Below are 108,779 nucleotides of genomic sequence, written 5' to 3' on the forward strand. Positions count from 1 at the left end.
GTTTTGTATAAAAGCAGTTTAAAAACAGACAATTTATTGTTGTTGTTCTGTGTCAGTATGAGATGTTTGTATGTTTATGTGTTCAGGATCTGGGCTTGTGTGTTTGCAGAAGGGGAAGTTTTGTGGAGGGTGGTGTAGTGGGGGTGGGGGGGACCAGTTCGTCCATCTGGCAACAACCAGCTACGCAGGCACAAGAGCAATTATGGAAGTGGACTAAACTCTAATCCGCAGGCACACACACACACACACACACACACCAGGACACATTACCACGGAAATACACAGCCGTCACAGTGACACTGCAATAAACATTTAATCTAAGTGAAGAGTTGGATAGATGAAATAAGCAAAATGTTCCTACGAAATACAAGTAAAGGAAGGAAAAATGTGAAGATGGACTGGGGTGAAGGAGGGTGAGTGAGGTGACAGATAGATAGAGAGAAAGAAAGAAGGAGAGAGAGAGGGAAGGAGGGAGGGAGAGAGAGAGGGGTAGTGGGCAGCATCATTGCAGGCACACTGCATCAGTTAATCCAGATTAGGCAGTCTAAAAAGGAGCGGCTTAATCTGCAGGCCAGCCAGTAATACACAGACCGCTGTCAGCACCAATCACTCACACAGTTCTAATCCCCAAAGAAACGCACACCCCGGACACACGCACACATACACACAAACTCTCTGAACAATGTGAGTATAGCGTCTGTATATATGAAGTATTTCTAGCAATCAAACAAAAGATACATCCAAAACTGTGAATATGTGCTAAATATGTGTACAAAACTTCCAGCTACTGTAATCTCTCACAAAGCGAGTGATTGTAATCACTTTATAATACAGGTATTTAAAACAACTGGTGAGAATTTCTAAGGCAGTGCATAGATGTGTTTCGACTGGAAGATGTTGTGATGAGGCAGTTACTTTCTGATAAGGACAATAAATCCCATTGTGGACAGACTTTGGGGTCACAGATTAAATGGGGTTTTAATGTCAGTGGGGCTGTTTGCTGAGGGCCCCAATAACTGACTGACAGTTTGACTGGCCCTCTAGTGGAGATTCTGTCTATTTATCTTGATTCATTTCAATTCAGTTTTTATCCATTTCAAGTTTTGGTGATACAACAAACAAAATTTTACATTTGTAGTGCATACACACAATAAAGGCAATACAATTCAGTAAGTTATTGAGTTGTAAATTAATGTGTGCAAGTTTTTTTCTAAATGTGCAAAAATTAATTAAATTGATTTTGTGTGTGTGTGTGTGATTTTGACTTTTGCAGTTTACTTTTACCAGTTCTGTGTCCAATAATTCAGTATGCTTTCCATTCATTTGCGTAACAAAACTTAAATAGTATCTATTAATACTAATTAATTGTTGTCTAATCTAATTAATCTAATCTGCCTCCCTTTGGAATCTCATATATCATACGATTAAGTATGCAAAATCTTACGTTTAGATTGCCTTTGTGATCATACTACTCATTTTAATATAATTTAAGGCTTTCTGCATTTGACCTAACAAAATAAGTGACCACAAATTATGATGTTGGTATGCCTAAATTCAGCATTTAAAATGATATACAATATTGTCGACCAGAGTTTTCATTTTCATTTCATATCTTGTTTTGAATGTGATATAGTATATAGTTTTCATATGTATTAATTCAGTCACATTTCTTCAACAGTAAACATGATTACAAGCAGGGTTAAATAAACAAAGTTGGAATGAGCTTGCTCCCCCTGTAGGAGGACACGCTTCTACTTGCTCTGAAACAGAAATGAATTATTAGCACAATAGCATCTGAATCAGCCTCCCATTGTTTTCAGTTGAATTAATTACACAGAAGGACAATAAGCAAAAAACAATCTGATGTGGAATATTCGCCCTTTCTCACGCGGGCGACAGCTGATGACGCCACCTTCATGTCGAGAGCTCTGATTTGTTAAGCGGTGCAAAGACGCAGATGATTGGTCAAATCTACTCACAAACCCGCCCATATACGGATGTTGTTTTCTTCACTGGCGTGACAGTCCAGCTAAGGTCCGACTGAATTTATATTTATTTTTAGTTGTTACTGTGCGTAATATGTTACCGGATATAAAAGGCACGTGTTCATTTGTGGAAGACAGTTTTAGTCGTTTTCCTTCGCAGAGTAACATATACGGACTGTGCCAGGCTGGCGAACAGGAGTTACTGGCAGCGACTCTGAAGGGGAAAGTGGTGTGCTTCAGATATCAGGACCTGCAGAGAAAGATCAGACCTGTGGCCAGAGAGATTCAGTTCACATATATACCAGGTGACAGGCAGCTCATCTGCTTCGAAACTCTTTTGTTTTAGCTGTCTAACGCAAAAAATGTTTATCTTTTCTGTTAATGTAGTTGATGCAGAAATCGTCTCCATTGACGCCTTCAACAAATCAGCTCCTAAAAGAGGACTGGTCGTAGGAATAACCTTCATAAAGGTGCGCTTCGTCATTAACTCACACAAGTAACTAGTTATTACAGATGAAAAAATCGTCCGCATTCATTCATTTTTCCCCACCCTTGAGAGCTGTGAACCACTTCTATTTCTGCCCATAAATGTTTAGATGCAGGGGGAAATGTGTGCGTGTACAGTTCATGCATTTCTTTGTTGTTTATATCTTTCTGTCTCTTTTTCTTTCAGGACTCAGGAGATAAAGCAACTCCTTTCCTTAACATTTACTGTGATTATGAACCGGGGTCCGAATTTAACCTAGAGTCTATTGCACGTGAGTCATATAAGCAGTTTTTTATTAGTGAGTTGATGCCCTGGCATGTCTTGAGCCTAAGAGGTCTGCACAAATGATGTGGTTTAAATGATACCTATATTAGTATGATGACAGTCTTCATAGGTATGAAGGAACAAATGAGGTCGAAATGTTATACTGAATGATCTGAGGCTTTCATCCTGTTGACAGAAAGCTGTCTGAACCTGGAGCTCCAGTTCACACCGTTCCAGCTTTATCACACCGAGTATGTCATTGTGTTTCTATAAAATAAGCGATAAAGTTTATATGTTGACTTTTTTTTTTTTTTGATATTTTGATATTTTGATAAATGAAACACAGTGTGTCTTGTTATTTATTAATTTTTTCAGGGTGCATTGTGGAGATGGATCCAGTGAGACGGTGTTTCTCCTCAGTGGGCATGATCAGCGCATACATCTTTACAAAGAGGTCAGCCTGGTTTAGAAATGTTCTCAGAGTAATGGGTTTTAATTGTTAAGGGTTTTCTTGTGCTTCTCTCATACTCTTGAATTTCCTTCTCAATGTCTGATAATAGAATGCGTCTCTGCACCAGTTTGAGGAGCAGCCAGTAGAAAGACTCTTTCCTGAACTGCAGGAGCTGCCAAGCAAGTGAGTGTTTATTTTTCTGCAGTTCAAGTTTTGATGATGATGGTAATAAGCATGTATCTTGTTTCACTGCAGTGTGTTATGGTTAAACGTCTTAAGCATTGAACAAAATCGGCGACTCACTGCGTTTGGATGTCAGAACGGTTCTGTGGGACTTTCTCTTGTCAACCAAAAGGGACCTGGTGAGTAACACACACTTACACACTTTCCCCTTCTTCTTAAAATGTAATGTGGTGATGATTTAAAGTTCTGACTTTCTTTGTACATTTGCCTTATTAGAGATTCTCCAAAACTGGCGTGTGAAGCATGACAGTCCCATCTCCACTGTGTTGCTGTTCCCTTTGAAAGAGCAGCACGAGAGCACCGACACGAACAGTGAGTGATCCAGCTCAAGTGATCACAGAAATCAACCACACTTAAAACAGAGAGTGTTTAGGGCTTTAGGCCATTGTCTAAAATGTCTAGAGTACAGACAGTCACATCCAAATCACTCTGAATTCATATTTAGATTAAACATTTTTAATGAGTTGTGCTTGATTATTTATTTTTCTGCAACATTATTAATGACAGACAATCTCCAGTCTGTTGTTATTGAGCGCTCTTTCTTTATTTTTCCTCACAGGCAGTCAAAGGGAAACATTTAATCTGTTGGTAACCAGTTCAATCGAAATGGCTGTTGTGTACAGGTAAGAGCCTTTTTAGTATGTTGCTTCATGTTCTCCACCAAGTGTCTGGTTGAGTGTAAAATAAATGTGTGTGTGTGTTCAGGGATGTGGAGAAGTATGGACTGAGCAGACAGCTGTGCTTGGCAGAAAGTGACCAGTGCGATGCAGTTCTCTGTGCTCTTGTTGTTGATCTGGATTTTGATGGACAACATGAGCTGTTGCTGGGAACATATGGACAGGTACAGTGCTGGATTTAAAGTACAGAAACACTTGCTGTGGAACTAAAGTATGCCACAATGAAAGAGTTTGAAACTGTAATTCAAGCAGCTTAGCATGTGTTTGATTCCTGATCTACAGGACCTACTGTGCTACAAATTCCACAAACCAGTGGGAGCTTTTGAAGATAAGTTACAGCTGCTGTGGAGAAGGAGTTTTAAAAGTCCCTTGCTGTCACTGATTTATCTCGACCTGGATGGTGATGGACTGAGAGAGCTAGCTGTTCTTACCTTAAAAGGCCTGCATGTCCTACAGGTAACTATCACAGAGCTGATTCATTATTATTATTATTATTTTGATGTGTTCAGTTAATTAATCCTCTGTGTTTTGGTTACGTATTTTTCCCCCTCCACAGCACAGTCTGAGAACAACAGCAGATCTTGTTCTTCAGAGATTATCCACTTTAGTATCAAGACTGCCTGTTTCTTCAGAAGACCAACCAATCGAAAACCAAGATGGCGAAGAGGAGTCCATTTCAGTCAGCAATGAACTGAGAACTGCAGCCACCTAACACTGACTTTTATGTGATAGATATTCATTTTTAATTTAAAGGTGGCAAAGGAGAAGCATAGGAACAGTAAAATATCAAATTTTCTTTGTGTAAGAATGCACGCTAGAATCTGCAAGCATAGCTTATCCAGTGTTTTGCTGGTTGGATGGTGTCTCCTGTAGAGAGATGTCACTCTTCAATAACGAGTTATAATGACAGACTTGAATTTTGCACCAGTGCTATGACTGAAGTTGATGCTGTTGATGATGATTCCTTGCTGATGTCATGTTTGTTGCCAGACTTATTCAATTCGTCTTAATGATCATAAGCAATTTTTGTTCAGTGTGACCTAATTTCTGTGCCTATTGGCTTTGGGAAACAGGTTTTTCAGTTAAATAAATTACTAACAAAAATGATATTATTTTGCCAGAACTTTGAAGAACCTTATGTACAGATTTGAACAATTTTCCATTGCCACGTTGATTAACTTTCTATTAAAACTTGTCTTTGTTTATTTACAAAATCATAACCTGCTACTGACTTTTGCTAGTCAGTAGCAGGTGATATTAAAGGTAGGGGATATTCACATTTTATTTGTTAAGAATTTCAAATAACACGTCATCAATAATGTTGGTCCATTTTGAATCTACTGAGAGATAAATACTTGATATGGATTCATTTTAGAATTCAGGAAAGTTCAAAGCTCTTCAGGCAAGTGGTGTTGCGGTTTTTCTATATCTCCAGTAGAGGGCGTCCTCAGTTAACATCCTATGACATGTAAAAGATCCCGAGGTCAGGCTTGACGTGACTCAGTGTGCAGTCTGAGACTGTTATGTTTGGCTCTCTCTGTGTTTGCAGCTAGATAATACTGTACCCCCATCCAGGTCAGGCCTCTAGATTTAGACGTGGACAAAAATGTTGTTTTAATGGTCTGAGGGTGAGTGGATTTTAATAGTTTAGGTTTTTTTTTTTTTTGTATCTTCAGCCACAGATTTGTGATGCATTGGGAATCCAGCTGTTTGGATGTCAAACTGTTAAATCCTGCAGATAAACATTCTTAGCCTCTCAAAAGAGTAGCTGAAAGATGTCCGATTTATCAATTTCAGCACAACAGAAAATTCCCATTACTATATTAATTTTGTAATATACAGAGGTCCAAAAGGTCAAAAGGCTAACCAGTGATGCCCATTTATCTTCCAAGAATACCCAAAAGCACATTATTTTGTCTGTTGTTTTTATGTATCATATATGGTTTGTTTTTGGAGTATATCATTCCTAGGTTTTTTGACATGTAATATGTTATTTATATTTCTATATTTGGTTTTATTTAGCTTTTTATTTTTCAAATTTAAATGGTTTTTGTTTTAGGAGGCTTGGAGGCTCTAAATAAACCCTTTGGGTTTTCTGCCTCTTCCTGCAGCGTATAGATTGTACTTTTATACAGAAAAAACGCAATTACAATTACGAGACTACCATTCAAAAGTTGGCAAGATTTTATGCTTTTGAAAGATGTTTTTTTAATACTCACCAAGGCTGCATTTACTTGATCAAAAATCATGTAAAACAACAATAGTTAAAAATTACAATTTTATAAAATTTATGTTTTAATATATTTTAAAATGTAACTTGCATTTGAATTCAGCAAGCTGAAGTTTCAGTAGCCTTTACGTTCTTCAGTATAACATGACACTTCAGAAATCACTCTGATATGCTGATTTGGTGCTCAGGAAACATTTCTTAATGTTGTGCTTCCTGATATTTTTGTGAAATTATACTAAAGTACTAAAAATGTTAACTGAATTCATGCAGGTGGTGTAACCAAAATGTGAGCTCAACATTTATTTTATTTTTTTATAGCCTAGACTACCCTGTCCAATGTATGGTCTCATCACAAAGGTGTTAATTGTGTGTTCATTTGCACAACAGCAATCCCACTGTTACAAGACAATATTCACAAGACAAACTCTTCACAATGACATCTTCACTAATTTAATACATTGTCACACAAATTTACTGTTATACAAGACCGGTCAACTGAAAAAAAAAAATTATTAATAGCAATATTAAAAAAAAAAAAAACAAATTAAAAATTAAACGATACAAAACATTGAGTCCAGTCTTATTCTGGAAATAAAGGTAATCTTAACAGTCCCATTTCTCTCCCTCCGGGTCATGAGATAAGACATGCTATGGTGCTGAGCTCTAAAGGTGACTGGGAGCTTAGTGGATGTTATAATGGGTTCAGTTGGCGTGCTGTGCAGTTGAAAAACACAGTTTAAGAGTGTACGGGTAAGGCCCACCTGAGGAAAAAATAAAATTTAAGAAACAATGGTTAGCGCAAACAGCTCAAACTTAGAACAGTATAAAAATATGCAGCAGCTAGCCACAGTTTGACTCACTAGGGTTCGGCATCTGGTGGTGGTTCATCATAGCAAGAGCCTCCATAGCATCATTTACAGACTCCCACTCTAACAGACCAGATGAACTTCTCTCACCTGCAGTTCCACCAACACAAGAGCACACACACACATGCGCGTGTATTTATGTAGAACCAAACACTGTACACACAGTAAACGTACTGTTTTATATACAAACACATTCAACTGTGTAACTCACTCTTGCCGGTGAACAGTTTGACGCTGGCTGGATTCTTGATTTCCAACTCATCACAAATCTGTAGATAAAAAAAAAAAAAAAAAATATTAAACCCTACTATTAAACCCTTCATTCCACACATTAAAAAAAAACAAAATCACAAGACACTTACGTCCAAATTTGATACAAAAAAAAAAAGTGTTATCTTTTCTTCCCTATCGTGACATGCTCAAATTAAATGGCTATTGGATGGAACAGATAAACAAAAAATTCAGAAAATTGTTGAAAGGCGGAAATGTTACAAACTCAAAAAAAAAAAAAAAAAAAAAACACGTTCCATAAAAAAAATAAGAATTGTATATACATACATCTATAGATGACAATTAGCTGGGTTTCCATCCAAATTTAACTTGTGCAAAATTTGAATAACGACGCATAAAGCGTTTCCATCCAAGAGGTCATAGAGAACAATAACTACTTCCTGATGAAGTGGCACTAAATATCACTAAGAAGCCACTGAATACAATCATTTTCATAAAGAATACATTATTTAGAAAGCAGACGAAACACAATAAATGTGGTCACTGCTATCAGAGGTGGATGCCTGCTGTTTGGGAACGTAGTCAAGCAATTTTACAGGAATACTTTGACAACAGGCTTTGCCCAGCCATTAAAGAATGACCACAAAAACATTTCAGACGCTGTGAAACGAGATTGGTCTGCTGGTTAGAGAGATTATGCCATCTCATAGTGCAGTCACATGACTTTTGATGTGCATGGAGACATTTGTTCACAAAATGCGTTTCCATCTCCCATTATTTGCATTAAGCCTTTTTTCAAAAACAACCTCAAGCAAGCATGCACTTATTATATTTTTTTGTGAATTAAGGATTTATTTTTTTCCATTTAGCATTTCCATCACTTGTTTTCTGATGCGATACCTCAAAATGTGCCTAAAAACAGCTTGATGGAAACAAGCTAGTGAGCAGTGTTGGGTATAGTTACTTTGGAAAGTAGTTAGTTAGGTTACAACGTTACCATCAATTAAAAGTAATCAGTTATGATACAGCGTTACCTATTCATAAAAGTAACGCGTTAGAGTACTCATGCGTTACCAAAAATTAAAAGCAGTTTGCAGCGCCTCACACATGACACACGACAGACACAGCCCCCGGCCCCTTTAAATGCACCTAGAAGTCGTGACTCCCGACAATGAATAACGTCAGTCATCCGACTAAATTAACACTGCAGAATAACAATAACAGGATAGATAGTCAGCAATCGGCTATTCCACATGGCGTTTTATTTATTTAGTATCACAGAGCATATTATTAATCAAAATTCGCACCTAACGTTACCCAGGCCGGTTAGCCTAGGCTACTGTACATTATGAGCACCACAAGATAACTCCTGATTTTTCTTTAACTTTAAATAATGCAGTTATCAAAGTACAAGTATGCTTACTTGTAAACACAACCTTAAACAGGCTTGCAGATTTAAATCCATTTAGAAATGATGAACAACCAGCCAGCCAACGATCTAACAGAAATTAACAGCTGCCTGTCAAACAAAAATGATAACAAACCGAATTAAATCCTTCACTACCACACAGGCAAATGACAAATCGCTTAATAGCCGAACTAATTATTATTAAAGTGTCACTCACAGTCACAAGCCTAAATTCGCTTTAACACAGTCCTCTTACATTTACTCTTCAAAGTAGTGATTAAAACGTAGCGTTAAATTTGAGGTAGAATTTTTGGCGGTCGACAGAAGCTTTTCACCAAAGCAAAGTGTGCATTTTACCGTTATGTTCTTTTCTTTTTCGTTGACAAATTGAAAATAATGTGCGTACTTCCATAAACCAAACGCTGTCCTCTCTGCTATCTTGCCGGGAGTTCGAAAAAAAAAAAGCCCCACAGACACACAGGGTCAGGCGCAGGGCACAGACACATCACAGCCATTGACTTTACGATCACAGAGCTTCGGCTCCGCTGATACATCCGCAGGTGGCACAGTAGACCTAGGCATACTGTCTGACAAAAAGCAGGCTGCAGTCGGGATTTTCCTTTCCTTAAAATAACGGATTACTTTTTTTAAAAAAATAACGAAGTTACTGATTACTTACGCACGAAACTAACGCGTTAAGTTACAAATTTCAGGAAAAAAGTAATTAGAGTACTCTAACGCGTTACTTTGTAACGCGTTACCCACAACACTGCTAGTGAGAGACACCTCCTCTGACCTGACTGAAAGCTTCCACAGTGCAGTCTGGTGGACCGTTGAAGAAGTGCAGTACATTGCTGGGCTGCTGGATGCGGTTCTTGGCGGCCTGCTCAGGGGTGGTGAAACGGTTGTTTCTGTTGCCGTGGAAATCCTTAAAACTACAGCTGCCATCTTCTAGTTGGTATGACTGACCTGGCATTATGGCCTGTTGTTTGGATACACTGCAGACCAAAGGACAAACAAATTAAAATCAAAATACAAAACGGCAGTATCCTACGGAAGTTCTAAGCGGCCATGCATTATAATTTTTTTCCTTTTTGTTTTCTCGTTATAACGACTTAATTTTCTCGTTATCTCGACATAACGAAAGTTTGTTTTCTCGTTATAACGACATGACAGTTTTACTGTTGCTATAGTAACAAACTTAACTTTAACAGGCATCTGATGGACAACAATGCAGACGCTCTTACTGTAGCCTATATTTCAGCAAATTTTGCTTCGCCTAGGTAATAACGTCTACACAATATATAAATAAAGGCTGATGAATCACTGTTGATTTTTCCAGAGACAGTACAACTAACGTTTTGTTTTTGTAATTAACATGTTTAAATGGCAACAGTGCGCCATTAGAGCTGCTTGGATTAAACTCACTTAACATTTTCCCTTTATTTGAAATAAAATTATATATCATTTGTAATTTGTAGTAGTCATTATATGATGTGGTAGATATCATGTGTGTTACAAGCTTCTGTTTGAAAAGAGCGTTCATGTAAAGGTGTAGTGTATGTGTGTGTAGAAAAAACGATTACAACATTATCGAACAAAACTGAATTAAATTAGCTTATGGATTTTACATATTATTATTTTGATTTTACATATTTTACATTTTATTATCACATTTCTCATCAATATGGTTAACAATAAAGATTAGTAATAAGGAAAAGAAGCACATCAGCCTACATCGTTAAATCCCGTCCGACAGTGATGTCAACCTTGGTTTTGATAAAGCAGTTATTTTATGAGACAGAACGCGTTGGTGAAACTCATGCATCTAGCAGGAACTTAATACACAAAATATTCATATTTATTCAAGCATTTAACATTTATGAATTAATTAAATGTCAGTAATGAACAAGAATGCACAAATTGTAGCGATCACGAGGAAGGTCCACGTACAGTAAAGTGGACAACACTGCATCAGTTATATTCAGGTCTATAGTGCCACCTGCTGGCGCAGTTTTGTAACTTCTTAGAGAAAACTAAGTCGTTATAACGAGAAAACGAACTTCGTTATAACGAGAAAACGAACTTCGTTATGTCGAGAAAACGAGAAAATTAAGTCCTTATAACGAGAAAACGAACTTCGTTATGTCGAGAAAACGAGAAAATTAAGTCGTTATAACGAGAAAACGAACTTCGTTATGTCGAGATAACGAGAAAATTAAGTCGTTATAACGAGAAAACAAAAAGAAAAAAATATATAATGCATGGCCGCTTAGAACTTCCGTAGTATCCAGATAAATTATGCAGATCTAGATCAACTTGTTATGAACTGATAAACAACTGTGGTCTGGGCCATTTACTAATTATTAAAAATGTAAATATTTTTATGTAATGTTATTTTCAAATAAATAACTAAAAAATAATATATACACCGATATATAATGGAAACACACGCTCAAAAACACTTCCATGGTACACACCAGACATTGAGTTTCTGTCCAAACAGCATGTTGTTGTTGAGGTGTGAAATGGTTCGGTCAACAGCGTAGCAGTCTCCCATCTCCACCATCGCAGCGCCTGGTTTACTCTTCATAAATTTCACCTGAGCACACACAGAAACACTCAAAATAGGAAACAAGCAACTACATACACTACTGCTAAACTGTCTGGGGTCAGTAGGTGTTGTTTATTTTTTTAAGAAATTAATACTTAATTCAGAGAGAACACATTAAATTGGTCAAAAGTCATATTAAATGTCTTTGCTTTCAAATAAGAGCTGTTCTTTTGAACGTTCTATCCAAAGAATCCTGAACAAAACTGCTTCCAGGTTTCCACAAAGTTTTAATCCCATCAGCCACTCACCCTTTCCACATTGCCATAGAGACAGAATATGTTGAAAACTCTGTCTGCATTGATCTTGGTGGGCTCGAGACCGTACACCATGATCACAGGAGAGTCAGCATGAGCGCTGTATTCCGGCGCAGGAGGTCCATGTCCATACTGCGCCCCACCGAACCGGGGTCCACCACGGCCACGTCCCATTGGGGGTCCCATGCGCCTGCCCTCGTAGTGAGGAGGGGGTGGGGGAGGTGGTCCATAGGTTTCATCATAGTGACCATAGCCGCCCTGAGGACCACCTAGAAAATGTATTTTTAATTAAATATACACTATACGCCTTCAGTGCCTCTAGTTGAACCACTTGATAATGTGTATCAGACTGACCATATTCAGGTGGATGATCCCCCAGCAGTGCTGGCTGCCTCTGGCGCTTGTTTGGGTTCGCGTTGGGGTCTGAGAAAGAGAGACAGGACAACGATACAACATCTCAACTGCTATGAACATAAAGAGGGCAAACACAAAAGAAAAGGGAAGGCAGTGCAGTTCTGGGAGTGACATGCAGTGAGCATTAGGTGTTAATACTACTAACTGACTGCAGTACTAAGCCATAATGGAGATTTCTTTTCTTAGACCACATGACCAAACACACACCTTGTGAACTGTCCCAATTGCCATCTGCATCGGTATCTGCACAGACAGGTATACACAAATCAGATTTAATTAAGCAATAAAATTATATACAAAAACTTGACTATTAACTATACTTCCCAAATCATGCATTTGCTCATTACTGATGGTTCAGAGGAGCGTTCAAAATAATTACGTACTAATAAATTAAGAGGTTTGTTCCAAAGAAGAGCGGTCTGAATTAATAAACACTTTCAGTTCTGAGTATGAGATGACACCCAAAACCACATCGATGTCATTTTACAAAGTTTCACAGAAAAAGACAGTAGAGGTAACTACAACAACACTTACACATACAACATATTTTAGAAACCGGAACTTAAGTGAACACAGAATGAATTAACTTTCACTTAAATTTAATAAAATATTAAAAACTTTAAGAAGCGGTTTAAGGGTCCTTATGTTTAAGTTAAAATGAAACACTGCTACAACCCATTTTACTTTCTTAATCTGACCTTTTCCAATGTTCTCGTTATATAGTTCACATAGAAAATTTGGAATAATGTGCACCAATACATCTTGCAAAATCAAAGCCCAGAAAAATGAATAAGAAAAGTTGACTCAAGCTAGACAGATGAGCAAGGCTGCCGATTAAAAAGGTGGTAGGTCTTTTAAGAGTTAAATTTTAAAAGTCATCATACAATGGAAAGAACAACAGATCTTTTCTTGAGTAAATCAGATTATCTAAAAGGAAGAAAAAAAAACCCCAGCAGGAATTCAGTCTTATCAGTTATTGATTGCATGAGGGTAGATCTATATGAGAATTTGCAGTCAATCACAAGGAATGGGAGGGATTTAAGTAGACTGAATGATTTCTTCAAAGAGAAGTGTCATTTTAACAAAAGACAGGATTATGACATTTTAATTCAAACATGATAAAAATAAATCAATCATTATATGCACAGATCAATTGTTCTCAAGATTAATAACATGCATTTAGAAGATAGAAAGAGTGAATTTTCATTCCATGTCAACATTTTTTTTTTTAAATACTTGATAAGTTAAATGAGTATTCACTCATTTTCACTCCCACAGGAAATATTACCTGCTAAAGATGAAAGAAAACATTCAAAATATCAGTCACTTATGCCACATCATCCAGACTGAAAGAGTCTGAAAGGAAATAAGACTGCTACATACATCCGCTCATAAAGAGAAAAAAAAGACAGGATTCTTTATTTAATGTTATTCAAGGGTCTTCACTTCATGCCAAAAGGGTGTAATATTTTACCAACAAAGTTCCAGCTGACCCAGCCAGGACAAACAGTTTGAATGAGCGGTGTGCTCTACGCCCATTTAAAAACCAAAAAAACAAATGCAGCAGGCACCAAGGTCAAAGTGTAATGTTCTTTACCAGTCGCCCTACTTCTGATGATTTTGTTTTCATTCAGTTCCTTAGGATATTTCTCCCAGTCCGGTGCATGCGTTTTTGGTGTTGTTTCAGGCACATTGGTGCTTACCGTAGTAGTAAAGGTGGATAGCAGACAGCAGGCGGTGTCGAGTTTAGAAGAGACGCCACACCAGCGGTCAGACTAATCCACACCTGCGTCACACAGGGGGCGTAACACAGGGATCAGAACATGGTCAGCCGTGCCCAATGAATAAAACAGATTCAACACAGAGAAGAAGAGGAGGAGAAGGAGGGATGGAGAAATGAGAGATAGAAAGCACTTCAGTCCACATAGAGACAGGGCTTGGGGAGGGAGAGCGGAGGATCGGACTGTGTGATCAGTGGGCAGCTGCGGTCCTTCCCATGTGTTACGGTGGTGTATTGTTGCTAATGTCACCCAAAGTGTCTCGTCTGGTGCATTTCACTATCTTTAGCAAGTTGGTTTAGCAAGATGTGTTTGCGACAATCTCACGTTGATTTCAGAGCTGTAATCATGTGGTTTCGGATGTGTCATGGTGCGAGGTCGATGTCATCTCTGTTAGTTATGTATCGACAAATGTCTGCTCTTTGCTCGGCGAGAAGTGACGATCTCAACTTGTCATGCTGCGCGCAACAAGACCACTGCCTCTGTGTTGGAGCAATCTTGGCTTGTGTCGTGATGATAATGTCGACTCGCTGATCTCTGCATAAATCTCAAACAATTTGTTTGCTGGTGTATTGTCATAGCAATGTCAGTTTGGCATGTTGTCATGGCGGTCTCTGACCATGGCACCTGTGTTGTTGCAATCCTGATCTGGTGTGTTTTCACTGTAATGTCAGCTTCATGTTCGCATGTTGTTCTCAGGAAAGAGGAGAGAAGCGAGAGCAAAAGTAGCCCAAACACCCAAGAAACATGATGACATTAGGCAGGGAACGAGAAGAAAATATCTGTGTAATTCTTCTCTGATGTTCTGTGTATCTGTACCACTTTGCTTCATGTGTTTGCTGCTCGATCAGTCGATGTTGATGTGTGAAGGTCTTCGGTGATTGGCTGTAATGTATTATCCAAAGAGATTAGACCCATTCCCCTAAAATGTGTCATTAACTCAGACAGATGTCCGCCACCTTTGTAGAGAATGGAGATGTTAGCTGAGTGGAAGGATATCTTGAGTGTATTTTTTTAATCCGTGTGAATTTGCCATCTTTGAAGCATTTAAAGTTGTTGTGAGTTCCGTTTCACTGTTCCATGTGGCCTGTTGAATTGCTGCGAGTGTGTCTTGCAGGGAAACTTAAGTACATGGAAATGTTTTGTTGGATGTAAAATGTGCTCTGCAGCTAGTTCTAGTACAGAAGCTTAAATGTATCACAACTCACGAGTAAAAAAAAAAAAGCTCAGCAGTTTTACCCGAGAGACCTGATACATAGACATCTTGCATAAGGAAAAAGTGAAGAACACTGAATATGAACCGCTGCATCTAAATAAGAGTCCTGGAGTTTAAAAAAAAATAAAAAAAAGTCACATTGTTTGATGATTTACAAACATTTTCAAAGGTGAATCCGTTTCTACAACCCAAAAGCATTTACATAAACTCTGGCAAAAGAAAAAAATAAAAAACATTCTGAATGCAAAATCTAAAACAGAACAGTGGATTCAATCTGGTTAAAATTGGTTCCCTAGTGACCCGTTAAATTTAGCTTGGACCACTATGATTCTTTACATTCAGAAATCTACCCATCTCTTACATAAAGCCTGGCTCTATGACCTTCTTCAATACTTGCCCTATTGCTGGGGTGTCAAATCCTACTCCTTGAGGCAATGTGTCCTGTAGAGGTCTAACTTCAGTTTGTCCCAACACACCCAACCAAGAATTTCTAGTGATCCTAAATATTAGCTTGATTCACAGATTTAACTGGGAAGTGCAGTTCAGCTCCAATATTCTGCACCCTGCCCTAGTGCAAAGCATAAAATCAAATCTCCATCATGTAATATGCTAGATGCAGTGTCATGCTTAAGGAGTACAGGTGAAAGTGTCTGCTTCTCAGGATTTGTGTGTATACGAGAAACATTTGTGCTTTAACACAAAACGGGTGACATGCGCAGCAAACAAGTTTATGTCTATGAGCTCTATGTCTATGACATTCATGCCCTCTCAAGTGCATGTTTTTGGTTTAAATGAACGGATGTGTTTTTTTAAAGGCGCATGTTCTTTTTGTGAATGTGCAAGACTGCGTGTCCACGAAAGAACGTCTCTATGCAACTACAACTGTGTAAATACTTGTACTGTAATCCAAAAAGAAGGAACACAAGAATGAAGCAGCTTCACTGAAGTGAAATTCTTGGGAAATGGTCTTATATATAGATTCCCAAGAAATCACTTTAGGATGCTTGTCCACACACCCATCCCCATAAACTATAAGAAGCACAGACAAGAGTGCATGAGCTGTACTGTACCTTGGCCACTCAGACTGGGGTTGGTGTAGTCCCAAGTATCCTGATCATTTTTGAAGACATTGAGACGCGGTGGCTATACAATAGAAAGTGAGCTTTCATTAGTAATCAAAGTAATATTTAGTCATAACCATTTAAAAACAAATATGTGCAGCCATTAGTCGCAGTGTGACTTGCATCCACTCTTATTATGATCATTCACAACTCCAATGCACCAATGTCATCAATATTTGTAGAATATGACTTGTAATTTATATGTATTTTGAAGAAGGAATAAGGATTTTCATGTTTAACTCAATTTCCTACCTAATTACATTTTAGAGCTTGAAATAACTACATTATGCTGTATTGACTCCATGCCTGCAGAGGGCACTGTAGAGCACAAGAGGTATTATACACAATGTTTTGGGGTACTAACCTTGGCATACTCAATTTTAAGGGTGCAGCAGCCTGAGTAAATGTCAGCTCCATTGAGAGAAGCTTTGGCTCTCTGTGCACTCTGGACCGAGTCAAATGTGACCAAAAGTCAAGGAGAACAGTATGTTGACTGTAAATAAGAGCATGCAGAGTAAACTACACTTTGACAGGGTTTGGTCTTGTGATAAGACCCATAACACTGTGCAGAAATCATTAAACCACATTAGAGAAGATTTTGTTCAAGGATATTCGACCATGGCTTGAACTCCATTTTTCCTGAAGATCACAATCCTTTGCACAGGTCCACAGTTATTACATATGGTGTAGAGAACATCCTATAGAGAAAAAACGACGATGTATAAACAACAGACACAAGGATGAGGACAAGCTCAAATGCAATCGTAGACAGCTATGCAATGGAGTCTAATCAGCCACATCATGAATGGGTGTTATCGAAACAACTTACCGTGGTAATGGGGTAGATGGGGTTCATGATGGTAAGGAGCAGTACGTTGTTGACGCTCCTTGTATCATCAGAGTTGCTGGGCCGTGAGATTTTCTGACTGGTAGAGTAATTGATGTATGATGGTCGGCCAGCGATGTAGATTTGATTATTGTTAGCATACGTCACTGCGTTTCCTGAGCCATTCATGTCCTCAAACTCCACCAGAGCCTGACGCTTCTTTGGCATCAACACAACGTAACTGAAAGACAGACGCATATATACAAAGACTTTTAACAACAATTCTCTAGAAACTGTGCACAATGCAAACCAATGAATAGCTAATTGTTAACTTCTTACACAAATTGCCAAACTCACTTTTATTTAATATTTTTAAAAGAGAAAATATCTCTGTCAATTTGGGGGCCTTTGAATATTGTGTTGGACAATAGGGAGCCTTTGAGTCAAATAGGTAGAGAGCCAATGGTTTAATGTAACTTTTGTCATTATTGTTCTAAATTCATCCCAAATACACACTTTTAACTTCTTCATTTCCCTCACTGTCACCAATGAATGGACTCGGATAAGCACTACAAGAAGTGAGGATGCCATATGGCAAAGGAACAATTCCTTTCCCCCATGAACATTACCTGATGGTGCCAAACTCCTGGAGCGCCTCCATCAGGTCAGTCTCGGTGATGCCGTCAATAAGCCCCCTTACATGTACCACAAGCGAGGGCAAGGTCTTGTGCGGGTCGTCATAGCCCTCCTGAACATTCAAAAAAATGAAGAGTGAAAGGTTAAATCAAACAATACATGTAAAACCAAAATCCTTGTGAACGTTTAAAGCAAATATATAAGATTTGTATTTGTTTCACTATATTAGCCAAAATTATGCAAAATTCAGTATACTGTAGTAAATAAAGGCTCAGGCTAGCAAAATGGATATAACTAGCATCGGATTCAGAGTTTTCGGTTCAAACTTGAAATTTTTGAAAAATTATTCATTTTCAAGTTTTCTCGTCAACTTCACCACATTTTCGATTCAGTTAATTGTCTGTAACATACTGTATGAACGCTTTACATCATAGGCTGATCTGACTGACCAGAACAATGAATGAGCACTGAGTAAAGCACTCATAGCCACTGGTACCAGCAGTGTTTCTCATGCATAGAATTTACATTGGCGGGCTTCCCAGCAGAGTGGCCAGGTCCATGTATTATATGCAACTTTTATGAAGGCAATTTAATGCCAAATAGATTTGCAAACGCAGGAGTTGTGGAAGTGTAAATAAAACCGTAAGTGTAAATTAAATTTGCATGTGCAAGAGAAGCTTTGTGAAGGTGTAAAATGCATTTCAAGCATAAGAAAAAATTATTGGCAGCATTTCACTGTTACTCATAAGTGTAATTCATATATTGTGAAACTGCAGCTTCAAGCTACAGCAAAATAAATATGATCTGCATTCAATGACTTGTGAACAGTGATTTGCCAGTGAAAACAACAGTTTAAAGAACTGCAAAACGGATTGACTGTGTGAAATAAAATTAAAAAAACTGTTGCAAACGTCTAAATGACTTGTGCATGTGGTGCAAAAAGTTCCCGAAATAAACCGATATGTACAGCTCCGTCTTTCTTTTCTCCGGGCTAACAGATTCTCTCACTCACTGAGTTTTGCAAGCGTGAGGGAGAGGGCGGGTCCACCTCCTTCTTGTAGCCAATAACATTAGGCTCACACTTACTATCCATTTATCTGATTGGTTCAATAATCACATCATATGACAAAACATTAACCTTCATTTAGTTCCAGATCTTTCTTGCTGCCAGAATGGTACTTTTAATGTACACATAGGCTACATTAAAACAAATTAATTAAAACCTAATACTTTGTAAGTTGAGTACCATTAGGCTAGACTCCCATGTGTTTTGTGAGTAGGGCTGTGCAAAAAAATCAAATGCGATTTTCATGCTCATGTAGTCAGTAAAGGCGATCCTGTAATTAGTGATATATCTCCAGCTAGTGCGTTCAAAACTAGCCCAATCGAGTTTCGTTACCGGGCGATAAATTCCATTTTTTTTTTTTTTGGCTGGGTTTCCTTGGTAAAATTCACATTTTAGGGGCTAAATATCACATTATTGGGATTGGGGTCGCAGCCGCAGACTTGGAAACACTGGCTGACATTTACTACACAGAGCCGTAGTTCACTGACAATCTACATGACAATCTAGGCGATTTGTGTAGCTTGTCGGTGGACTATGGCTCTGTGTAGTAAGTGTCGCTCCACCTAAACCAGTGTTGCCAAGTCCGTGGTTGTTTTTTATGTCCGCGGGTCAAAAAAACCCCAATCCCAATAACGTGATATTTAGCCCCTAAATTTCTAATTTCACCAAGGCAACCCTGCCACAATACTTAACCCTGGGACTACATTTTTCACGGGGAACCCTCTGGAAATGCGATTTGGCTAGTTTTGGACTGGTTTGGACTAGTTTGGAGTTTTGAGAAGCAATTGGGCAGGCTTTGTTGTGAAACCCTGGCAATCCTGATCTGAACGCAAGTGCTGGAGATATTATACTAATTACAAGAGCGACTTTACTGATGAGATGCGCATGAATAGTCGCATTTGATTTTTTGCACAGGCCTATTTGTGAGTTGGTGTTAAGATTACTGAATTGGTTTGGCTTTACATTGAAATTTAATATAATCTGCGACTCTGCATACACCATTGAGCTGATGTTAAACATTAAATGTGACAATGCTCAGCACTACAGTATCAGAGTGCTATACTTTGTGAAACCTTTTTACTAAACCAATAAAACTCCATAAATATGAATTTGTCCGTTCTTCAGATTATGTCTCGCTTTACAATTTTTAACACTCAATTGTATAATTTTGATAAATCTAATTACCGTATTTTCCGGACTATAAATCACACTTTTTTTTTATTGTTTGGCTGGTCCTGCGACTTATAGTCAGGTGCGACTTATCAAAATTAATTTGACATGAACCAGGAGAAATGAACTAAGAGAAAACATTACCGTCTACAGCCGCCAGAGGGCGCTCTATGCTGCTCAGTGCTCCTGTTGCCTACACTTGATATAATGGAACGCCCCCTTGTGGCTGTAGACTGTAATGTTTTCTCTTGGTTCTTGGTTCTAAATAAATGCGACTTATAGTCCGAAAAATAGGGTACTTTCATGTGAAACTGTGATCAAACTATTATAGAAAGCAAGTATGAGCAACCAAATTATTTATTTGTGTCAAGATTTGACTAAGGCAAACACTTACACTTCAACTTACACTTTACAACTTTCTTGAGTCTGCGTTTTCACAATACTTGAATTACACTTAAGAGTAACAGTAAAATGCTGCAAATAATTTTTTTCTTACGTTTGAAACGAGATTTACACCTTAATTTAATTTAAACTTACAGTTTTATGTACACTTCCACAACTCTTACCCTGCATTTGCAAATCTGTTTGGCATTAAATTACCTTCATAGATTTTGGGCTTCTTTTTTGTAAAGTTGAGTGACGCTGTAATGCAAGTGATGATAGAAGTAGACGTAGAGGAGTGGGATGACTTATTTTTAGCCTAAATTTTACAATGTTTTAGTAATGTATTATCATGGGCTGTAATAAAAAAACAAGTAGTCCTATACTACTACGAGTAAATATGATTTGAATACCCTACATTTTAGTAGGCTATAAATATGTGGCTATATTACAGCTCCCCTTTGAAGCTCTTGTGTTTTTCTCCTATCTCTCCAGTACTATTCTGCTGAGACGAGTTTTGTTCGCACTTCTGTTGCAGTTCGCTGATTTTTGTAAAATGGCTTCCGTTTTTGCTTTTCAGAAATAAAGAAATGTTTCAGTTTAATATGTTGCAGGCACATTTTTTTGGGTTATAAATAATTGACAAAAATACTAATGATAATAAATCATCAAAAATATTGGGCTTGTTTTGGAAGCCGTGGTTGCTTTATTTTCTCGCGAGAGTTGGTCAAGGTGTATTTCGGGGTGGTTTACAATTTAAAGCAACACGTTATATGTATGCATTTATTTTTATGGGTACTATTGGTATTTTGGTTGCACAATAAATTGCATGGAATTAAATTCATAGTAAACTATATATCTTTCTGGCTGAGATGCTTACCCAGAGGAACAAAAAAAGTCAAAAGAACAATAGATTTTACTACGATCACTATCTGACAAAGCAAAAAGAACTGTAATTATCGTGCATAATTTACAATGCATAATATGACGATGTAATTAAATGTAATAGTAGCCCATGTAATTCAAACGAATTTCAATAAATAAAAACATTGTTAAAAACACATTATTTGTTATTTGTCACATGTAACGTTAGTAACGTTAGACCATTTTTATGCCGTGTGTAACTGTAAATATGAGGATTTCCCACCCGGCTACGACCGCGAGTATATTTCAAACCTGTGTGAAATAAGTTGCTGAGATGTATTAGATGCTGCGAAATACATATCTCATCTTGTGGCTAGTACTTATCATATCTTCCGCAATCGAATATTTTTTTCTCCAAACTGAACAGACGAACTAGCGTTGGCTACAAGCTAGCCTTGTAGCATCACGTGTTGAATGAAAGAAAAATGCATTTTACGAGAAAAAATTAAATCTAGCGCCAAACGCGTGGAAATACAACAAGCTGAATAAAATGAAAGTACCGTGGCCATTCCGTCGCCGTCTGTTTTCTGTCTTTTTGTTGCTCTGCCTCCGTCGCCGTAATAATGGCCTGCCGCAGCAGCCATGTTGTCTCAAATGAAACGTTCTAATGGAACACACTACTGGTGCTGCAGCTACGGCAACCCACAGGAGGAGGCGGGAACGCGAGAGGAAAAGGAATCTTGGGAATCGTTGCGCTTCAACGCTTATTGAGAAACCCGCTAGACACTATTTAAATGCTTTGCAGTCGTGTTCGAACCCGTCTGATGCACTAAATGCCTTAGGGATAGCTGCTTTGCTAGTGCATTATACTATAATAGCGTAAACCTGATTATGCAATGACTATTTTTGTTTCTCGTTTTGGACTGAGCCAACATGCAGGCAATGTGTTAACAAGAAGAGGTATACGCAAAAATCCGTGTTGGGATTTAAATGTCTCCTTCACACATTTCTCCTCATGTTGTCTAAAACTGATTTTGGTATAGCTGACGTTATAAGCGAAATGACATATAACTATACAAAATATTTGGTTTCAGTCCACATATAAAATGTATTGCTATTTTATGCACCTTCAATCTCTATAGAATTTATTTTTTCCCGTAATAGCGTTACACTTCTACATAAATGGTCTTTGGTTGGCAATATGATATTAGGTCAAACTAGTGGTGGCTGTTATGAAAAAAAATTTCACCCAATGGTCACAATAATGATAGAACTATAAAATTATTTTGCTGAAAATATTTAACAAAATGTTTAGATTAAATTTTACAACTCTGTATGCCAAGTGTCACCACTGCAGAAACTTAACACCAAGCAAAGTAAAAATACCAAACAACGGAAGACATGTTAACATTAACTATATATAATTACAAATCCATACAAACTGCTGGTATAATATACTGGAAGTATATTCAATTCACCTGGTTGAACATTTCAAAAATGTTTCCATTTAGACTAGAAATACCCGATATTAATAAAATTAATCAAATGAATAAAAAATCAAAACTCAGATTAAACATTTTGCACTGAAACAGTTGGGTTTGTAAAGCTTTATTAAAAAGACCATTGCCATTTTCAAAGCAAAAAAAAAAAAAAAAAAAAAAAAAAAAAACACTCTACAAACAAATAAATCACAGCATACTCTTCAGCTCATATAATACACTGACTAAATCACAACAGCTCATTCACCACCTTACCCACAAATCACTGACCACAGGAAACTGGCTCAAGACAGAAATTAAAACAATGGAGCTCTTAAAATGTTTTTTTTTTTTTACAAGTCTGAATTGGAAGGGGATAGGTAAAAAGGAGAAAAAAATAAAATTAGCTGCTTGAGATGGATGTTTTTACAAAGAGCCTTAATTAAAATGTGGGGAGATAGAAGACAAAATAGCCATGTAGCTACAGAAGAACCAGTACTGAAATCATGGGGAGATAAAATGTATTTTAGCCCTGAGGCAAAGGTGGGGAATGGGGGTGAAGCATCAGTATTCAGATCAGTCAGCATCCGGTGTTGGACTTCTCCTTGGGCTGGCAGACCTGGAATGACTGAAACAAAGTGTCAGCGTCTGCTCATTTTCTACAAGAATGACACAACTGAAATGTGCTATTGTGTAAATATTAATTTACCCGTCTTTTTTGTGACTGACCGAACGAGACCGAGAGCGAGATCTGGACACACTACGTTCCCTCTGTCTAGAACCAGATCGTGAACGGGAGCGAGAGCGACTACAAATACAAAAACAAACAATTCAGAAGGCAAGTACAACACCAGTACATCTCATTTCACACATGTAAAACTGAAATAAATTAGCATGAGTAAACTGAGTACCTGACTCTACGGACAGGTGTTCTGGATCTGGACCTTCGGACAGGGCTTTTCGACCTGCGTACAGGTGAACGTGAGCGCCGCACAGGGGTTCTGGATCTAGAGCGGCCCGGAGAACCTGACCTTCAACACAAAGGTGAAGTTTAAGAAGAAAAAAAAAAATACAGCCCAGAAATCAAAGACAAAATTTAGAAAGCCAAAGGGTCCTACAGAAAGACTGCTTCTACAAAAGTGCTCTGGCACATCAAAGCAGCAAGTAGAAATATTGGAATTAAGAGTTGGTAGAAACAGGACTGTGGATAAATAACACAGCATACCTGCTTTTGCGTTTTGAGTATGAAGGTGAACGGTACCTTCTGAGAAAGAGATAAAAAATAAAAGAAAATAAATGAAATCAGTTTGGCAGATCTAGACTGTAAATCTTTCCAAACAGCGGGAACAGTGCGAGGACTTGCCTTTCATTGCTACGGCTACGAGAACGGTAGCGCCGGCCACGAGATCTGGACCGAGAGCGGGATGTTGACCTAAAAAGAAACAAAACAAAAGATTATAAAGTAATACAACAGGGTCAGTTAGAAACACAAAAAAAGTTGATTAAAAGTACCTGCTGCGTCGACTACGCCTCTTGCTGAAACGATAACAGTCGTAGGCATAATGACCAGACTCCCCACACTGATAACAGCGGTCATTGGGGTCAAACTGTCTGCGGCTGGGACGGCCATAACGGGACTTTCTGGACATACCATTAGACATCTCAACTCTCACGCGGGCTCCACAAAGCACCCTAGGATTTTATAGATCAGAAGGTTATTGGTTTCTCTATGCCAAACAAAGGTGCACTCATACGAGTCCCCTCTTGTATTTTTCAGGGCCACACACTTTACATAGATTCAGGTTAACTTCAGATAAACTACAAATAACAAATTAACTCAAACAAATTACAATTATTCTGCTTGCAGGATAATACCACATAAGTTGGGGCCTTTGTGAGCGGAAAAAGAACAGTGATAAACCGCCGACACTCACCCCTGCGGGTCTTAGCTCCCTGAAGAGGTCAGGGGGTTAAATGTGCTGCAGTAGCATCATGGCAAATGTAGGCAGGTAGAACTCAAGTAGACTCACTTTCCATCCATCCCCTTTACGGCATCCTCTGCATCTCTGGCATCCTCATACTCTACGAAGGCGAAACCTGGAGGGTTCCGGGCAACCCACACACTCCGCAATGGTCCGTAGTAACTGAAGGCTCGTTCCAGCTCACCTTTGGCTGCACCATTGCCAAGGTCACCGACATAGACCTTACAGTCCGTGGCACGAGAGGAACTTCGAGAGGAGTAAGACATCTTGAACCTGTAGTATGGACAAAGGTAAAGAAAGTATATAAAAAATTTTTTTTATTATTGTGCATTTATGATGCACAATAACCGATTCCACAAATACTCAAATTACAAATCAGATTTTAAACAGGGATTTAAGGACCACTGGGGGTCTCAGGAGGTCAGTGGAGATACCAGAAAATACATTTCTAATTACAAAATATCTTACAACCTGTCTAAGGGACAATCCACCAAAAGATGTATTTTTTTTTTTGTATGCGTGTGTGTGTAATACAATGAAAGTCAATGGTGACCAAAATTTAATAGCAAGATTCTTCAAACTTGTATAGTTCTGCAAAATAACATGAGGCTGAGTAAATGACAGCTTTTATTTTTGGCTGAACATTAGGCATTATATAATGCAATTAAGTTGCACTCTATATAGGATTACTGTCCCTGGCTCGGTTAAGGTTAATCATAACGTTACCGGTCGTAAAATAGAGTTTCTCATCCTATAAATATAATAATGTCGTGTTGATAAATCAGCGCGAATGGAAGTACAAAAACGCGTGGGATAAAAACATCGCTACCCTTATCACGTGGATATTTCCAAATCGGTCAAAACTGAAGATATGAGATATGTTAGAACATTACTATAAAGAGTTAACACATGATTTATCTCGAGCATTATGTTTTAGTTTCGCTTTCCTCTGTAACACCAGTCTCCTCAACTGTCGAGCAACGGCCATGATGGACTGTTCAATCGTGTTTATCAACACAGCCCAAGTTAACAAGACTCAAACAATCAAATCCACACCGGACACCGCGACTAGGGCTGAGAAGCACGAAACGCCTGAGAATGTAGCAAGCGGTTTGCCTGTAAACAAGATTAACGCCATTAATAAGTACGCCAGAAACGCAGGCCGCTCTTTGTTTGGCACGTTTTTGAATCAAACGACACATCTACCGAAACACACCGATCCATCAACTGACACAACCAGTAAACTCCCGAGCTCTCGTACAAGGTTTATAAACACATGCGACGAGAAACGACTTTCGATAATACACAATAAACAACACCGTCTGCTGCACGCGGACTTACGGAGTAACTCGACGTCCTCGGTTCCGTGTGAGGGCGCGTGGACGTCTTCTTCTTCCGGTTGATTAAAGGCGCTTCAAACAAACCTTGGCCTGCAGGATAAACAGCTAATAAATACAAGCAGACAGATATCTGATAATCGCTACTACCTCTAACCGATTAAAAACGTACGCATACAAATCAGAATAGCGCTCTCACTTCTTCTCTTATCTCATACTCCTCACGCTCTTGGCCCGGAAGCATCACCCGTCACCAGCTGAGCGTGCGCGGCCTCGTCGACTTCTCTTTCAAGAAGGGGCGGTGTCTTTAATGCTTGAACATGATAGGCTCTCACTGATGTAACTCAAACTAAAGGCGCGTTTTCTACTGTCTAATGTTTTTTTTTTTTTTGTGGCGGGTATTTTCATTCATTCCAGTAGTTCGTATATTTTGAATCAGCTGAGCTCAGCTAACTTACCAGATTCATTCATTGATTTAAGACAATTTCTGCAGGATGCAACATTAAGCCGTTGAATCTCTCACTTAACCGATTTATTAAAAACAGGAATCGTGTAAAAGCGTCTCACTCACAAATAACAAAAAGGTCATCTATATATATATATATATATATATATATATATATATATATATATATATATATATATATATATATATATATATATAACATTTTTTTTTTTTTTGTGAGCCGCTTGAGTTTTGATCACTGATCTATAATATAGAACATAGTCATATGTAGGCCTATATAGTCATATATAGATCAGTGGTTTTGATATAATTCCCACATTATTATGTGTAGTTAGTATTAATTTTACAATATTCATAATTCTTGCATCCTCCAATGGAAAAGTAACTAAAGCATTTACAACACCTCGAAAATTGTTCAAAGTGTACATTGTTGCTGTTTACTGTTTATAAAAAGTAGAAAGTCTATAACAAAAGGGATACGTTACTGAATGGAATTATAAATGAAAGAGAACGATTCAACAAATGGCTCTTGAGAATGTTGTGCTGGGATATTTACTATATTACAGCAAAATAATGGTAACTGTAATTAAATTTTTTTTTTTCTAAAAGCAACATGTTCCAATCAGAATACCAAGAGCACAATATGAACATATATCTCAATTTATTAATGGTTTTACTTAAATTTAACTTCTGAAATTATACATTTGAGTAAATCGATGAGGTGACAGACTACAACATAGACTCATTATCTGGGTGAATATGTGAATGTGAATTATCATGATAATGATAATTATCACATACTTAATTTATTTGATCAGCTTTACCAGGTAGGTCCCATACTGACATGATCCTTAAGTGAAACTACCAATAGAAGATCACTTTCACTTGTCAAAGAGTTTTTGGTCATTTCTATGAAGTGACATAAGTGCATTTTCTCTCAGAGAGAGAGGGATAGCATCTCTTCACAGAAACATCAGTTACTGGTCATGAGACAGCATATAAAATGACATCAGATTTCTGTCAAAAAAAGTGCTACATCTTGCAGTTTGTTTAAAGTCCTCCATGACGCTGAGGGTCTGGTGGTGTCAAAAGTTCATAATACCTCTAATGTGCTTTGAAGCCAAACAACAGCTTTATAGCAGTGCAGTCATTTCAGGTACATTTGTTTATACAGAATGTGATATCTACTTTATGTACATATTACCATGGAATATACAATACACTGTGCATTTTCTCTCATTTAATTTGAATGCCATTAGTGTTAGTGTTTGTTTATCTGTGTTTGAGTCTGATTGTTTTGTCTTTCTCTGTCTGTCCTCAGAAGCCGGTGATGTGACAGTAGGCCTCTAGGCTGGAGAATGTGATGTAGAGAAACCACAAACTGAGGAACAACAGTGAAGTCAGAACCTTTATCCTTTTGGGCCCGCCCAGCTCTCCGCCCACCGATGGCCGCCGTCGTAGCATGAGCACACCGATGTTGATGAAGGCGAAGATGGTGAAGAGTGTGACAGAGAATGCAAGTGAGCCAGGCTCTACGTGAAACACCTGACCTTTGACCTCCCAGTAAATGGCTGAAATGGACCAGGCCAGACCAATCCCCAGGAAAACATTAACAGAGTTGCTACCAGTTACATTTCCAACCGAAGCATCTGCATACTGATCCTGTGTAGCAGCGACCTTACTTGCAAATGTATCTGAAAAGAGGAAGCGGAGAGGAAAGTTGGTCGCTTTTGTCATATAATCAGACACTCAAGCTATGATACAGATTTACCTGGTATGGAGGTTCCTAAGGCAACAAACACTACAGCAGTGACTGTGTCACGGAGGCCCACCGTGCAGCCGAAATGAGATGCCAAATCTCCAATGACGGCGGTTAGCAGCCCAATGGCCAGAATGGACACAACAAAGCAAACCCAACCATTCCAGTATTCTGTGGGTGGAATGAATGCAAACAGAATCTTCCAGAACACTGTAACTGCGTGCATGAAATAATCACAGCACGATGGTTGCTGTGGCTCCCCTCCTTCCTCATCACCTTCTCCTGAAAGGAATGAGAGAAGGAAAGAAATCATCACCTGAAACAATACGCACACAAACACAGCATAAATCATTTTACATATATAGAAACATGCATAAACACTGAAATGATTTGATTCTACCTGCACTCACTGTTACCGCCTCAATGAACTGTTCTCTCCAGGAGTGTGTGCCAATTACGTCAGCAAGATTGGTATCCTTCAATAGGCGGTCTACTGTATTCTAAACACATATGTACACCACAGTGGAGCTCAGTGATTGAGAAATATGTCCATTAAACACCACTCAATCAAACTGATCAATCACTCTGTAGAAGTTGGCACACAAAAAAAAATCCTGTTTGTAATATTGACAGTATTCTTGAATAATTTGCACAGTGCATTAACATTTTGTTTAATTGAAAAATCATAGGTTAATGTAGGTTGTGTGTGAAGCTTTAGTTTTAAAGCTTTCAAATTATTTAACAAATGAAAACAGAAAGTTGAGATTTGTGATAAGGAAATGAGATTTAAGTTCAATCTGCATGCATTTGGGTTTGATTCAGTCAGAGATTATTTAAAGGCTGAGGTTTAGGGCAATCCTAACACACACTTCACACTGAGGCAAGTGGTCTACTACCGCATCTAAGATTCCATTAGGGGCCATTCCCTGTCGAACCTATGAAAGGGAAGGAATCACAGCTTATACAGTTTCTGCCTGCATGAGACAGACTAAATTGTGAACTCAGATAATGTGTATGTTACAAATAGACATGTGCCGGTATTCAGTAAAGCGATATATCACCTTAATAAATATTGTGGGCACTCCTAAATACCATGAATAATTATATATTACAAATGATTAATCATTTGGAATGCATTTTAAGAATACTTCCCACCACCATCCTTGTTTTTTGTTTTTTTTACATTTTAATCTGGACTACAACATGCCCAAGATATTGTTTGAAAGTGTTTTGATTCTTTATTGTTTGTTCACACTTTACATTAGGGCTTCATTAGTTAACATTAGTTAATTCATTAGTTAACATAAACTGCAATGAAAAATTCTTCTGAACATTCATTTATCTTAGGTATACCGATATAATTAATTCGTTGTTAAAATCAAACGTTGCAAATGTGTTATTAAATGAGCTGACATGAACTAAAACTTGAATTTTTATAACAAAGATTAATAACTTCTATAGCAAATGTAGCTATTGCTCATTGTGAATGTCAATGCGTTAAAGGGGGGGTGAAATGCTATTTCATGCATACTGAGTTTTTTACACTGTTAAAGAGTTGGATTCCCATGCTAAACATGGACAAAGTTTCAAAAATTAATTTGTACGTTTGAAGGAGTATTTTTGGAACAAACTTCTGGTTTGTCACAAGTTTCGCGCAGTTTTTTTCGAGTATGGGTCTGTGACGTTAGATGGAGCAGAATTTCCTTATATGGGTCCTAAGGCACTTCTGCCGGAAGAGCGCGCGCTCCCGTATAGCAGAGCACTGAGAGCACAACAGACTTCACTGATCAGAGCGAGAGCGTCGCGAAATGTCACAGAAGTGTGTTTTTGGTTGCCAGGGCAAGACAACCCTGCACAGATTACCAAAAAAAAAACAGCATTAAGGGACCAGTGGATGGAATTATTTTTACAGAGCATCAACGGAGTTGTGCAAGTGTTTTTGTTTGTTCCCTGCATTTCGAAGATGCTTGTTTTACAAACAAGGCCCAGTTTGACGCCGGGATTGCACATCGTTTATTTCTTAAGGATAATGCAGTCCCAACGAAAAAGGGTCACGATCGTGTGTTGGAACCGCATGCGGTGAGTAAAACTGCTTCAAATATCTCTGTGTTGTTAACTTAGCTATTGGCGCGTAAGCACATCAAGTTGTCATCAAACTGCACTTTCCACATGTACAGCTTAAAAAAAAAAAAAAAAAAAAAAAGACGACATAAAGTGGAACTTAGTCATTTTCCAAAACCGCTAAGCAAATATATACAGTTTTAGTACATACCACATAGAGACATCGTTTGCTGATGCTGCTCTTGTTAAATTTCAGCCTCTGGATCTGTGTCACAGTTTCCAGACGCTCTCAACGCAAAAGCCTACTCGCGCTCGTGATTCTTTAGCTCCGCCCACACGTCACGCCTCCAGCCGGTCGTGTTTTTCTGGGAAAAATCTGTACAGACTATCTTTCTCTTATGAATATAATAAAACTACAGACTTTTTGGAGTTATAAAGGATGCAGTACTACTCTTTAGGTACTCAAGATTAACAGGATATTGAGTGAAATCGAGCATTTCACCCCCCCCCCCTTTAATTAATGTTAACTAATGAGGTCTTATTGTAAAGTGGTACCTATTGGTCTTTATAGTTCTTTTGCACTTTAACCTGTATAAAACTATTAACTTTATATATTTTTCTGTATTGCTTTATTGTATTTAAATGTTGTTATTTTTGTTCTAAGAAAAAAGTTATTAAACCTGTTATACTGTATTATGACCACTTATTTGAAACTAAATTTCAATACTGTGATAATACCATATATTGTGATAAAAACACGTGCAATTAACCGCAACATGAAAATTGATTACCGGCATATCCCTAGTTGCAAAAGCCCTAAGAGGCCATGGATTATTATTATTTATCTTTCTTTCTTCCTTTTTTTTCATTTGATCCTGACATAACAAAAGTTGTTTTCTCATTATCAAAACTTTTTGACTTATGGATATTTCAACAAAACGTTTGCTTCACTTAAAGAAGAAATAAAGTCAATACAAAAACTGAATAAATATAGTCTAATCAACCAGTGCAATTTTTTTCTTTTCAGAGACAGTATGCTAAACATTTTTATTTGTGTTATTAATTATTTTTAACATAATTAAGAGCTGTCTAACAACAGAGCATTCAACATCACGGTGTGCCTTCAGATATAAAGTACGTAGAAGATAACTATTCTAGCTCCTTTTATTCAACCCACTTTATTTTCCTTAAACATTTGAAATAAAAATTATATTTCATCATTTGTTTATATTCATCAGTCCTGTAGGATAGGCTGACCATCTGACCATCACATGTAGGACAGCTTCTGATTTGATGACATCATTACTGCTTTATTTACTTAGAAACAAGTAACTTGATGTTTGTGTATTTTGTTATTTAATTTTGTTAGTCTACAGTTATTGCTGCTTGTGGATAATGGGTCAGACATCACAAGAGAACAACTTTTATTGTGTTGAGATTACAAGACAATTAAGCTGTGATATGAGAAAACAACAAAGAAAAATAATAATAATCCATATCGTCCTAAGGCCATAGTTTGTTCCTGAGTGTATACATGTGACCTGTGTGTGTACCTTGAAAGCCATGCTCTCCTCTATAATAACCTCTAACTTGCTGTGTTCTCCCAGTATGGGCTTTCCTTTCTCTGCTATATGTCTGGCCTCCTCCACTTCCGGACCAGGGGTGGCTGGGGAAAACAAGAGGTAGAGAAAAGGGTAAATATTTATAGACAAAATTGCATAAATACTGCAAAATAAATGTACAGACTTAGTAGAATCATCTTACCCTGATTCAAAAGCAGATCTATATGCAGCATACAAGAAAAAATGTATCAATGAAAGAAGCAGTCAACTGAATAATAAATAAACTGGATCTACAGTATAGAAACCACACTAATATGCTGGTTTGGTGCTTAAGAATAATTATTACTTAGTAATGTTGAAATGGTTTCAACATAGTTACATACTAACTATACATGTTAAAACGAAGTAATACTGTCTGTGTGCACTCTATAACAAGGCATGATGTGTGATTGTTTTACAACACTGAAACTTCCACCACCACTCTGATATGAATAATATATAAAACAAATAATAAAACTAAATTTGCAGAAAGCATATACTTTGTGGTCAAAATGAGAATAAAATGTAAAATAATAAGCCTGATTGAGGATAGTAAAGATCCATTTCCAAAATAAACATACATTTATAAATTAATACATTTATAAACATAATTTGCAAGTACTTTATACTTAGTTTGTGAAAATGATACATAGTCATAAATGTGATTTTTTTTTTAAATATCACTTTATTTATTATATTAACTCATATTTAATGTTTTATTTTTAATTTGTTTTTGTAAATAAGTTACACTACACACACACACACGTTTGTTTTTGTGAAAATTGGGGACATCCCATAGGCGTAATGGTTTTTATTCTGTACAAACTGTATATTCTATGGCCCTTTACCAACCCTACACCTAACCCTCACAGGAAACTTTGTGCATTTTTACTTTCTCAAAAAAACCTCATTCTATATGATTTATAAGCGTATATATATATACATGTATATATATATATACATATATATATATATATATATATATATATATATATATATATATATATGTATATATATATATATATGTATATATATATATATACATATACATATATATATATATATATATATATATATATATATGTATATATATATATATATATATATATATATGTATATATATATATATATATATATATATATATATATATATTGGATCTGTTTACTATTTACAATAGTTACTACATGTTATTTACTTTACATAGTGTGATTTTTGGTGAATTGTAGGCCTATTAATATGCATTGCGTCATTGCGTCACATAGACGATGACTGTAACGTTTGTTTTCGTCTGCGCTCACAAACTGTATTTTAATGCAGCCAAATTTTCAATAGAACTGTTTTATCTTCACATTTATCTGTTTATCTGTTTACAGACAACGGGACGAATATGAAATGCGAACGAATTGAAACGTGGCCCATTATAAAATCCTGATACATAATCACAACGTCGTCTAATAAAATAAAATACACATAAGATAAAGGCAATGCTTGTGCTGTGATTTCGGCTATATTTGCATGTCCAATAGAGTAAGAAGCGTCATATTATCTCTTTTAAATTAAAGTGCTGCTCCTCTATGCCGCTCGCAGAGAGAGGTGTGCGCGCGCTGCACTCCCATCTACCGGTGAGTCTCAGAAACTAAGGTTTGTCCAAGAAATTGCTACATTTGCCGCTGGCGCTTTTTTGATTGAAAAAAAGAAAAGAAAAAAAGAGTCGCTAAAGGGCTATGAAAAGCTGGCAACACTGCAAAGAGTCATGTGTTTTTTCCTCATTTGTAAATCGATTTGGATGAAAGCGTCTGAGAAATTAGGGTAGGCTACTACATGTAAATGATTGAATGTTTTCAGACGTACGGAGTTTCCAACGTCATAGATCACTTTTGGCAAAATAAATCAAGCTATGATACAGTGCTTTGAGGTGAAATGTGTTGTTGTTGTTGTTGTTGTTTTTATATACAAGCTTCGCAGCTTCACTAAAACTGAAACTTTAACTGAAAGCACAAAGTGTCCGACCTGACAGCAGTCTCTTTACTCCTCCCCCGCCTGCAACTGGAAGATCTCGCCAGCCGGTGGCAGGCTAGTGTAGTTAATCATTTACCGGATCATCAAGAACTTCAGGGAGAGAGAGGTTCGACTGCTGTGAAGAACTCTTCAGGACGTCCCAGAGTGTCCAGCAAGCGCCAGGACCGTCTCCTCCTGAGGAGTCAGCTAGAGAAGCATGTCTCCAGCAGTGCAGATCTTGCTCAGGGATGGGAGCAGGTTGCTTTGAGAGCATCTGTACCCACAGTGAGACCAAGACTTTTGGACAACGACCTCGTGTCAAGAAGGGCAGCAAAGAAGCCACTTCTCTCCAAGAAAAATGTCAAGGACAGACTGAAATTCTCCAGGAAGTACAAGGATTGGACAGCAGAAGTTATTTTCACTGATGAAGCTCCCTTCTGACTGTTTGGGACATCTACCAATGCTACCATGAGTCCTGTGTTGAGCCAACAGTGAAGCATCCAGAGACCATCCATGTGTGGGGTTGCTTTTCAGCCAAGAGAGGGGGCTCTCTCCTGATTCTGCCCAAAAACGTCCTGTAAGAGCGACTTCTTCCAACGATTCATGAGCAATTTGGTAATAATCTGTGCATTTTCCACCATGATGGAGCTCCATGTCACAAAGCAAGAGCGATAAAGAAGCGGCTCAAAGATCATTACATTGAAATTTTGTATCCTTGGCCAGGCAACTCCCGGATCTTAATCCCATTAAGAACCTGTGGTCAGTTCTCAAAAGATGAGTAGACAAGCAGAAGCCCAAAACTTATGATCAACTCCAAGAACTAATAAAGCAAGAATGGATCGCCATCAGTCAGGATTTGGCCCCGAAGCTATGCCAGAGCGACTTGCTGAGGTTATGAAGAAGAACTATGGTCAAGACTGTAAATATTGACTCTTTATATATTTTTGCCAATAAAATCTTTTAAAACTTATATGCTTATTATTGTTTTTCAGTATATCATAGAAGCAAGTAAAAGTAATCTACAAATACTGAAGCAGCAAACTTTGCAAAACGCAAGATATGTCACTGCCAAAACTTTTGGCCACGACTGTAAGTGAGCTGGTTCTATTTACTGAGTGAAGCATATCTAGTTTGTCTCCCTGTTGCACTGTTGTTATTGATCTGAAACTGAGCACCGTTCATAGAAATGTTTGTGTGTGTGTGTGTGTGTGTGTGTGTGTGTGTGTGAGAGAGAGAGAGAGAGAGAGGTGAGCAGGAGGCTACAGGAATCTCAGTAGCCTTAACAAATGAAAATATACTCAAGCATTTATAGAAATCTTCAACACGGAGAAAAATGTAAATACTCTAACATCTGTATTGATTAAAAAGAATAGTAACACACACACACACACACACACACACACACACACACACAGACAGACCTGAGATGCCTCTCTTGAGCCATTTGGGTTCTTCAAGGACAATGTAGAAATGTTCTTGCTTCTCATATTCCTGCATGTTTATGATGCGCACCTGTAGTGCCTTCCTGCAGACACACACAAACAAAGAGCAAAGGACAAATAATCATTTCCTTTTGGTTTTACCTCTAAAATATTAAAGGAGACCTCAGCATTTAAATCACATCAGAGTTAGGCCTACATAAATACTTTAACACAGTGCATAAATAATTAACCCACACACAGATGAACTGAGACGAGTGTTCAGTTGTGTACATGCTTTCGTTTCCACAAACTACTTCTGCTTTGAGCATTTAAGATTTATTTAATTTGTTTTAACAATAAAGATATATTTATTCAGTTTCCATAATGCATGTGTGTGTGGCCTTTGACTGTGAATGTGCGTGGTGTGTGGCCTTTTTTGTCATGTGCTCTCTGAAGCTTCACTGTACACTTAACAGCACTGATTTCACCTCATCAGATTTCACAATCACATACTGAATTAATAAACAGAACCTAAATGAACTGAAGAACTAGAACAGAATTTGTATGAGAATATAGAGACAGGTGAAATTACCTATCAATGTAAAATTACTTAATGTAACCTTTCAGCCCAGAATAAGTCAGAATTAATTTTAACTAAAAAACAAAAACAATCTTTGCTACTCAGAAGCCATTATTAGCTTATTGAAACTGACAGTAACTTTGAAGCCTGAATAGAATCCATCAGAGCACACATCAAACCAACAGTCCAAAGTTCAAAACACAGCAGTCCACACTGGAGACTAGAGAACATCCTAGAAACATTGTGGTACACAAACATGTTGGGGTTTGAAAGTATTAGCCAGGGATTACAGTAAAACAGCATTAAAGGTGACAAAAATAGGTCTATGCAACTTGTGATACCTTATTACTGGGGTAGAAGAAACCTCTAGTGGTGCAAATGAAAAGTGACTGAGTGATGGCTATGTAATGAGGTTTAATATGAGGTTATTATAAAATTACAGCTCAGTATAGGATTTCAGAGAATTGCATTTTTTTATTTATTAAATTTTAAAAGTCTCATAATGCTTACCGTGCATGTTGAAATGTCATTAAGTCAGATTGTAAAAAATATATGATATAGAAACTGACATACAGTAGGCCTAACGTTCAAAATTGAGTAATATTTTTTTTAAAAAGAAATGTATTCTTTTATTCAACAAGGATGCATTAAATGTATCAAAAGTGTCAGTGAAGACTTTTTAGATTGTGACCAATATTTTTGTTTCAAATAAATGCTGTTCTTTGAAAAAACGTCCATCATGATTTCCACCAAAATATTAAGCATCACAACTGCTTTAAACATTGATAACAATGAAACAAAAGAAATGCACACTAAAACAGCAATGTAGTAATAGATGAAATGTATCTATGGCATCACAGTAATTAATTACAAATATACAAAACTGTAATTCCCTTTAAAATGGTCACTCCCAAGGCCACGACAGTGACAGACGAATTGGGATCTCGCTTATAGACACCAATCTACTCCGAGTGTAAACTAAGGCCCCATTCACACGGAGACGCGTTTTGGAAGAGTGGAACGGATATTTTTTTGAAACCGGGTCCCAGAGTGGATAAATTTGAAAACGCCACCCTTGTGTTTTCGTGTGGACAGTGAATACATATATCTTCTGAAGCGATGACGTCATCAGCCAACGTATCGCCCCTAGTCAGGCCCCAATACGTCATGTAACAGCAACCAAAAAATTTACAAACACTGAACGATTGTTCAGATCGGGGGTCCGTTCTTCATACATCGCTTAACACATCCGAGATGAAATGTCACATCCCAGGTGATATCATCTCGCTAGTCAGGATCTGGCTAATTCGGTTCTTCGAACGCACCTGGTGTTTATGATTAGTAGGGCTCAAGATCCCTGGATGGGACACAGAGGTTCTTGGTGACAGTTGGTAAGCATGACCTGGTCATCAGGTTCCTCAGGGGGGCTGCTTATTACTTTTTTTTTTTTTTTTCTAAAAACTCTGGTCAAGGCTGGCCTTACTACTAACTAACTAACTCACGTTTTAAATGCCGTTTATTGCCTTTTACGAACTATAAGAGTTTTGAAGCACAAGTAATGTTGGACTATAAGAAACCAGTGCTTTGTTGAAAATTTTTATAATGCACCTAAGTATCACAAAAACTTCATTAAAGAGTTTTATGAATATTTTTTTTTATTATTTTTTTATCCAACATTGTACTATTGTCTGATTCAATCTCAATTGTGGATGATTTTAATGTATGTTTGCTGCCCAGGAAAACCCATGGTAGCTGAGTTCTTAATATGATTCAATCTGTTATGAGTAGCACTCATGAACTTGGCCATTCCCTTGATCTTTTTCGGCCTTTGGGAATTTCAATTTGTTATCTTAATATCTTGTCACATAGTTTTTCTGATCATTGTACGGTAGTATTTAATGTGAACCTCCCAAGTGTATGTCCTTCTGCTCCTATATCTACGGTATATATCCGTATATTCACATTTACAACTTCAGAATTTCTAAATGCTTTTAATGCCTCTCCACAAATTCCATGTATTGAGTCTGCATCTCCCTCGGTTGATCCAGATGAGTTGATTACAACCTTTAATCCTGTCTGTATGAACATCATGGACTCCACTGCAACATAAAATGAAGGGAAGAAAAGCCAACACTCAACCTTGGCTAAATGAACAGACTTGTGCACTAAGACGGGAATGTAAAAGAGCAGAAAGGAGGTGGAGGAAAGATAGGTTGCAAGTTTCCAAGCAAATTCTAAGAAATATTCTGACAAATTTCCTAAAGGCTTTAAAATATTACAAAGCAAGCTTCTTGTCTGATACAATTGCTTGTAACCCACCACATGAACTTTTTGCTGTTATCAATAGACTGTTCTGTTCGAATACAAAACCTAGGTTTGCCTTATTATCTGCAACATGCGATTCATATTGAAAGTTTTTTTGTTATAAAAATGGAATAAGAGCAAGCTGTTTATCTATGGCTACTGACCCAGTGCTAATAGAAATAACTGGAGCAGATACTTTTAGTCAGTTTGAACTGGTGTCACACTCTGATGTTAGAGATGCTATGCTTGACTTAAAGTGTTCTTCCTGTCCTACTGATGCAATTGCACTTGTGCATTCTTAAGTGAGGTGTTGATTTTGTCAGCCCAAGTATCTTATCCATTATTAATAGTAGTTTACAGAATGGTATCGTACCACTTTGCTTTAAGCAAGCTATTGTTGAGCCTTATCTTTAAAAAACAAGACTGGATCCATATGATTTAAAAAATGATTGGCCAATTTCAAAATTGTTACGGTTAGAGGCACTGAGGCCCCTGTTCAGTGTGGCTTGCTAAAAATGCTCCAGAGTGTCCATACTGTAAGCTCTATGGAGCTCCTCATCCCCTCGGCAGCCAGACATGGTGCAATGTCCAGCACCAGGCCTTCACTCTATGAATCCTTTGGAACTGGTAGAAGGATGCATTCCATATGTGAGATCTTATTGGATCCCTTATGTGTAAAGTCCACGGTATTGCCTTAGAGCATGTGTTTCCCCTGCAGACTTCTGCCATTTCCAAGAGGGTTACAATCACCTCTATTCTTAGATATGCACCTTAACGGACGTTCATGTAAATGCTTCCAAAAGCTCCTTCAGGAACGATGGGGCTTCCACAACATTACTGTTCCAAGTGGAACTGGTACGCTTTCCCAGTGTTATCCAATCTCGCTGAGTGGGTAGTGTTATGACAACAGTGACTGGTCTTCTTGTTGTGAGCCCTGCCCTACACCAAAAAGGGGGCAGGTGTCTCACACAGGACACTGGAAGGGGCAGCACCCATGGCGCTTTGGTAGGGATCCCAATTCGTCAGTCACTGACATGACGTCAAGAGTGACTGACTGAAAGGGAATGTCTGGGTTATGTGTGTAACCCTCGTTCCCTGAAGGAGGGAGCGGAGACATCATGTCATGTCACCACGGCTGCTGCACCACCACTGAGTGGCTGGCTCACTGGCTTGGCTCCTCAGAAAAAACCTGGTATGTGTTGCACCTGGTACCTTTTTATGCTCACACTGTGATCAGTGGCAGCTGGATGTAATAATGGCATGCCATTGTGCATTGGCTCATTTAGCTTACACTCGAAGTAGATTGGTCTCTCTAAGTGAGATTCGTCAGTGACCAATGTGACGTCTCCTTTCCCTCCTTCAGGGAACCAGGGTTATAATCGTAACAGAGACATTTCAAATTTTAATAATTTCACAATATTACTGTTTTACTGTCTAAAGTTTACTGTAAAATACATGCAGTCTTGGTGAGCATAAGTTATGTACACAAAACTTTTTGAACATTAATGCTAACTTACAGTACCTTATACATCATAAATGTATAATGTATACATGTGTTAGTGAAGTGATGTAATGGTCCACAATAGCCCATAATTACAGGTGCTACAGTCAGACTGCTCATTGAGATATTTACCAAAATACTTCACAATCAATAAAACACACATGCACTCATGCATTAAAGAGTATATACAATACATTTTGTACACATATAATTTATAATAATTTTTACATGAATTAAAATTTTATGTGAATTTGCCAGGAATTTGTGTATATCCAAGAAGTAAACAGAGCATGCTCACATTTGGTGTGTAAAGGTAAAATTTGAAATGAAGACTTTAGTATGAACTTTTACCTAGTCTGCTCATTTGTAAATTCTAGCTCTCCTTGTGTGTGTTCATAGTCAACACCTTGACGCGCAGAACCATCCTCTGTGTGATATGGAATCATCACAGTCCCACGCACACCTGATGTCCGGTTCACAGGCACCTCTACTACACCTGAACATTCACCCACGCAGAGCTCCCGCTGACTAAACGCGAAAACTCCTGCATGGTCATCATCCAAAATAGTTATGGTGGTTACGAAGGGTTCAACCAGTCGGGCACCATCAGTGTTTTTCCCGTCCTCACACTCTCTCAGGTTTGAGAGACGCACAAAGAAGTGTTCATCTTCCTCAAACACATCATCATCAATAATGCCCACCTATAAAAAATATTTGTATAGGTCATAAAACAATCATATTTAACTTAAAAACATACAGTACCATTCAAAGTTTTGTAAATGTTTTTGAATAAGGTCTCTTATTTACTTCAAGGCAGCATGTATTTTTTCGAAAACAGTAATATTCTAAAATATTATTATAACTTTAAATAACTGTTTCCTATTTTCATATATTTTAAAATGTAATTTATTCCTGTGAACACAAATCCAAATTTTTAGCAGCCATTAATCCATTAATCATGATGCACAATATACATTTCATATTATTAAGTTGTGCTCCTTAATATTTCATGTTCAGAAGAACAGCCTTTAATTTAAATATACTTATTTAATATTATAAAAGTCTTGACTTTCACTACTGACCAATTTAATGAATCCTTGTATTAATTACAAAATCAATATGGTTTTTACATGCTACATTTTAATTATTAATTTACCAAGCTGTTTCTTTTAGCTAGATTTTTTTTCATCATCAGTCATCATGTTAATTGGTTAAATTGTTATTTTAGCATCATTTTCTGTTTATTGCTGTTTTGAATTGTATAAATTTGTGTGTTTGTGCAAACTTGACTGGGTTTTGAGTTGACCGAATATGACCAAACAAAATAACACAATGATTTACTCTGCAGACTGTATTGATTTAATTAATTGAAAATAAGCATTTCAAAAGAACATTCCGTTCATGGATCAGACATCACCACTTTGTGTTTCTCTCACCTTTATTTCTTTGCGTGTCTCTCCAGGCTGAAATACGATCGTTCCCTCACAATACTCATAATCTTCCCCAGAACTGGCTGACCCATTCTCTGTCCTGTAATCGACGTGGAAGGTTCTGGTGCCGGTTCCCCCCTGTAAGCAGACCCATAAACTGATGCTACCACAGTTCTCACTGCACTGATACTGTGCCTGCTCAAAAATGATGTGAGAACAGGTGGCCAGGTCATTCTCAGCTGAATCTCCAGCTGCTCGTTTTGCCTGTTCAGCTGCTGCATGTTTCTTTAGTACGTTGCCTGCACCGATCATCATGCGTGTTGCCTGCACCCGGTAAAAGGCCCGGCTCTTATGCTGTTTCTGCATGGTGGTGTAGTTTGCCATCTCAATCAGCTGATCCAGGTCTTTATCTGGATGCTTCTCTCTCAGTTCTTTAAGCATGCGGATCACCTATAAACACAGACAGTCATGGTAATCTCTAAAAATGTTTTTCAACATCTTCACATGTGAGAAATTACATCCGGTCTGTATTTATTGTAAAACAAACTCTGTTAGCTTGATTAGGTTTGTATCAACCTGTTTAATTTAGCAATAATTACAGACTGACTACGTTTTCCCACTTACTATGTAACTATTCCTTCTATAACTATTCTAAAAATTACTACATAGAAAGTCTCTTATGCTTATCAAGGATGCATTTATTTGATCAAAAATTAGATTTTAAAATGGAACGTATACATGTGAAGACAAAGCTGTTTTTTTAGCAACATTCACATGATCACATGATTCCAAAAAAGGATAATTTGGTGCTCCAGAAACATTTCTTATTATTTTTCATGTTGAAAACTTTTTAATGTTTTTAAATTTTAATGTTGCTTAATACTTTTTGTGGAAATTGTGATATACTTTTTCAAAATTCTTTTAATGTTTTTACATTTTAATGTAGCTTAATATTTTTGTGGAAATTGTGATATACTTTTTCAAGGTTTTTTGATGAATAGAAAGAATAACATTTATTAGAAATATATTTTATGAATGGTTTTACTGTCACGCTTAATCAATTTAATGCATTCTTGCTGAACTGAATTACTAATTAATTCCTCATTTGTAAGTCACTTTGGACAAAAGCGTCTGCTAAATGACTAAATAAAAAAATATATATAATAATTATCTTACTGACCAAATTTTTTTGAATAAAAATATATAACGTAGGTGATTGGTCGCAAATATATCAATTTGCAAATCATGGGGAAGGTGGTATTTTATGAAAAAATGTTGTCCTGATTAAAAGTGGAGTAGATATTTGACATTTCTTGGGGTTGAAGGGTTACATCCTGGTGGTGAGACACATTGTAATAGTGTAAAAAAAAGAGTTTGTTTTGTTTTTATTTGAACTTAATTTCAGGAGTGCTCTCAAATGCTAACAGCTTGGTGTTTTCAGCTAGCTAAAAATGCTTTGGTGGACACATGGCCTTAATTATCCATAAATTAAATGTTCTGTTTTGCCATTTGAAGAAAAATTATGAATCATTAAAAAAAATCATTATACAAAGATATTTGACCAGAATCCCTGAAGCAGCTGGAATCCACTGGAATACAAACACATTCACCACAATTTCACTCATAGAAGAAACTCATTAAGGGTTTTTTTTCTCTCTGATTTGCTCTCTCACCTCTTCTCTATCCTGTTCGGGTTCTTTGATTTTCTCCATATTGACACTAGTGGTGTGGTTTTGATATTTTTCTCCCAGGATGACATCAATGCCTCTGGGTGCTAGGTCACCCTCCATCTCCACAATGATACCATGATGTTTATTGGCACGGTAACGCTTGTGCAAGTACTTGTAAAAGAGCAGGCGCCGGTCAGCAATCCAGGCCATCATCACACACACAGGAAAGTAGAAAAGAGTGACCAGAGCCTCCCAGACCTCACACACAAAATAAAAGACGTTAATTAAATTAGGCTAGACATTTACCAACACACACAAATATACTGTAAATATCTACATACACATTTTATATACATGTTCTGCTTACAGACACACACCTGTACAATGCCAGGGCTTATGACTGCAATGATGAGGTAGAGCCAGATATAAGCGAAGATGCTCCAGAATGCAGTAATAAAGAAGACTCTGAGATGTTTAATCTTCCTCACCTCTCCATCAGGTATCACCCACACACACACTCCGATTATCACAAACATGTTAAATGCAGCACTGCCGACTATGGTGCCGGGACCCAGTTCTCCTGACTCAAAGCCATGTCCACACACCTGTCACACACAGACAGACCAGGAAACATCTCAGGTTACGTATGCAACCATGGTTCCCTGAGTAGGGAACGAGAAACTGCATCCTCTAGGGGTTGCTATGGGGAACGTCTTTACATAACCTGTGTCTGAAGCATACGTTAAAAAAAACACCAACGACTTGTTGGCCAGCGACAGCCCATGACGTCACCACCAGTGCGACTATAGTATAAATAGGCACCGGAAGAACATGTCATCCACTTCTTCGTCTTAAGCTTGTGTCCAAAGCATGGCAGAAAAACCCTAGAAGACGCAGTGTCTCGTTCCCTTTCAAGGGAACTTCAAACTGCATCCTAAAGAGCTAAAGGCTTGGAATCAGCAAATATTTATTTAACTCAACTCTTGACCTGTCACACAGGGGCTACCACTTATTCTGCATAAGCTGACTGAAGGAACTGTCTCAACAGACCCCTAGTAGCACCAACCTGTTAAAGTAGGTATCCAGTGGATACAGAGGTGGAGCGGTGCCCAAGGTGGAACCGGGCAAGAAGCTGCCGTGCAAAGCTCTCACCATACAGAAAGAACGCAAAGTACTAGCGTACAAACTTACCACACTTTGGATTTTAGAAAGTGTTCAAAGAATGCACATGTACACTAACAACCACATGGATTTTAGAGATACCATTCTAAGGGGCTCTCATGGCACTTTGAAGTGCAGCCCATAGAAGGAAATGGTGCATCCTAAGAACAGTATATTGAGATGTCATCAACTTGATCTATGGTAAAATGCTGGAATGGCCAGCAGTAAAATACCTAGCTCAGGGAGCCCCAAACCTGGCTCTCAGTTTAGAGGGTCTGGACCTACAGCATATTCATTGCTGAATGGCTAGTAGGAAGTTACCCAGCTGAGGGAGAAGTTCTCAACCCAGTTCTCAAACAAGAGGGGGCTTAACCTAAAGCATGATCATTTGATCAGAAGGGTAAGCATACTGTAATTTAGCCAAAACTCAGCACATCAGGGAGGAAGAGGAAGGGCCAGTTCACCTGATGATGCCGGTTCTATGTGCTCTGGGAAAAACAGAGAACTCAACTCATGCGCGAGGATAACTCTGAATTTAGAATGAGTAGCGTGTTCATAGGCAACCCTTTGATAAAGGGGAGCACTGCTAAATACTACCAGGATAACAGCCCATGGAGCAAGGAATTCAACTCCTCTGAAGGGGAGAGAACTTGAGCGCTCTAAAAGGAAGCACCATGCTGCATTATAATCCTCAATGGTGAGGAAAGTGATGCTTCAACGAGTGTCAATAGAGACACTCAGAGAGTGGAACCCAAGGTTTACCGGGGTCTAAGCCAACTCAGAGAAAGGGAATGAGGCTAACCTTTATCATACAGGCTTTCAGAAAGTGCACTGAGTCTTAGCGTGCACACTTACCAGTATTGGGATTTTTGAAAGTGCTCAAAGTGCTCAGCATGCATACTTACCCCCATGTGGATTTCAGAAAGTGTACAAAGATTAGCATGTGCACTTACCATAGCATAGATTTAAGAACTTTATTAGCATCTGTCCAGAGAAGCATGGAAGTACTGAGCCAAACGGGAGTGGCAAGATCAAAGATAACCCTCTGAGGCACGGGGAGCACTGCCTGTGACATCATTACACAAGAAGGTTCTCACAAATGCCACCTATACGTCCCGCACGATGCCACAGCAAGAGGGGATATCCTGGTGACCAGGAAGCCCCTCAGGGTGACCTAGAAATGGCGGACCAGACAGGGCAGCCTGAAAGCATAAGCCCAGCCCGAACATCCAGGAAGTTTTTGCCGTGCCAGGGGCCTAATGATTAAGAAGGCTTCTGCAGAAGCCTGTGACCCGACTTTTTCAAACAGGGCCATGTAGTTTTGGATTTTGTTTCCCTTTTTTAAAAACTGCATGTTGTGTTCACTTGTGTTATCGTCTACTAATATTTAAATTTGTTTGATGATCTGAAACATTAAAGTGTGACAGACATGCAAACAACATAGCAGAGGCAGCCTGCTTAGTATCACATAGAGCGAAATCCAAAGTGCGGCGCTACTAAGCTACCTCATCAGGAGAAAGGCCCTCCCCTTTATCCAGGTCTTTCAGCAGGTCAGCCTAATATGCCTGGAACACTGCCATCATGTGAAACGAAGCGACAGCCTGACCTTCTGCTGCGTACGCCCTGCTATTCAAGTGAGATGTATCCTGAAGGGGCTTGGATGGCAAGGAAGTAGACTTTAGAGATGATGTCTCAACCATAGAGAGATAGCTAGCAACATCTCTTCTACGGGGGACACTTTCTCATAGCTGTTTTTGTGCATCGACTTCGATGTTGGCATAACTCATAAGCTGGAATTGATGAATGCATGATGAAAACGGCCTCTTCCATTCCTTCTTGTTCTCTGTATATAGATCAGAAAGAAAAGGAAGGCTCTCAGAAAGAAAAGGAAGGCTCACCTGATCTGGAGGGTTATGTTCAGAAAGATAACGGTCATCGAGAGCACCTCGCGCCGTCACTTTATTGGCACCGTTCCACGGTAAGTCAAGCCTCACCATGGAGCGTTCCATAACTGCCAACAGCTCATCATTCGCAGGACAGGAAGATTCAGCCAACTCAGCCTCAGCTTCTCCGCCCCCCTCAGACATCTCCTGCTGTTCCTGGGTGCAACCCAGCAGAGCACTGGCCCCTGGGTCAGATGATGTTAAAAAAATAACATCATCCTCCAGTGGCTCACTCTTGTCTACAGCTGATGAGCACGAGAGGGAAAGTCCCTATTTAAACTCATCGGCCTGATCCACCTGCGATCCCCACGGGCTCATTCTCCTCCATGCCTCAGCAGCAGCAGGTCCTGAACCATGGGTAGCAGATGGCTGCCCCCTTTTCCTTGAAAAGACAGACAGATGAGAGCAGAGCTTTTTCAGTGGAAAATGCTCAAAGTGCATGCAGATTGCCCCCTGGAGGACATTGCGTCTGTGCTCTTCACCCAAAAAAGATTGTGTCAACAGGTGTCAGATTACGATGACATGGACAAACATCCTCTAAATGCCTTGCTAGTGCTCGCCATAATGTAAGAATAAAGATCACTCTTACCACAGAATGCACGCTTAAAACAAAACAGTCGGTAAAGACGAAGAAGAGGATGTCATGTTCTTCCGGCGCCTGTTTATATTATAGTCGTACCAGACGTCATGGGCTGTCGCCGGTTAACAAGTTGTTGGTGTTTTTTAAGTGTATGCTTCAGACACGGGTCACGACGAGGCATTCCCCATAGCAACCCCTAGAAGACGCAGTTCGAAGTTCCCTTGAAAGGGAACAATACTACTATGTATCCAAAGCAAGAAAAAATATGCAATATATTTTAAAGTATGACACATACACTTCAGGTGTAAAAAAAAAATGGTCCATGTCTGATGAAGAACCATGGCTCGAAATGTTACCTTTGGTGAGAATATTTTATAAAAAAAAAAAAAAAATACTTTTGGAGTAATGGTGTGCAAACCTTTTCTTTCTTTTTTTAATTTTATGTGGTTGATTTTTTTGCCAGCTAGATTTGTGTACTTTTTGTTAAGTTATAGTAATTATTTTAGGGACTTTTTATACTATTTTTTTTTGTACTGGTATTTAAACCATTGGCAATTGATTGACAATGTACAGTAGTATAATTTGTACTACCCTGCAAGTTGCTTTTTTTTTCTTCTGTTTTTTTTTTTTGTTTTTTGTTGAAAAGATTGAATACTTGTTAAAAAAAGAAATTTCTTGGGAATCATTTTTTAATTCTCCAGAAGCATTTCTGGAAAAGTAAAATGAGTCCTGTCTGACAGCTGAAATATTGAAATGACCGACCCCTGTATCAAACCACGTTGAGTAAAGTGATGTTTTTACATGGATGAAAAGAAGCAGAAGTCATCACTGTGATGAGGTGTGTGTGTGTCAGTCATTTAACCATTAACCTAAAGACAACAACAACTAAGCCTTTACGTCTTTTGTGCAAAACTGTGATGCAAGTTGCTGGTTTGTTTTAAAAAATGTGTGCATACCTCTATTATTGACAGCAGGATCTCAGGGGCTGATGAACCCAGAGCCATCAGAGTGAGGTTGGAGATAGTTTCATTCCAGATTCTTACTTTCATTACTGTCTTTTCCCCGTTTGCACCTGTCACAGTAATCTCCTTCTCCTATAGGACACATCAAGTATTTAAAAATATATATATTTTGGTCATAGAGCCACCAATATGTTATCATGTTAGAAGTTGCCTTTATCATGATAAAAGTGTGTAATCACAATATAACAGTCTTTTTAGCATTAGAAAATTAATTGAAAAAAATATTTTAAGAAAAATGCAGGAAATCTTATTTGTTTTTAAAGAAAGCAAGGATGCATTAAATTGATAAAAAATGACAGTAAAGACATTTATAATGTTTATTATATTTCAAAAATATTTCTATTTTAAAAACTTTTCTATTCATTAACAACTGTAAATTTCATACAATTTACACAAAAATATTAAGCAGCACAACTGTTTTCAACATGGAAAAAATAATTAATGTTCCTTAAACATCAACTCAGCATATTAAAAATGATTTTTGAATGATCATGTGTTTACTGTATTTTTTCATGTTGAATGTTTTGTGTGCATCTGTATATATAGTACATTTGTTGTGTTTATTTTGTGCTGCTGTGCACCTGTGAGGTGATGACCTCGATGGCAGCCATGAAGCGATCAGCAATGATGGACACACCCAGGAACATGTAGAGAAGAAATGCAAAGTAGATCACTGCTCTTACTGCCTGCATTGCCAGTGAGGGGTCATGCGGCAACCACACAGGTAGTAAAATCCCTGGTTGACATTTGACTTTCTCAGAACAGGATCTTTTGGTGCCGTCTGCACTACTGTTGCTGTTCTTTTGAGTACCTTCACCTGCACATACCTGTGGAGAGTGAAGGAGAAGGAGGAGGAGGTGGAAGAGTAGAAGAGGAGCCATGACCAGATATGGAGACCAGAATGGCTCTCCTCTTGTGGTTGGAAGATTGACAGAGAGAAAAGGAGAGTGGTGTTATTTTTATACAAAGCATGCTCAATCAGTTAATTGTTGCAATATAGTGCAACAATTAACACATTTAACAATTATTTATTGAGAAACTATGGTTGAGTTTTTTTTAATAAGGCTCAATAGTCTATATGTGGATACCACGTGAATAACAATGTGTTTGAGCATGTGAAGCCATATCAGTCCCAATCTAAAGGACAGGTCTTATCAGTGGTTCATTATTCATGCCAGGCCCACACTGGACCCACGCAGTCCAACCTAAAGGATCCATGAGACAAATACTACAGCTGGACTGGCAGCAGTGGCACCATTAAAATGAAAGTAAGACATACTGTAAACACACATCAGGCTTTCAGCTTTAAATAAGTAAATTATATAAAAACTATTAACTACAGGAAATACCAATGGTTGCAAAGCAGTAAAACAAAAGTATTTTATATAAAAATTACCATAAAAGGTAACTTAAATACAAACAGAGGGAGAAAGAGAGAAACAGACAGTAATATTCAAAAATGAAGATAAACACACTGGGGAGCAGGGGGCAGTATGTTTTTACAGTAACTGATTAAAAGGGACAAAGACATTTATAATGTTAAAAAACAGTTCTATTCAAATGTTTAAAGAGTTTAAAACAAATGCTGTACTTCTGATTAATTAAAAGAACCTGAAATAATGCACAAAAATTAAGCAGCACAACTGTTTTCAACATTGATAAATAATACTAAGAATTGTTTCTTGAGCAGCAAATCAGAATATTAAATAATTTCTGAAGGATCATGTGACACTGAAGACTGGAGTAATGATGCTGAAAATTCAGGTTTGATCACAGAAATGAATTGCTTTAAAAATATTCTAAGAGAAAATGTATATTTCAATTTTAATCTTAATTGTCCTAAAATGTATATATTAAATATGATGAATTTCAATAGAGTGCTGACATGCAGCAAAAGCTCTGACATAACACATCCGTTTATACATTTTTCATCTTTATTTCTCCAATTCTTTTTTCCTCTAATCGTTTCTTCATGTCACCCGTCACCTGTGTGGTGTGTGGTAGAGATTGAGAGTGACATGCTGGACTGAACCATGTGGTCATATTTCACTTTCTAGGCTGCACTATGGTTACCTGGACCTCAGCTTTACTGTGCTACTCTACACCACTGTTCAAAAATAGCCTACGTATATGAAAGTGTCTTGTATGTTTTTGTAGATGTTGGGTGACGGTGCATGTGATTAATTGTATATGTGTCTAAGTGAGCATGTATACATTTAATCCCTTACAGTTATGCATGTGTATGTTTGTGTGCAGGTAAGTGTGTGTGTGTGCTGAAACAGAAATGTCTCTGATTACCACGATGACACTGTTTCAGTCTGTCAGTGCCGCTGATAAGTGATTGGCTGGATTGGCTTACACACAGAGCTCTGACGGCTTAATAGGTGTTAGCACCTTTTAGTGGTTAAGATTACCACCACAAGAGAGAGAAAGTGGCAGAGGGAGACAGAGCGGGAGATAGAGGGAAAAAAGGAGAGGATCTGTTCTAGGAAACGTGACAGTGACAAAGGAAAATTAAGAGGACGGTCAGATGAAACATCCACAGTTTTACTAAATGCCTAATTTTCGGCTGATTTGCTACAATAAACATTTAACAACATTTAATAATTAATTTATAATGGTTATAATGTTAGCACCAATCTTAAAAAAACAATCAAGTTTAACTTCATTTATTCATTATTCATCTAATCTTCAATATAGATTCCATGAATTAATTTTCAATTCTTAGCCACACTGACAACTACTGAGCTGCTGCTGCCCTGTGGATCGAGAGTGTGCTTTAACACCTTCTCTCTCTCTCTCTAGGAGGCCCTATCGTATTTTTGCCATCCAATACTGATTACACACACATTTATACACACTTGACTACATAACAGTGAAAGAAAAATGTAAAACAAATGACCTAGAGTTGTGTAAAGCAGCCACATACACAGACACTCATAGAAAGCATGATATACTGTATATTGTACCTCACCATAGTATTAACACAACAAAGCTGTCCTTTATAAACACTACAAACTATACATATCCAAAAAAAAAAACAAAAAAAAAAAAAACCGATTTTTATGCAGTTACTTTTTATTTCTCTAGTATTTATGATATTTTGGATCAGTTCAGAAAGGTTCAAAGATACTGTAAAAGTCTGCCAGCATTCTAATGCTTTAACAAATTAATTTAGGTAATAATGAATCCTTAAATCGGTCACAGAATTCTCTCATAACATCAATAAATCACAATAAGTCAACTTTATTTGACTGTCCATGTGTATCCCTAAAACAAAAAAATAATTTAAGTCAGTCTTTTAAAATTCAGTACTAGAACACAGTGTTCCAGCTGTCTCCGAAGAACACCTGCCGATGAGGTAAACACACACACACACGCGCACACACACTGTGATCAGAGATCTGCTTTCAGTATCGATACACCATAATCTTAGTACATTGCCCTCTCTTTTCTCTCTACTCACCACCAACACACACACACACACCTCTAATTATCACCAACTTCATATATAGCGGTCATTAAACACACTAAACTAGAACTGTAACAACTTACCAAATTACAACAAAGAAGAATGTGCCACATAAATGTAAATTATGTTCACAGTAGCATTAAAAAACCTGGTGCCAGTATGCTGATTTGGTGATCAAGCATTTTTTATTACTATCCACATTGAAAACAGTTGTGCTGCTTAATATTTTTTGTGGAAAACCTGATACAAGTTCAAAAGAACAGCATTTGTTAGAAATAAAAAATTTTTGTGACAATATGCATGTATCTACTGTCACTTTTAAGCAATTTTTAATCAATTCAATGGATCCTGATGATGATGCATGTTAAATATGACTTCAGCTTGTAAGTTATTTTATTTCATTATTTTTGGTTGTAGCAAAATAAAGATTTTTTTTTAACCAAATGTTTTTATACAAGCATCTGCTCTGACATGGTATTTTAATCAGAACCACACACAGTCATGTGTACACACACTCACCGGGGCACAAGCACACAGTTGGTGCAAGTGACTGACACACTAACATGGGCATTGAGAAACTCAACTCTTGCTTTCATGGTCTCCATCCATGCATTAAATAATTAACCTGTTGCAGATCGATCTAAGATGAGGTGGTTAACTGGTGACATATTTGATCAAGTGTTCGGATTGGAAACTGTGTGCATTCATTTGACCTGGAACCACATGATTGATCTGCTGCAGTTTTGCATGTTGCATATTACATGTTCCTCTATAAGTGGCATGCACCAAACCGAGACCAGCAGATCACTTCACAGAGCTAACATAAGACAAAGATGAAGCAGATCAACAGGCGTGCACATGTGAGGCCAGCATTCATGCTCACACATACAGTACATAGACAAATCAACCAGACTGCGTTAGTCTGAGAGAGACACACATACAGTACATACACACTGATCAGACTGCGGAAGGAAGGCTGAGAGCTCAGGTCTTGTGGTGTGTGTTACGGTGGCCCCTCATCCTGGCCAGCGTTACTCTAGAAGGATCTGCAGTCTCAACTTCACCCGCCACTCATCACGACACTGCCGTTATGCAATATTTAGCACAGCACTCACACACCAGATACATGAGATAAATGCAGACTAAAATGCATTATCTCTGACAAGTACACTTGAACATAAACTTCTGGACTGGAAGTTTGAAAAGACTGGAATAATAAATAATATAAAACATTTGTGATTGAGATTCATGAGCACCTATACAGGAGCTGTTGACCATTTGGTTAAGATGACATTTGCTATTGACATTTTGATTTCCTCTCAAATTCTTCAATGAAACACAGAATATGTAAATGCGGTTGAGGCAGCTCAAGTCAAAACAATATCAAATGACTTACTAGTGCCTCATGGGGTGGTGTTTTGAGGTGGGTGGACTCGGGTAACCTCAAGAGGTAAGATTCAGGTAGAGCTCTGAGTGAGAGCTAAAGTGATAGCAAGACTTCAGCAGCAGCAGCTACAGAGTTTCAGCTCAGGACCCACAGAGTTGCATTATCATCCCACTCTGAAAGAGAAGAACTGGATGTCAAGAGTGTGCCTATGTAGGAAGCTGTGGTACAAGCACACCAAAGAAAATGTAGTGAACAACAACCTGCTTCTTGAGCATCAAATCAGCATATTATGCCGGGCACACACTGCACAAAGTCATTGAGTCGCTGCTTTTATCACACTGCATGACTTTCTGGGGTACCATCTATAATATTATATATATTATATGAAAATGTACCTTCACCATCACAGGCATAAATTACATTTCAAAATATATTAAATTAGAAATTTTAAAATTTAAATTGAAACGATACTATATAATATTACTGTTTTATTAAATACATGCAGCCTTGCTGAGCATAAGCGACTTCTTTCAAACGAATTACTAAGAACATTTATTCAACATTTCATTTAAGCATGACTAGCATAATTATTTACAAATTAATTCTTGTTCTTCTCAGGTCTTATATTACAAAATATAAAGTATTAATAGTATGCTGAAATACTGGCCAGTATGATAAATTGTTAATGTTACAGATAACAACAAATAAATAGCCATTATTCTAAATATATAATATATAGTTTAAATGCTACAAGGAAATTTAATGCCCAGAATAAAAGATAGATAAATAGTCTCTTTAAAATATTTTCTGCAAGTGCTCATAATGATAATGGGGGGAGCACTTGGATGTTGGTTAGATTCAGAACAGAATAGATTTGAACAATTAGTTGGGTGTTAAATAAGACGGTTTGTTGCACATTTCCAAGTAGCATTAAATATTATCTGTTTCCAGAAATTAACTTTTTCCACAGCTCTGCTATCATTAAATGTGGTGTAAAAGCAAATTGCTATTTAATGGTTAAATATTTGCCATAATTTATCACCATCACTTTAAGTTAGTGCTGGATAATGCTGTATACCGTAAAATAGGAGGAAACAATTGAATGTCCAGTATCAGGTGATCACCTGTGGCCTAATGGTTAGAGAGTTGGACTTGTAACCCGAAGGTCACAGGTTTGAGTCTCGGTGCTGGCAGGAGTTGTAGGTGAAGGGAGTTAATGAACAGTGCCATGGCCGCGGGAAGTGGGGGTGCTGGGGGTGCTGCAGCACCCCCTAGTGACGAGAGGGATCGAGATAAAAAAAAATATAGTCCTATTAAAATATTTGTAACGCGCTTGTAACATTTATTTTTTTTGGCAACAAGTGTGGGATCAGCTTTGACTAGCCAAGCAATTGTAAGTAGTACACTATAGTATTTTTTTAAGGTGGTGGGGATGGAGATGGAGAGTATTATTTCGTTCGTGTGTTCTTTGTGTAATGGTTGTGGAGAACTGTTAAATAACGTTTAAATAGTAGGGCTGGGTATCGATTCAGATGTTCCAGATCGATTCGATTTCGATTCACAAGCTCTCAAATCGATTCTATTTCGATCCTCGATTCGATTTCGATTTTCGATTCGATTTTCTATTAGAGATGTAATCGGGCCTTAAAATATAAGCCCGACACGTCCCGAGCCGACACGTACATTTTGATTGACAGCTTTTTAAGAGCCCGAACCCATTTACAACCCGACATTATTCAAATGTGCGCAGCACACAGCTCTTTTGCCTTTTGTCAGGAATGAGTCATTTATACATAATTTAACATAATTTATACATGACTAACGTAATAGGCCACTTTGAAGTGTGAACAAAGAAATAAAATAAGTCCTCTGTAACATCGTAACATCTCAGCACTCTATAAATAGCCCTAAGGTATAGGCTCATTTAGCATATAAATAGGCCAACGCACCAATAAAAACAAGTCTTTCTTAAAAAATTTAATTAAGATAAATTATAAATTAAGATGGGTATTTGGCAATAACGAAATGAATTAAGATAAAGGCTCTGCCGGATTTGCTTCGCCATAGCAGCTGACATAATAAAATAATAATGCCAACATTAGCTTATATAGCCTACTCTGTCTACATTATGCATTTAAGACTCAAGTAATATTTAGTTATTATTTGAAAAACATTTACTCACCAAGATTAGGTAAGGCTTAAGTGTTTATGTGGAGGAAAATCACTGAATCCACTGTAGATGTCTTCAGCGCGCTCCTGCGCTCACTGATGGTGCGTCATTAGCCTATTCACTCATTATTCTCATTATAAACAAGGTCAAAACTTTTCCAAACCTCAGACTTTGCTTTAGTTGCTGGTGCTACCAAAACATAATCGTCAGAAGCAAGCCTCCGTTTCAACTACTCAGCATACATTTTCGCATATTTCTCGCGCTAATCGAAACATTACATGACCGCTCATTTACCGCACAAGCCCGAGCCCGGCCCGATTGGTTCGATTGGCAATGGGATTCTTCACACTGCCTGAACATGTGCAATTGTGCTTTTGAAGACAACTGACCACGCGCACCTGTCCGCGCGGTTGTCTGCTCAGACTCGGTACACACTCTCCGATGGCGATGTTTACATCAAGCCTGCATAGCGGTCCATAGCGGACTCGAGGACGCAGAAAGTATTAGAGGCTTTAAGATGCAATCTGTAAGACGCGAACGGGAGCATGACTTGACGCACATTGCAGAAAATGGAACCACTGCTTTAAACTGAATGAATGAATGATAGGTTCGTTGGTAACATCGCACAAGGCAGATAAGAGGGTGACATCTAGTGGAGGAGATTTGTAATTAGATTAACGCTAATCTTACGTTCAATGTATGCGGAAATAAATACGGAAAATAAATCGATTCATGGCCTTTGAGAATCGATTTTGAATCGACCACATTTTAAAAAACGATTAATCGAAAAATCTATTTTTTACCCAGCCATATTAAATAGTCGGAGATTCCTTGTGGTTTGTGTAAAAAGGTTGGAGATGGAGACAGAAAGCTTTATATACTGTGCGTGTGTTCTTTGCGTAATGGATGTGGAGAACTGTTCAGTAAACAAATTGCTTAAATAGTCAGAGATTATTTCCTTGTGGTGTGCGTAAAAAGATTTTGGAGTTAATAGAGTTGCGTGTGACATAAACGTGCAGTGACTCAAGCCAGCTGACCAAATCGATTGCATTGTTTTAGCGTTATTGTGAAGTTTGATTAATATTATATTTTGTTGTAATATTATTTGTTGTATCTAAATGAGTTGCATGTATGCATAGGCTATCTGAAATTGTAATGAAAGTAATTATTTCGTTTTTTTTCGATTATTAAACTATTATTTAAACTATTATTTCTGATTCTGATTCTGCTTCAGATTAATAGCGCATTGCGCATATCTGAGAACTGATGTCTGTGTGTTTCAGACCCTGGCTGGCTGTGCACTGAAGTGTATATGACAATAAAGTAGTAAATCTCAATGTATATATTTTTAAAATGTATTTTAAATAGGCCTATAGGCTCATAGGTTTTTTGTAAAAAAAAAAAAAAAAAAAAAAAAAATTCACAGCACCCCCTGTTCAAAATTACTTCCCGCGGCCCTGAACAGTGCTCTCTTCCACCCTCACTACCCATGGCTGAAGCGCCCTTGAGCAAGGCACTATTTGTAAGGTATTTGATTTTATTATGTGAGCTGAACCACCATTGATGTCCTCTTATTTATACAGATTTATACTAGCTCAACACTTCTGCCCATATTTCCCCCTGTGCCAGTGTAATCTTAAGAGCTCCATTTCACTCTTACCTCATGCCCTGAGTATCACATTCTGCAGGCAATGTAAACACTGCATTACCTGTCCAAAGAGCAGAAAAAAACACCTGTCTGGCTGCGAGCTCAGGGCTACTCAACAAACCACATCCTACTTACTGTACCAGCCTAAACACAGAGAAATAAGGAGTGTGTGTGCAAGTGAGTGAGGAAGAGGGAAAGAGAGAGAAAAGACTGGATTAGTAGTGCGTGGAAGTAGCAAAACATTTGCAGACAGAGTAAATCAACAAAACTTTTGTGCTAAAACATTGAAAGAAGGTGAGTGAGAATAAAAAAACTAAAGCAAAGTTCAAGCCAAGGTGGTTAAACTCATACTACTAGAAGAAAAAAGATCATATCAGGAAAAGGAGGAAGGATTTTTGTGTTTTTGTTCTTGAAAGTTTATTAAATTTAGAATTTAAAGGATTTATTTATTTAAAGGGTTTATGTATTATTCTTATAAATCTGATGAAAGCCTGTGAAAAAATGTTTTTATTTTACTTAATTTAAAATGTAATTTATTTCTGTGGCAAAGCTTCATTTTCAGCATCACTACTTCCAGTCTTCAGTGTCACATGATCCTTCAGAAATCATTCTAATATACTGATTTGGTGCTCATGAAAAATTTGACATTATTAAGTGTTGAAAACAGATGTGCTGGCATGGATCATTAGTGTATGCACATCTTTGACTCAGCATGTTTATGGTGTATGACAATGTGCTGCTGTAAAGATGGTCTGCCTTACTGGACTCAAGCTGAGTCTCATGTGTCTGTCTCTTACAGAACTTCACGGATACTTTACAGTTTAGAGGTGCCCCTCCATCCCATGGAGGTTAACCACTAACGTGTGTGTGTGTACATGTGCCCATGTGGGAGACGCTGCTATTGGATATGTGTCTGTTGTGCTTGCATTTCCAAGTGACTGCTCTGTAGGAATTTTTGAGAAACAAGAGAATTGTTGAAACACGACACTGGAAAATAGTGTACAGTTAGAAATGCAAATTCTGGGACTGGTGGATGTGAACGTAACTGGAGAGGATCAATGAGTTACTTTCTCTTGCATGGATCTTCTGTCACGTGAACTCACAATCATTTATCCACACTTTTCACTGTAAGAGACAGTCTTCAGGGCAGAAACACTTCTGCTCAAACCTCAAGCATTTTCATCATTGTCATCATCATCATCCTTATCACGACTCAATCTCCCTCCAGACACGTTTACCCACATTACTCGCTGACTGCACCAAGGATTGTAACTAAATATTCTGTTTCTTATTTCCATTTTGAAAGACAACACCTTTTCCGCGCTAGACGGGTTATCAGCTCCACTTTGACCACACACAGACTTCCACCAGACAATTGTGACTTTAATGTAATCCAAGACTTTTAAGCATTACTCTGCTACAGAAATTTTTAACACGCCACATTATCAGATGAACTATATACTAGCCGAAAGGACATTTAGTGTCAATTCAGTGGATAATAGCAGAAATTATACATGAATAATAATAAAATTATAACTTAAAAAAAATTATAATGAGATATTCAAGAGTATTGAGGGGGTTGTGCTGTAAATTTGGCTAATTAAAATATATAAATCCTGAATTTATTAATCCGGCATTTCAGCAAATCGACTATCTTCAAACTAGTCATATGTTAATAATAAATATATTAATAATGTGCTTTAAGGGTACATTATCTGATTCACAGTCAAAACAATAGCCTATAAATGTGACTGAATCAACCACAGTACATTAGGTTATGGCAAGGAATGTTATTCTTCAGAGTCAGATCAGCTGAAGTTAACTGATAGCTGCATTAACCATCCTTACAATCATTGTTAGATCACATTAGATCACATAAAGAAGCAGCTTGCTGAACTAAAAAAAGATACTCGATCTATCTAGGTTTTCAATCGATTAATTTATAATAGATTAGGCAGAGCTGTCAGAGCTGACTAGGGGGTATCTCAGGCCATCATGGCGTTTTAAGGGTACCTCAATGGGGTGTTTGTGTGTGTGTGTGTGGGGGGGGGGGTCCCACTCTAACCTATCAGGTAACTTAAATGGTAATACACATCGTAATACACTGGCATGCATAAAGTTGGCTTGACGTTGGACGCTCGATATTCGCAAATCTAGGGACCGTCTCTAAAGTTACATGAGAAACCACTATACACTTCTCTAACATCAATAGCCCGCAAGGAGAAAGACTAACAGTCATGAAAACAACTTTTAACTGTTCAACCAGGTGTCAACTATAATGCACACCTTTTATATTTTTTCGTAATTATTCAAATAAACTGACTAAATTTAAATTAGTAATGTAACTAGTGGCGACATCTGATTTCACCAACGATTCTTAGAATCAACGCCAGGAGAAATAACTGCCCTTTTGCACTTTTTCATGTGTAGGGTGAAAAAAAAGTCAAATTTTTATCTTTCAGAGACTCCTGCAGACCTAAGACCTGAGGTTGAGCGGCTCATTAATAACTTGTGTAAAGCAGCCACATACTGCACTTACAACTGGCTACAGGTGCGACTCTATGAGTTAACGGTTCCGTTTCAGATAAACACTTGAAAACAGAATGAGTTATTTTCGTTCTGGGATTAATGACAGCATACACAAAAAAGTTGTCAAGAGCGTATTCGTTCCTGACAAATATAACTTTAGTATCAATTAGTAGATTGATGTGCATGCCACACAACACTCCAAAGCCCCAGTAAGTGTCTTTATCTAATTTATTCAACAGAACTTACCTTAACATATATGGCAGAGCTCAGAATAGACAGACATGACCAGAGGATAGTAGAAGATGTTGCTCCAGTGCTCATGAGAGTCGCGCCATTCGTCTACGTGATGTGTCTGTTTCTGTCCTGAACTATGCGCGCATCCCAAACAAGCGCGCTTCGTCCGGGCGCACAGCTGCGCGCGACAAACTGCGCATCAGCTCAACGTGACGCTCTGATTGGTGCGTCAAACATGTTCGCCCTCAAATTACCTGAACACTGGCCTCTACATAAGCAGGAACAAAGCCAGAGAGTACAATCACCTATATACACACAAATATAATGATTTATAAAATTGATTAACTATTATTAATTATAATAAATGAAAAATAAAAATAATTTAAAAAGCTTTTTAAAACAACGATACTTGCTATTTTTTCTTACAGTAATTGTTCCATTCGAAAATAGATAAATATGGCCTATATTTATAGATATAAATTATTAATATTATCCAGTAATTATATGTTTTGTTATATACACATTATATTAAATAGCTATAAAAGTTATACTGTTTCTGAACTGCCCTTACAATAATTTACCATAATAAGCATAGTTACTGCTGTCACAAAAAATACATAAATAACATAAATGCAACCACTACTGTCGTCAAAAATAAAAATGACACAAAATCGCAACTAGTTTTGAATTAGGAATTACAGTTAATATTGGTTATGATTTTACAGTTGTAAATTAACTGTAGCAACTATGGTATTTTCACAGAAATGTTTTGTACCATAGTAATATTTACAGGTCACATGTTTGCAATCAGTGAGCTATATCGCCATCTGCTGGCCTTACATACTAAATTCTACTAAATAAACATACAAGTCTAGTGGGTGCTATTGTGAATACATAGAAAAAAACAGTCACAAAATGAATTAGGAATGTTTTAATGCATTATTAAGCTGATAGATACATCGTATGAATGTGCAGTTAATAAAAAAAATTATAATAACATTTGAAACAATAGCACTTTGTTCTAAAAAAAAAACAGAGTGCTTCAACTCCTACAATGTTATTTATTTATTTGGGCTGTGATGGCTTATTTCACAATGGCTTTGCTGGTCTTGATGATAATCGAGCTGTCTGTGACTTTGGTATTAAAGAATTCAACCATGAACTTGTTCTTCAGTCTGTGGAGGAAGTGAATGTACCTCACTCCCGGCCCATACTTGGAGAATACATGGGAGACCTATACACATAAACACATGTCACATAATTACCAAATGCTTATTGAATATAAATATCTGAATAGATATGTGTATACACGCATGTGTTACCTTTTTCCAGGTGTGTGAGTAGCTCCCCAGGTTCTCCTCAGGGTTATATTTGTGCTGCTTAATGATCGTCTTACCATCAGCACCCAAGAGCTTCACATCAAGCTGATAGATAGATTTATGAAGCTGGCTTTCCTCATACCTACACACGAAGAGAAACACCGAGACATTTTAAGCGAAAGTACATATTAAACCTGTGATTTTGCCTGAAATTAGACATGTCCCAATGCAAACTGTTTCTAAAAAAAAAAAACAGTTAACGTATCACAGATTAAATTCTACAGCTATGTCAGAAAAAAATTCCTTTTGCTTTTTCCCATTTTTCTTTAGCTGCGAACCATTTGAAAATCTGAACTAAAAAATATGCCAAAAGAGAAAGAGATAACATAACAGCTAACTCCCTTTGTTAAAACAGCCTTTAACTGACAAGTTTACTTTTGCTTACACCGCGAATACCGTAATTATTTTTATAACAGGTCATAACTCACCAGTCCTCAATGACTATCTCAGGCTGAAACTCATCCAGCAGTTGGTCCCACAGACCCTCTGCCTTCAGGTCCACACGTTGCTCTAGAGAGAACCACCTGCAATAAAAGTTGAGATCAGTTTTTGTGACAAAGATCATTTTTCTTGCAAAAGTGAGACTCACCTGTACTTAGGTAGCTGACAGACCACAACCCCAGGGGGGATTCCACTAGTGTCATATGGCAAATCTTCTGAACTAGTTTTCCAGCCAGAGAAATTACCTACAATTAGCATCCAGGTACAAGATTCAATCATCTTTTTATTAGCAATCAAAGACATTAAGAATAGAAGATGTTTTGGGTGTAAAGTTCAATCCATTCACAATTTATGTGGTTTTATTTAAAGATGTAACAATAACCTGTGTGTCCATTGCAGTTGATTTAAAATTCAATAGTGATGAGATCAGTGGCTAGATTTTTAGCCAGCAAACATATGGTTTTGGTTGCTGACTCACCATTGGGCTCAAACTGAGGTGGTTGGTTTGGAGGAGGTGGCATTCCCGAACGATGGGGTTCGGGTGGTGGGATGGTGTGCTTTACACCTAGTTGAATGAGAGAAAAAAAAGATGAGTTTGAAAGATTTATCTAAATTAAAAGGTTCAGTTTCTATTGCAGTAACATTTAATTGTGAATAGGCCTACTGTCTTTCAAATTTATATGTAAAATACCCATGTAGCCAAATAATAAAAACATCCATATAATTAAAAGACAACTTTTGCAGTAGTATCTTTAATAAATAGGCTACATGTACAAGTGAGAGGCTTGTATGCACAAGTTCGCTGCTACGTTTTGGCATTGTTTCAGCACTGATAGATTTAGTTATTATATTCAATATCAAATAACTAAATAGTAGAAATAATATTTTGAAATGCACATGCATAAACTAAATCATTTTCCCCCTCTACAGCCACAAAATTATCAATTATTCCAGTCTAGATTTAATTATAATTGGCAGAAATGTTCCACAGAGATAGAGAGAGAGAGAGAAAAGATGAAGTCATGGCATCTCCTTTTCACATCTTACACTAGCAATGTTAGTCAAATTCATATATATTAAGGTTTGCCTAATATATAATCACAGATATACAGGATTCGAGTGATCTGACGATCATAGTGACTTTCATGCATGATTCACTGCGACATATTTTTCCTCAATAGTTAAACTGAAGGGTGTTAACAACTAACCCAGGTGACAACCATATCCTCGATCTTCAACATACTATTGCTACTTTATACAGTTACAACAAAGTTCAAACAGAGATTTAATTAAATGATACCGTGCAAAGTAACGCTTGCGAGCCATCACGATGCGACGTTATTACCGTAAGGCGAGGGGTTCTTCAGTAAATTCCGTTTAAACGGCTTCTTCTCGAACACCGATTTCCAGTCCACGCTGCCAGACATGGGGACACCGTGAGCCCCCAGCTCCCACTGCGAGTCACACTTCAGTTTCCAGTCAGCCGACATTTCAGACTATTTTCCTCGCAGTCCACCACAGCAGACACACGATTGAGGATTTTATTATGGTCTGCCACGCCCGGAAAACAGGTTCCGAAGAGCCTGCTGCACTTACGCAAGGTAACAGTTACTTTACTGCACTTTACTCAAAAGTGAGTCACTGCAGACACGAATTTCAGACAGAGCACCTGAATCTGAACATTGTCAAGACACTTAGATTTGATAGTTATGACCAAAACACAGCATACAGGGATATTGTCATGATGCGAGTTGGCATTACGAAAAGATGTGTTTTCAAAAACTTAATTAGTTATCGATTTTTTTTATTCACAAAAAAACTATACAGACATAACAGTTAGGTTGTGGCGAAATAGAGCATAATTCATAAGCAGCACTAACTTTTATATACCACACCCAAAAAGACAATATCACCTCACGGGTTTATCATGTCAGCAAAGATTAGTCCAAGGCTGCTGCCTGAACAGGCAGAGTTCATTGCATCAACCAAATCCAGTAACTGTTTCAAATAAATGTTACTTAATAGTATCTTGAAACTGCACATGCATAAATTCAGGATAAGTTCAATAAATAGTCCTAATATATAATAATTAATAATTAAGCTATAGCTCTATTTCTAAGTAAAATAATGAACATTTGCTAAGAAACACTTATTACTCGACAAATACATTTTAGTATAGAGTTTGATTATATTACTTAATGTTTATATTTGCATTAGTAAAGTTTACTAAAATTAGTAAAATTTATATTATTTATAAAATATTAAATTAATATTTTTTAATTAATATTAAAAATGTGTCAAATATTTGTAGCCAAATAATATTAATATCCATGATTTACTATATTCTGAATTAATTGATTGCGAAAGTAGTTTCTTTCTGCTCAATGTCCCTACCAAAATGAAAATAAAATTGGCCTTGTTCATGTAGAATGAATTTCTGCATGAATGTTTCTTAAAATATTCAGTTTGATGCAACAATGTAGATAAGAACATTTTACAAACATTTACACAGAAGTCTCTTCTGCTTGTGTTGTATGAATGAGGCCAAGTGAATGTACACATATTATGTATTTTCTTCCTTACCTATCCTCACTCACAACCTGTGATATTGTATAGGCAGATGAGCAAAAGAGCACAGACCAACCAAGCTAACATTAAAAAAAAAGCGTCTGGATGACCCTCTCAAACACATCCTCTTTAGTTGTTGTTTCATTCAAACGGATTACCGATATAACGGCGTTTCTGAAATCCTGAACCTTGCCAAATAGGCCTGGGGACTTTTTAAGCAATCCGAAGACACACCAAACCAGCTCCCTTCACCAGGATCCACCCAAACATCCTATAAATCATAAACATTCTCACAAACTCCTTCATTGTTAAGTGTTTTTTCAGATTCCTGTGTTGCTTTCTGATGTTGCAACTCTCAGAGTCAAGGTTAGTTTTTCAGGCTATATTTTACTATATTTGAACTGAGTTGGTGTATTTTCCAGAGGTAAAGCTAACATGAGCTTGTAGAAAAAAGGATGAAAAAATGAACAACAGAAAAATTCTGTGAAAAATGAAAATACCTAAACAGTTATTAAAAAAACTATTTACTGACAAAAGATATGAAAAATATGAAAGCATTGTAGTCAGTGCTTTCTAAAGAGTTGAGTTTAAATGTACAACTACAGCAACAAAACTCCCTTGTCATTTAATTCACTTATCAGTGGTTATTTATTGATTAATAATTGATTAACAATGCACTCTTTCATCTCATTGCTTGTATTATTATCACATTCCTCACATCACTCTGCTCTCTTGCTTTCAGATCGCAGTGGCAGCAGGTGGCCATCAGGGAGAGTTGTTGGTTGTTCTGTCTCTACTGATGGGCAGTTCTAGAATTCAGTATCTGCAGGATCTGAAACACTAACAATAACAATGCTTCATGTTATATGGTCTACATCTGCCTCCTGAGCTCAGAACAACATCCCGCATGCTGCTGAAGCCAAACAAACCTCAGCATAACCACAGAAATGTGGCGAACCAGCAACTACAATTCACTCTTTTCATTGTGATCGCAGAGAACGAGACCTTATAACACAGCAATATCATCTGAAATCTATCTATAATTTCTTATTTAAAAAATACACATTAACAAAGCAGTAAAATATTTACAAAAAATATAAATATAAATATAAAAAAATATATATATGTGTATGTATGTATATATATATATATATATATATATATATATATATATATATATATATATATATATATATATTGTATTTCATGCACTGTATAATTATTTAGAGAGAGAATGCTCCATAGTTATATAAATGATATGTTAAGTTGGCCATGGCACACTGTGTGCTGGTGGACTCACTGAGCTGCACATTTTTACACTCAGTCGTATCACATTTCATACAACACATGCCAAATGTACATGATACACTCCTTATGTACTTATGTAAGTGGCTAGACTGCAGTCACACACTTAGCGAGTGAAACAGTATGAACTGGGGTGACAGAATAATTATTTGTGACTCCCATTAGCAGACTCACACTACTATTGATATAAAACGGGGAATTCTCTCTCACTGTTTCTGTATGTCTGTAAGTATATTCAGTAAATACAATAATGTATATTCTAAATACTATAATGTATAACTGCTACCACTGGATACCATCCAATGCACATCCATGACATTTTGTGTCTCCAGATCATGTATAATCTGTTGCACCTTCACATATATTGTGTGAATCTACGTCTACACAATGCAGAATGTGTATATATTGTATATAATTGTGTATTGGTAACTGGAAGTATGTCTAATATTACACTGTGTGTACTGAGTATATGTATTTGTATATTGCACATTGTCATCTGTATAACTCTGTAGGTCTATATGTAAATTGTTTCTGCACTGTTTGGAGCACACTCCCAAGAATTTCACTCACCAAGACACATGTGCTGTAAATTTGACAAGAAAAGTGATTTGATTTGTTTTGATACAGTCTTGCCATGTATAAGTCAGATTAGCTTTTCTGAATGTTTGCTGTTTGAATCTACACTTGAAATATAATGCAGTTGAGTTATTGAAAAACAGTTTCATAGGGTTCAGTCAATTTACTTCAAGTTTACTTCTGTATCCATATGCATCATGCCATTCAATCATTAACATAAAAATTCTGATTCGAGTTCTTTCCTGAGTCAAAGCAATACAACCAAGAGAGACAGAGAGAGAAAGAGGTGGAGGGTGGGATGGAGGAGTGTTGAAAAGAGAAAGATGATAGGGTATGAAAAATAAAAGAGAGTAACATACAAAAACATACATAAACTGAAATGTGTCTTAATGTGTCTTCCCTTCTGATGACAAATACTTGATACAGTCACAAAACAAACCTGACTGTTTCATCTTTTATGAGATACTTCTGCAGTTTTTGGTAGCTTAACAAGTAAGTATTGGTTGATAAGCTAATATTTCATATGTTCTGTCCAGTCTTAGACTCAACTGAACAAATGATAACATCATTTGATGAACACATCCCATTCACAGACCTGCAGTGGTGTATTTTCCATCCATTTAGGCATCAATTGCATTGCAGTAAATTCAATTAGTTAATGGATCCAGACAATATTAGTGCGTAGTGTTGTGCATCATTCAGGAATACCAAATATAGTCAGTGTCAGACTATTATATGAATTGAAAATGAAATTTCACACCATTCCAGGTGACCTGCAAGACCTCCTTCCTCCCACCACCTAACATTTTTTACAAGCATGCAAGAACATATTTATATTTATGTGTATTCAAAAGGGACATAAAATATGCAGCATGTGATTCATCCTAGCAGACAAAACAAAACCTGCAGAACTATACCAGCTATAACACTGTACCTTAAAAACCAGCTTTGACTGAAGGTCATATGGAGTGTTTAGACTCATGTTACATGCTCCCCTTCCAAAGGCCAGGTTTAGCCACCACTGCTTGTTATCTTGCTATGCTTACCAAGACCACTGAACATAATGATGAGATGGCTTCCCCATACCTACAGACACACACTACATATAATTCTCCATTGAGAATCCGTGCAAGATATTCCACTCCCTGACTGTATTTCTAAACAGCTCATAATTTGAAGGAAGATTTGAGAAAAAATGTATGATCGGATGTATTGCACACTATCATTTAATACCATGTTTAACAACAGTACCTAGTATGCAAAAAAAATCAAATGAGAAAGAATACTTTTTAAAACATTGTCTTCAGTGTTGTGTAACTGTCCTGTAGTATCTGGAGTTGAGGGTCTGTTCTTTCACTGTATACGCAAACACACTACTGTTACGCAACCTTCCCCCCTTACACATGCATATCATTTTGACACCACCTCAGAGACCTAGAAAGATTAGACATGACTATACACACCCGACGGAAGGAATAAAGTTCAATGATTGGAAGACATTTATCCCATTCACTACTGTTCTGTTTTAAAATAAATGCTGTTCTTTTAAACGATCGATTCATCAAACAATCCTGAAAAAATGCATCATGGTTTGCTCAAAAATATTAAGCAGCAAAACACAAAAAACAAGGACACCGAATCAGCATCTTAGAATGATTTCTGAAGGATTATATGACATTGAAGACTGGAGTAATGGCCGCTGAAATTCATCCTTGCCATCACTTGATTAACTTGCAGGGTAAAATATATTCAAACACAAAACAGTTCTTTTAAATTGGAATAATATTTCACTGTATGTTTTATCAAATAAATGCATTTGATGCAAATGAAATCTTACAGAACCCCAAAATTTGAATAGTAGTGTATTTCTAAAAATACTTCTGAAAGATAGATAGATAGATGAATATGTTAGCATACTATTGATAAAGGGACAAATAGGAGACAGCTGTGTGAGTAAGGGGGCATAGGGTGACCCCACAGGGCAAAGCCACAGTGAATGACCCCACCCCCTTATATATCCAGTACTGGCCATAGATACTACACCCTCCCCAACCAACCAGTCTTCAAATATTATTATCTCTTAAATCTGTGTATGAAAAACACGCCTGGGGTCACAATAAATTCTGAATCCAAAGTAATGAATTGAGCATAATGAGAAAAAGAAAGACTTTACATTTGTCTCTATGATAAGCTGTGCTGATATGTGTGTGCATGCATGACAGCTGCTGGTAAGCATCTGAGCCATGGCAGGCCTGTTATTCACACTCGGTGCAATGTTGGAGACAGTTGGACTAGCGTCCTGTATAACCTAAAGCCATGAGGCACAGAGATAAAATAAACCAATACTGTGAAATGTAATTCTTAACAATGCATTACTTAACAAAATGTACCAAATGTGTTATACAAGTTGCAGCTCAATGGATTGCTAGACAGATACGCTGGGGGAGGGGGTTACCCATAATATCCAGTGGGGACACTTAACAGGGCCTCCCTGAGTGAGAACATATATGTGTGCGCGTGACCGAAACTGGAGATCGAAATGCCTCATTTTGAATTGCATAATTACATAAAAGAAAGCAAAACAGTGTCTGAAAAATACAAACCTGAAGACTTACAAATATTTTGAGATAGTGATGGTTTCTAAACAGTAAAAACACTCTGGCAACATTATTAGATATGTAGTAATTCTGGTAAAATCACCTGTAATTATCTGACTTGGATCATACAAACGTTTTATACCGTGTTTTTCCACCCAATTCCAGTCATGGTTAGGGGTTGGACTTCATGGTTATGTTTAGGTATGAGTTGTACGTTTTTGTACAATTTTGTATGATTTTTGTCTTTTCAAATTATTTTGACTTTTGATGAGTTCGGGGTGTTGGTGCACAATTGAGAGTCTATCAAATTGACTTTCACACCCACTGCCTTCCTTAATTCATGGTTAGTTCACTCTAGTGGCAGCTGAATACATTTTACCCCATTGCAAATATGACATCTTACATGAACAAGTAAATTAATTAAATGTCACTGCAGAAACATCACCTGCAAAACCGCTAAATGAATTTGCACCAAGAATCATGTGATGGACTGAGCCTAACAGCTGATTTTTTCAGACATTGGCCTTACGTGAGCACTTCTGATATCCATGGCATGTTTGGAAAAAGTGCTGCTCAGCCTTTTTAGATTGGTAGACCCTCCATCACCCCTCCTCCAACCTATACCCTACTTGAAAGCTATGTATGGGGCGGTAGTGTAAATGGATATGGGAGGAGAGGGGAGGGGGACACAACCTACAGCTGCCACCTCATCTAAGATGCCTGTGATCTAAATTGAAGCCTTTCTTACACTAAACAGGGCATAAGAGACTGGTGCCAGCCAATCAGACTTCAGCGAGCTCTAAAAATGGACCAGCCAATGGCTGCAGGGGTTGGAGGTATATAAACCCAAATCAGACCCACCTTGCTTGGGTGACCCCTATTTCGGCTTTGGTGAACAGGATCTGATCCCAAGGACTGTTACCACTTTTATTGTCTTGTGTGCAGGTAAATACAACTTTCTTGAATAACATTTTTTCATTGTGCGGAGAGAAAAATTAAAAAGTTAAATAAGATAAAATATTTTAGAGAAAAAATTCTAGTGGAATACTCCCTAAAAAAAGAAAAAACATCTAAAGTAAAATGTAAGTGGTTTGTGGAGCTGAGAACACTTTCCAGTTTGTTATACTGTTATGATAGACACCAGCATGACAGTAGATGCATTTTTATGACAGAAGTACAGGACTGTTTGTGAAAGGCATCTGAGTTTACTATTTAAAAAATGTAGAAAATTATAATAGTATCATAATTTTCAAAAATTTTGGGTGAGGTACAGGTTTGGTTGGCCTGTGCTGAAATGTGGGAGCAGATGTCAAATACAGCTGCTCTGAGAGCATACTGTAAATGTATACAGCCATAAAACCCTGGGACATGTGTCTCCTACTGACTCATACGGGACAGGTTCCCTCTGCTGGCTCTTTTTAAAACAAGAACCAGTGACAAGCACGCAAGAAGTTTCTGATGGCTGTATTTGACAGAACAGACATGAAATCAAATGACTCGTAGTTCAGACCACCACAAGTTAAGTTAGGATTTGTAAGTGGTTAATGTTAAAATAAACTAAGTCTAAGGAAACTCTCAAAGGTCAGACTGCGTAGGAACACTTTAATAACGTATTGACATAAGTGACTATATGGACAGAATACATTGCAATATGTTCAGAGTATTTTGGAAAAAAATTGAGATTATGTCAGAATAGATGGGAGGGAGTGGAGACCCTAGAAAAAATAGATCAGTCTAGATTTAGACCTGAGAGCATCTCTCTCATTCCTGGACATATATATCATATAATACGTGCAGACCTCAAGGGGAGGTTGCTAGGATACCAGACAGACAGACTGTTTGAATGTGTGCAGCTGTGTTTCTATCGTTCATCACATTCCACTGGAAGCTGATACAGTTTCACTGATTTTCAGTCAGCATGCAGTAAAACATTTGACTACCATCTAGATATGCTAAAATTTCACTTTATTGCAATTTTTTAATACGAACATGATGCTATAGTGCTTGGTCGAGGAAACCCTTTTCAGTCCTAACTAAATAGACAGAATAAGCCAAATTTATGTTTCAGTTGTTAGACAAAGTTAGACAGGTGAGACATTAGAAGTAATATAGGATTATCCAAGGAATCAAATACAAATATTCATTCTCACTTTCTCTTTGTCCAATCCTTAGTGTTATAAACGCAACCATGCCTTTCGGAAACACCCACAACAACTTCAAGCTGAACTACTCAGTTGATGAGGAGTTTCCAGACCTTACCAAGCACAACAACCACATGGCCAAGGTGCTGACTAAGGAAATGTACGGCAAGCTTAGGGACAAGCAGACCTCCACTGGATTCACCCTGGACGATGTTATCCAGACCGGTGTAGACAACCCAGGTGAGTTAAGACATCGTTGTTTCACATCCTTACAGCATATTTAACCCGATCAAACCTGGACCACTACACAGCAAGTGTCCCTCCTTAATATACTGATGAGATGACATTTTTCTCCAGGTCACCCCTTCATCATGACTGTCGGCTGTGTTGCTGGTGATGAGGAGTCCTATGAAGTGTTCAAGGATCTCTTCGACCCTGTCATTTCCGACCGCCACAGTGGATACAAGGCAACTGACAAGCACAAGACTGACCTCAACTTTGAGAACCTGAAGGTATAAAACAGAAATAACAAGAGCACTGTCTCCTTGACATCAAGTATTTATTTACTTGAATGATCTGAAATGTGAGATAGCAAGTAAATATGAAGATCAATCCATATGGGAATGCTTCATATGCATATTGTTTAGCAATATTTGGAAATGTTCTGAAATGAATTAAATCTCTATCTTTAGGGTGGAGATGACCTGGACCCCAACTATGTTCTGAGTAGCCGTGTGCGTACCGGCCGTAGCATCAAGGGGTACGCCCTGCCCCCCCACAACAGCCGCGGAGAGCGCAGAGCTGTGGAGAAGCTGTCTGTTGAAGGTGTCGTCATTACAGGACTTGTGTGCACACTTCAGTGTTATTTAATAGTATTTATATTTAAGTATTTATTGCTATTTTCAATACAGTTTTCATTTAAAGGTTTAGTCATTTTGCTGTGCTTTTATTTTTCGTTAGTTTTGTAGTTGTTTTTTATACTTTTTTTGTTTAACCTTATTTTATTTTTAAATAGATGCTAAGGAAACATTTTTCATTTTAAGCTTAAGTCTAATAGTCATCTAATATTTCTATTTTATTTCAGCTTTATTTCAGTTAACAAAAATTACTTTTAAAAGTTTAAGCTGTAATAATAGCACACATTGCATACCGGTCAATGGTACTTCAACCCAGTTGAAGTGAACCCTAGGGTTATTGCTCCTTACAAACCCCAACAACAGTCCAGCTGTTAGTAAGGGCATGTAGCACAATAATTGTAGAATAACGTAATCTGTAAAATGAAAGTATGTATAAGAAACAGTATAAGTTTAAAGCACTCTTTCTTTCTTCAGCTCTGAACAGCTTGGACGGAGAGTTCAAGGGCAAATACTACCCCCTGAAGTCCATGACTGACGCCGAGCAGGAGCAGCTGATTGCTGACCACTTCCTCTTTGACAAACCCGTCTCCCCCCTGCTGCTGGCTGCTGGTATGGCCCGTGACTGGCCCGATGCCAGAGGCATTTGGTGAGTCAAATCATAATATTTCTGTCTTATTTCAAAGGTTGCACCCTTCATAGGTCACATTTGTCAGCCTTTTTTTCAATTTTATGAAACATTTTCACCAAATGAGACATCCAATGAGACACATAGCAAATGACTGAACAAAGGTCATACATAATTAATCAGTACCACACAAGCAAGAGTGCTGTCATTCTAATTATCCGCATGGACGCACACCTACAGCATGATGGTGTAATATCATTATATTAACAATAAGTCATTTTAGACAGAATATTGCCAATTACTTTGTTTTTGCTAAGTAAAAGAAATGACATGTTTCTATGTTTCCAAGCATCACACAGAAGTGTTTAGGTCCTGAATGAATCAGTGTTGAATCAATGGTTTGAGTGAATGATTCAGTGACTCACTCATGAAGACAGTCACTTGCTGTCACCTACTGGTTTAACCTGGAAAGTGCATACAAAGACAGGCAGATTGTGATTCAACCTACAGAGTATAGAACATAAGCATTATATAAATTAGGTTTTAAATTGTAAATAAATTGCGGTGCAGTCGGTGAGGCCTATGTTTCAATTACAGGCACAATGAGAACAAGACTTTCCTGGTCTGGGTGAACGAGGAGGATCATCTGCGTGTCATTTCCATGCAGCCAGGTGGCAACATGAAGGAAGTGTTCAAGCGCTTCTGTGTTGGTCTTCAGAGGGTATGTTGAACCTGTACATATAAATGCACATAAGTAAACAGCTTTTGCTGCCCACAGCATGTGTAAGCATGTGTATGTTCTGCTTCAACAGATCGAGGAGATTTTCAAGAAGCACAACCATGGATTCATGTGGAACGAGCATCTTGGTTTCATTCTGACCTGCCCCTCCAACTTGGGCACAGGCCTGCGTGGTGGTGTCCACGTCAAGCTGCCCAAGCTGAGCACACACGCCAAGTTTGAGGAGATCCTGACCAGACTGCGCCTGCAGAAGCGTGGCACAGGTATTCAAGCCCTGCCTGAACATCCTGTACAAACGTTTATATTTGTATGTTGTATAATTTACATCTGCTCCAGTTGTTGACCTCCATCCTCATTTGTCTTTTCAGGTGGTGTAGACACCGCATCTGTTGGAGGAGTGTTTGACATTTCCAACGCTGACCGTATCGGCTCTTCAGAGGTCGATCAAGTGCAGTGTGTGGTTGATGGCGTCAAGCTGATGGTCGAAATGGAGAAGAAGCTGGAGAAGGGCGAGTCCATTGACAGCATGATCCCTGCCCAGAAGTAAAGCAGGAACCCTTCCATTTTTTTCTAGTCTTTGTCTTTTTTTTTTTCTTTTTTTTACAGTCCATCCTGCAATCTGACATCAGTGCAGAGGAAACTGCTGCTCAAAAAGACAGTCTCGCCTTTGTGTCTGTCTTGCTTTCCTTTTTATCCTTCATGTCATTACGCTATCACTTTATTCCACTTTGTTTCCTGTTTAGTTGTTAACATCTTGGGATCAGATTCCCGGCGCAGGTGTGTGTGCCTGTCGTCGAGGCTTCACCTTAATTTCAGCCTTGGTTGTAAAAAGTGAATCAATCAAGTTGTATTTAAATAAAAATACCCCATAAAACATATAAACATGTCTTCTATTTTTTCTAATTTGCGAGTCTATTATATATACACACACACACACACTCACAAACAAATACAAACTACTGAATTTGTAATGAGTTCATATGGTCAAAGTTTAAATGACTTTTCCAACCAGGCAACAAGTAAATTACCCATAAAAAAAAGGAAAGGGTTTTGCACACCATGAGATTACCATTCATCAAAATACAAATGATGCAATAATCAAGCACAAGCAAAGACGCCAACATCAGTGAAGTTTATTTCTCTCAAGTTTCCATTTTAATATTTGGCCAGAGGTGCAAACACCTCTGGGGGAAAATAAGTTACTTTCTGCAAACAGCAGTCTCTCTCTTGCTCTCTCCTATACTATACTGGTCAAAGGTTTGGGAGCAGAATGATTTTTAAGGTTTTTACAGGAGTTTCTGCTCATCAGGGCTGCATTTATTTATTGTGAAATATTATTATGATGTAAAATAATGTTTTTCTAATTTAATATACATAAAAAATTATATATGTATGTGATGCAAAGCTGAATTTGCAGCATTATTACTCCAGTCTTCAGATCTTGTCACATGATCCTTCGGAAATCATTCTAATATGCTGATTTATTAACTGCTGAAACTGTTGTGCTGCTTAATATTTTTTTGGAACCCTTGATACTTTTTTTCAGGATTCTTTTAGAATAAAACATTTAAAAGAAAAGCATTTATTTAAAATAAAAATCTTTTCTAACAATATACACTATAGTTCAAAAGTTAGGGGTCAGTAAATTGTAAATTCTTTTTTTGAAAGAAATTTAAACTTTCACTGAGCAAGGATGTGTTACATTAATAAGAAGTGAGCAAAGATACATATTGTTAGAAAATATTACAATTTTGAATAAATGCTGTTCTTTGTAACTTTTTATTCATCAAAGAATCTTAAATAAATATATTGCAGTTTCCAAAAAAAAAATCTTTGGCAGCACAACTTTTGCCAACATTGATAGTTTTAATAATAAATAAGCATATTAGAATGATTTCTTAAGCATCGTGTGACACTTTAAACTGGAGTAATTGCTGATGGAATCTCAGATTTGCATCACAAAAATAAATTATATTTTAAAGGATATTAAAATAGAAACCATTATTTTATATTGTAATAATATTTTGCAAGATTCATTTTTTCCCCTGGATTTTTTATCAAATAAATGCAGCCTTTATGGTCATAAGAGACTTCTTTAAAAAAAAAAAATAAAAAAAAAAACAAAAAAACATTGCAAGTCTTACTGATCCCAAACTTTTGAACGGCAGCCTATATATATATATATATATATATATATATATATATATATATATAGTTTGTCCACTTGATTTCTCTGTTGTCATATTGCATATAAGCTAAATGCATCATGAAAAACCCAATGTCATTGCAGACAGTTTACATCACAGACAGCACAACACTGAACTGGAGGGATTTACCATTCAGATGTGACGCGCCTGACTCACAATTCTCACTAATCTCTTTTTTAATGCCTGGGACATTAAAAATCTCATTTATACCAACACACTTTCACTCCAGGTCAAGTATGGCTGCCAGAGTAAAAGTCTGCCCTAATCCTCTCACACAAACATTTCTTACCAGCAGAGAGAGGGAGGCAGAGCAACAGAGTAGCGCAGTACACAGACGCACACATTCACACATACATGCACACGCATACACTCTCTCTCTCGCTTTGAATTCTTTTGCTTTTGCCCATTCTGTTATTTCACATTTGTCTTCTCTCTTTCTCCATCCTTTCTCTGAATCATGCAGGATTGCAGGTTAGTGTTTCACTTCAGCACACATAGAAACGTCTGGAGAGCTAGCAGAGGGTCTCTGCTCTAGCTATGATTTAACCTGGAGTTCTAAGATACTGTATATACTATACTCACAATATTATCATCAGTATCATAATCTTTATATACAGCCATAGTCTGACTGATATAAACCATGTTTTTTTTTTTTTCTCCCAAGATAATTATTCTAGAAAATAAATTAATTACCTGTGCAAATATACACAAATCGAAGTGTTCACATTTAAGACATTGGCGCCTACCGGTGGCCAAACAGGGGTACAAACCCACAGAGCCATAGGATGCAGCTGATTCAAGTCAACATGAGTGCACAGAGATCTTAATGGACATCGAACAGATACAGGTCTCAACAGTCCAAACCAGATAGAGCCGGTCTGATGCGGAGACCAGGTCAGACTGGTCCAGGACGTCCAGTCCTTACCCTGTTCAGTCTGAAACAGGAAGCTTCTCCACAACAGGAGTCCAGTCTCAGAGCAGACATATCAATGACACAAGGATTTCCAGTGATTCTGCAATCGGATGAGGAGAAACTGTGTGTCTTTGTAAATGTGTGGCACAAAGGCAGAGAATAAAGTGAACGAGACAACAAAAAAAGTGGATGGATGAAGAGATATCAGACTTAATCTGGAGGCTCACTGTGTGGCTAAAGGTCGAAGATGACATGCCATAGTGTTTGCTGTGGAGTAAGTCATCACAACTAAACTTTCAAGCACCTCCAAGCATCTTAAATACTTGCTGCAGACAATCAAAATCAAGAACCCTGCTTGTTTTCTGTACCATAATCCAACAACCTCTCATGAACAGAGGCAGACGCAATCACAAACATGGAGAAAGTGGAATATAATTATTTAGTATCTACAACATATTTCACACATGATAGCACAATGCCTCCCCAGTCAAAACTTAACAGACCAACCATATTAAACCAGCCTGTTTATCCATACTGTACTAGCAAGAAGTGTCCTATTCCCCTTCCTGACTAAAAAACAACAACTCATTATTCAAATCCATGTACCTGCTCTGTCTACAGGCTGGCAGCACCAACAGGGCCTAAGCATGGCTTTACATTAAAACAACTTCGAAATCTGACAGAAACATCTATTGCTATTGCACAATTATCACCACTCATAGGTATGTTTTAATCCACTCAGTGTGAATTACTGTTCATTTTATGCTTGCTAAATTGACAACTATTGCAAAGTTAGGCCTTGTTATACAACAAATGACCAGAACTGGTTTGGTCAAAAAAGCAAGCCAAAAGTATTTTTTGAAAAAATAAATGAAACGCTCCAAACAAAACTATTTCCTACTCATGAGAAATAATCTTAAGCAGCGTGAAATCCCTGTCAAGTCGATAACATCATGCTTCCACATCTGTTAAAAGAGACAAACTTGCATATGGCCAACAACCATCATGAGCTACAGCAAAAATATGACATAATGTCCAATCTTAAACTGCATCTCTGTTTATGTTACATAGCATTGTTAAGGCTTTACAGTGGAAACAGAGTCATAAATTATGCCATATTAAAACAATATTGCAAGTGCAACTGACTTAACTGAATAAAAAAAAAGATAAAGAAAAAATCTTTCCAAAGCCCGTTGGTGCTTTTTCCCCTAAAATATACTGCTCAAAAAAATAAAGGGAACACTTAAACACACAATGTAAGCCACAAGTGTTCCCTTTATTTTTTTGAGCAGTATATATAACAGTAAGAACACTGAACTTCTTCCTGCATGAAAACATCCTGCATTTAAGATATCTGGTGGTTTTCAAGTAAAATCTGATTAGTTAAGGGATTAAATTATTATTTTTAATACCATAATAGTAATATATATATATCTACATACAGGTGCTGGTCATATAATTAGAATATCATCAAAGTTGATTTATTTCACTAATTCTATTCAAAAAGTTAAACTTGTATATTATATTCATTCATTGCACACAGACTGATACATTTCACGTTTATTTATTTTAATTTTGATGATTATAGCTGACAACTAAGGAAAATACCAAATTCAGTATCTCAGAAAATTAGAATATTGTGAAAAGGTTCAATATTGAAGACACCTGGTGACACACTCTAATCAGCTAATTAACTCAAAACACCTGCAAAGACCTTTAATTTGTCTCTCAAACTAGTTCTATAGGCTACACAAAAGACGACCATTGACACCTTGCACAAGGAGGGCAAGACACAAAAGGTCATTGCAAAAGAGGCTGGCTGTTCACGTATTAATGTTCAAGCATATTAATAGAGAGGCGAAGGGAAGGAAAAGATGTAGTAGAAAAAAAGTGTACAAGCAATAGGAATAACCACACCCTGGAGAGGCTTGTGAAACAAAACCCATTAAAAATGTGGGGGAGATTCACAAAGAGTGGACTGCAGCTGGAGTCAGTGCTTCAAGAACCACTACACACAGACGTATGCAAGACATGGGTTTCAGTTGTCTCATTCCTTGTGTCAAGCCACTCTTGAACAACAGACAGCGTCAGAAGCATCTCGACTGGACTGCTGCTGAGTGGTCCAAAGTTATGTTCTCTGATGAAAGTAAATGTTGCATTTCCTTTGTATATCAGGGTCCCAAAGTCTGGAGGAAGAGAGGAGATGCACACAATCCACGTTTCTTGAGGTCCAAGTTTCCACAGTCAGTGATGGTTTGGGTGCCATGTCATCTGCTGGTGTTGGTCCACTGTGTTCTCTGAGGTCCAAGGTCAATGCAGCCGTATACCAGGAAGTTTTAGAGCACTTCATGCTTCCTGCTGCTTACCAACTTTATGTAGATGCAGATTTCATTTTCCAACAGGACTTGGCACCTGCACACAGTGCCAAAGCTTCCAGTACCTGGTTTAAGGACCATGGTATCCCTGTTCTTAACTGGCCAGCAAACTCGCCTGACCTTAACCCCATAGAAAATCTATGGGGTATTGTGAAGAGGAAGATGCGATATGCCAGACCGAAGAATGCAGAAGAGCTGAAGGCCACTATAAGAGAAACCTGGGCTCTCATAACACCTAAGCAGTGCCACAGACTGATCGACACCATGCCACGCCGCATTGCTGCAATAATTCAGGCAAAAGGATCCCCAACTAAGTATTGAGTGCTGTACATGCTCATACTGTTCATGTTCATACTTTTCAGTTGGCCAAGATTTCTAAAAATAATCTTTGTATTGGTCTTAAGTAATATTCTATTTTTCTGAGATACTGAATTTGGGATTTTCCTTAGTTCGTGACATCACATAATTCATGACATTATTCCATAGTCATTCATTAGCACATGTTAGTGTTTTTCATTATATATATATATATATATATATATATATATATATATATATATATATATATATATATATATATATATATTAGTGCTGTCAAAATTAGCGCGTTAACGCATTCGATTAATTTGAAATATTTAACGCGTTAAAAAAAAATAACGCAATTAACGCGGTTGCAGTTTTTTTTATTTCCAGTTGTGGCCTATGTGTGTTCAACGTGCAAAGAAATATGGATAAGACCAAGGAAGGACTTTTAGACGGAAAGTTTCAGTATAAAACTCTGCCGGATTACTCTTCAGTCTGCCACAAGAAACATTACTCTTCATTCAGTCTGCCACAAGAAACAGCAACATTAAAATAACGAAATAATTGTGTAGCGGAGTATTTTTTGTACACAGTGCCGCGAACTGTCAATCACTCCTGTACACGTGCATCACTGTCCTACTCAGCTGCAGCAACTTGCGCTCTCTCTCTTCATCAAGCTATAAAACAAAAAGGGGACAAAAAGATCATATTATCTTTGTGCATAGGCTATAGATTAATTAGATAAATGAATATCTAAATTTGTGCCTTGCCGTCTACGGTATTTGTTTAGAACTTAGAAAAAAGATGCTGCAGCCAATGAGCAGCCAGCGGGGGCTGCAGGACGACTCAACCTCCGCAGACAGTTTTTAATGTTTATCAGACAATAAATACTCAAGATTTTGCTTTAGTATAACTCACAACGAGTTTCACACACCTTCTCCGGGCACGTTGAGTTGTTGACACTTAACAGTGGGAAAAGCGACACATGCGCTATATATTCACTTGTGTAACTTAAGGGTGAATGGGTAATGTAGTTTCTGCTCTGGGTGGGATGAATTAGGAAGCTTGCATTGTGAAGGGCGCTCTGAAAATCGGCAGTGCAGGTAAAAGATTAAAACCTCTATTAAAACAGATGTCCAAATGAGCGTACCGGTACGCTAAAAGCACGTTCTGTGCGCACGGAGAGGTGGCGGTACGCTCAAGAGCTATATTTGGAAGTGGCGGTACTGAGTACTGGTGCGTACCGGCCCACTTAAAGCACTGGCAATGACTATACTTTGGAATTTTTTTGCAGTCCACTCAGAATTCAACATGGAAATCATTTTTGTTTTTTATTGGCATTGATTGTTTTGAAATTCAAATGGTACTTACATTTCTGTGTTTTTATTTCTGTAATAAATATGGCTTTCAAGCCAACAGTTAATTTGGAGGATATTGATGGTTTATTGCAGGTATGTTGTTTACATGAGAAAATCTGTGTTACAAGTTAAACAAAAATTCCAATAAACAATCATATTTTGAATTTAAATAGTTTCTTTGTCTTGAGTTTACATTAATTATTAACATTTTACATTTACATATCCAAAAAGTTTCAGTCTTTTAATTGCGATTAATCGCGATTAATCACGATTAATTTTTAAAAATTGTGCGATTAATTAGTTAATTTTTTTTAATCGATTGACAGCACTAATATATATATATTGTGAAAAACACTAACGTGCTAATGAATGACTATGGAATAATGTCATGAATTTTTTTTCACTGAATACATAAATTGCAATTTGTTTTACAATCAAATTACATCCAATAGGATCCACTGTCCAATAGGTCTTTTTCAAAATTATTCAGATATCTTCAATGCAGGAAACGTGTCTTTAATAACACTGAAAACTAAAACCACCTCACTCTGTAAAATCACCTTTGTGGTACCCTCTACTCTACTCTTACTGGGTAAAGGGAGAGGTGACGTTATTTGCAAAGCATCACTGAATAGGATTTTAAATAAAGGATTAATATCTATGACCAACCAATCACAGAGCCTGTTTGTGAAGGGTCAGGGAAAGTCATTTGGCATTAAAAGGCTATTCTAAATTAAAATTGGTAGGACGCAAGTAAACTGGCACTATACATCACAAAAACAGATTTTCTAGGGAACAAAACTTTAGCTTGGACTATTTCAAGAACAAAGTGTAGATGGTTGGCTTACAGCCTGAACAAATTTGCGGTCGCCAGCAATGTAGATTTGTGTGGGCTCTGTGAGCTGTGATGAAGTTAGGATAAGTTTGCCAACTTCACATTTGTGCAAATAGTTCATTGGCAGCTACAATCCTACATTGTCAATGATTCAATGCTTTTGACTCAGCATTAAGAAATGCAAGACACATTAAATCACGAAAACATAAAAATGATGACCCGTTTAAAATGTCAAGACTTGTTGAAAACATACAAAAGTGGTTAAAAAAAGAATGACATCAGTTATTTAAGTAAGAATTTCATGACTAGAATGAGAATAAAAATACTAAACTGGATTCAATCCAGATCCAGTGAATGAGGCTGTTCAGAATCAGAATGTGTGTGTGTGTGTGTGTGTTTCCACTCAGGCTTATGTTGTGCATGTTTTTGTACTTCAGATTTCTTTATTGTCAGGTTTGAGTGTGCCGTGCTTTTAAGGTGACTGTTTGTTTATGTGAATGTGTGTTTAGTTTCGTTTTTTGTCGAGTGTTGACTGGAGGAGGGATCAGTCTATAACATATAAGTGGGTGGGTCAACATCAGTTCGCTATAACGATGGATATAGTGAGGGGACGTCTCAGATTCAAGTCTCCTCCCCTGTCCCCTCAGAGCTCCACCTCTTTAGAGATCTGAGATGCGATGTGCCTGAAGGCGAGGGGGGCCCCCCACAGGCGTGTGTAGCGTACTCCGTTTGCCTCTGTGGGACCCACACTCAGTTGGCACACCTCAGCTTGAAAAGCGACCTTTGACCCTGCCGCCCCATGACTGCAGCACAGCAGAAATGGGCCAGCGTGCCGGACCTGGCAGCCGCATCCCCTCGCCGCCTCACGCAAGGCCAGTACCACTTCTGCAGGGGCCCGGGGGGGACGGGAGAGATAGCCCCTTACATCCCACCCCCCTCCCCCGCTCCAGGGCTCGGACGCTTTCTGATCCCCAGATAAATGGCCACTGGGAAAGAGAGAGAAAGAGAGCATGAAGAGGAACACTAGAGGAAGAGATTTACGCTAAAAAAAAAAATCCTGAAAAACTGTTATTTGAGATTCACATATTCAGAAAGCAATCAATGCTTTTATCACCATTGTAGAAAGTTTTATTGTAGCTTATTTGATTTTTTATTTAATTTTATAATGTTATAATTCATATTATTATATAATAATATTTATTGTTGCTTCGTATTACTATTCTTTTTATGTTAACTGGCAGATCATCTTTTATGTCACTTTGTGTGTGTATTGATGCTTTGGGCAATATTTTATGTAAAACAATTACGCTAATTAAAATTTTGAAATTGAAAGAATGCATGAATGTGAATGTGAATGCATGTTTTAGATCTTATTGTGAACAGTTAATCCATGTATGTTTCATTTTTAAAAAGAAATTGGCCTATAAAGTTTAATCAAAATGTCAAAACATGATCATCCAGATGCACACATTTGCTTGGCCCAAACCAGTGTTAATAGCATAACAAAGTTTCTTTAGTGGGCCATTCTTGATCATGACGTAGTATAATATGAAGACTCACCCTGTGACCGAAGATCTGCTGACTCCCTCAGATTCATTTGTGACCCTTCAAAAAAAAATAAAAATAAAAAACTTCACATGGTCTGTATTACCTCAGCAGTGTTTGATCCATGCAACACAACTCCACCACAGACCAAAAAAAAAATAATAATAAAAATAAATATCTGGATCTCTCAGTCCTGCCCAACAATTATAATCTGCTTGCAGGTCAATATAGCTAGCTGACTGATGTTGACCTGAGCGATGTGTTATGGGTCATAGAATAAAAACTTGCATATGTCCCTAAATGCATGCAAACAGATAAGAGACATAACCGCCATGCACCATCATCCAGCCTTTCCTCACTCTCATATCCTGTTTACCAGACACATGTTCTGCAAAGGAGACTGCATGCAGACAGGCATGCGATGTGCAGAGACAGACGGACGTGCAGCGGCAACAGACAGGCAATGAGGCAGACTGAGAAACTTACTAACTGTTTTGGATCCCTGTGGAAGAGTACAACCCGACACTGATTTATTAGAGCCCTGGCGTTTAGAGGGGTCAAGATTGACCCTAGGAGAGAGAGAGAAACAAAATGAGGAGAGTCTGAGAAAGAGAGAGAAGAGATGCAGAAGGTCACAGAAAGACTGAGTGATAGAGAGAGCAAATGCAACTGAGATAAAGAAAGGTAACTTAGAAATAAGCGCAAAGTGGGAGAGACTATGGAAGGTACACATTTGTATGCTTAGGAAGCTTGAAAAAGAGAGGAAATAAGTCAAGGAATGATGAATGTGTACAGTGTGATTGTAAAACCAACTTTAAACTGAAAGAATTCCCCAGTGGGACCCCAGTGTTTTTGGACAGGCAGCACTCAGGCACTTTTTTTAAAGGAATCAAATTTTTTTGTTGCAGTAATGCATGACATAAATCATCTATGCATTTATTTGTTGGAAGAATGTGTCTGTCAAAAGCATATTTACAAACCTCCGTCTAAGGCCCCATTCACACTGACAGCAACTTGGAGTGACAGAAAAATTAATCCAAAGTCATTCATTTGCAATAACAGTTGTCGATTTCAACTACATTATAGTAGCAATGAAGTGCGTCCACACTGCTGACATATTTAACTTTTGCAACTTATCCACATTGAAATTGACATTGATGCATCAGAAAAAATATTTAAATTCTCTGTTTATATCAATAGTTTTGGCTTTCCAAAAGTATTCCATAACTGATCTGATTGATTGATTGATTGATTGATTTTTTTGCTGTTTCAGGTCAAATAAAGTTGGTTGTTAAAATGTCTGTGCATCATTAACGTTAATGTTACTGTGAGTGATTTCACTCTGTTCTATATAATTAGGCTATTCATAGGCTATTTCAAGCCAATGAAGTACAGCTATGTGCTAAATGCTGAATGTGAAAATCTGTGACCGCTTGTAGGATCTACATTTCAAAAGCATATTACAAATCAGGACTGAAAGAAAAAAAAATCTGACCCCAACTGTTGAATAGTTGAAAATCTGAACAAAATCTGACCAAATTGTGCTTCTTAAGGGCAGTTCAGAACAGTATTTTCCAGACAAATTCACTTTCAAAAGTAAACAAATAGCTGATTAACTAATGTATGTTCACATTTACTGTTGCTTGGCAAATTTGATCAATATGAGACCAGATATGGCAAAATATGATGAATGATATGAAAATAACAACTAATCTAATATCCAGAGCTATTCTGATAGCAAACAAACCATCCTTTCCAAACAGCCTTTCCTACTAAAGTCTCCCTTCACCCATCCTCAACACATTCTACAGAGGAACCAAAGAGACCAGCTGCATCACTGTCTGGTACAGGGACTGTAGTGTAGCAGACCACAAGACCCTCCAGCGGACAGTGAACACATCTGCAAAGATCATCTCACAGTCTCTTCCACCTAATACCATCAGGAAGACAGTAGCGGAGCATCAGAGCCAGCTCTGCCAGACTGCTCAACAGTTCTTTCCCCCAGGCTGTGAGAGCCCTGAACTCAAATCACCCCGCCCTCCTCTGAAACCCCACACAAACCCTCTACCTCCCGAAACATGGACCATCTCACCTCCTCCATCTCCCAACCTTTCCAGATCACAGAAAAACTGCCTGAAACATTTTTATTTTTTTTTAAATAATTTTTGTGCAGTTCTCCTCTATATACATTAGACACATTTTACACACACTGCTGTGTGTACATAATCCCACAAAAGACTCAGTAATTTGTGTGTCACATGCTCATGCACTACAAATTATCTTACATTGTTCTCCAGCCAGCTGCTTGACTTACAATGTTTCTCTTTGCACATGTACAGTACTATGTGAAGCATTCGTATAGTCTTTATATTTGTATTTTTCTGTCTATGTATAGGTAAATGTAAAGTATATTCATATATTAATGTATAGTATATTCATATTCAAAATCTGTCAGTAGGTTAGTTGTGTATAGGTATATTATTACATTTACATTACATTTATTCATTTAGCAGACGCTTTTATCCAAAGCGACTTACAAATGAGGACAAATTTTATTATGTGATGCATTCGTATTGTCTGTATATTTTTAGCTTATGTATAGGTAAACATTTATGTATAGTATATTTATAGTCAAAATCTGTCAGAAGGCTAGTTGTGTATAGGTTTATACTGTTTTACTTAATTGTTTTATGTCTGTATTTATGTAGCACCATGGTCCTGTGAGGCACAACATTTCGTTCCACTGTATGTTCACACATGTAGCGGAATGACAGAAAAGCACAACTTGAACTTGCTTTTATAATATTAAGGTGTAGTAGTGTTTACAAAACTAGAATGAGCACCTCATCTGTTTTGCTCTGTTGCAAAATTATGAACGTCCACCAACAGGTTACTACTGAACCAAAAGGCTTGCTATTGATCAGTGCTGCCAATTTGTGCCAAAGTTCACCAAACATTAACTTGATACCAAATCTGCATAGGAAAAATGATTTGCTGCCGAACGACCATCAGACAAATGTTTTCATTGAGCTGGTTATGACGACTTCAAACAATGGTAAATGTGACTGCACTTTATGGAAGGACTTCTGTTCCTACTGTTGTTAAATTGAGCATTGTGATGTCTCTATCAACTGTACAGCCGCCATATTGAGCATTACAGATTCTTCCATTAATTCTTCATCTTGTTCATATAATATGATCATTATACACTGTTGCATCCAGCAGCACAAATGCCTGACATTGATCACTGACTTGCTGATTCCATGGAAAAACAAATAAAAAAAAAAAAAACCTTTGGTTGGAGCTTTAGAATAACTTCACTCCGAATCAAGACAGACATTTTTGATGTTTACATGGTTTTCAGATTTTTTTACTGCATAGCAATGCATCAACTGTGGATGTTTTTCTTTCTATGATATAAGTCTCTTCTCTTACCTGCGTGTGAGTTTGGAGGTGAGTTTGCTGAACAGGTTAGAAGTGGCCCGGCTGCGGGCATTGGGTGGCAGGGCTCCAGCATCATGGCTGAGGGTGGGCGACGTGGGCGGAGGTCCATAGGTGGGTGGGACACGGTCACGGAGCTGACCCCCATGAAAGGTGCTCCGGATGGTGGATCCACGTGTCAGCCGACAGCGCTCACCTGAGGAAGAAGAGGAGGATGCTCCTGCTCCGACAATACTGAGAGTGGAAGGAGAGGTGGGAGGGAGGCGGTGAGACAGGGAGCTGAGAAGAGACAGAAACAGGCTCAGTGAATGAGAGGCAATGGGGCGCGCAGCACAGTGGCAGATCGCATCTGTGTTTGTGAATGTATGTGTATGTCACCTGTTGTCTTTGCCATTCTGCAGCAGTGTGTGACGGTCAGTGTTGGAACGATCTGTACATACGTATGTGTTTCTTCGGGTCATAGTACTTCCTGGAATATTGTTCTACAATGAAAGGTGGGACACAACATTTCATTAACCCCCAAAATGTCAAATATATATTAAAATAAAATAGTCCCAACAACCCTGCAACTACACAAAGTAGCTGAAGACTAATTTCAGGCACTGCGTAATATCATTGCACCTGGAGCACTTATATAGTATGGCAGTAAAGTTCACTGATTATTACACCGGAATGAGAGTACAGTTCCTAGCCATATCAGCCTAGAACTTTTCATTTTTCTGTCGGTCTTCATACACAATGTAACTACAGAAGAGTCCATTTTTAAATAAGAAAAACCCTTTGGTCATTTTTGAGCGAGATGCTAACAGTCTAATCAGATTCAATGATCTATGCTAAGCTAAGCTAAACGTGCTACTGCCAGACTCGGAGATCAGCTGAATGGATTCAAAAACAGTAAAACACAACTGTAAGCTACACAAGCATAAGGAAAACAAACAATCTTCAGAAAACCTTAGTGAAAAAATAGTATACTTAAGTACAATTTATTTGTATGTACTTTAGTATAACTAAATATATTTGTGGCTCACTATAAATTGGTATATTTAAAGTCTGCTAAATTGCTACAAATATACCTGTGACTGCTTTTGTGCTGCAGGAAAACATGTATGTAAAGCTGCTTTGCAACCATTCAAAACTTTGAAAAGCACTACTTGAAGTGTGGTTAAATTATTGAAAAGTACTGCATCTAATATCCAGTACTGCATGAATTATTATTATAATTATTTGCCACTCAAAACATTTCTTTTTTTAAATACTATTTTTCACTAGTGAATGCTCTGAGGATTTTTTTGTTTCCTTTCTTTTCCTTATGTTTATTATTTTATATTTTATATATATTTTATCAAATCTTTTTGTATATTTTATCACTTTATTCATTTACTCATGCATGTTGTTAAATAATGTTCAATATACATTGTCTATGACCAAAAATGTAAGAAGATTCGATTTCAGTGCACTTTCAAAGTGTTTTGCTTGATAAAGCATGAAAATATACAGTTACAATATTGTTTTCATTTAAGTCATTTTAGTCAAGGTGGTTTTCCATAAAACACAGTGTGGTTTTCAGCAAAAAAAAATCTGGTAGCAGCAGCAATTTCTAAATTTGCTTCGCAAGTGCTTCGCAGACTGTATACCTCGTGCTTTAAATCACCCACATGGCAGCAAACCAATGAGAACACACTACAATCATGAGGAGTCACGGCAATAGAAGCTGCTGTGAATACACTCGCCCAGAAGATTTTATAACTTTTTTTTTAATTATTATATTTAATATTTGGAGTTGTCTGTGATACTTTTCCTGGATTTTTTAATGAATAGAAAATTCAATGAACAATGAAGAAAGAGGCAAAAGAACAATGCTTGTTTGTAATATTTTATAAGTAATATTTTGCAGTATTATCTGTCATTACTATCACTTTTGATCAATATAATGCATCCTTATTGAATAAAAGTATAAATTTGTATATATATACATATACATGTGTGTTAACGTGCTGCATTAACGTGACAGCTTTTTACAGCTTTCTCAAGCAGTTTGTGATGCATTTTGGAAACAGGAGATGAGCCCCTGGTCTAATGCACCACCAGTCTTGAGAAACCCCTTCTCAAAGACTTAACATTACTTTTAGTAATAATTTAATTTGGGTAGCACACATATTCTGAATGCCTTGGGCAGAATTCAAATGAGCCATTTTAATCTAGATTCATTCCAAGATTACAGTGGGATTAATCTAGATTAAAAAAAAATTATCTATGCCCACCAATAATATATATATACATACATACATATATACATATATATGAAAAAATGATCAAAGTGGTGGTCTCACAGTGGTGGCGGTCATCTCCTTGCGTCGATCAGGTATCTCAGCCTTATTAGGGTTGTTGGCGGTGCTGACCATTGGACTAGAAGGTGGTAGGGTCCGACTGCCCATTACGCTACAGCTGGCCTTCCTCGGTGGCATGCGGCTCTCACGCAGGTCACGGTCTCCGCCGCTGGTTGGGCTACGCTTAGGCTGCATCACAGGCATGCTGGGACCACCTGCAGAAGAAATGAATAATTATAATCATCAACTACTGGAAGTATGCTTCTGTTTCGCGTTTAAACTGAAGTGTCTCATACAGAAGTCACTGTGCCGTCGCTGGCGGTGGTAGGTAGAGGCGCTGCGCTGAGTCTTGCTGTGTGAGGACGAGGAAGATGATGAAGAAGATGAGTGTTTGTTGGTTCCATTGGTAATTGGGCTTGGACGTACACGCGGCAAAGTCATACTGCCACTAACTCTTGACTCAGCACCATCCTATGACCAGAAGCCAATAGAGAAAAACAGTAAAAAATAAACTCTGAGAATCCAGGTCGTTGTTGTGCTATGCTGGCAAACAATTGGTATTTTTAAGTAGAAAAGTGGTATATAGTAACACAGTGTGTGTGTACAATGTATTACCTCAGTCTTCAGGCCCAACAATAGATATGTAGCCGTGACTTCATTATATTTCTGATTGAGTAAAGAGTCTTTAATCTCTTCTGTGGTAAAACCCATCCCGACCATAATCTCTGGAAAGAAATCAGAGAACAGAGAGGAAAATTTACAAACACATCAAGTCTCTTTATTCTAAGGATAATTTGACCACAACAGTAAAATAATAATAGTAGCAAAATACAAAGTAAAACACTTGAATCAGTTTCCTACTGGTCTACATGCTCACCAATGCGGTTGGGGTCACTGTAGTCCTCCGATGGTTCAATGTGAGGCTTTAGCTCATCGCTCTCATACCCTGCATTCATCCACTTATCCTTCATCACTTGCTGTAGAGGAAATACCAGCATTACACAGAAACCTCCCAACTCAGCCATTCAACTGTGCTGACTTCATAACTCGAAAAACTGACGAATAATTAGCCATTTCTAGCAAATGCATGCTGAATGCATTCTACAACACATAAACTTTACAGAGATATGACTCAGGACAGAGGCATCATATAATGTATCTGGTACAGGATTAAGTATGGCAGAGTGTATCGATGTATTGGCAAATATGCACCTCTAGAGTGCAACGTTTGCTGGGATTGAGCACAAGAAACCTGCGCAGAATCCCCTCACAGTCTGTGGACATGTAGAAGGGCACACGGTACTTCCCCCTCAACACTCGCTCACGCAGCTCCTGGAAAACACACATGCATAAGCAAAATTTGTGACAAACAAATGTCAGTGTGTCTTTAGATAGAAAGTTACTAAATGATTAAGAAACAAGGTTTTAAAGAACTTTTAAGGTCCAAAGTAAAAAAACAGTCCACTATTCTAAATGGATTTCTCTCAATGCACAATACTGTTCAAAATTTCGGAGCAAGATTATTTTATTATTATTAATATTACTTAACATATTCAAAAGGAGAGCATCAAATTGCAAGACTTTTACATTGTTACAAAAATAAAATGCTGTTCATTTTAACTTTTAACTTTTCATCTTTAGCACCAAATCAACATATTACAACAATTTCTGCAGGGACATGTAACACTGAAGTCTGATGTAATGGTTGCTGAAAAATCAGCTTTGTCAACTGCTTTATAGATGAACTGAACTCATTCCATGATTGATGAACTTCACACAGCTATTAAACTGAGCCGAATAAACAATGAACTGACTAACTGAAAAACTGGATGTTTACTATTGTCCTTATTTAGAGCTGCTTTACAGAACTGAATTTTGTTTGCATCATCGAAATATTATTTTCCTGTTTAACACTGTAAAGCTGCTTAGACACACGCTGTATTGTATAAAGTGCTATACAAATAAAAGCGACAGACTTGTATTTTGTTGTAAATACCAATGTAAGTAAGGTGTCAAGAGACTGGAATGGACCATAGTGGGTGTAAGAACAAAGTAACTGTACCTTGAGGTTCTGTCCATCAAAAGGAAGTGACCCGCTGACCAGTGTGTACAGGATGACCCCCAGGCTCCAGATATCCACCTCTGGCCCATCATACTTTTTTCCTTGAAACAACTCCGGAGCTGCGTAAGGTGGGGAACCGCAGAAGGTGTCCAACTTATTCCCCAATGTAAACTCGTTACTAAAGCCAAAGTCTGCTATCTTTATGTTAGCATCTGCATCCAAAAGCAAATTCTCTGCCTGTAAAGAAAAAACAATGAAAGAGAGAGAAATAATTAAGTTATTCAGAAACTGTCTGAAGGAGAGAAAGAACAAGGAGAAAAATACAGGACAGAAAGTGATATAAACACATACTATATATACTAATACTTTATACTTTTGTATAGTGATTGTGTATATATATATATATATACACACACACACACACACACACACACACACACACACACACACACACACACATATATATATATATATATATATATATATAGCAGTTTGTGTATTTAAAACCAGATTAATTTAGCTGAGTATCAAAACAGCAAAAGATAGGTTAATGGAATCTGATACAGTTCCCTAATTCAATTTTGCTTCTCAAGTAAATGTATATTGTGTTATAAGGATATTTGCATATATTTAGTGGAAAACAAGACAAAAATATAGATAAAAAATGTATAATAATTGTATATATATATATATATATTTTTTTTTTTTTTGTCAACAGATTCCAGCTCATACCTTCAGATCTCTGTGAACTATATTCTTCTGATGACAGTAATGAACAGCTGACACAATCTGAAACAAAACGAAAAAGCAACACAACCCAGTTAAAACACATGAAAGCTCAAACTGTAAACCAGAGGCTTAACTTGATGCAATACTTTGATCTTTAATCCTGCCCTATATGCTGCAGTGATAATATAAATGTCTCACCTGTCTAAATTTGGCTCTAGCCTCTATTTCTTTCATTCTCCCATGAGACACCAGGTAGTCAAACACCTCACCTGGAAAACATAAGCACACATGAATAATATCCCAAATATCACAGATTCACCTACAGTATAAATAATATGTTGAGCATCAAGTCTTTTTTAATCTTGTTGGCCACACTAGAATAAAGTTAGATTTGTTTTCTATAGAACAAAGTTATATTCCATTCTCCAGTATGTAGGTCAGAGCTCACCTCCACTTGCATATTCCATCACAAGATAAAGCGTCTTCTCTGTTTCAATAACCTCAAAGAGTCGGACTGTAATATATAAGAGTAGATGACAATAAATAATTTTGGTAAGCTTACATTTAAACAGCAATAGCTAATTATTTTACATTGTAATTATTATAAAAGCAGTAGGAATGCATTTAGTACATTTTAGTGCATCTTACCAATGTTGGGGTGACGGAGAGTCTTCATGATCCGCACCTCTCTGAACAGCTGCAAAAGAAGAGAGAACAAAATCATTATCCAGAATAATACACACCATTTACATTATTCCCAGAATAACTTGATATTCTTCATCAACATCAATAATCATGAGCATGAAGCCTTCATGTCGGACAGCAATATCCAGACACAATAAATATACTTCTGTATTTTGTTCTCTCTCCTTCGGTGCGAAGTACTCAGTATATAATCCCTGTGGCTGTGGAAACCAGATGAGTCTTGAACCTGCATCTGTCCCATAAAACATCTCACAGACGTTGGTTCAGAAGTAATGGCTTTGATACATCCCAGGTTTCGTTAATTCACATTATCCGATGATACATATACATTTACAAATGAAAGCACACAAACACACACACACACACACAGTTGAAAATGTAAAGATTAAATCAAGCCAGAATGTCTTTTAGTCAATACAGATGTCTAATGAAACTTCTGGGAGGAGCTAACCCTGTCAATCAAATCACAAGAATACATGAACAGCTGTTTTCCTCACCCATGTGGGTTACTGAGGCTTGTCGATTCATAAGTCAATCACATTAAACTTCTCTTTTTAATCACATTGTCTCAATCTCTCATAATAATTAAGCACGATATTGCGTTTATTGAAAATCTGCTATTGGCAGTTTAAAGTCAGCATGAAATACATTTTTTAAAGTATGCTATTGACAGTGGCAGAGCAAGGATGTTTTCATAGGGGTGGCACAGAAATCTTCATTATTTCAATATAAAAATGTGTTTGACTATAATGTACTGCCTAAACCTAAATAATGTAGTGCCTAAAACACAACTGAGTACAATTAATTTCTACTAAACTGTAATTGAGATATTGTGAATTAAATCAAGTAATAGTGAGTGAATATCACAATTTTTGTATTATACCTCACCTCCAGGTATTTTAATAAAGGGACGCTCTATAACTTTATTGCTCATTCAACTTTTCAAAACTCCCAAATGCTTGCTCACCAATATTGCATACTCATGGATGAGACATGCAGAAGGTGGAAAGTCAACAGTGTCAGTAGACATAAATGCCAGAATATAACATTTCTTTTTTTTATGCATTTAAATTTTCATTTTGGCATGTGTTTTACTAGATTTGTAAAATTTTTAATGTAATGCACAAATAAATGTGAGCACAGTGCACTTACACTAGAGCATTTCTAGTATAAGTGGTCTGTGCTCACATTTATTTGTGCATCAAAATTACAAATCAAAAATACATATCAGTTTGTGCCTTATGTGATCTCGAATTGCAGAATATATTTTAGTATATGCATTTGAGCGATGCTCTTGTGTGCTGCGTATACATGCACAGTTTGCAGCTTTAATTGCCTTTTTGGAGATTTCATGACTGATGACAGAACTAGGTATGTATGCTCATATTTCTTGTGCAGGTTATTATGATTAAGTGATACAGAGCATCCACCACACACCTGCGTACTGTTGAAGAGTGTGCGCCGTGGGCACAGTAAAACAGCTGATGGGACAGGAAAGTGTGTTTTACTGACATACAGGCTAGTCTAACAACATCTCATCAGACCGAAGTTCACAGTTGTTCTACTGAAGCTGATTAGGCAGTTGTAGCTTTTCCGTGCTCGTTTTACTCGCGCCTGACGCTAAGGTGAAGCTGAAGTGCGCTTCTGAAAATTAAAGAGATACGGCATCCCACATCTTAATAAATGCATTTCTTGTCAACAAAAAAAGGAGACAAAAACTGCAGTTTTGAGTGGGGAGGCCAAAGGGCTCCGCCAGGGGCATAGGAATGAGTTTAACATTGGTGGGGACACATATCGGAAACAGATCAGGGCCGGGTTTCCCGATAAAGATTGATCTTAGAGCTTAAGAACGTTTTCTACGAGTAATGTTAGGATCATTAGTTATTTCACGTGCGTTACCCAAAAATGCACGTAAAGCCATCGCACGTAGCTGTGCTTTAAGTGCTACTTAGGAGTCGCTATCCATTTGTCAAGTGCTGAAATGTCACCTTATAGAATGGGTCTTAATTGTAGTACACGATCGTTTATTAACGTTAACCTAATGCTGTTTTCCAGACAGACAACTTGGATATAGGCTAATAATTATAATACAATACAACATTATATTATAATATAATTTATAATATTATACTTTACATAATAATATATAATACAATTTATATACAGTATAGAGAGAGAGAGAGAGAGAGAGCAACATTATTTCCGGGTCCAATACACAGCTGGTTTTCGTGCACTTCAGCAAGTCATTGACATATTTTTTTCCCTGTCTTTAAAGCATTTCCTATATTATGTTACTTCTTTTATTAGTTTTTTTTTAATCATTTAAATGTGTATTTAAATTTTTTTCTGCCCTTTAATTATTTCATTTAGAAATTAATAAAAAAAAATATGATTTCACTTGAATCAAGTTAAAGGTGCAATCTGCCGATTGTCCTGCAGGTGACTGCATAACGCTGCACTTAGGGCTTTTCGATTACTCCAGAGCACTCATAGATCTACGATGATTTTCAAGTGCTACTTAAGTTACGATGCTTTTGGGAAACAGACCCTAATATTAAGATCAGTTGTACCATCATTTTTACGAACTTCTTAAACTTATGAAGCTTTCAGGAAACCCTATGCCCTTGGGCTCCACACCTGGCTATTGATTGTTTTCATTGCTGTTTGTATATTGTTAGCAATAAAAAAGAATGTTATTGATTGTGAATGATTTATCCTTGCATATGTTTTTTTTTTACCTTGTATAATATAATCAAATTATTGTATCTTGTTCTAAAGGTGACATATGTTGGACTTCTTAAACACCACTCCATTCTTACATCTGCAAGCTCACATTCAGATCTGCCTCCATCCAATCAAAAACAGACATAGTCAGACAAGTCCGCGCCCTATTTTTATTTTTGGCACTCTTTATAAATTTTGACTTTAAGTAGAATAAAAATGTTTTAAAACTGTATTGTTTGCATAAAAGCTCAGAAATGTTTGAATAAACTGCTAAAACATGCAAATCAGGAGGCCAGAGGAAGATCAGAAAAGATATACTGCTGACACAGCCACAGAAATGAAGGCCATGAGCCCGGTCACCTGTAAACATACTCCATTATTTGATATCACTTATATAGTAAAGCATAGAAACTATCATCTAGCAAACATAACTCAGCTTTTCTCTATGTGCAACACAAAAGGGTAAAACAGAGGAATAAGACAAACACTTACTCTGAAAACTGACAAATGCTCCACTAAACAGTGATTCCAGCATTACTACAACAGCTCATACCAGTCATATGAGTGGTCAAAAAGCCATACGTGGTCAATAAGGATGGATTATGGTTTGTGTACAGTTAACTGTGTGTATTACAGGGCCGGGATTGAATCACAGTGGGGCATTCTGGGCCTGTGGAGGACTGCAGCTGTCGACCTCTCCTCTCCAACACATACACTAAGCACACAAACAAATTATGCATTTTGAAAACAAGACTGCCTATGGCTAGATCTAAACAGTGCTTCAAATTTTGCACACAAAAGAGTAAGTGCTGAGTTGTCACTGCTGAGATTTGATGTAAGATCCCTCCAGATGAGTGAAAACCACTAATCTCACAAGTGTGTTCAAAGTCAGAAGCATTCAATAATCAATAGAAATCTTGATGTATGCTCAAACTCAGTGCTATATTTGAGCGGTGGGCTTCAGTAAGAGGATTGAAGGCCAGTGATAATCTATTATGAGACAGATGAGTCACTGGTGTACAGGAGAGAGTGCAAACTCACCAGCAACACTAAAGTAAACACTAACACCACACACATATTGCTGCAATACTTATAAGAGCCTCACACTGTTATACATTTATATACATGTGTGTGTGCGTATATATATTAGGCTTGCCGCGATAGACAGTGCTGATGGTGATACCGGTGTTAAGCCGCCACGCTGGGCATGTCACTTGGCCACCGCGGCACTGACCACCACCATCATTTTGATCTTTTGTAGTGATAAAGTTAAGTTTAGTTCAGTTAAAGAAAGGACACCACAATTAAAAACTGAATGCGGCCACTTTTACAAGCTATTTAAAAGCAAAGGAAAAAGAGAAATGAGGGAACGCCTTTTATGTGCTATGATGCAATGACATCACTGCATGGCAATATGACAGTTGTCTTATGCTGCGTTCCAGGCAGGTTTTGGAGCTCGTAAGTCACGATTTCAAAACAAGATTAATGACTTTGTACCATTCCAGGCAAGTCACGCCAAACTTCCTGAGCGCAAGGAATTGTAGCTAGATTATTAATTTTATTGCAAATGTTACATTGTCCTAAAAAAGCATTGCATCCATAGGCAATATTATGTATAGGGGTTGCCCTCGTTGTTTTGCGTGCTATGTGATGTCAGAATTCAGAACTCGGAGTACATCGATCTAGTACGAGTTAAAGGGTGGCAGGTCACGTGTTTGACTGCAGTTCCAGTGCACTTGCACAGGTTTAAGGTTGGAATAACACAGGTTACGGGTTGCCTGGACCGCGGCATTAATGAAGAAAAAATGTCTTGAAAACTGGTCTTACCTTTTGTAGGCTGGTTGGGTTCAACTGAGTCTTGTCAATGATCTTTATTGCGACCTACAAATAAAAAGCACAAATAATGATTTAAGATCCAAATAAAATGTATCTTATTGCAGATAGATATCCTCCCAAAATGTCTTAATTGTTTGTCATTAAATCTGATATATAATGTAATTTGACATTCATTAGTTTAGGCTTTCAAAAAACAAACTTGATGGACGGGGAAACCCAGTTTAAACCATTCTTGGTTACAAAATGAGAATATATACATTACTGTTCAAAACTTATTTGATCAAAAATAGAGTAAAACAGTAACACTGCAAAATATGATTTAGAAAAATCATTGCTGTGATGTTAAAGCTGAACCTCAGGATCAGTCTTCTCTGATCCTTCAGTAATTATTCAGATATGCTAATTTGGTGTTCAAAAAGCATTTCTTATTATCAGTGATGTTGAAAACGATGTTTTCATTGCTGTAACCAGTTGTGCTGCTAAATATTTTTTTTTTGTGAAAAAATGTGATATATTTTCAGAATTCTTATGTGAATAGAAAGTTTAAAACAACATCTATTTGAACATTAATTTTATTCTTTTTTATTTCTCTTATAAAGGTTTTTGATGTCACGTTTGATTAATTTGATGGATCTTTGCTGAATAAAATAATCACTTGCCTTGAAAAAGAAATCTTACCAACCATCACACTTTGAACAGTAGTGTATTTGACTGAACTATATATATCTTAGTAGGCTATATGAAGAGAAATTTGTGTCAGGATTTTAAAAGCACTCCTTGCTTTAGAGCTTTGTTTATTTACAGGAGTGACAACCACATTCAGCAAATTAAAAAATTCAGGTGATAAACAAATGTATTCATTAAATCAGTAGTGTGTACAGAGCCAAACTGTTAATGCAATGATGTAATTAAAAGTGCATATAAGTCTCTTTTGTTCTTGTGTGGCGCTAGTCAGATTCAGAACCATGTGTCTTGACTCATTGGCAATTTCACATGCCAGTCTGTCTCGCTCCACCGAGCTGCTCCCACCAGCCATGTGGTCTAAAGGCAACTCATACGGTACAGTTCAAACAGAGCACATGCTGTTAGTAGCAGCTTAAAAAGCTTAAACAAAACACTCTGTTAATGGATATTTTATTAGAACCTTTATCTGATCACTAATATTACTCAGGTCAAAAATAGCACAAAACTTTTAGCATCAGTGTTACCTGTTTACAGCCAAAATGTTGTAGTGGTTATGTCATCCATCATGAGTCTAGGAGTGACGACTGTATTCCGTATACAAACACAGCCATAATTTATGGGGTTACCATCTGTATTTAAATGCAGTTGTCACTCCCAAAGGTGTATACGTGGCTCCAAACTGTTCACTATTAATGCTGCAAAAGTTGATTCTTTAAACATCAGGATTTATTACTATCCAAGATTATGAAAGCTCACTGCTGCCCCCTAAAAAGACCACCTAAAATCACACTATATCAGCTTTGGTTTATAAAAAGTAAATGTGGGGGTGGAGTTTTTCACACTTAAGTTGTACCACTTTAAAAATATACCACCCAAAGAATTACAGCTCACCAGTGTTCAGATGAGAAGGAGACATAATACAGTAGCGCCTGTACCAACATCTTATCACACACCACAGGTTTTACCTATGTAAACTCTCTCTCTCTCGTAGTCTTTCTCTCTCACCTCTTTGCCCGTGAGGATGTGGCGGGCTAGTTTGACTTTAGCAAAGTTGCCCTTGCCGATGGTTTTGAGGAGCCGGTAATTTCCGATGTGTGGCAGCTCGTCTGAGGAAGAGGCCATGGAGTTTCGACATCTTGCACCCAGTGAACGACTCGACACATTTGTTCCCTTCTCTGAACGACTCGCCACCAAAGACGCATGCTGGACGGAGAAATAGACACAGAGAAAATTTTATAAAGGTTAATTAAATTCAATTTGGAAACAAATTAATAAATTCAATTACCAAATTTGCCATATTCAATAACTCAAACGTTATTTTATGTTTTTTGGGTAAATAAAAACTTTGGTTTCAGTGTTCAGGTAAAAGATTTATTTCAGTGCATCACAATGTTTTCACAGTTACAAACTAAGTGGGTTTGTAAAAGATTCTCAATATACACACAATGAATCAAACCTCTGGTGCCACAGTAGAATTAAATCAGAATTGATAAAAAAATAAAAAAGATTTTGCCTTTCGTGTGTTTTAGAGTGTTTAAAGGTATTCAGAAATACATAAATGTAAGAGGAAATTATGATAATTCAGCTTGCTTGTCGTTAACATGGAAACTAAATTTAACAAATGCATTATCATTCAGATTGTTAATGTGATGATGGTGTATGAGAGTGTGCGGGAAAACTGATGTTAGCATTGGTGTGTGAGTAATTCTGCCCTATAATACAGGATTAACTTACTTTGCCTAGGGGGTTTTAGTCTGCCACAGCCGAAACTAAACTTTCTATTTAGATTAGCACATTTAAACCTGACTGAGGCTAACATCTGATAAAAGTTTCCTTAAAGGCTCAAACTGTCCCCATAAGAGGGGATAGGAAGGAGCTCACACAGAAATCAAAACATGCCCAGGTCCCCATCTGCACCTCTGACCACAGGATTACAGCTCTGCGATTGAATAAATTACTCGTGATGCCCTGCCCTACTCTTACTGGACTCTGCCTCACACACACTGTATATAAAATATGCAAAATTGTACATACTGTGCACAAGCTCTCATTCTTATTTTTATAGAATTATAACAAAAGAAAGAAACTATCACAGACTGTTGTGAAAATCCTCAGTCTCTTTAGAGAAATCCAGCCATTAGTGGCATAGATGTATCATCTGTGATATCTCTGAATCATGTGTTTATTTCGGAAGTTGTTCTAAAGAGCAACAATGGTGTCTAAAATAATTTTTTTTTATTAAAAGATAACACTGATAACAATATGAAATCAGCATATTACAATGATCTCTGAAAGATCATGACACTGAAGGTTCTGGTTTATGTGAATCTGAAAATTCTGGTGTGTGTGTGTGTGTGTGTGTATGTCTATGGATGTATAATGTATGTGTTAGAGATGCAACAATACAGTTAGGCTATGGTTCAATACATACCTAGGTTTTTAAACCACAGTTCGGTTCTGATGAATTGGCACATCAGAGTGTTTTTTTGTTTGTTTGTTTTTTAGATTCGCAATTAATAATGAATATTTTTAAAACAAAAACTAGAGAAAATCATTAATTATCATATGTCCATTTCGTGGCCATTTTTGAGCGCTAATGAACACATGTGATGTCTCTTTTTCATTCAAACTGGAAGCCAGAGGTCGCCCTCGCGCAGAAACTCCACATATGTAACAGAAGTAACAGAACTGATTAGGCTCCAGGAAAAACCTAAGATGGACAAAGTAGTGGAGTAGTGGATAAAAAGGTTTCGAATTATGAAACAAGAAGACAATAAACCCTCGAGGAACGACAAGATCCAGTTTATCTGTGTGAATTTTAATAATAATAAAGTATATTAGTAATCCATTAATAATCGTCATGTATTAGTCTTTCAAATGCTCGTTATATAATGCTCGATCTCACGGGCACACACACAGAGAAAATTCGAAGAGAAATAAAACTCGGTAAGTTATTTAAATGCAAAACGAATAACCGCAATTCAAATGCGCATTTTGAACCACGGATGTCATACCAAATGGTTAGAAATTATATTGAGAATTAACACACACACACACACACACACATACATATATATATAAAGAGAAAGGAATTAATAATTTTATAGCTGAACATACTCCAACCAGTTACTTAAAACATTTTCCTTTTACAGTGAGTAAAAATATATTGAGTGTTACCATTAGGCCACATTAGTTTTATTTCTCCAACGCGTTTATAATCATTGGATAAAAAAATTGTTGTTTTAGATAAGTTTTTACTGATGCAACACTAAATACATCAGCAAACACAAGTCTGAGTAAGTTCATGAACCACACTGTAATTTGTTGGCGCAGAACTGGTAGGCCAGCTAGTGCGTCAGTTTCAGGAGCACTTAACGCTGAAACCTCAATCCACCCTCCCTAGTCGATTCTGGTGCCCCGAATGGCTATATTCATTTACTGATGCAGAGACAATGTTTTCTTGCCTTTCTCCCGAAAAAATTCTGCCAATGAAGCAAACCCGCTCTCTGGGAGAGGAGCGCGCGCTGAGAGCGCATGGCGCTCGTGCGCAGATGATGCGCTGATGTGTACACTATGCGGATGGCCTGAGCTCTACTGCCTGTGCGTTTCGCAGCGCCTCTTTTGCTGCTTTGCACATTCAAGGATGCGGCCCATTTTGCCAAAGAACCTGCTACGCGTACATGGGCCACTGTATCCTGCCTCTCCATCCTCACATTAACGATTAGGCAATGAATGCCTGATATTCGTCCCGGCTGCAAAAATGACAGTGCATCTGACGTTAAACAATGGGCGTTGTAGGATATGAATGGAAACGGGACACTGTGATGATATTTTAAAACAATAATTCATTTAAAATTAAGATACTTACATGATCTGTGCTCCGGTCGTTCGCAGACGGTAAAGCAGACCGAGAGGACATTTTCCCTGAGATTGCACACGATTAAAGAGGAATAACGCGAACAGTATTTACAGATTTAATCTCCCCCGGTAAACACAGCCCACATCGGCCGTGCTGCTGCAGCTGGGGCCGTGCTTCTCTCACACCGCCTGCTCGGTAGAGCCTGCGTCTGTCATGACAGCGGCAACAGCAGTCCGCGAATCTCACAGATGTCCTCGAGACAGCTGCATTATTTTCTGCGATGCAAACCCTAACGATCGAACGAGTCAGTTGACGATGAAAACGCAAGCGCGGCGGTATATATGTGCTAAAACAGTGTAATGCTTGGCCGGAGCCCAACGATGTTGTAGCGACTCGCTACCCCCCGCCTCATCTCCGCGAGCAAAACAAATACGGCTCCGACAACCCCGTCCTCTTCTCTCATAATAATACCGAGGATCTCTCCGCTCCCCTGTACCGTTCACTCTCGCGCACGGTCGCTCTCTTCTCGCAGCTGTTTGTCATGGGAAAACAGAAGCTTTGACCGGTGCCGAGGCCGAGACCCGTTCACATCCTAAAGCAGCCGTTATATTCAAGCAGCGGTGACGTGAGATGCGCCACTGATGCCTCCGCTAGCGCTCGTCTCAGCACTGACACGCGCGCGCGGGCGCACTAATGGACAACTTAAAGAGCTCCACACAAGCGGGCTGATAGACTACTTGCATGTGTCAAAATTCTCCGTAGCTTTCTAGGTCTTTAATCTTTTCATAGTAAATGTACTTACTCGAGAGTGTTTTAATGGTTAAATGCCATAATCTACTGCAGTTGTTTTAACATATCATTACCACAAAACTGTATATTTACAATTTTTACACAGGTCAGTCGCAAAGATTAAGATTACAAACAAACTACTGTCTTCAGATGACAGTTTACTGTGTCTAAAAATAATTAAATCATGTTTTTGAATCATGAGTCTATGCTCACTGACATGTGGATACTTTAAAAAGTATATATATATTATTTTTTTTTTTTTAAGAATGTCTTTCAGAAGTAAATGTTTGGTTAACCCACATTTCTTAAAAAAATATCTTATTTTGTGCTAAACTAGAGGGTGATTATGACAGAGTTTTCATTTTTGAGTGAACTATCCCTTTAAGGATAGATAAATCTGAACTGGATTACATTACAGTACTACAATGTTTAATATTTCAGTGAGAAATCAAATAATAACAGGTCCAGGGAACTACTGTATAGACGACAGTAAAGAAATTGCAGAAAATGTGTCAAAATTTTGTGGCCAGTATTACAATTCAGTAGTTAAAGGGAGTGATTATGTCACATTCATAACAAAGTGGACTTAACTTGCAATAAACTATGGAATTAAACATAGAAAACTTTGTCCAGCCCAATTATATTTTCCTAGAGCCGTCACTGTACCTCATACACGTGACTTTTCCCCACCATACCTATAATAATGGCTGGAGGCGTGACGTGTGGGCGGAGCTAAAGAATCACTGGCGCAGTAGGCTTTTGCATTGAGAGCGTTTGGAAGCTGTGACATTACCGTGAGGAAAAAAGCATCATCCAAAACAAACCATGGCTAACAGTCAGATTCAGCCATTTATTTATGATCCAGAATCAGATCCGAGGCTGAAATTTAACAAGAGCAGCAGCAGCAACAACTACAGCAGGACGTCTCTATGTAGTATGTATTGAAACTGTATATATTTGCTTAGCCATTTTGGAAAATGACTAAGTTCCACTTTATGTCGTCTTTTTTTTTTTTTTTTTTTAAGCTGTACATGTGGAAAGTGCAGTTTGATGACAACATCGCATGTTGTTTACTTGATGTGCTTACACGCCAATAGCTAAGTTAACAACACAGAGATATTTGAAGCAGTTTTACTCACCGCCTGCGGATCCAACACACGATCGTGACCCTTTTTCCTTGGGACTGCATTGTCCTTAAGAAATAAACGATATGCAAATCCGGCATCAAACTGGGCCTTGTTTGTAAAACAAGCATATTCGAAATGCAGGGAACAAACAAAAACACTTGCACAACTCCGTTGATGCTCTTTAAAAATAAACTCCATCCACTGGTCCCTTAATACTGTTTTTTTTTTGGTAATCTGTGCAGGGTTGTCTTGTCCTGGCAACCAAAAACACACTCCTTTTGTGACATTTCGCTCTTGTTCTGATCAGTGAATGTCTCTGCTCTGCTATACAGGAGCACGCGCTCTTCCCGGAGAAGTGTCCTCAGGACCCATATAAGGAAATTCCGCTCCATCTAACATCACACAGAGCCATACTCGAAAAAAACTTTCCGAAACTTGTGACAAACCAGAAGGAGTATTTTTGGAACAGAAATACTCCTTCAAACGTACAACTTAATTTTTGAAACTTTGTCCATGTTTAGCATGGGAATCCAACTCTTTAAAAGTGTAAAAAATACTCAGTATGCATGAAATAGCATTTCACCCCCCCTTTAAGCATCCTACAACAAAGAACAAAAAGCAAAGCTTCCTTTGGAAAAACTGCCTTTTTAAAGATTTTTTTAAGGGAATAATTCACCCAGGAACATTTGCTGAAGATTTACTCACCCTCAGGTCATCCAAGATGTAGATGAGTTTGTTTCTTCATAGGGACAGATTTGGGGAAATTTAGTATTTAATCACTTGCTCATGGATCCCCTGCAGTGAATGGGTGCCATCAGAATATACAACTGAAAATAATATCACAATAATAGCCTGAGGGTAAGTGTAATTTCAGCAGATTTTTATTTTTAGATGAACTACTCTTTTATCTTTAGATGAATCTCTATAAATTATGTTTTAACATTATAACATTAATAACATTTTAGCTCCAGTTTTGTCCACGTGCTGCTGTTTCCTAAGTTCAAGACACTGTACACACAGCCACCAAAAGCCTTGCTGCCTCAGACTTCTGAATGAAAGTTACTAGATATTAAAGGTTAGTTCACCCAATAATCAAAATTATGTTATTAATAACTCACCCTCATGTCGTTCCAAACCCGTGAGTTTATCTTCGGGACACAGTTTAAGATATTTTAGATTTAGTCCGAGAGCTCTCAGTCCCTCCATTGAAGCTGTGTGTACGGTATACTGTCCATTTCCAGAAAGGTAAGAAAAACATCATCAAAGTAGTCCATGTGACATCAGAGGGTCCGTTGGAATATCTTGAAGCATCGAAAATACATTTTGGTCCAAAAATAGCAAAAACTAAGACTTTATTCATCATTGTCTTCTCTTCCGTGTCTGTGTGAGAGAATTCAAAGCACTGCAGATTAGTGATATCTGGTTCACAAACGAATCATTCAATGTAACCGGATCTTTTTGAACCAGTTCACCAAATTGAACTGAATTGTTTTAAACGGTTCGCGTCTCCAATAAGCATTAATCCACAAATGACTTAAGCTGTTAACTTTTTCAATGTGGCTGACACTCCCTCAGAGTCAGAATAAACCAATATCCCGGAGTAATTCATTTACTCAAACAGTACACTGACTGAACTGCTGTGAAGAGAGAACTGAAGATGAGTGTACCGAGCCGAGCCAGATAACGAACCACAAATGTTTGTGTTCCATGACATGAACATGGTCGTAAATAAATAAAATAAATAAATATAAAAATTGATTGGTTTCTAAAAATAACAATTTTCACTAATGAGGCATCAACATTTTGACAACCGGAAAAGTTTTGAAGGGCCAAAACAGTGATATTTAAATAGCGCTGTTTATCAAATAATAAATAAATTCATTAATCAATTCATTATTAAGCCTTAAAAAACTGAGTCGATTACTCAACAGTTTGGAGAATGTTCAGGCAACCTCCTGTGGACCACAAGATGGAATCGATGTCTTAATGTGCTGCCTCCTGCAATGAACATTTATGCTTTTTACTTTTAAGATCAACAGCTGTGGTCTTTTTAAACTGTGTTGGTATAAGTGCAGAGACATTTTCTTATTAGCTCAGTCCAGTTAGAGATAACAGCTCATGTGATATCATGAAAGTGTTTGACACGTTCAACGGAGTCAAATATCCTGATCTGAACCACTAATGTGAAAGTCTTCTTTCTTGTTTTAGTGTACATTTTTAAACGTAATGGGGAAGAAAGAAAATTTCTAAAATGACACTGATACGAAGTTTACACCATCAAAAGACCACTAGATGGCGTTCTAACGTAATATAAAAATAATCCTACCTTTTTTTTTTTTGGTCTAAAGAGGCTCACCGCAACACACTTCTGTTAAGTCCGATAAACCAGAGACTGTCACTTTATGTTTTTTAAGTACTCACTGTGCTAAAGACTAAATCTCATCGGCAAATTGCTGAGATTTAAACAGAGAGGTAACGTACCCCACTAGATGGTCCCAGAGATTTATTTTCCGAGTATCAGTAAAACCTGAACGGATACCAGTCGCCGATCATTGCTTCCTGGATGCTGAACTTCACGAATATAATTTCATTTATGTTAAATTAGATCCCAAATCTTTGGAATTATTACAACAAGTATAGCCTACATCAGTCTTCAGGAAGTGGAGACGGAAATTTACCTTTAGGAGCCACTTAAGTATGAAGTTAAAATAAAAAGTGATTTAAAAAATAAAATAAAATTAAGATTAATTCAACTCAGGAGATTAAACATCACAATTTACAAAAATTTTGGGTTTCAGCTATAACTAATCATATTAATTGAAATACATAATTTTATATTATAGGATTTATAATAGAAATGTATATATTTAAATGTTGTACAAGAGCATGGTATTGTCTGTGTTTGATGTTAGGCCTATTGCAAAGCATTCCAGATGCACAAATAACAACCATCACCTAAATGTAGGGTTTCAGGTATGACTGCTTATATCAGTTGAAAACATTTGCACAGTAGCACATATTGTAATCCACTTGTCTTGTTGGGTTGCTTTCATGAGTCATGGCAGGACTAGCCTGCAGGAAGGCCTCTTCAACATCTAAGGGTTAAGTGCCTTGCCCTGGGGCGCAATGACAGCGAACAAAAGAAGGGCATTGACATTAGAACCAGTCGTTCTCACCTGCAAATGCAACATTTTTATGGGCACACAATGTCAACATCCTCGGATGGCCCATCTGGGACACAAACTAGTGACCTGTGTGCTTAAAAGGTTAAAAGAGCATGTTGGAATAAGAGAATGACGTGTGAAATTGTATCCGCTCTGCTTTTGTGTGATCAACTGTATCTTTACACATGGGCTTGTGTGTGTGTAGTGGCAGTTTAGTTTTTGTGCGTTTTTAAGTACTGATGATGTATGTGTGTGGTTTTGTTTGTGTGTGTGTGTACCTGATGTCTTGAGTTTAGTACTGTTTCAGACCCACGCTACTGTTTCCTGCGGGACGTCCTCCTGACTGGATGGCTGATGAAGCAAGAGCCTGTTTGGCGTAAATATCCATGAAGTCCTGTGTGATGGGGGCAGAGATCAACCGCCTGATGCAATATTTCAGAATGCATGCTATTGTTTCTTTTTCTCGTTTATTCTCTCTCCTTCTGCCCTGTCCTCCCTGTTCCTCTCTTTCCTCACTTCTTTTCTTCTCCTTCTACCCTAGAGACCCTATAAATTAACATATGACTCTAAGTCACAGACATGTTTTTGGCTGTCCTCAGCTCTCAGGTGGACTGTCAAAGGTCACGAAATTGGTGTATGCGTTTAAGTTAGTGTCTGTTTACATGCATTTTCTCAGCCTCTTGAATTCATTCAAGGCAGCTAAACAAAAGGTCTTTGTCAGGATAAGAGCTCTTCCGAGTTTATTCTTGTATATTTTAATAACAGGACCTAGAATGTTCTAATGACAGTACAAAAGAACCACCCAAAATACAAACCTCCCGCTGACCTTACTCTTGATCAGCTAGATGAACTCAAGTTAAAATGAACCATATTAACCAACCAGAATGCTCATTAGGGCTTAACGAGCTTATTGTCCTCAGTATCTTTGTACCGTTAGTTTCCTGTAAACATTTGTGTCACTGAAGTCAGTGATTTTATTCTGTTAGTTCGGTCTTTAAACCTTAATAACCTAATTTCATTCAATTCTATTTCTATTTCTTGAAATAGAATTAACCAGCAGTTCTCTGACAGAGCCCTGGGGCCACAGGGCCTCTGCAAACTTCCAAGGGGCCCTCAGATTGACTTTAAATTATTTAAAATAAGACAAGTCAAGCATTTCAGTCAACCAAAACAATTACAAATCAAATTTTTATTCACATTTTTTTAAACCCTTAAATATATGAGGAAGCCTCATTTTAAAAGTGTGATTTCTAGACCTGAAAAAGTCAAAGAAGTTAGAAACTCTGTTGGCATTTGTATAAAAATATATAATTTATTTTATTTATTTATTTTTTATTATCATTTTTTATTTTAACGTTTTATTGGGTAGAAAGTGTAGTAAAAATATTTAGAACAAAAATATTCTAATCATATCCCTTTATACAGTAAATAACAAAGAGCTGGAAAAGAATATTGTGTAGAGTTGCGGGTCTTGTAGTCCAAAACAAGTTGAGAATCAGTGCTTTACACTAAGATTCACTTCCAACAGCAGCTTTATTTTTTCACATAAAATTATCTCTATTTAATCTCTTCTAGTATACATTCTGTAATTTCAAATAATTTATTAGTTAAAATTCTGAATCAAAATCAATAATTTGAGATTTCAAAAGTAAGGCCATTCGCTGGACAGTGAGCTTAAATTTTTTTAAGGGTCTGATCACACCTTATTAATGCGATAATGACTGCCTGACTGCATTATTCCTGACATATTGTTTGATGATTCCGTAAATAATTGTATTATGGTCTGCTAGCATTCAAGTACTTTTAACTTCAAATTGAACTTTTATTCAAGTAGTCTCTCTTCTGGCAAGAGTTCACTGGGTTTGGTTGTTTTCTGTGTTTGAGTTGTGCTGATGTCTGTGTCTGTTTTCCTGTGGATTGACAGCCTGAGACAAACACTGCACATTCATCTGCCTACAGGTGTAAAAGGTGCAAAGGTCAGAGCACAGAAGGGAAAAGGAAGATAAGAGAGGTGTATGTTGTCTTGAGTCTGTGTGTGTGTGTGTGTGTGTGTGTGTGTGTGTGTGTGTGTGTGAAATAGGGAGTTTAAGAACACAGTGCTGTCCTCACACAATTGACCTCTGTAATTTCCTGTTGACTTCAAACTAATGTGAAGCTGACTTTAGGGCAATCCATTTAAGTTGATCTATTGCTCAGTTATATAATATTAAGAGTATTCACTCTTTAAAGGAAGAGAAAGATTATGCATTTGGCTTTTGTCTATTCTAAGAAATCTTTACAGTGGGAATTTCTGTCCACTGTTAAACCCACCAAACACACACATGCTCACCCTTGCCTTCTCTGCAGCTACAGTACAACACCTATTAATAGGATTGTCTAGTCTTGTTTTGTTCTTGGAGCTCTTGAGTTGTTTTGCTGTAAGTCATACACTCTGACATCCTATACTAGTAGAGTATGAGCATTGTTGTAAAGTTGGTGTGTTTATTAAAATAGTATGTGTCATATTTCAGATGTGTGTGTTTTACGTCCTGTGTATATATAAGTCTGTTGCCGGCCAGGTTGGCTTTGGGGATGTGTTGTCCTAAATAAAGCACTTTGTGCGCACACAGAGACATAAACCATTTGTGTGGTGTTTTCCTATGGTTATTCAGATGTCACCAGTGTTTATTCAAAGGAAGAGACACATCAGCCACCTCGCCGTCTGTTTATGGTGTCTCTGACATCACCATCAGTATTTATGGAGCTTTTTTCTGTTGTACGCCCAGGGCAGATGTGCTATCATAAAAGGATGTCTCATTCTTGAGCATTAAATGAGACGTAAAGGAAGCCCTGGAGACTGTATCAGATTCAAATGGTAAAAAACTAAATAAATACAACAATAAAACTTCTAACCAATTTAAAATTCTTCAAACGTTTCACTTGGATCTTTCTTTGATCTTTAAACCATTATAATAGATATTTATTGTGGTTATAATATTTTATTAATTATGTGGTAAGAAGAAAACTGAAAATGGTGTATTAGCGTGTTTATTTTGAAACAACCTTCACTCAGAAATTGCTAGTAAATTTCGTAAAGAATTACTAATTAAATTTTGTTTATTAAACATTAAATTCTTTACTTGGTTCAAAAAAGTGTTGTTTAGAAAGAGTACAAAGAGTTCTGATAATAAAAAAGAAGAATATAAAACTACATATGACTTGAACTTAGTAATTCTACTCCCTGTATAATATCTGCAGTCTAATGTATTTGCAAAAAGCATACATTATTTTTAAACACTTTGTACAGCAGTAACACAGTACATAATACACAACGTGTATGTGTATGTGCAAGTGAATTTTTTCTGATAAATAAGGATGTCCTGTTTGCTTGAATACACACCTCCATTGTTCAACATAAGTGGTGGCACAGAGGTGAATGACTGACTTTTTATCCTCAGGAAAGTGGAGTGCATAAGTGTGTGTGTGTGCGCACATGTCATGTTATTCAACAAGCTTGTTTGAGTGTTCCTGTGTGTCTGCATCTCATATGTGTGTGCCTATACGGCTCTGATACAAATCTTTTTCCAAAACAAACAAACAGCTAAAAAAAAAAATGTGTGTCTACCTTTGGGTAGACGGGAATGAGAGTTGATGACCAAGCCTGAAGGTGAG

The 108,779-nt window shown here is 37.5% G+C and overlaps 7 protein-coding genes across 15 annotated transcripts; 2 read left to right on the top strand and 5 right to left on the bottom strand.

Moving 5' to 3' along the window:
- Nucleotides 1-1,974: 1,974 nt before the first annotated feature.
- Nucleotides 1,975-5,214, top strand: kptn (kaptin (actin binding protein)). The gene is made up of 12 exons (XM_052592629.1): nt 1,975-2,290; nt 2,373-2,455; nt 2,659-2,743; nt 2,933-2,987; nt 3,112-3,190; nt 3,297-3,370; nt 3,443-3,549; nt 3,647-3,742; nt 3,990-4,053; nt 4,136-4,271; nt 4,390-4,563; nt 4,664-5,214. The coding sequence occupies exons 1-12, from the start codon at nt 2,080-2,082 to the stop codon at nt 4,817-4,819; spliced, it is 1,320 nt and encodes a 439-aa protein (XP_052448589.1). The 5' UTR covers nt 1,975-2,079; the 3' UTR covers nt 4,820-5,214.
- Nucleotides 5,215-6,764: 1,550 nt separating this feature from the next.
- On the bottom strand, nt 6,765-21,910 carry LOC128004764 (heterogeneous nuclear ribonucleoprotein L-like). Of its 2 annotated transcripts, none has more exons than XM_052592628.1 (14): nt 21,743-21,910; nt 17,695-17,813; nt 17,069-17,306; nt 16,850-16,937; nt 16,604-16,698; nt 16,189-16,261; nt 12,332-12,367; nt 12,065-12,133; nt 11,705-11,979; nt 11,323-11,444; nt 9,639-9,840; nt 7,415-7,472; nt 7,198-7,293; nt 6,765-7,098 (listed from the first exon to the last, which is right to left on the bottom strand). In XM_052592628.1, the coding sequence occupies exons 1-14, from the start codon at nt 21,824-21,826 to the stop codon at nt 7,040-7,042; spliced, it is 1,614 nt and encodes a 537-aa protein (XP_052448588.1). In that variant the 5' UTR covers nt 21,827-21,910; the 3' UTR covers nt 6,765-7,039. The 2 variants fall into 2 exon arrangements, with proteins under 2 accessions (XP_052448588.1, XP_052448587.1); XM_052592627.1 differs by having other exon boundaries at nt 7,198-7,302; nt 7,412-7,472.
- An 864-nt stretch (nt 21,911-22,774) lies between these two features.
- Nucleotides 22,775-26,282, bottom strand: srsf7a (serine and arginine rich splicing factor 7a). Of its 6 annotated transcripts, none has more exons than XM_052592630.1 (9): nt 26,179-26,281; nt 25,984-26,072; nt 24,691-24,915; nt 24,173-24,352; nt 24,024-24,092; nt 23,886-23,924; nt 23,572-23,691; nt 23,370-23,468; nt 22,775-23,288 (listed from the first exon to the last, which is right to left on the bottom strand). In XM_052592630.1, exons 3-9 carry the CDS (start codon nt 24,906-24,908, stop codon nt 23,237-23,239), a joined length of 777 nt encoding a protein of 258 aa, XP_052448590.1. In that variant the 5' UTR covers nt 24,909-24,915; nt 25,984-26,072; nt 26,179-26,281; the 3' UTR covers nt 22,775-23,236. The 6 variants fall into 6 exon arrangements, with proteins under 6 accessions (XP_052448590.1, XP_052448593.1, XP_052448592.1 ...); XM_052592633.1 differs by having other exon boundaries at nt 26,158-26,229; XM_052592632.1 differs by having other exon boundaries at nt 26,152-26,228.
- Nucleotides 26,283-27,121: 839 nt separating this feature from the next.
- Nucleotides 27,122-59,060, bottom strand: LOC128004872 (sodium/calcium exchanger 2-like). 2 transcript variants are annotated; one of them, XM_052592637.1, is made up of 14 exons: nt 58,930-59,060; nt 52,346-52,509; nt 48,059-48,389; nt 47,412-47,549; nt 43,149-43,376; nt 42,775-43,029; nt 41,108-41,551; nt 40,023-40,372; nt 35,287-35,390; nt 31,819-31,931; nt 29,101-29,139; nt 28,605-28,704; nt 28,217-28,486; nt 27,122-28,139 (listed from the first exon to the last, which is right to left on the bottom strand). In XM_052592637.1, exons 3-14 carry the CDS (start codon nt 48,356-48,358, stop codon nt 27,763-27,765), a joined length of 2,718 nt encoding a protein of 905 aa, XP_052448597.1. In that variant the 5' UTR covers nt 48,359-48,389; nt 52,346-52,509; nt 58,930-59,060; the 3' UTR covers nt 27,122-27,762. The 2 variants fall into 2 exon arrangements, with proteins under 2 accessions (XP_052448597.1, XP_052448596.1); XM_052592636.1 differs by having other exon boundaries at nt 29,074-29,139.
- A 773-nt stretch (nt 59,061-59,833) lies between these two features.
- Nucleotides 59,834-62,299, bottom strand: LOC128004898 (F-box only protein 50-like). Its single transcript, XM_052592638.1, has 6 exons — nt 62,083-62,299; nt 61,216-61,302; nt 60,886-60,982; nt 60,725-60,820; nt 60,240-60,378; nt 59,834-60,151 (listed from the first exon to the last, which is right to left on the bottom strand). Exons 1-6 carry the CDS (start codon nt 62,225-62,227, stop codon nt 60,002-60,004), a joined length of 714 nt encoding a protein of 237 aa, XP_052448598.1. The 5' UTR covers nt 62,228-62,299; the 3' UTR covers nt 59,834-60,001.
- Nucleotides 62,300-68,597: 6,298 nt separating this feature from the next.
- Nucleotides 68,598-73,027, top strand: ckma (creatine kinase, muscle a). Its single transcript, XM_052592639.1, has 8 exons — nt 68,598-68,728; nt 69,956-70,164; nt 70,282-70,436; nt 70,617-70,749; nt 71,256-71,427; nt 72,004-72,127; nt 72,219-72,408; nt 72,514-73,027. Exons 2-8 carry the CDS (start codon nt 69,972-69,974, stop codon nt 72,690-72,692), a joined length of 1,146 nt encoding a protein of 381 aa, XP_052448599.1. The 5' UTR covers nt 68,598-68,728; nt 69,956-69,971; the 3' UTR covers nt 72,693-73,027.
- Nucleotides 73,028-78,302: 5,275 nt separating this feature from the next.
- LOC128004930 (MAP/microtubule affinity-regulating kinase 4-like) lies at nt 78,303-100,698 on the bottom strand. Of its 2 annotated transcripts, XM_052592640.1 has the most exons (18): nt 100,058-100,698; nt 97,195-97,392; nt 95,497-95,550; nt 90,889-90,937; nt 90,689-90,754; nt 90,439-90,509; nt 90,244-90,300; nt 89,512-89,748; nt 88,662-88,781; nt 88,327-88,426; nt 88,065-88,174; nt 87,746-87,920; nt 87,453-87,664; nt 85,501-85,604; nt 85,117-85,401; nt 82,168-82,250; nt 81,697-81,741; nt 80,943-81,122 (listed from the first exon to the last, which is right to left on the bottom strand). In XM_052592640.1, the coding sequence occupies exons 1-18, from the start codon at nt 100,106-100,108 to the stop codon at nt 81,058-81,060; spliced, it is 2,082 nt and encodes a 693-aa protein (XP_052448600.1). In that variant the 5' UTR covers nt 100,109-100,698; the 3' UTR covers nt 80,943-81,057. The 2 variants fall into 2 exon arrangements, with proteins under 2 accessions (XP_052448601.1, XP_052448600.1); XM_052592641.1 differs by lacking the exon at nt 82,168-82,250 and having other exon boundaries at nt 78,303-81,122.
- Between the last annotated feature and the right edge of the window lie 8,081 nt (nt 100,699-108,779).

This window comes from Carassius gibelio, chromosome A5 (assembly GCF_023724105.1).
Source record: "Carassius gibelio isolate Cgi1373 ecotype wild population from Czech Republic chromosome A5, carGib1.2-hapl.c, whole genome shotgun sequence".
Taxonomy (NCBI): Eukaryota; Metazoa; Chordata; class Actinopteri; order Cypriniformes; family Cyprinidae; genus Carassius; species Carassius gibelio.

Coding starts and splice junctions, on each gene's coding strand:
- srsf7a (XM_052592630.1), bottom strand. CDS start 24,908: ATGTCTTACTCCTCTCGAAGTTCCTCTCGTGCCACGGACTGTAAGGTC. Junction 23,692..23,885: donor TACTCAAAACGCAAAAGCAG/GTATGCTGTGTT, acceptor TTTGTGTTGAAG/GTCAGGTTCTCCGGGCCGCT. Junction 23,469..23,571: donor ACACCTGTCCGTAGAGTCAG/GTACTCAGTTTA, acceptor TTGTATTTGTAG/TCGCTCTCGCTCCCGTTCAC.
- kptn (XM_052592629.1), top strand. CDS start 2,080: ATGTTACCGGATATAAAAGGCACGTGTTCATTTGTGGAAGACAGTTTT. Junction 2,456..2,658: donor TAGGAATAACCTTCATAAAG/GTGCGCTTCGTC, acceptor TTTTTCTTTCAG/GACTCAGGAGATAAAGCAAC. Junction 2,988..3,111: donor TTCCAGCTTTATCACACCGA/GTATGTCATTGT, acceptor TAATTTTTTCAG/GGTGCATTGTGGAGATGGAT.
- ckma (XM_052592639.1), top strand. CDS start 69,972: ATGCCTTTCGGAAACACCCACAACAACTTCAAGCTGAACTACTCAGTT. Junction 72,128..72,218: donor TCTGTGTTGGTCTTCAGAGG/GTATGTTGAACC, acceptor CTGCTTCAACAG/ATCGAGGAGATTTTCAAGAA. Junction 72,409..72,513: donor CCTGCAGAAGCGTGGCACAG/GTATTCAAGCCC, acceptor TTGTCTTTTCAG/GTGGTGTAGACACCGCATCT.
- LOC128004872 (XM_052592636.1), bottom strand. CDS start 48,358: ATGGCTCCTCTTCTACTCTTCCACCTCCTCCTCCTTCTCCTTCACTCT. Junction 43,377..47,411: donor TCCTGCTGTCAATAATAGAG/GTATGCACACAT, acceptor TGTGTGTGACAG/GTGTGTGGACATGGCTTTGA. Junction 29,140..31,818: donor AGGAGAGCATGGCTTTCAAG/GTACACACACAG, acceptor TCCCTTTCATAG/GTTCGACAGGGAATGGCCCC.
- LOC128004898 (XM_052592638.1), bottom strand. CDS start 62,227: ATGTCGGCTGACTGGAAACTGAAGTGTGACTCGCAGTGGGAGCTGGGG. Junction 60,821..60,885: donor TGTCAGCTACCTAAGTACAG/GTGAGTCTCACT, acceptor CTTTTATTGCAG/GTGGTTCTCTCTAGAGCAAC. Junction 60,152..60,239: donor ACTCACACACCTGGAAAAAG/GTAACACATGCG, acceptor TTATGTGTATAG/GTCTCCCATGTATTCTCCAA.
- LOC128004930 (XM_052592641.1), bottom strand. CDS start 100,108: ATGTCCTCTCGGTCTGCTTTACCGTCTGCGAACGACCGGAGCACAGAT. Junction 95,551..97,194: donor ACATCCTCACGGGCAAAGAG/GTGAGAGAGAAA, acceptor TTTTATTTGTAG/GTCGCAATAAAGATCATTGA. Junction 88,782..89,511: donor TTGATGGACAGAACCTCAAG/GTACAGTTACTT, acceptor TGTGTTTTCCAG/GAGCTGCGTGAGCGAGTGTT.
- LOC128004764 (XM_052592627.1), bottom strand. CDS start 21,826: ATGGCTGCTGCGGCAGGCCATTATTACGGCGACGGAGGCAGAGCAACA. Junction 11,980..12,064: donor GGATCATCCACCTGAATATG/GTCAGTCTGATA, acceptor TACATTTTCTAG/GTGGTCCTCAGGGCGGCTAT. Junction 7,303..7,411: donor ACTGTTCACCGGCAAGAGTG/AGTTACACAGTT, acceptor CTTGTGTTGGTG/GAACTGCAGGTGAGAGAAGT.